The sequence below is a fragment of the Mus caroli genome, unplaced genomic scaffold, assembly GCF_978045245.1.
Source record: "Mus caroli unplaced genomic scaffold, Mus_caroli_1 scaffold_15, whole genome shotgun sequence".
Taxonomy (NCBI): Eukaryota; Metazoa; Chordata; class Mammalia; order Rodentia; family Muridae; genus Mus; species Mus caroli.
This window is the reverse complement of record NW_028227270.1, coordinates 8020805-8164983: the sequence shown is the minus strand read 5'-3', so window position 1 is coordinate 8164983 and position 144179 is coordinate 8020805. Positions and strand designations below refer to the sequence as shown.

Genomic DNA, 144179 nt, shown 5'->3' with positions numbered 1-144179 from the left:
AGATTTATCTTAAATTCAACCAAAAGATAAAACCAAAATAAAACAAATCCACGCTTGATCTTTAACTTACAGATGTTATATGATTTGTGTGCCTTCTGATTTCAGAGCGTGACGCAGCATCCGGAGATGGCAACGCTGTGAGAGAAGAGATTGGAGAAGGGAACGCTGCTCGGCCCTCGGTGATGAAATGGTTAAATCCACGCTGATCCTGGCTGAGATTTGCCAAGAGAAGGCTCCATTTTAGTGACCAACATTCAGCCAACAGTTTAAGAACGGTCTAGAACATAGACTGTGGACATGTAATTTATGGAGATCAAGTGTGATTCAGGAAAAGAATGTAGGCTATATACAACCCATAAGACACATATGACTGAACCCTTTTAGGTATTTGCTAAATATTTAAATTCATATAGATCTGTTAAGTGTGTGTGTGTGTGTGTGTGTGTGGTATCACCAAGGAACTTGAGATGGTCTTGCTGTCAGTGAGTACTCCAATCAAAGCTGAAGGACCGGTGGTTTCATTGACCTGGGTGCACATTCTTATTGTGATACAGGTTGAAGAAGAGTTGAGAGCAGGAGACAGTGGGATGGTTGTGAAAGTAGGGGTTATAATATTTGTGTCCTCCTTGTAGTAGTTTAAATTTTTTTATTTTGTTTTACTTGGAGGCAATAAAACAAGACCAGAAAAGCCTTGAAGGAAGTGAGATATTGAAAGCTTATGGGAATCTGAGCAACTGCTTTGAATGGAAATGCTTTTATTACAGCTACTTGTATCTGATGAGAATAGGGGCGGGCAGAGGAGGTGGACAGAGGAATGAATATATATTATATTCCCATCACTTCTCATCTCTGGTTTAAACACTGTGGGCCTTGAGACAGATGTAAAAAGTCGTTTGCCCTCCTAAGGGACAGAACAGGGTGAAGGTGAATATTTATGTATTTTTATAAACAAATCTTGTAGTTTAAATATTTCTCCAGCACCCACATGTCTCCCCATCTTAGAAAAATTACCCTAATGTTGCTTGTTTAAAATGGGTTCTCAAACACTCATATATGGAAAATGTGTTATTAACAATTGTACTAATAGTAATAAAAATGTAGTTACTCCAGATGTATAAAATTTTGAAAAAAATTTTTAAAATGCTATATCTCGAGTGAATTTTAAATTTAAATCAGAAAATAACTTTTTAGACAGTTTGAGAAAGGAAAGTTAATTTTCATTAGGAAATGTGTCAGCTTAAAGGTATCGTTTATTTTCACTTTTTTTATTCTTTCTAAATTGATTGATGAGTGGATCTGAGCTTTTACCCGGAGGACCTTAGCACAAGAAGAACTGTTGTCCTGCCAATGCGGGGAGATATTTGCAGAGTATTTTATTTGGAGTGAAGAACTTATTTAAGAAGTATTTCCTTATTTCCTTATATTTTATTCTCAAACCTTGCCAACAGAGTTGTGAATGTATTCGTGGGAAGATCCGGGAATGTAAGCGCAACCGCCTGTTAGGTTTGCCTTAAAAGAACGGTGTATTATTGTTCAATAAAAATAGCACAGCTGTTCCATGTTGACTGGTTTTCTTCTAAATTTTACTCAATCAATAAGAGAGCTATTTCACATTAGAGAACAAGTCCTTTAATTGAATTTTATGCCGCAGATGTACTTCTGCACCAACACGAGAGAGAAGATTTCTGTCTTTGGTCAATTCAGACTGTGACCCTCCTGAAAAGTGAGTCCCTATATATGCTGACAATTTTACAGTTCTGTTCACTCTGGGCTTTTTTTTTCTTTTAAACTTATGTTTCTATCTCTATCTCTGTCTTTCTGTCTCTCTTTTAATTCAAGATCAACAAAATCCACATTTTGGTATGTTAAGTTCGCTATATAGTATGTAGTATATGCAGTATATGCTATATAGTATGTAGTATATGCAGTATATTAGCTATGTAGTATATGCAGTACATAGCTATACCAGTATTATCAAGGTTACTGAGTGATGATCCTGTTACTGTGATTCAGATACTGAACTCAGCAAAAAGCCTTGCTTTATTTTTTTGTTCCTCCTTGGAAGGCAGAAAAATTTCCATGAAATAGCCACTACACTTGATTCCAGGCTCATTGAGAAAATGGGAAATAATCATCCCGTATGTCTGTTAACTGAAAGAAGGCCACAGATCTTTGAGTGTCCACTTCACTCCGTTCATATGTCTGCTGGTTACTTATAATTAACATTAGCATTTTATTTTCATTTACTTCCCAATGTTTTTCAAAGTAGTTGTGCCTTTTAAAATGAGGACAAAGGCAGATCTTTCAGTACCCCTGGAAGAAGGGAGAACCCCTCCCCCCACTGAAGGTCATGAGGATCCCACCTGAGAATGGCACGCAGACTCAGCGTTGGTGACCAGTTACAGAAGCCTTTGGAGTGTGCTGACCCAATAGGAGGGAAATATCTGTCTATGTTAAAGATCCAGCTTCTCTGAGTTTTTCTAAATAGAGGAAATTAGATGTGAGTTAGAAATAGTTAACATTTTAAAAAGATATTTATATTCTTCCTAAATTTAAAAAGTGAAAATCTACACGAGCTCCTCCCCTGTCCACAAAGTTTCACGATATTCCCTTAGGGAGTGACGTGGCTCAGGTGACTTTCGCTTGAAATCTAAACCCAGAGTTCAGTATCTTCAGTGCGACCATAGCTCATAAAATCAAGTAAGAATGGACTTGTCGCCTCTAACTCCAGCCGTGCTCTCTAAGGGCCCAGGTCATGACTTTTACCCCGCATTCTAGAATTCATATATCCTAAGTTGTTCTGTAGCCTTTTGACTAATTCTGATGGGAGGGTCTCGGAAATCTTTGGATTCATGGGAAGACACAGAGAACCTCAGCAGTGCAAGCAATAATGTTAGGACAGCGCTGATATCAGCCTGGCTAGACTGTCGTTTCTTATAAGAGGCAGTTTGGCAGGGCTTCTTGTGTCTACTCTGTTTTATTCTTCCTTTTACATGGCCATTTAGATGAAGGTGGTGGGGGACCCACAAATCTAATCCAACAGCACACAGTTATCTCCTTTTAAGTTGCCCTAATCATTTACCTAATATCCCACTTAAAAAGGGTGTGTTACATAGAGAACCATTCCTCCTCATAAGGTATACCCGATTTTGAACTCTGCAGAGCTTCTTTTTGTTTTGTTGGTTTACTATTTTTAAAAAGAGAGTGAAAACTGTCCAAGTAACATTGAGCACAGACTTATGACTCTCAAAAGCGAGCGTCTCTGGAACCTTCTGGAGCCTTCAGTAGACCACATGTTGCAGATTCAGTAGGATTTGAGGTGGGGCCCATTTCAATCACTCCTAGGTAATTCGAGATTCTAGAAACTATGGTTTGAGAATGGCTGATACAGGAATATTTAGATGCTTAGAAATGAAATAAGCTATAACGCAAACCAATCACGAATTGGTTGCTCTATTTTCTAAGCAGTCAGTATACCTAATGGTTGTTGTGTTTTGTTTTCGAAGCAGGGTCTCACTATGTAGCACTCACTGTCCTGGGACTCTCTGTGTTGACAAGGCTGGCCTTGAACCCACAGAGATCCTCCTGCCTCTGTCCCCCAAGTGCTGGGACTAACAGCATGCATGAACCACCCCTCATGGCAAGGGATACCCAATTTTAAAACCTATGGAGTGTTTTGTTTGTATGTTTGTTTACTACTTTTTAAAAGTGGATGAAAATGTCCAAGTAATTTTAAACTCTAGGGGTTTAAAGAGGGCAAGGCAGAAGCATCTCAAATTTGAGCAATGTCTCAGAAGTAAACCAGCAGATGAAAACAAAGATGTTTGGGGGACTTTAAGGACAGATAGGAGATCATCAAAGAGGATGGGGTGGAAGATGAAGACTCAGGAAGCTATCAGATGATGTGTTCTTATAGAAGAAAGACATGGAAGAAGAATGGCCAGGCGTGTCATGTTCCCCACCCCCTCTAGAAACAGCTGAACTGAAATGGCCTCAGGGGATTGGAGGGGAGGAGAAGCCTGTCTGAATGGTGCGAATGCATGACAGAGGAACGCTTTTCCCAGAAGGCTGTCTAGGAAGGTTGAAAGGTCTTCTACAACAGAATGGCAACTTTACTTAGTAGCAGTTTGTTTCTTTCTGTCCCACCCATTCCGTAACTGAGAGCTGGCGTTCAATGTGCAGGATTATCTGTGAGAAATGATGGTAAAGATAGATGGTGATTTCAGTGAGATAATTCAGTGGAGTCAGCTGAAGGGTACCACCAATGAACTGCGTGGCAGGGCACAACTGTAATCACCGCCCTTGGCGGGCTAAGTCAGGGGGATGGTCAGAAGTTTGAGGTTGGTGAAGGCTACAGAGTAACACTCTATCAAAAGCATGGAAGCAAGCAAGCAAACAAATAAAGAGAAGCCAAAAGAATATCATATATTTGTTGATAAAGCTCATATTGTCATGCCATATAGTAACCCTAAATTTTGTGCAAAAATATGTGTATGGACCAGTCAAGAGACCAGTGATGTTTGTTTTATTCTTTATATCTTTATGTATTTTCTAAAAAAAAATTATAGAGGTAGTTTTTTTTTTTTTGGTTTTTCGAGACAGGGTTTCTCTGTGTAGACCTGGCTGTCCTGGCACTCACTTTGTAGACCAGGCTGGCCTCGAACTCAGAAATCCGCCTGCCTCTGCCTCCCGAGTGCTGGGATTAAAGGTGTGCGCCACCACGCCCGGCGAGGTAGTTTTTTTTTTTTTAAATGGGAAAAAGAATAAGATTATCTCTAGTTTTCATTATTAAGATTTGATCCTTCAAGGGTTTTTTAGATGTATTTAATCACCTGGGCACTGGATTGTGAAAACAATAACTTCAATCCAAATGAATGAAGGTGTTCACATAAAGACATCTGCATACCCTATAGCTCTCTGTGAAGCAGATATTTTCTTAACAGAAACAAGCCTGAAGACCCTCAGAAAGCACAAATAAAGGTCTTTGGACCAAAGTGCACTTTTAAAAGGACAGTCCACCTTCTGTACCTATGCTATCTGCTTCAAGCAGGTGGCTCAGGCCACCAGGGTTTTAAAAGTATTTCCTGACACCTGTGGAGTTGGTAAATATTTCCTGTTTTTGTTGTGTCTAGAGAAAACAGGAATTAACAAGTTGGAAGAGCTCATCAAACACCCATTGTGGGTGACCTCTACGCGGGCAGTTTTCAGTGAGAGGTGACACTCCATTTCTTAAGATCTATCCTAATGATTTCTCTTAAGAGAAAAGCCATTGTTAGAATAATCCATTGAACTAAACTGCAGAAGAGAGGCTTTATCTACAGGGGGTGGCACCTATCGATGCATGGCATCTACCTAGAAGGCGAACTATAACTGAGACCAATGGAGCCAGCAAGCAATGAGCATCCTGCCTGTAGCTCTGAGCTAACTACACAGTTAGCACATTTTTAAAAAGATAATTCACATCTCAAAGTTCTTCAGGAGGGCAAGAGGGCTGGAAGTTTTGCCTCAGAGTCAGCCAGGTCTACAATCCACTGAGTTACTTGGTGACCTCAGGCGAGTTGTTCAGCCTTCATTCCCTCCATGTCCTCTTTTCAAGGTGTGGACAACGCCTGACGTCAGTGTTGCAATAATCTCTACACACACTCTGTACAATCCAGTGACTCCCACCATCGTGCCTCCCCTGTAGCGAACCTGTGTTACTATGGAAGCCAATCTCATTATTTCCTTTAAGTTCAATGTATTCACGGCTGCAAGACTGAAACATTTAAAGTGTCCCACACATTCCATTTACAATCAATAGAAAACTGACTTCAGAGCAAAAATTAAAGCTATCCATTAAAGGTTAATAGCCCCAAGTCAAAATTCAGTTAACATCGGTAGAAACACTCACAGTTCTACAAAGGGGTGACTATTTTTAAAAACAAATAATAGTGTTTTATTTAGTTCTCCAAACAATTATTAGCATAGACCTCTGAAAACAGAACCAAAAAAAAAAAAAAAAAAAAAAATACAATGCTTAGGGGAATGTGAGGGAGCCCTGCAGATGTGGCCCAGGCCCCTGCGCGTTATTTTTAGTTTTTCTATTCCTGCCTTTTATTTCGGGACTTTGCTTGCTTCCTCTGTGGCTTCCCCTTAGCTTATTCAGAGGATTCTTCCTAATATAATGCATTCTAAGCTCCGTTTAGAAAAGTCCCAGCGCTTGAAGGAAACCGAGGAATGCTGGCCTGCTCAGGAACTCCTGCCTCTCTTGGCAAAGGTGAAGGTTTTTTTTTTTTTTTTTTTTTTTTTGGTTTGAAAATAACCCAGGAATTCTCTCACCTTGGTTTACTTTCTACTTATTTTATGCACCGGAGCTACCTCGAGGATTCGAGATTCAAGAGATAAGTAGATACCCGAAGCCTTTCTCCTGGCTATCAGGAGGGGTTTGAAAAGGAACCCAGTCGGTTTCTATCAAAACAGCCCGCGGCTTTAAACATAAGGAGAGCGGCCAGGGAGTCTGAAGCTATTTAATCCTTTAGTAGTGAGGCAGGTGACCTCGTTAGCGGAGCATCCACTGTGCACAACACAACAGTTGGAGAGTTGGAGGTTGGTCCCTGACCCTACAGAGATACTGAGAAGGCGGGACAAACCGGAAACACTAGAGAATGCAATAGCACGCCGAGTCGGTTTTTATGGTTCTTTGGTGGCAAGTAAAATGAATCAACAAAGGGAAAATACTGACTTCCACTCACTTCTACAAAAACAAAAACAAACACAAAAACAAAAATGTAATTTATTTGTAGGGTGTGGGCTCACAACATGGAAAAAACGGCCTGTTGAAGAGGCTGGCTTGGGAAATTAGGGTTGAAGGGAGGTGAGGGGCAGATGGCTCCCACACTCACTGGGTGCTGACCGCTTGGTAAACACTGCTCTGTGCTCCAGCCTTTCTGATGCTATCCCCTGGGAAGGTAGCCCATTTTAGTGATCAGCTTAACTGAGACGAATACTCTTCCTTGTAGGTAAATTACAGTTTGGGATGTGTCCAAAGCCACTGAGAGTTGAGTTGTGTCTGCCAATTAAAGAGAGAGAGAGAGAGAGAGAGAGAGAGAGAGAGAGAGAGAGAGAGAGAGAGAGAGAGAGAGAGAGAAGAGGAGGGGAGAGAAGAAGAATGAATTAGGAAGGACTGGCTAAGTTAATGCCTTCTCTAAGGAGAGCTATCCTGAGCACAGGGGTTCCAGGGTGTGCCCCTCAGTAGCTGTAACTCTGAAATTCAAAATACAGGACAAGTGTGAATTTTTTTTTGCTTGCCTTCAAGACACAACAGGTGAGAAAAGTGGGGTTAGAAATTTCCCTCAATTCCTCTGTGTGTGTGTGTGTGTGTGTGTGTGTGTGTGTGTGTGTGTTCTTTTCCTTGGGTACAGAATCAGCTGCCTCCCTTGGTGCTCTGTGTGTTTTTAAGTGAGGAGAGAAAAACGTGCAGGCAGGACTCCATTTCCTGGGGAAGAACCTGGGTCAGGGCACCCGGCAAATCTTCCCAGACCATGTTGTTTACTGGCCAAGGCTCCGGAATGCTAAAGCGTTGAGAATCTCTTCTTAGGGAAGGTTTTCTTTGTGGCTTTTGGAATGACACACCTTCAGTGTGATGAAGGGGACTCCGCTCATTATGCTGTGGGAAAAAACTTTTCCCTTGATGACTCGAAAACATTGGGCTTGTTATTCTGAAAAAGCCAAGCACATCCTCATTCCACACAAACAATGTGACACAGACCTGGAGGGAGGCCAAGGTTTTCTATGAATAGAACACACCAGAGAGCCTCTCTTCCCATTTGCAAGGCAATCCTGGAAACCCAGGAGAGAGAATGGATTACCTGCTGTTAGGAGGTAGAGGTGGAGAGGATCCCCACTATCCTCCCACACACGACTGGACCAGAATCCTTGCTTAACATAGATAGCAAGGGAGCTGTGTGTCAGGGATGATGCTGGCACCTGTCAGCAGAGATGGATGCATCTGTCTTTGACTTGCTCTTGCACAAGATGGATGTCTAAGGAAGAAAAGTAGGGTACTGTCCCCCTTCTTTACAAGAGAGGCATTCTGTGACCCTAAAGGAGTCCTGATACCAGGGATACTATCAGCTCCTACATATGTTAATTATATATATATATATATATATATATATATAATTATATATATATTTATATATGTGTGTGTGTGATTTATAAATTAGGTATAATAGGAAAGCAAAGACAATGAATTTAATAAAATAGAATGATTGTAACAGTATAATGCAACAAAGAACAAAATATCACTCCTGCACTTTGGAGCCATTACTAAATACAATAAGGGGTGTTTAAATATAAAGCGTGGTGACACTACAGCTCAGCTCATCAAGTCAGCTACTGAGTGATTAGTGGGCAGGTAGCATGCAGCATGGCCGAGCTAGAGCAAGGGGTGATTTGTATCCTGATGCCCAGGATGGGCTGGGACTGGGTGAAGTTTGGTCCTAGGGCTTAGAACCACATACACTTTAAAACCTATGAACCGTTTATTTCTGAGATTTTCCGTTTAATATTTCCAGGTTATGGATGTCTGTAAGCTATTGAAAGAATGGACAACAACAACAAAACTGTAGAAAAGGAAAGACGGAGCTCACACAGAATCAAGATGGCCTCCTGGTTTGAGCGGCAGGCATTGTGGTTTTGGGGTGTGATGCTTTTGTTTGAATTTATTGGTTGCAAAGAACAGAAACCCACCTAAAAACACATAAAAACAGAGGTTACAGTAAGATGGATAGGGGCCTTTATAAAGATACAGAACGGAAGGCATGCATTGCCCTATGGGAGCTAAGGTGACTGCTTCTCTCTCCCTCTCTGTGGCCCTTCTGTTATCTTCTCCTTTTCTGTCACCTTCTTTAGATTCACTGTCCCCTTCTGCCTATCAAGTGAGTTCTGCTTAAAAATAACAGTAATCATCATAATAATAGGACTTGAAATATTGCTCGGTGGTGGACTGTCTGCCTAGATTACACAAAGCTTTAGATTCAATCCCCAGCACCACAAAAATGAAAATCGTAGTAATAAATGATCAATACTACTCACAATAGTTGCTAATGATTACTGTGTACTTGATCTGCACATGCTCTGAGTGCTTTGCATGTATTCCTCTGTTAATTCTCTTGACATCATGAGGCTGTCTATATGCCCATTTTTTTCAGATGGGTATACTGATGCCTGTGGGTAGAATAGCTTGCCTAACGACTGCAGTGTGTAGCCAGCCCCATGATCACAGTGAGAACTGGCTGAGGCTTCCTGATGTCGCCTGTGTTGCTAGGTGACAATGATGTACTGTGTTGCTAGGCGACAGTGTTTGGCAAGTAAGATACACTGAATTTACTCTCAGCTTAATGATGTTCTCAAGCTACCATGGATTTACCTGAGATGCGATGCCAGTCAAAGAAGAGAAGCGTCTTGATTGGCTCACATAGCACAGGCGGGTCCAGCTGGCCACAAGCTTGGCTGCACCCAGACGCTACAATACATTATCAGCATCTCTTTCATTCCCTAGGTCTCAGGACTAGGTGAAATCAGGGATGACATCCAATCTAATAACCGCAGAACTTCTCTGATCGCTGCACAAGAAATGTTCTAGAACATGGTGTGATTGGGCAGACTCAGTGCCTGCCTGGGGTGAAGAGAGGGGTTGAACTCCCAACAGAAAGAAGGATGCCCCCAAACAACTGGAGATTGCAGAGCTGTAGGGACTGAGAATCCTGATCCTGTTGCCCCAAGCTTGTCTAGATCTGCCAGTCTCTGGCAGAAGGAGAGCAGGCACCACTGATGAATTTCTGATTTATTTTTGTTGGAGCTGCTACCATGTGGGGGCTCAGTTTAACATTCTTGTGCTCCAAACTCATCAAATGAGCAGAACCCTCTCTGTCCATCCAAATACTCTAGTTACGGGGTTCTCTGATGCCTACTTAGTCTTTATTACTAACTTGATTGGATTTGGAATCACACCCTTGGCAACGCCTCTGGGAGAGTCTGGCACCTTACGTTAATGAAATGGGAGACCTTCCCCAAAGGTGGGCAGCACTGTCTCACGGCTGGGGTCCCAGAGTCAGTAAAAAGAAGAGAGAAAGCCAAGTACCACTGTTTGTCACACCCTCTTGTTTCCTGACTGAAGAAAAGATGTGACCAGTGCTTTGCAGCTCCCGAGGCCATGATTTCCTTCATGTTGAACTGCCAGCTGAAACACATTCTTCTCTCTTCAAGTTACTTTGTTACTTATTTTATCACAAAAATAAGAAAAGTATCCACCACAAGGTCTCTCTACTTTCTGACCAGAAAATTGAGAAATCCTGTCTCCCCTAGACTCTTTCCTGCCCATCTTGGGATTTGTTTGACTCTCGTTTCTCTTTGGTTTCCAAGACTTACAATATGCTTTGTTTATTTTGAGTTTGCAAGTCAAGTTCCTTCACACTCACTTGTGGTTTCTCTGAGTGTTGCCTCCGTGTGGGTCGCGGTATTTGGTCAACATTGAGCAAGTTTGCGCCCGAAGTTGTTCTGTGCTTGGCAGGGTGTTGACACATCTCAGCCACAGTCATGGGAGGTGAGGAGCTTGTGGCTGTGGGAAACATTGACAGGGTATGCTGGAGGGCCATCAGAAGATGAAAAGAATGGATATAGTGTCACAGTGCTGGCCTGAAAGGCCCAACCTTCTATGAAGCCCATTTGCTGTATGGACTGCCAGCTGACAGGTACCCTCCGCTGTGCCTGCTGGGATGTCTCCTGAAAACAATCTTTGTGTGTGGCTGCATGCATGCAAATGTCTTTAGACCCAGCTCCCTTGTCCTGGTTTGGAAAGCTCTGGACGGTTCTCCTGGCTTTAGGACTCCCAGCAGGTTCCTCTGAGGCACTGTGGAGAGAGTCATGAACCGGCTTCTCCTTTATCCTTCTCCTTCCATTCCGAATGTGGTACAATGAGAGGACCGCCCAGTAAATCACCTGCTTGTCAAATTTCAAATTAGAGTATGTTGGGCAACCTTTCCAATACTGAGATACTTAACTCAAAGAGAGGAAAGAGTGATATTTTTGTTTGGTGTGTGTGTGTGTGTGTGTGTGTGTGTGTGTGTGTGCGCGTGCGTGCGCACACACTCTCGTTTGTTTTCTGAATGGTTTGACTCCAGAGTCTCTTGACCCTCTTGTTTTAGGTCTTTGATAGTCTTGAAGATCATGTCAGGAGAACGTAATGGAGGAGGCCTGTGTTTCTCAAGAGCAAGGTGGCTGAGGTCTTGGTATGCACTTCAAGGGCACGACCTGACTTCCTTCTGAGGCCCACCTCTTAAAGATTTCACAACAACTTGGGAACCAAATCTTTATTTGGGACCAAAACAAAGATGAGCTTTTGTGGATTATTCCAAACTACAATATTTTACATATCAGGGAATGTAAGTCGAGACCATCCTGGAGGGCTAATGAGGGTGCAGACCTCTTTGCAGAGAACATACAGGGCTGCAAATACTGCCATTCTGTGCTCCTTTGCCTAGAATATTTTTTGCACCTTGCCCTTCTGGCTACAGGGGGTGCCTTTGTGCTATTCATCAGCTGAGAGAAACCACCTTGATAATTTATTTGTGTAGTGGTTGAGTTGCTCTTTTGCAACAACCATTAAGCCTCCAGAAAGTGTCTTTTGTCAACCCAAACTCCAGATCTCCAGGGAGCAGACCTCTTACTTAACTTTGGATTAACTATAAAAGAGATAAAAATTTGTCGGGGGAGAGGGGGGCAAGACCAAAGTGAAATATAGTGTCTTGAGTTTAAGGGAAAAATAAACTAGAGTGGTTGTACCAGCTTGCAATCTCACCAACAATGGAGGAGTGTTCCTCTTTCTCCACATCCTTGCCAGCATCTGCTGTCACCTGAGTTTTTGATCTTAGCCATTCTGACTGGTGTGGGCCGATTGGACTGAGCACACGGTCCCCAGTGAAGGAGCTGAAGAAAGGACCCAAGGAGCTGAAGGGGTTTCCAGCCCTATAGGAGGAACAACAATATGAACTAACCAGTACCCCCAGAGCTCTCTGGGACTAAACCACCAAAGAAAACACATGGTGGGACTCATGGCTCCAGCTGCGTATGTAGCAGAGGATGGCCTAGTCAGACATCAATGGGAAGAGAGACCTTTTGTCCTATGAAGGCTCTTTGCTCCAGTGTGGGGAAATGCCAGGGCCAGGAAGCAGGGAGTGTGTGGGTTGGTGAGCAGGGGGAGGGGGGAAGGGATAGGTGGAGGGTGTTTTTTGGAGGTGAAACCAGGAAAGGGGATAACATTTGAAATGTAAATAAAGAAAATAGCCAATTAAAAAAAAAAGAAAAAGAAAAAGAAAAAGAAACTAAAAGGAAATTCCATAGGTGTGACCAGAGCTCAAGCCCTTCCTAGTTCTTGTTTGTTTTTTTATTGTTGTTGTTTTTCATTCAATCTGAAGAGAGAAGGGGGTGAAATGGAAATAACCTTTGATATTTAAAGGTATTGCCTAAGATGGTGGGAAGATGGCCAAGAAATCCACTGCTGTTTGCAACTTAGGCACAGAGAACGTACATTTCTCAGGGGTGTACACCTGACTGTTGCTATAGCTCGCCACGGCACACATGGGCTTTTGGTGAAAGATAGACAGTGACCAGAGAAAAGGTACCACAACTCCGTCAAAACCTAAAGAGACCCTGCATGGAATATCCAAAACATCGAAGTGGGGGGGAAAAAAAGGAAACGGAAACATTCTCTGTAAAGAGGACTTTAAGATAGTGAACTGGTTTCAGAATTACCTCGAATTGTTGTTTCTATGTTCCCAGACTAAACAGAACTTAAGCTTAAAGACAGGGAGGTCATTGTACGTCCCCTTGAAGAATTTGGCCTGTGTTTCACACATGTTGGAAGACACATACTTGTGTAGTTATGAATGAATCAATTAATTAATGACTCATGTCTCTACTGATCTACCCAGCTTTGTTTCACAAGCTGTCTGCCAACTGATTGAGTGACCCACTATATTTACCAGCACCTTTTGTGAACCAGACAAAGATGGCAGAGAGAGAGACAGAGAGAGAGAGAGAGAGACAGAGAGAGAGAGAGAGAGTCAGAGAGAGAGAGAGAGAGAGAGTCAGAGAGAGAGAGAGAGAGAGGCAATGATGCAGAGAGGAAGAGTAGGAAGAGTCTGAACGGTGGTGGGTACACGTCTACCAGGGACTCAGACTCACAGAAGAGTCAGGAAAGTTGACCCGAGATTTTGGAGGAGTCTGGTTAGGAGGAATGTCTACCAGGGAGGAGGCAATGAGACAAGAACAAAAGCATAGGAACTTGTGAGGTCAGTGCACATGGGGGCATTTTGAGATATTTTACATGACTAATGAATCCAGGAGGGAGAGAAATGTAATATGAAACTGTAGAGGAAGGCTCAATAGGAACTGCAGAGAGTCGTTGGTGCTGTTCCGAGATGGGCGATGACTTTCTTCTGTAGCACACAGGAGCTAAGGATGCCATGCTGGTAATGATGAGCTACATAACGGATGAAGAATAGAAAGAAACAGGATGAGTAGTTCTGAACGCTGTTGTTGGGACTTTAGTGTGATAAAAACATATTTTTAAATTTTTTATTGGATATTTTATTTATTTACATTTCAAATGTCATCCCCTCTCCTGATTCTCCCCACCCCCACCCCAGAAACTTCCTATCCCATTTCCCCCCTCCTCCTGCTTCTATGAGGGTGCTCCCCTACTCACCCACCCACCCACTCCCACCTCCCCACCCTTGCATTCCCCTACACTGGGGCATCAAGCTTTTACAGGACCAAGGGCCTCTCCTCCCATTGATGCTGGACAAGGCCATTCTATGCTATATGTGGCTGGAGCCAGAGACTGACATATACAAAGGCGGATGCTCACAGCCAACCATTGAACTGATCACTGGGTCCCCAATGGAGGAGTTAGAAAAAGGCCTGGAGGAGCTGAAGGGGTTTGCAACCCCATAGGAAGAGCAACAATATCTACCAACCAGAGCTCCCAAGCAGAGATCCCAGGGTCTAAACCATCAACCAAGGAGTACACATGGAGGGACCCATAGGTCCAGCTGCATATGTAGCAGAGGATAAAAACATATTTTAAAGGTGCTTATGTGACACAACCAACAAGAATTTAGTGACCAGTTGTATACGGGGCAAAAGAAGGGTAAAAATCTGAGGATGGATTTGAGCTTTAAAGTTGAATGCTAGGAAGGTATTTGGGAACTGAAGATTAAATAATATACTTCCTGTCTGAGACACAAGGAAGTGTGCATGGGCCATGGAGCTGGAGATATTTAGAAGTATGGCTTTGTCACTTGGGCACAATATAAACCTGAACTGGAGAACGGGCTAGAAAAGTTGTTGCCTGATGTTAATTTTACTTTCCCCCACTTTAATGGATGAAAGCATTGGCAGTCTAATAGAGAAAATATTTCTCCCCTTATCATTTGCTAGTGTGTTCGAGCTTTGCTTAAATACAGATGCCCAGGGAAGATGGCAGTAACTGTGGTCATGATGAATGATGCGCCTGTGCCACCCATGATCACTCAGTTCTGTTGGCCTAAGTTGATCTGAGAAGGACAAATCACACAAGTCTACCAAATTAATCGCAAGGATTTTTTACTAGAAGTTTGGTTGCAAATAACCATGTGAAGGGCTAGAAAGACATCCATATGGATGGATGTCTGGGAGGCAGAGAAGACATCTTATGCCAGCCCCCGGAAAAAGACAAACCAAAGAGAGCAGGAAGCAGAGCCCCAGCCAATTGCAAAGGCTTGAAAGTAAAGGGAAGGAGGCAAGGCTGGCCAACCCTCACAGAGATTCCACCTGCCTCTGCCTGAGGAGCAGGCATTAGAAATGTGTTCCCTTAACACTTCTGGCTTAGAATGTGTTGTTGTTGTTGTTTTAACTCTGCAGAAATGTGAAATAAGCAAAATTGAAGAAAGATTTTTTTCAGACATGTTTGACATCAACTATTAAGATAAAAATAAAACTTGCTTTTGAGAACTGCTCATTTTCACCTGATGGAGTGTCTGGAAAAGAATGATAGTATTGGAAGAAGTTTGATCAAATGTTCCACAGACAGACATATTCTAAATTTCCTCTTCCTATCCTACTGTGTAAGTGGAAGATCTTTGGCATATATTTTTTTTTGTGGGCCTCTAAACCTGTCATTAACTTTATACTTAAAATATTCAGCCTGGTATTTACTTCATAAACAGTGGATTGCCAGGCCAGTACTTTCTTTTGTGTTTAATTTAAAAACAGAAAATATTTATAACACAATACTCAAGAACCAAAATTACTATTGTCAAACCACATTGTCACCAACATTTTTAAGAGTCTCCAGAGATAACAAAAATTTATTAGAAAAAAACTCAAAAAAATTTAATACAAAGTTATTCACTATAAATTAAAATGAGTTCCTATTTCATGGCTATGATAGTCATAAGACTTAAAGTGGGGTTGTTTTTGTTTTGTTTTGTTTTGGTTAGTTGGCTGGTTTGGTTTGTATTTTAGGAAAAATTGCAAGCATGCTTGTTGTTGAAATCATAACAGACTTCTGCCAAACAGCTCAATATGACAGCTCTTAAGTGATTGCTTTTGTTGCAAACACATATCTTGGCAAAATTTAGGAAGTGTCAGATTAAAAACGACAAAATAAATATCCTTGTGAGCAGTCTTCACGAAATGGAAGACAGGTAATTGTGCTGTGCAAGGCTGTTAGAGCTAAGGTTTGGTTCTGTAAGGGAATCAGAAGCAAGGAATCTGTGCCCCACAGAGAACAAGAATCAAAGGACGGGGCAGGCTTAGGACAGGGCAAGCCTCTGCATGTCTGAAAGGATGCTGAGATCTCTCTCAGGGGCTATGGTTCAGGAGAGCTTTGGGATTAGGGGGAACCTACCAACATTGTCCAGTGAACTAAGCTGGCCTTTGGCTGGATCTCTAGTCTCTGGGGAAAAGAAAAAAAAAAAAAAAAAAACAACTCCTGTGCAAGATTCCTGTCCTACGCTAGGAGCTATGCAGAGCAGGTGGCACCTAATGGAGAAAATTGAAAAACCATTAATTGAGAATGTTATGCCGAGAGGGAAGACAATGCAAAATACACCCCACACACACACACACACCAACTTTCACTCGACAATATGACTGAACATCAGCATCCTAAAGCATATGTTAAAAAATAAAATAAAATAAATGTATACTTGTAGTGTAATTCTACTAAAAATTCTAGAGATTTTTTTTTGGTAGAAACTGAGGAACTTGCATAAACTTAAATCTTTAAACAGAAATAATACATGTGTGCGAACAGAAAGACGGGTATTCAGAGCAAAGAATTGGGACAATGAGCTAGCTAAAAATTCCAAAAATGTAAATTATGATTTTGAAATATAATATCCAGGAGTGGAAATAACCCTAGGCTGGATTCAGATGTAGAATTATGGATTCATAGACGGTTCTTGAAGAGTCAGCGGAGACAAAGTCTCAAAGAGAAGAAAGAGTATGTTGAAAATTGTCTTTCCATGATTGGTGTTGAAGATTGGAAAGGAACAGTGAAGAGCCAAAAGCTAAAGCAAAAAGATGTTATGTCTCAGGTTGAAAACACTTTAAGGTGTGAAAACCAATCTACATTTAGATACATTATGGTTAGATGGCAAAATACTGCAGACAGAGAAGAAAATGTTTTCAAAGTAAAAGATGTTATCAATGGAAATGTTACTGATCTACACTACTTACTGTTCTGGTTGTAAATTCCTTGCTGAAAACAGAATATGGCACTAGAAACAAACAAACAAACAGTGCAAAAGAAAAACATCAATCTATAAGACTTGTGTTGTTTTTGTTTGAGACAGGCTCTTTCTATGCAGCCCTGCCTCTCCTACAAATCTCTGTGTATGTAGATCAGGCTGGTCTTGAACTTAGAGCTCTTCCTGCCTCTGTCTTGACTATTATACTACAAATATTCTCTGTTTTGAAATTAAACACAAAAGAAAGCACTGGCCTGGCAATATGCTGTTTATGAACTAAATATTAGGCTGAATTAACACTGGGATTAAAAGTGTGAGCCAATATACCTAGCTCAATAAGCCTTTTTATACCCAGATCAACTATCAATGGGGGGGGGATTTACCATTTCAGTCATACAAGACTGAAGGAGTTTACCTCTCATAGATCCTCAGCAAATGAACTGCCATGCATCTGCCCCAACAAAAGGAAAAGGAAATATATGGAAATAAAGACAAAACCAATCATACAAAATCAGGTTTTTAAAAAGTTGAGAAATTATTAAAATTTGTATGAAAATGGTTGTTAATTGAATGTACATACATATTTTAAAGTAAAACTAAATTTTTAATTAATTAACTTTGTATTTGTTGGTGGGGGGGGTGGCAGTTGGGGGGAATAACAGTTGCCAGGAACTGCATGTAGAGATCAGAGGACAATTTGCAGGGGACAGTTCTCTCTTTCCATCTGGGGATCAGATTCAGGTTATCATGTATGTACACACACACACACAAACATATAATAAAAAGTGAGAAAAAATAAATTTAAATTTCTTGGTAATTATAGTAAATGTAAAAGAACTATCCATTTTTCAGTTAAAAGGTACTTACATAGTTGACAAAAAGACAAATCTAGTTGCCTTCTATATAAAAGAATGAAATTTAAAAATGGGAATACTATATTTAAGACAAAGTTGGAGAGTAATATTTGGGTATTCATAGTTTTAAAGATCTTATTTTTCACAGGCATGTACTTGTATTTACAGAATGAAATATTATAAACTGACAGATACAGCTAACCTATACTAATCAAACCAGAATAATTAGATGGTCTCTCTCTTTAACCACTTATTCGAGCTTTTGGCCTATGAACTCTCATCTTCTGAATCATTATGAAATATATAAGTTGCTGTAAACTACAATCTTCCCTTAGAACTATAGACCAATGGAATTTATTTTTCCTCTCTAGCTGAATTTCATGTGCTTTATATTCTTTAAAATTTAACATAATTGTGAAGGCCTTTCTGCATTCTCACTCACAGTAACAGTTCTTTCCATTAAAATAATATGGTTTTGGGTTTACAATACAGAAAAATAAACTGCTTGCTTATAGAGGAATGCAGACACACTTTGTCAAAATGGTCTTTGAGTGATTTAGTTTTTAACAAAATTTGCTTGTTTAAACAAATTTAGTTTTAAACAAAAATGGCTATAATTAGGAAGACTAAGTCAGAAGCTGTACTGGTCAGAGTCCTACTGGCACACCATTGTTCACTGAGAAGAGTGTCTTATACTGGAAATCTGGATATTAGGGGAAGCACAGTTCTTATCCTAAAACAAATAAGTATCTGGCATGGTGGTTAAAATTGCAATCTGTGTTCCCCTGATGCAGATCCCAAGAGAGAGTCTTAATGTAAGTATGTACTAGAGGAGAGACTGGGGAAGGGGGAAGAAAGAAATAGGGTCAGGAAAAGGCACTGTTAGAATGTGTAATCAGACTGGGCATAGCTTGGGACATCTGGCTCTACCCAGATGTTGGAAACGTTATGAAGTATATTGTCATGAAAGTATTCCTGGAGAGGAACAGAGCAAAGCATTTACCTCCAGGAACAGACCATAAAATCCATAACAAGATAATAAATCCCCCACCCAAAGAACAGCCTGAGGATAACCACAAGAATGGGAAAGTATCTTATTCCAGTGAGAGTCATCTGTGGCGGGCAGTCCTATCTTATCCTGTAGTTAAATGTTCATGACATAGGAATGCAGACCACTGACCACCTGGTACAAGCCAATCAGAAGCTGACCCCTGTAATCTTCCCAGCACCCACCAACAAAATTTTAGATTACCTAACCACTCTCTAAATATATAAGAACTAACATAGTAGCCAATCAAAGTTATACTGATGTCGCTGCTTTGGCCACGACATCACGTTAGAGATTACCTAATCCTTCTAGAGTGTTCCTCTGGTTCCCTATAAGAAGGCCTGCATGCCTTGGTCTGGGGTGGCCATTTTGGAGAATGGCTGTTTCTGCAGAATAAACACTCTGTCTTTGCATGCTATCTGAGTCTGGGGGTCTTCCTTCAGTAATTTTCAGACCCTTATGGGAGAAAGAGAATGTTGCTTGACCTCACTCACTTATCTCATCCTGCTTCTTCAGTTCTGGGCCCTCTGTTTATTCTCATCTTTACAAAATGCATAATAAACTATATTATTTCCACTGCCAGTAAAAATCTCCAATGACTCACTGAGACTAACAGACGGCTTCCCTTCCTTTCTAGATTGTTTCGCTCCATGTAGCCTGGCTTGCCTCAAACTCATGATGATATTCCTGCTTCAATACCCCCAACTCTAGAAAGTGCTAGGATGACAGGCATGAGCTGCCATAACTAAAACTGAGTATCGTTTTATTTGGTGGTGCTGTGGCGTGAACCCAGGACCTTTCCTATCCTAGGCTAACATTCTACCACTGACAATGTCCCTGGTCCTTTCATACTATTTTGTTAAAAATGAAGACTCTTTTTTCTTTTCATTCATTTCTTCTCCTCCTCTTCCTCCTCCTCCTCCTCCTCCTCCTCCTCCTCCTCCTCCTCCTCCTCCTCCTCCACCACCACCACCACCACCACCACCACCACTGCTACTGCCTCTTTCTCTTCCTTCCTTCCTTCTCCTCCTTCTCTCTCTCTTTCTTTGTTAGATTGTTTATTTTGGCAAGACAGGGCTTCTCTGTGTAGTTCTGGCTGTCCCAGAACAAACTCTGTAGCCTAGGCTAGCCTTGAATTCAGAGACCCACCTGCCTCTGCTTTGGGAGTGCTGGGATCAAAGGCCTGTGCCACCATTGCCTTGCAAAGGTTCTTTTCTTATATTTTTGTCTGTTATCATCTTAGTAAATCTTCAAATACATAGTAGTATATAAACATATGTGTTTATGAGTATATTGAGATGTGCAGTGTATAAATGTAAGTATATATATATATATATATATATAATTAGCCCTTCCTTCAGATTTCTACTGTATAAATATCTCACCATGAATGATTTCAAATTTAAAGTCCAATCTTGCTGATCTTGGATTTAAGGAGAGTCATGTCTTTGGCTCTCATGAGCTGAGGGGAGCTGTCTCTACCTCACTCTCTCATGTATGTTCTTATACATGTATATACACATGTGTGCGTGTCTTGTGTATTTATCAAGCATGTCTAATATTTCTGTTGGAAGAATTTGGTAATGCACACTTAATTCTTTCCCCAATATTTGAAGCGCATTAGAAAAAAAAAAACTTTGATCTCTCAGCTAAAACAATCAAAGACAGCATTGATCAAGAAAGACTCTGTCACCCTGTCTTGAAAAACCAAAAAAAAAAAAAGAAAAGAAAAAGAAAGAAAGAAATAAAAGAAAAGAAAGACTGTCCTCTCTTACTTCCAACCCTCAAAATATGAAAGAGAGCTTTTTATGTAATTTCTATGTTATAATATATTAGTTTTAGTTTTTTTTTTTTTCTAGACAGGGTTTCTCTGTGTAGCCCTGGCTGTCCTGGAACTCACTCTGTAGACCAGGCTGGCCTCGAACTCAGAAATCCGCCTGCCTCCCCAGTGCTGGGATTAAAGGTGTGTGCCACCACGGCCCGGCTAATATATTAGTTTTAAGTGTCTTAATTTTTATCATTAGGAATCATTTTATTTATTTTTTAAAATAAAGTTTTGGATCAGTCATGTTTGGTTTTACCCAGGTTAAGTGTAGTAAAAGAGTTATATATTCTAGATAGTCCTTATAAAAGACATAATAACCTGGTATTTTATTTATAAGCTATAAGCCTAGATTGGACAGATGCCATGTTATTCTCACCTATATTCAAACCATATGTGCCTTGTTACTTGCTGTTTGAGTCTTGCCTGGGTTGTTCCTGCTCCATCATCCTTCCTCAGGGTGTATTTCTTCTGGCCACAGGCTCATGATCCATCCAGCCTCATGACAACCGTCTTCTCTTTTCATCTTCTCTCTCCTTTCCTCCCACGGTCTCTCCCCAGACCCCTCACTCTATTCTCAGGTCCCTCCTTTATCTCTCTACTGCCAAGTCACAGGCTATAGCCCTTTACTAACCAATAGCTTTAAATTGGGGAGTAAGGTTTACAGAATAAAGGCTGGTGTATATGAGAACTCACTTGTCTGGGTACAACCAGATCTTAGGGTTCAGAATTTATCTTTTGTATACATAACAGCACCAGACCAACCCCCAACTAAGTACCTTCTTGAAATATGACACGTAGAGAAAAACAAGACCTGAAGGCTATTGAAATGGCTCAGAGGTTAAGAGCAAGTATTCTCTCACTGAGGACCCAAGTTTGATCTGTAGCACCTATGTCAGGTGGCTCACAAATGCTATAAGTCTGGCTCCAGGGGCTCCAACACCTCTGAGGGCACTCAAACACATGTGGGTATAACACGCTCACACAGACATACATACACATATATACAGAAAAGCAAACCAAAACTAAACTAAACTAAGCAAACAAAAAACCCCAAATATTTGTAATGAAATAAATAAAACATAACTTTCTGCTTCGATTTTGGGTCCAAGTTCAGTTTTTTCTTATTCATTAGATTTATGTTGGTGGTATGGGCCTTCCTGTGAGTAGCAATTAATATGACAGAAAGACAGGGTGAAGTGGACACTGGAGAGGTCGCCCAGTGGTTAGAGCACTCGTTGTTGTACAGGACCTGAGTTTGGTTCCCAAGATCCAGTTCATTCCAGTATATAAGGCTCACTCACGACTGTCTGTAACTTCAACTCCAGGGGATCTTACACCTTCTTCTGACATCCAAAGATACCTACATTCCCATGCATATCCTCACCCACAGATACTGGGTACTGACATACAATTCATACCAGGAAATTGGATATAGATAAATGGTTCTTCTTAATAACCATTCTGTTATTAAGGCAGGCATGCTTATTCAAACAATTATCTTTGTAAACAGAAGACTAAATCAAAGTCTAATACTTAGGAACACACACACTAAATCTTTGAGAGAGAGAGAGAGAGAGATGATTGACTCTTGATAGAAAGACTTCTGGCAGCCTTGCTGGGCCCAACACTTTCTAACATGGTTGGATAAGCATACCACATACCTTGGTGGTCTACTCCAGGCTGGGCAAAAGCTTTCATAGTTTCCAGTGTTGTATACACATTTAAAGTTTTGCTAAGAGTCAGGAAAATTGAAAGCACAGGTAATAGTCAGGGACTGAAACTTAAGCAAAGGATTGCAGTTCAGACAAACGACTGGTGCATTTCCTTTTGTGACTTTCTTGTTCTGGAGAAGAGATAATTTGCTTGTCCATTCGGGCATGGACATGCTTTGATTTCAAGAGTGTCACCATTCCTACCAGGAAACTGGATATAAGTAAATTGTACTTCTATGTATTCAAATATACTTACTCAAACACCCTTACTCAAACAATTAGTTTTGTAAATAGAAAACTGAGCCAAAGCCCAGTATATATCTTTGCCCCAGAGCCTTCTAACACTCTCTGGACATCAGCAGACGTGTACTTATGGTTTGGACTGTTGACAAGAGACTAGGAAGTCCTGGTGCTAACAGCCTGTTCTCAAAGCCTCTCCTGTCCCCATTGCTTAGAGCAGGGATCCCACCCTTACCCCAAATGTTGTGGCGCCATGTTTATCACAGCAATTACAGGTATGTGGAGATGGTGATCCCATGAACTCTTTTATTTTTTTTAAAGATTTATTTATCTTATTTATATGGGTACACTGTAACTATCTTCAGACACACAAGAAGAGGGCACTGGGCCGGGCAGTGGTGGCGCACGCCTTTAATCCCAGCACTTGGGAGGCAGAGGCAGGTGGATCTCTGAGTTTGAGGCCAGCCTGGTCTACAGAGTGAGTTCCAGGACAGCCAGAGCTACACAGAGAAACCTTGTCTTGAGAAAAAAAAGGTGGGGGGGGGGCACAGGATCCCATTACAGATCGTTGTGAACCATTATACAGTTGCTGGGAATTGAACTCAGGACCTCTCGAAGAGCAGTCAGTGCTCTTAACCACTGAGCCATCACTCCAGCCCTCCCTTGAGCTTCTTGGCAGTTCTCTCTGCAGCTTCTGTCAAAGGCAGCCTCATCCATCTCCACACTGTGCTGTATAAACATTTATTCTCTGTATGTGCCACAGCAGGGGAAAAAGAGACCATTAACAAGGTCATGAGGTTTAATTAAATTCCAGGTGTATCCCCTGTTTGACAGTGAGACATCATATTGGTGTTGTGATGTACAAAGTCCACACTTAAGAATCAAACAATTACAGCCCCATGCACGGTGGTGCAAGCCTATAGTCCCAGCACTTGGGAAATAGAGGCAGGCAGATCTCTGTAAGTTTGAGACCACCCTGGTCTACTAAGTAAGTCCAGGACACTCAGGGCTTGTTATACAGAGAAACTTTGTCTTGAAAAACAAACAAACAAACAACAACAAAACAACAAAACAATTTAGTCAAACCCCAAAACTGCTCTTTCCAGATCTCCTAATGTTATAAGTATGTTTATGGTTTGTGTTGGGCAGCGTTCCTAGCCCTGAGTTCTGTGGAGCCTGTGGCCCATAGGCTGCACATGTCTGCCTGCACTGGCCTTTGAAGTTTTTGTCAGTTTGCTCATGCCCTCTGCTTCCAGACTGACCTCTTAGTGCTCTACAATCTCAGGGCTACACTATGCGGGGAATCAATCTCTCTCTCTCTCTCTCTCCTCTCTCCTCTCTCTCTCTCTCTCTCTCTCTCTCTCTCTCTCTCTCTCTCTCTCTCTCTCTTCTCCTTTCCTTTTCCCTCCTTCTCTTTCTCTCCCTTCCTCCTTCTCTTGCTCACATGGTGCTCTATCTCCCTCCCTCCCTCTGTCTCTGTCTCTGTCTCTGTCTCTGTCTCTGTCTCTGTCTCTGTCTCTGTCTCTCTGTACGACCTACACATACACTCTTTGGATCAGTCCAGTGACTGCCTTGGCCTCCTTTGCATTCCCAGCATCTTGTGACTCTCTGCAACACAAAAGCTTCCACTTCTGCTTCCTCCTTGAAACTGCCTGCCTCTGAAGCACTCTCCTTCCTGTGCACTTACAAGACATTTGCCACGTTTGCTTGTTACCTCCCCAGCCATTTGCCACGTTCCGCCTCTGATGTTAGTTATTAGTGAGCGGTGGCCGTTTGGTTTATCTGTTTCCCTGCTCATTGGATGCAAATACAAAGGGGATAAAATTAGCACTCTTAATATTATACATCTACCATGTGCCAGGGCTTTGGGGTGGGGGTGGGGGGCTCTGTAAGTCTGACAGTGTGCACAGTCTTCACAGTGTCCTCTGCGTGAGAGAAGCATGCTGTAGATAGAGAAGCTGAGGAACAACTAGGCTGGCTGCCTCCAGGAGAGGGAGTTTAATAAAGGAAGAGAAAAACTGCAGAGCAAAGTCCTGCTGGGTGGCTCTGCTGCTGGGCCTAGTGCTCACCCCATGCCCAGATCTAAGCCTGGAAGGGAGTGGGTGGAGCTTGGTGGAAGCCTGGTTTGTGATTTTGCTTCATGCACTGCTTCAGGTGGTGGTAAAACCTTGGCAAGAGATCTGATCCACAGACATGAAAATCCTTCTCAGCGGAGAGAGCCTCTCCCTAGAATCAAACCTAAGGTGTCCCAGGAACAAAATGGGTAGATGGAAGCTATCTTTTCTTTGCTTGAAAAAGAATCTTCAGTTTAATACCAGGACCACATGCACATGCATAAATTAAAAAGATACTCTTTGGCTAAGTACATCCCCTCTGCTCTTCCTACTCAGGCACTGTTTATCTTGTAATGTTGACATTCTGTTACTATGCCTTGAGCAAAGATTTGAAAACAGTACTTAGATTAAATCAATTCAGTCATTAGGTTTCATTTTTTAATATAAAACATATATGCACATTATGTACAGTGGCTCTAAGTGGCCAAGAATTATGATGTCTGAGGCAACTTTTTTAGCTACCATGCTTTAGGTGAAGGAGTTGGTGGGGGTAGGGGGCAGTAACAAAATATTTAAGGCTATATAAGCAAAAAGTGATGTCAAAATCATTTGAACATAAACAGAATTTTCAAGTTATTAAAAATGATTGTATCTAATATCTGTGCCTGCGTGTTTGTGTTTGTGTGTGTGCATGAGTGTGCCAAAGGATATATGTGGAGGTCAGAGGACATCTTCCAAGAGTCAGTTCTCCCTGTCACCCATGGCTCTGGTGTTCCAACTCAGGGTTATCAGACATGTGAACCAAGTGCTTTTAACCTGCCTAGCCCATTTCCTGGTCCAGTCGATAGAATCTTTGCATAACTGACTCTCTTATACTTATATATATATATGGTGTCTAACTCAACTTGCAACTAACTGCTTGACATTTTAAAGGAGAAGGAGAAAGAGAAGGAACGAAACACTGTTAACCTGTCTAAGTCGGCACTGTCCCTGAGGGATGTGCTAACATATCATCAAACTGGTTTATACTCTTTATTCAGAATGAAACTTGAGGGGGAGAGATGAAAAGAGGAGCGATCAGGTCCAAGAGAGTTCCTAGCACTGTAGCAAACAGAAACCGAGAGGCTTGCAAATGTCAACCTTTAGCTGCAACGTTCACTAACAATCACCTGGAAGGTTCAGCAGCAGGAGAAGCTGCATCCCAGAAGCTGCATCACGCCCAGAGGAGCTCTGTGAAAGTATGGGATGGGGCTGTTAATATTTAGAACTGTTCATGACGGGAGCTCTGGCTTTGTGTGTCTGCTGACAATTCAAAGTGGGCAGTTGAAAGAAAGAAAGAAAGAAAGAAAGAAAGAAAGAAAGAAAGAAAGAAAGAAAGACAAGGAAGACAAGGAAGACAAGGAAGAAAGAAAGAAAGACAAGGAAGGGAGAAAGGAAGAAAGAAAGAGAGTGAGGGAGAGAGAGAGAGAGAGAGAGAGAGAGAGAGAGAGAGAGAAAGAAAGAAAGAAAGAAAGAAAGAAAGAAAGAAAGAAAGAAAGAAAGAAAGAAAGAAAGAAAGGAAGGAAGGAAGGAAGGAAGGAAGGAAGGAAAGAAGGAAGGAGAGATGGGAGGAAAAGGTGAGGTAGAAGGGAGAGAAGGAAAAAGAAACTTTACTATCATTTACTTTTAATAAATCTAAATTTAAATAGCCATAGTTAGCTGAGACCTTGGACAGCAGAATTCTGGACTGCCACATGAACTAGCATACTGATAGACAGAGGGGCTTATAAAAAGCTGTGGTGATTTCCTGAATGCTTTTGAGGATAAGGAGTCTCACTGCTTGGTTAAAAGCGGCCTTGAGAAGACCATGGTAGATGCACATCAGACTAATGAATGGTACAGAAAGACTAAATAACTTGGGCCCATTTCCTGTGTGCCTGAGGTTTGGAAACTCAGTCTTCTACTTCAGCCAAGGAGAACCCATAGGCCCATGAGCGACCTAATAGATGATTTGGCAGGTGAAAATGTAAACTTTGGGTACCGGTGTTTCAGAGTTCTTAATAATCAATTGTATCTCATCAATAAGTCTCCTGTTTTTATCCAGTTTTTACCTCAAGACAAGCCTCTTCCAGGACTGTGGGATTTCTTTGACAGAGCCTGTTCACTGAGATAGCAATCTGAGGCGCGTGGGAAAGCTAAGGGAACAAATGAATGATAAGCAATTGTCTGTCTACACAATCCCACAGTGCCTGGCCTTGTCAGAGGGTTCAGCCCTTCACAAACACACATCTGCAAGGTCCCCAGAAGAGATCCCATGACTGTGATCATTGTGGAGTGCCTGTTTGTTTTTTCCCTTGAGAAACTGAATGAGTGAAAAAAAAAAAAAAAAAGATCACAAGCAAACAAAAGCATCAATAACAGGAAGCCGTTGGTGAGAAATACCCTGATGTTCCTGTAAATTCACGTCACTAGATTCCCCAGGGACAAAGGTGCATGAACTGCAGCGGGTAAATAATTATGATTTAATACAGAGACCGTGCAGTGTTGTTTATGGTAAGACAACAAAAACGAATTGTTTCTCGGGGCGCAAATAAGCAAATAATAGAAACATATATCAATATGATCAGGAAGTGGTGATGTTATGTCTAGGTCAGCTGCTGAGAACAATCTGTAATCTATCAAAGTATCTCCTCTGTGATCAAAGCTCGCACGGTGCGACCTTAGGGGGAGACACTGTTGTCTACTAGTGCTTTGAAAGCTCAGAGAGGCAGCTCGCTAGTCCTGGAGATCGGGTGGGAAAGACACTGAGACACTGGTCTGCAGGCTTTAGGCACATGGAGGAGAGAGGGGCAATAAAAAATTTCCCCGTTTTTTGTTTTTTTGTTTTTTAACAAGGATTTTGATTGGAGGGCAAGGTCATGCCCGTGGGTATCTGTAAATCCCAGCAAAGCAAGGACTGTGCTTCACCATGGTCTTCTCTCTTCATTATAACTGATGTTTTATGTGTTGCAACTGAGAAAACCCTCAGCTTACTGCCCTCTTCCATCCTTCTTACTGCCAAAAGCCTTCAAGTCCTGGTTGGGCAGCTTACAGGGAAACCAAATGACCGTGGAGGCTTAGGAGGGGTGCAGTGCGCACAGACAGCCAACCTGAACGTCTCACCTGTGACCTGTGCTCTCCTAGGACAACATCCTCTAAACTCATTCTCTGTGTCTTTAGAAAGTTGTATGTCATTTTGTTTTTCCTTTGTTTTAATTTACCTATTTATGCAGCTGAAGCTGCTGTCACCTGGATCACCCCCTCCCCCACCCCCACGTCCCATCTCCCACCCCCAGTCTTTCTTCCACGTATTCACCGATCCATGGTGAGCAGAGTGTTGCACCCTTCCCTGACTGCCCTCATCCCGATTTTCAGAACCTGTGACTATGTTACCCCTTTGTACATGTGATTAAATTAAGGACCTAGAGCTTTGTAAATTATGAAGGATTTCTGGGTGAGTTCAGAGTAATTTCAAAGATCCTTTTGTGAACCTCAGTAGTGGGACAGTAGAAATAAAAGCAGGGAGATCTAAAGATGCCATGCAACTGGCTTTGAAGACAGGGACCATGAGTCATGGAATTCAGGTGGCCTCCCGAAGCTGGTAAACTTTCTTCCCTAGAGCCTCCACATGGCTTTGATTTTGGCCTCAAAATTTTGGCTTGGATTCTGACACATATAGAACTAAAAATGAAACAATAAGAAACTTGTATTGTTTTTGACATTGTGTTTATGATAATTTGTTGCAGCGATAAGAAACTGATAAAAATTTTAAAAAAATCTATTAACCAAATGTACTGGACCTGTGAAAACTGTCCCTTGTTTTGAGTCTCAATTTGAGAAGAGTAGGGTGCCTATAAGAGTGACTTTAGGGCGCTTGACAAACAGCAAGGTCAAGGTCCCATCCTCAATAGCTTAAACTCAGAGAGTCCGGGATGGAGGCAGAGGGCTGGGATCTCATACGCCTGCCAAGTGGTTCTACTCACCTGCAAAGAATGGGGATGTCTTGGAAGAAAGTCACAGAGGAACAGCTCCTCTGCCAATCCTCTTGACGTCTGAGCTCAGGGAACACGCTTTTGATGAACAAATGATTTCACTGTTAGCAAGGCAGTAAAAAAGCCTAGCCTAATATTTAGGTCTTAAACATTGCTTTAGATTTCTGTGTCTAGCTGTGCATGGCAGATCTCCTGGGTATATGGATCCAGGTCTCACTGTACACTAGACATACCTGAGAATGGTTACTCTCTTGAAACAATTCTGAGACTTGGACAAATCTATCTCAGCAAACACAGCTCCTACCCTGTCACTGTAGGTACCAGGCTATTTTACACAGGGGTATTAATCAATTAAAAAAAAACACAAACACACAAAAAATAGGGGAGAGGTTCCATTATTGCTGATTTTACGCTAATACATTTTAACCTTTGTACATGCAAAAAATGGAAGTCTATGGAGTTTAGGAAACTCTGAGTTGCACAGTTAGGAAGTGAAGAAGTCAAAGTTTGAGGCTAACTCTGTCTAATCCAAAGGGCATCTCCATAGAACACTAGATGATGTAGGTGTGGTGTTGGTGTGATCCTGGACAACTCCAATTTTGGCAATGTGAAAGGCTTATGAGATAATCATCGATGTCCTAGGTCCTCCACAAATGGGCTTCTAGAAGTATGTGGGTCCTTTGCTTTAGCACTTCCCCCATGGTATTCTTCTCCAGAAACTCTCTGAGGAACACAGACAACCTTCCTGGCCCAAAACAGTATCACTGTGTGTTCACGCATCCATCCTGAGAGAGGCTCCTTTCTGCAAACCGTCAGTGGAGGTTGAGTTAGGAAGCCTGGAAAGTGCACCACAGCCCGGGACAACAAAGCTAGGATGTTAGTTTGCACACATGCCATTCAGCCAGAGACGAAGCACCCTGGTGCACTGCAATCTCATGAGGATGCTGGGATGCAATTGGAAGAACTTTAGCAGCTCCCAGAGACACTTGGGATTTTTTTTTCTTTTCAGAATTGCCAAGCACAACAATACACAGTAGAGGTTTTACATTTGGTTTGTTTTCAGCCGTTGGATTGGATACAGACTGGATAAAGAAACTACTCATTGTACCCAAGAATACAATGTTTCCATTAGGTGTTAAAAAGCTATCATAGTATAATTAAGCAAAGTCTAGCTCAAGTCTTTTGAAAACTCCCAACTCCCATCAGCAGGAAGTTGTTAGCAATTCACAAGATCTACTCCCTAAAGATTTTGTTCTGAAATGACGTGAGATTACTTCCAACAATTTACACCAATCAATAATTGAGGATTCTTGGTGTTTGCTGTTTTGCAATACTTGTTTAATGTAGATAAAATGGCTATGTTCCTCTTGGGAGACAATTAAACAACAGGTATTCCCAAGTAGATCCCCATAGCCAACCCGCCATTGTGAATATCATGCCCCTTTCTCACCGACTCCATCCCCATTCCCTGTCTCTACCAGATGTGCCTGTAACAGTTCTGATCAATGAAATGTCACTGAACTGACAAATGTTACTTTGGGTCAGGCCCACAAGCCTGCTCCCTACAGGTCCTCATTTTCTTTTCCATGTCTTTCCTGATGGACATGTCTCTGAGACCCTTGAACGCTAAACCACAAGACTGAAAACACCTGAATCTTTGGAGGACACCCCTGAAGGCCACCTGTTGACCACGACCTTCTCCCATGCCAAGCCTCAGGCACTTGGGCTTGTTTGGTACCACAGGGACCATTCCTTGCCCCACACAGTACCACCCTGCACAAATGAGGTGCCTTCTTGGAGTAAAGATTGATTTGGAAATGATGCACTAAAAGACAACACTGGGACAATCTGCACGTTTTCTGGCAATGGCTGAGGACAGTATCGATTCCTTCCCTGGACAGGGAAAATCAAGGCAGCAAAACCTTCAGGGAAAGGAGTATGTGACGATCAGCTACACAAAGGATGCTTTCTTAGTGCTTATGCACTAGGACTCCAGCCTGCTCCTTCCGGTTCGGCACTCTTGTCGGCCCCTTGTGTGGCATCTGCAGGTGGAAGATATGGTACAATGTGGTCCATTATTCTGATAGAAATTGCTTACCCATGTCTGACACTGTACACATCACTATCTAGCCTGCGCTGACCATCCTTGGAGAGAAGACCATGTGGGTTCCCCAGCTTAGTCCGGCAAAATCCATCAATATGTCCTGGCTGCAGCTTGAGCATCATGGATGGGGAGACATGAGTCCCAACTTGGGCAGGGTCAAGCCTTTGTCCTGGAAGCAACTAGGCATCCAGAAAGCTTGGGAAGAGAGCAGAGGGTTGGGTGGGGGTTGGTTTTGACTTCACAAAAATATCAGCTCTGGGACTGACTTGGAACAGTGCACCTGACAAGATGCTCCTAGACTCTGAGTTTGACTGTTTGGGCAGTCATCCTTTGCCTCTGACCATAAGCCACCTAATATTTCAAGAAGACGGATGTAATCCCATCTCTTAAGTCTCTAAGCCAATCCCTGTTGGGACCTAAATTATGAATCTCCTAAAATTAAATTAAAGCTCTAATAGTAACTCAGAATGTGGGGTTTTTTTTTGTTTTTGTTTTTTGTTTTTTTTGTTTTTTTTGTTTTTTTTTTTTTTTGCTTTCTTGTTTGGTAGACTTTAAAGAGATGATTAAATTAAACTAAATCTTTGGGGTAGACCCTAATCTGTTCTCTCTGGGATCTTCATAAAAAGGGAAGTTTGGGATCATAACAAGACATTAAGCACACAGAGGAAAGACACTGTGAGGACCCAGTGAAAAGGCGGCCATCTGAATAGCGAGGAGAATTGTTCTCGGTAGCCCCTGAACCTGCCTGCACCTTGATCTTGAGCTTCCAACATCCAGAGCTATGAGAGGGCAACGACTGTGGTTTAAGCCATGCTATTCGTGGCCCTTTCTCACAGCAGCGCTAACACCAGGATGCAGGCCTTCTGCATTGCTCTAGCTTCTTGGGGCAGAGGATATAATAGAGACAACAAGGACTAAGCTTCCCAGAGCAGATGAAGTGTCCTTGCTTACTTGCAAGCCAGAGAGCCTCTGGTCTAGGAAATTAAAAAAAAAAAAATCTCTTGAGCCCATTGTTACCAAACGTTCTTCAAGTAGGTTGTAATTCAGTTTGTCAGGTTGACTTTTAAAAAGAGAGACATCTCCCAAATGTAACCTGGAGCCGGAGTGTCACAACCACTCTAGAAGGACAGCAGACCACACAGAAAAGGCCTGGGCATTGTTCAGTCATTCAAAACACATCTGTGTGAAGGCTCTGGCCATGAAGAACACAGCAGACCAATAAAAGTGGCAAGTGCTGTCTCCTCGTCTAACATCTGACCCCTTAGGCACAGCCTTGATTCCGTTTAACAGACGAACCAAGGCGCTGGTTGGTTGAGCGTTCACTTCCTGAGAACATTGTTTGCAATTTCATGGCTCTCTGTCTTCTCCCATGAAAGCAACTCAGGCAGGTTTTTAGTTATCTCTATATTTAGAAATCACTTGATGTTAAAATATGATCATTTATTTCCCTACTCGATTTCTAAGACCTTGCAGTGACAGATGGAATTGACTTAGTTACTGGTAGTTTGGAAATGTTTAATTTCCTTTCTTCCTGCTGTCTGCCTGTTGGTGGCATTACATGCATCTTACAGGTAAGGAAAATGAAAAAAAAAGTTAATAAATTGAGGTTAGTATTTATTTATACTTAATAGTTTCTAAGTGGCCACCTCAGACTGCCAGTGGTAACCTTTGACCCCTGAATTTTTTTTCATAATATTTACTTTAAAAATGGCTATTAAAAACTCCAAATATTTACTGTAGGGAGAAAAGCCACAAAACCATATTTGTTTTATATTCGAGGGAAACTCAGGCAGAGAGAAGACAGAGTTGCTCAAATCACCCCACACTCCTGTGACACAGAAGGACTTGGATGGCACGTGCCTTCCCCGGTACCCCTTGGCCATCCTCAGCTGGGCAGGAGGGCCACTAGTATTTTCCTCCAGGACATATTCATTATCCTCAGCTGGGTTTCCTTAGTCCTTGAAGAGTTTAGGATTTTTCAGGGTAGTGTGAGGTTTTCAGTATTCAAAACCCAAACTCAAACCCATGTTAAATAAGTGACGTAGGCTTCCAGAACACCACACTTCCATGATTTCTTTCTATCTTAATTCTTGGTCCTTTTCATGTTTCTCTGCTGAGTTTCCTCTTAATGTTGGCGTGTCCATAGCTCAGTTTCTGATGTAATCATCTCTTCCAGTCCTGTCTGTTTAAATGTCACATCTGTACAATTCAATCTCCTTGGACTTCTTTCCTAAGAGGTCAAACTCACCTCCTCCAGACTCATGTATCTAATTGCTTATATGACGCCCACTCTTGGATTTCTAGTAGACCTCTCAAAATTGAAAGCTATGCTTCAAACTGAATTTCTGATTACCCCCTACCTAACCAGGTTTAGATAAGAAAACAAAAAGAACACTATAATTTGCAATATGAGAAGTGTCACGGGCACTGGAAGGAATAAGGATGCAAAGAAGAAATGCAGTGTCCAGATAGAAGTGATCAGGGAAGAAGAGGTGCTTGCTGCCCGGCCGTCAAGAGCCATGCATGTTTTCACAATGAAACTCATAAGCGTACACTGTGGGTGGGGCCATGCTGTGGGTCTGAAGCTGCTGGATTCGTGTCAAAATGACCAGGAGTGGGGCGCCCTTGCCAAGACCTCAGAGTGAGGAAAAAGAAAAAGAGGAGAGGAGAGAGGGGAACATAAGGTGGGAGGAAAAGTTAACTCTTGAGGATGTGTGTAAGGAATCTTGCCTATGGTTTCTTACTCCTGTAACCAATTTCTCTGGTCTCCTAGCCTCAAATGTGTTGGACTGTTAACTTCATCTGGATGGTTCAAATCTACACATAGCAGAAAGGACTGAGCTCCAGGGCTTCCATATGTGTGTGTGTGTGTGTGTGTGTGTGTGTGTGTGTAGCATACATATATATAGTACATATATATATAGTGCATGTATATAATAGATATATTTCATATATTATGTATATTGCATATATATCATAGATAGATATTTCATATATATATAATAGATAGAAGCCACAGTAACGTTAAGAAGTACAGGAAAAAGCATTTGCAACAGTAGGGTTTTATGTTCTGCTATTCCCTGAGTTCTGTAGTAGCTACTACCTAACTCCAGTTTCTGTGTGGTCTTAAAGGTGTTTATCTGTATGCCTCATCTACCTAGGAGGAAGGAACCAAAGTGGTTAGCCTATGGCTCTTGTTCTCTCTCTCTCTCTCTCTCTCTCTCTCTCTCTCTCTCTCTCTCTCTCTCTCTCTCTCTCTCTCTCTCCCAATAGGATGCTAACAAGGGAAAGAAGAGACGACAGTTGACTTGATTGAATGTCATTATCGGTACAATAACTGGATCTCTAGGAAATAAGTGATGACATTCTCCAGGCAGAGGGCCTTTTGTACGTTGCTCTCAATGGGGGGTCCTTAGTTTGCTTTGGAGACAGCAGACCTGTGGCTTTTGGAAATATGGTTTGTTAGAGAATGTTTGGTGAGATACATCATCCTTTTGGATGTAAACCAGTAACATAACACAACTTCTACACTACATGATATATTGATTGCCTTTGATTTTTCTAGGAGAGTTCATCCATGCTGAGACAGAGCACATGCCGAGTATCAGAGAAAGACCAAGAGCCTAAAAATGTCTCAGACCTCCCCTCCCTTTGCCTGTACTTCCTGAATGCTTGTGTTCCTGAATTATTAATAAAACTCCAAGTTGAGACGATTTGATTTGATAGTACAATCCTTCTTATTAGCCCACTCTCCTGTTAGATTATAAGCTCCCAGAACTTTATACAGGTCAGCTCTCTGTGTTCCCAAGGTCTGGCATTTTATCGTCTACACAGGGCAGATGCTTAAGATGCAAAGAAATATAACAGGGTAGATTGATAAATTATTTTTTAAAAAAATTCAGAAGACAAAAAAACTGATGGAAAAATACAGGAGAAGAAATACATGCAGAGAGAAACAATGTGCATTTTAATACTTTGACTTTCAGAGCCGTTCCTTCTACCCTGAATATAATGCACATTGAGTATGAATGTGGCTTATCTGAATATTAAATTCAACAGTTCTTTATACAGAAACAGCAAACCCCCCTAAGATGATCTGTTTTTTTTTTAATAAAGCTTTTTCCATTTAAATTCAATTATAAAGTTCATGAACACAGCCTGAATAATTAGTAACTATTTTGGTTTGTGGTAGGCCATCAATCAATCAAAGGCTGTACCTAGTCCAGCCAATCTTGGCTCTTCTCAGCCTTTGTCACATTCGTGATCTGTAGCTCAGATTGAGTCCCACTAAGGAAAAGGGTAGTCCATATTTCCCCCTAATAGATAAAGAAACCTGTTTAGACATGGAACCTTAATTGAAATTGTGGTGAGAAATGTAAGTCTGGCAGAACATATTCTCATTTTTATAAAATGCAAAACCTGTGGGCACAGATGCAAGTGGTGCGTTTTAGGGTTACCTATAGGCGACACATATCTCAACACATCTCCTTTTTCGATTTATCATTATGTTTCAGATCACCATTGGCTCTTGTACTCTTTACTATCAAAAGATAGCCCAACATAAGCACTAGGGCATCTGTCAATATTCGAGGGTAATCTAAAACCTATGAGCACAGTTACCCATTGGTAGATGAACCTATGAGCACAGTTACCCATTGGTAGATGAAATGGCCAAAATCTTCTTGAGCCACTCAAAACCATCCGTAGAAAAATGCTCAGAGGTAGGAATTTTATTTGGAATAGAGTGATTTCTAGAAGCAGAGAGGAAGGAGAAGTCAGCCCATGTCATAAAAAGGTAGGAATTCTTGCTCTTGGCCCTGGGGCTGACCTCCTGCTGAAGATGAAAGACCTAAGGTCCAAGATCCACCAAATGTTGTGGGGTATTCACCAGAGAAGACTGCTTGGACACGGGTTTAAGCCAATAGGAAGTCTTTATTAGCTAGCTGGCAACTGCATTGGTGTTCGGGACCTCAGTGTAGTCCCAAGACCTTCTCAGGGTGAGCTTTTAAGCACAAAAGCCATGTTCTGGGTTAACATACTTCAATTCACAGGAACAGCTGGAAGCAGGACTACAGAGGCCATAAAGCAAGGCTAGTCCATTTAAAGGCTTCCCCAGAACTGTGGACTTGGATGGATTGGGCTTTTGTTTTGGTGTTGGCAGGTGATGTTGTCTCTGTGCTGTTTTACAGCCTGGATGGTCCTTCCATCACCGAGTCAGTTGTGCTAAGGTCTTGGGGACCTTCTAAGTCTAGGACCTTATTATACAAGGAATGGTGAGGCATGCATGCCAGAATCATTTCTTTGAAGCTGGATACTTGTTCCCTGGCAGACATTCCTCATTAAATGGTTAAGGGTTTCTCCTACGGGGCATTTAATCTGTATATCCCAAAGAATACACAGAGTTCTCGTGTCATGGGAGAAGGCCCCAGGCAGAGGACAAGAGAATGAGACAAATGATGGAGTCATAATGAAGGACGGTTCCCTGCAGTCCAGGTGAACGTGAAGTGCAGAGAAAATGAAGGGGCAGAGCATCAGCAGCGTCTTCATCCAGTGGCACATCCCACGACCTAGAGCCAGAATGTCCAAGAACAAGAACGAGATCCGGCACAAGTTGATTTAGGAAGAGGATGAAGAACAGGACACGAACAAAGGTTGGGATGATGCTCTGTGGATGCAGAGCTCTGAGGTGAGACTCAGTGCTGGAAGCTGTGGATTTGAGGACTTGGGAGACCGAAGGTCATGGTTCAAGGAGGGAATCTCCATCCTCCCCTGGCCTGTTTGACCTTTCTGAATTTTAAGAATTCAATTAAGATACTGGAAAAAAAATGGGACTGTGCATAATCTAAGACGAGGTTTCCCGAGTCATCTCATTGTGACAAAGTTGTTTCTTTTATCAGCTCTGTGATTCATCAGTCCTTATTAGCTTGATTGGTGCCTTGCTATTTTGTGCATCTGTGTGGGCAGAGCGCAGGTTTTCCACATAAGGGTTAGGCCCAGGCACAGCAGCAAAGTTGGGCTGTGCTCCATGTCATACTTAGTTTTTCCTTGCCCAGTTTTTCTTTTAAACTTTCAGGATGACCTGGGCCCTTTGAATGTTTGTTTGTTTGTTTGTTTTGTTTTGTTTCTATCTAGAGTGTTTCTTGCTGCTGTTTTGTTTTGTCAATACAACTGTATGCCACTTACTGCCTGTTTTAAAATTCTATCCTAGGGACTCCAGAGATGACCCAGTGGTTAGAGCACTGACAGCTCTTTCAGAGGCCCCAGGTTCTAGTCTTAGTGTCCACACGGTGACTCATGTCTGCACCTCCAGTCCCAGGAGATCTGACGCCCTCTTCTGAACTCAGTGGGCATTGCATGCATGCGGTGCACCAATAAAGATACGGAGGAAACACTCAAAAGTTAAGTTACACCCTAATCCTACTCAGGCCTTCTTTATCTCACATATAAAAGATCGCTGTAGGCTCCTAAGTTGCCCTGGATCTCCATTCGTTACCACAGCCCCTTTCTACCCATCCTTCACTCTGCCAGGCTAGCTCTTCCTCGGGAGTAGATATCACTGCATTCTCTAACTCAAAAGGATTCGTTCATCTTCTACTGAAAAACAAGTACAGCACAAATGTGCAAGCCTGGAAATGGAGGGGTTTTACGCTTCCACACCCCTATTTCAACCGTATAAAATGCCTCCCACGCTGTCCGACTTTCTATCACCCACGGCCTATGTAGGTCCAGCCTGCAGATTTTGCTCAGGTTCTTTTTCTCAGGTTCATGTTGAAACCTTGAAGAATTTTATGCGGGGGATTCACATTTCCACCTCCTTCTGAACCACTGCGAGTCTGAGCAACACTGGATCAAATATCCTCACAATCAGGTTGACATGAGCGGCAGCTGCCACTTTCGCACCGTCCTGAGAACCTCAGGGTATCGGTGGGGGCTGATATGGCTATTCAGATACGAGATGGTATCTATCTGAATAGACGACATCCAAAATATCCCATCATTTGCTGATCATAAAAATAATTAGAGTAGAGACTTCAGTGACAAAGAACATGGATTAAATAGAACCGTCCCAGGCGAGTCACTGTATAAACAGAGATAGCAAGAATCCCCGAGGAGCTAAGAATCTGATTCCTAAGCATCCATCCCCATAGCATGCTGTTCAAAACGCCCAAATGCCAACCAAAAGCAGCCTATCGAAGTTGTCCCAAGAAGCCTAGACTTGAGCTTTATATTGCGAAGACTTTAAGTAAGTTGTTATTAATAGTTCCAAAGAACTAAAGGGAATAAGGTCTAACCGACTGTAAGTGTGTTAAAAGAATCTCTCACTAGGGGCTGTTACAGTGGTTAAGAGCACTGACTGCTCTTCCAGAGATCCTGAGTTCAATTCCCAGTAACCACATGGTGGCTCACAACCATCTGTTATGGGATCTGATGCCCTCTTCTGGTGTGTCTGAACACAGCTACAGTGTATATATAATAAAAATAAATAAATAGATAGATCTTTTTTTAAAAAAATCTCTCACCAAATAGCGAATAACAATAATGAAACAGAAATTGTGCAAGACTTAAATGTAAACTCTCAAAGTCCAGAAACACAACGACAAACCTGAGAGGCCCGAGAAGGGCTCGGCAGATCTGTGGAACAGCACCAGCTAGCTGGAAGAGAAGCTCCTGTAGATGTGTTGAAGGACTATAAAATTAAAGGGAAGCCCAAAAGCGATGTCACCAGTTTATACGGGAGTAGAGCAGTTGGTTCTGAGACAGAGAGAAAATTCTGCGCTCTGTAGGCATTTATGGTCATCTGAACACCATCCCATCTGTCAGGAAGGGACAGGGGATGGTTTCCACTCTGGACCTAAGTGGCTCTCAGAAGGAGAATTGTCATCATCGTATGAACTGGAGCAGATAGCTACAACTCCTACATTCTTTAACTTCCACAATTTTCATTCTCTATTTCCATTTTCATTGCTTTAATAGCTCCAATGTCCATAAAAATGAAAATATTTATCAGAGTCCCACAGCCTGACTAACTTTTAGTGGAGTTCTGACCGTGCCAGATGACAGGCTGCCTCAGAATGTACAAATAATTGGACAGACTTGAACCTTGCTTTGCCCAGGCAGATCCCAGTTTACATCTGGTACAACTCAACTAGGTCTTATTATTCGTAGTATTTCCTTTCCTTCTCAAAAGTATCTCATGGAGATGCTTGGTCATGCCATCGCCCAACACAATGCTTTAATGGCTCCTGTTGGCAGTGTCTAAGGCCAAAGGAATGAAGAAAGGAAGACACCGGAGCCTGGTTCATGAGTGCATGACTTGTCAGAGTGAGTCATATTTTCATAGAGCCTGAAGAGCCATTTGCAAATCGATATTTCAAGAATTATGAGAGCTGTGGTATTTTGTATCTAAGTCCCCTGGTAGAGAAAACCTAAACCCCAGGAAATTATAGGAGGAGATAGATAAGCTTCAGACAATGAGAATAAATAGTGAGGAAAATAGTACAGAATAGCAAAGAAATGAATCAGCACTGAATCACAGGCAAAATAGTAATAATAATATTGCCATTGCCCATTTCAAGGATATGAACCAACGGGGAAGAATGAGAGACATGGCCCCTGAAGTGTTTGGCAGTTGGGAAGCCCAAAGGAAAGGACTTGTATTTTTCCCCAGGAAATGCTTGGATATGTGCGGTGCTGTCAGATTCTTTGTCCTGTGTGAGCTCATCTCTGCCGCTTAGATTAGAAGCAGGGACAGAACTTTGGGTGCTCAGTGTGGGATGCTGAGACACAGAACAGTCCAGAGGTGCTCTTACCCATGGACTGCCTTCCAGAACCCAGGGAAGGCTTCTGGTAGGGACCCCATCTCTGAGAGGCTTTGATTAACTTCAGTTGACTCTTAGTATCTTAGTAGTTAATATAGGTTTATACGCTGTGTTCATAAAATTTAGGTGTTTATGTATATAATGTCAAAGTCATCTTTTTTTCCCAATATTTTTAGAACTTGTTATATAGTCGGGGCTTGCCTTGCATTTCTGATTCTCTTATCTTGTTTTCTCAAGTGTTGGGGTTGCAGGCATGGTCCAGCATAGTGTTTGAAAGTGTAGAAACTGACTCTTACACTTTTAAAAAATGGAATTAATATAATAAAATCAATTTGTGCATTGTTTCTAAAGAATCGGGTTTATGTATCCAGGGTTTTTATTTAATACCTATCCTGCCATTTGTCAGAAAACTAAGGCATGATGTCCTGAATTGGGGGCAGGAAGAACATCAGAGACAGTTCAGAAAGAAATTAAAACATGATGTACCATCCACCTGTCTCCCTCATTCTTGGTGGGAGACCCAACTCATTTAGATAGCCATTTGGGGGGAAAAAGATATTAGAGAACTCTGAACCTCCAATTTGTAATGATCTACCTGTAACTCTTTTGTATTTTATTAAGCAATGGATTGATTGATTGATGTTCTGTCTTCATGTACATGTGCATGCCAGAAGAGGGCATCAGATCACATGACAGATGGTTGTGAGCCACCATGTGGTTGCTGGGAATTGAAATCAGGACCTCTGGGAGAACAGCCACTCCTCTTTTTTTTTAAATTGGGTATTTATTTCATTTACATTTACAGTGCTATCTCAAAAGTCCCCCACATGCTCCCCCACCCACTTCCCCACCCACCCACTCCCACTTCTTGGCCCTGTCGTTCCCCTGTACTGAGGCATATAAAGTTTGCACAACTAATGGGCCTCTCTTTCCACTGATGGCCGACTAGGCCATTTTCTGATTCATATGCAGCTAGAGACACGAGCTCCAGGGGGGTACTGGTTAGTTCATATTGTTGTTCCACCTATAGGGTTGCAGATCCCTTTAGCTCCTTGGGTACTTTCTCTAGCTCCTCCATTGGGGCCCTGTGATCCATCCAATAGCTGACTGTGAGCATCCACTTCTGTGTTTGCTAGGCCCTGGCATAGTCTCACAAGAGACAGCTCTATCTGGGTCCTTTCAGCAAAATCTTGCTAGTGTATGCAATGTTGTCAGCGTTTCAGCCACTCCTCTTAACCACTGAGCCATTTCTTCAGTGCCCCTTCCCTAGCTCCCCACCCTCCCAACACCCCACCCCAGCAAACCATGAATCTTAAAGAACTCTAAAGATGCCAGGTGACACACCACAGCAGAAAGCTATCCAACCTCTTCTCTGTTGACGGAAAACACAGGTCATAGAGTTACTTGGAAGTAAGCGGCTCACAGTGGGGACCATCGTGCTAGAGATGAGAAAGAGCAGCCTTCTCTAAGGACATGTCCCTAATGATTTATCCCGGAAGAGTGCACCACTTCCTAATGATGTCATTGTTTAGGGATGAATCTTTTATCTGTGAGTCTTAGTCGGGAATATATATAAGATCCAAACTATAGCAAGAAATTGTTAAAGAAAATAGAAAAACAAAGTTTGAGGTCTTGTCTGTTGACTTAAAGGTGTAGGAAGGGGCATGGGGACTTGCCGATGATGCCTTAGGCACTCTCAACCTGAGAGCTGAGATCCCTTTTGCAGGGGGTCAAAGGACCCTTTCACAGGGGTCACATATCACCTATCCTGCATATCAGATATTCTCATTGTAGTTTGTAACAGTAGCAAAATTACAGTTATGAAGCAGCAATAAAAATAATTTTAAGGTTGGAGGTCACACAACATGAGGAACTGTATTAAAGGGTCACAGCATTAGAAGGGCTGAGAACTACTGTTTTAGGCCACATGACAATGTAGACTATGGTGTGTTCACATAGTTCGGGATGTAATGGAATTTCCAAATATGGCCGAAATCACTTCCTTCTCTCCCTGGGTGCACATGATATTCCATCCATCAAGAGAGGTGGGGGTCTCCTTTCTTCCCTCCACGAACTCGGGATGCCACTGTTAAATGATTTGCAACACAGAATCAGGAAAAACGATACTTCGCCAATTCTAGGTCTAGCCCTAAGGAGGTTAGACAGCTTGATTTTTCCTTCTTTCTTTTTTCAGTCAGACTTCATGCTGTAAAGGTGCATAGGCTAGACCACTATGAGAAGAATGAGTGTGAGAAGAGAGAGTACGCAGGGAGGGATATGACTGAAGCTAGCTCCGATCTTCTAGCCCAGGCTATCCTCTAGGTGAAGGGAGCTGAGTCGGTCACCCCAGTCGATGCTTTGAGAACTTCAGTCAAGTCTTTTTTTTTTTTTTTTTTTTTTGAGACAGGGTTTCTCTGAGTAGCCCTGGCTGTTCTGGAACTCACTCTGTAGACCAGGCTGGGCTCGAACTCAGAAATCCACCTCCCTCTTCTTCCCAAGTGCTGGGATTAAAAGCGTGTGCCACCACCGCCCGGCAAGTCTTAATTCAATGTCCCATCCATTGACCTGTGAGAAAGAAAGCATCAGTACCATTTTATCCACGGAGCTTTGATGAAGTACTCTGTAGAGCAACAACTCCTTTTGCAATGTGAGGTATCCCATAGCAGCCTCTGAAGGGAAGCCACTCTGGCTTCTCTTGACATGAAGCCCCCGAATGACGGCAAAAGTAACCAAAGCCTACAGACCGTTTCCCTCTGCTTCTGAAATAGCATCTTCTAGCGATGGCATTCATTTAGCCCATCTGAGGAAACTACCAAATGCGTATCTCATCCAGTTTTTAAAGTACCTATTACTCTGTCTTTGTTTCCGGACCTCTCCTAAGAGCTCAAGGTATAGGAGGGGCCGTGTGCTGATGGAGTTTTGACCTTAATGGCAAAGGCAGAGAAGAAATTATAAATACAGTTAGTGTTGTAAAGAGAGATGTACACGGAGAAGGAACTGGGCAAGTTTAGGTTGAGACAAAAGGATGAACAGAAAAGGAAGGAAGGGTGTGGGGACAGACGGGGGTGGTGGTGGTGTTGTTGCGGGGGGTTGCAGGGTTCGGGGGTGGTGGTGGGGAGCCAGGCAGGGGCATCATGAAGAACTACAGGAATCTTCACTGGGAAAAAGGTCCTGCACTCCAGAGGTACTGTGCTGTCTGTCAGTCTTCCGCCGCACCTCGGCCCTGTACAAACATTCCATATCTCTACTCTCCTTCCAGAATCAATGCCTATTTGGAAAATTGAAATGGCTGCATGCCTGTTTCCTTTCTATCCATTCTCATTTCCTTTCTAGGCTCAGGTTTTTATCTCTTTCGACTTTCTCCCATCAGGCCTTTGCCAGAGAGTGCTGCTGAGAGCTTAAGCTTAGCCGTTCGTCTCCCATGATGCCTTTTGGAGTCTTCTGCGTAGACACACTGGTGAATGGTTTCCCACTGCTGAGTTTCTAACTTACTGCCTGACTGCAGATCCCGCTCGGCAGCTATATGCACTGGAATCTCGCCACTGCTTGGCTGAACCTGGAGTCTGACAGCTGCGTTTGGAGTGCCACGCTCAGAACACGTCTCTCTTTCAATGAATAAGCCTTCCAGGCGCTCAATGGTGGGCTGATGTGTTGCGAAATAATCTTGTGGTTTTGGACAGAGGACAAAGGACTACATTTTATGACTCCAGACACATGGCCACCTTGACTGTACAGTCAAATTTCCAGGCAGATAACCAGACCATCTTCAGGGAAAGCTAGGTGTAACAGGATAGTCACTACATCATTACACTGTGATAGCTTGTGGCTGGCTATCCAGCTGAGAAAGTATTAGAAGTATATTGAGCTTTTGATGCTGCCAGTGTGTGTAGTGTAGTAAGTTATTAAGATGTTCCAATGAATAAAGTAATGCCCTGGTTACAGTTCATGTTTGAAGATTAGAGTGACTCCGGACTTTTTTTTTTTTAACGACGCTGTCTGCGGGGGAGCGATACTAGTACCAAACTGATTATACGAGGATAGTGTCGACAGCAGTTCCAACAAATGAAGCCCAGAGACAGATGATCACCAGCACCCATTACAAGACTGAAAGATAATTCAGTAATTAGTTTAAAGCCACCTAGGATCTAATTGTGTCTCCCCACCACACACACACTAATTAATGTAGATTTCTTCTTCTACCTCACTGGGGCTCACCATAAAATGGATGGGTGGCTATCAGATGAACTTGCTGTCTCCTTAGCCCCGTGGCTCTGGGTTAGGTATTTACTCTGACTGCCTGTGCTCAACATTGTTTCATGGCTCAGGCTTCCTTCTCCTTCCTAGCTGGTTGTTACTGCTGCTACCGTTGTTGTTGCTGCTATTGTTGCTGTAGCTATTGCTATTGTTGCTACTGTTGTTACTGTTGTTGTTATTGTTGCTACTAGTGTTGCTGTTGTTGTTGCTATTGTTACTGTTGTTGTTGTGTGACTTTGTTGTTTTGCATTCTTGCCTTTGGGCAGTTGTACAATGGATTACTTAGGCTATACCATCTCAATGATTTAACATGTTTGGCTGACTATATGCTACATGCTATGCACTGTTAATACTTGTACACATGCATGTACTCTCACACACACACACACACACACACACAGCAGGGGCTTTAGGAGCTTCTAGAGGCAGAAGGGAGTTTATATTTATATACCTCTTTAAAGGAGATATACAGAACTTCCCACATTGATAGAAGGTGAAGAGAAAAACCAGGCATGGACAGATGGGTTAGTGAGGAATGAGGTTAGTGTCCCTTTAAAGGGAGGGGTTGGAGAATGCCCTAAGCTATGCTGAGCAAAGCCCTTAAGAGAAGAGAGTGAATTATGAGGATGAGGACAGAGCAGAAGACCCTGATGGCCAGGGTCACGGGGATGGTAAACTGGGTAGGTTTGCAGAGCCCAGAGGTGGATGTTGCTGAAGCAGGGATGAGTGCAGTGGATAATGAGTCTTTAAATTGAAAGCAGAGTCAGAGATGCAATTGGTACCCACTGGAATGACAGTGAGAAGAACAGGGCTTTGCAGGTCTTTGTGAGGACTTTGGTGGCCAAAATCATTAAGGGGGAAACCACTAGACTCAGTGGTCCTCAACCTGTGGGGTTACGACCCCTTTGGGGTCCTGTATCAGATATCCCACATATCAGATATTTATGTTACAATTCATAGCAGTAGCAAAATTATAAATTAGCAACAAAATAATTTTATGTTTGGGGGTCACCACAACATGAGGAACTGAATTGCAGGGTGGCAGCGTTAGGAAGGTGGGGAACCACTATGCTAGTGGCTCAGGCCTGGTGTAGCAGTGCCTGTGAGTGCAATGTAGTGAGACTCAGGTCCAGGCAGAAGGATGAGGAGAGCCTCTTCCCAAGCTCCACCCCCGTGGCTCTCCCAGAAGCCCCTGTCCCTAGTAATTATTGCTTCCAGTCAACCGTACTGGGATGCCTTCATAACGCTCCAAATTTCAGAACATATTCCCTGGCTTATTCCACTCCAACAACCGCTGTTGTTGTTGTTGTTGTTGTCAAACACCTTAGAATGTAGTGAAGATTTCCCCTACTTTTGATGCAATCCAGGTGAGCGCTATTACATTCCCATGGCTAACTGAATCCACACTTCCTTTCAGCCTCACTCCTGTGTAGTCTCCCCTTCTCTCTTCTGAACAATTCCACAAATATTAGCACTTTTGATGGTTAAGGAACTGACAGACACCCAAGGAGGGGGTCAGATGCAACACCAGCCAGAAAGCAGTTAGCTGATTGTAAGAGGAGGCTCGAGGGAGAGAGGCAAACCCTAAGCTGTTGGCAGGTTAGGCTCTCAGTGCCCTGATCATTCCTGGGAAGGGAGGGGCGGGTGCTCTTGCCACTGTCAAACGCTGAGCTACTGAGGGGAGGGTAATGGATATGGCTGACTGTACCCCCCATCTCTTCCTGAGCTTCTTGGCCAGCAGCATAAGACACCCATTGCCATCATCCCAGGGATGCCAGATCAGAGGGGCCATCCTCTGGGTTTGATGGCCTCAGAGTTTGACTCTCAGCTGTCACTTCTTCCTACCAGGCCTTCAAGGGGGTGCTTAATTCTTTCCCAGCAAGTTCCCTGGAATGTCAGGATGGCAAAGTTAAAGTGGTTTGCGCAGAGTCAGCATCTGATGTAAGTCACTAATTCTCAGTGTCATGTTCTCCCTCTAAGGATATTCCTCAATTACATGACTTGATACAGATGCACTGTGATCGCACACACACACACACACACACACACACACACACACACACACACACATACACAGTCTCCTCCTTAAGTCTTTAACACTACTTAAGTTTCTTGACCAGTAGAAATCATTTTCTTTTAAAAACAAGAACATGAGCCAGCCCCAGTGGTACATACCTGTAATCTTGCTCTTAGGAAGTTGAGGCAGGAAGATGGTGAATTAGGCTACACAGTAAGGCCTTCAGTGAACAAAAAAAAAACCCCAAAAAATAGAAGGGATTTTCCCCCTTTCTTCTCTCGGTTCTTTTTAGATAAGTCTGTAAATTTGAAAGCATTCATGTTTTGATAATTTCCTGGGCTGGTTAAAAAACAAACAAAAAAACCGAAGATAGAACATTTGCTGTTTGTAGGGGCCTTAAAATTGAATGGAAGATGCTGAATTAAATAGAGCAATACACCATGAAAAAAAAGGTTATGGAGTGATCTTTGACGGGGGGGGGGGGGGGAGGGGGGCAGAGGGATTGTAGTCAAGGGAACCACAGAGCTCCTATGAATATCGAAGCCCAGGTAGACTGAGGTAGGTTGAAGCCATCGAAGCCCAGGTAGACTGAGGTAGGTTGAAGCCATTGAAGCCCAGTAGACTGAGGTAGGTTGAAGCCATTGAAGCCCAGGTAGACTGAGGTAGGTTGAAGCCATTGAAGCCCAGTAGACTGAGGTAGGTTGAAGCCAAGGGAAGGAAATTCCACTTGGGCCACCGATGCTCTCTTCTGTTTTCCCTAGCTCTCGGGTATACTCTCCATTGACAGTTTCACTTGAAGCTCACCAGTCATAAAGTTTTAACTCCGTCAAATACTCTAGCAAATTAAAAGAGCCCTGTCTGAGCATCCCTCCACAGAGCCCTCAAAAATATTTGGGGATTTCAAGTCTCCCTAGCCTCTTCGGCTATTTCTGGCCAGATGTTGAAACTTTGTTGGACAAACAATGCTTGTTCAAGAGGCTAAGGTCACACATCAGGTTGTTTTGTTTTGTTTTGTTTTGTTTTTAGAAGAGCTTAAACAGCCAAATAAAGCAGAAGGCTTCCCCCTACAGAACCCAGAGGGCTTAGGTTTCAGCTGTCAGTGAGAAGATACCTGTTATGCAATTTGTTCTTGTTGTCTCTTCTGTCAAAATATACAGAGCCTCTTTTGTAACACAACAGCCTTCTATTTCATTTGACTGGATAAAGCCAGCTTTGTACAAGGACATTGAGAGCTTGTCAACTGAATTTTGCCTAACCCCACTAGAACACAGACTAAACCACCATTTCTGTTTCTTTTCTTAGAAGTGAGCTCTAAATTCGGTTTTATTTCATAGCACGTACTGGGCATGGGACTCTGTCAAAGATGACACTTTAAGGTACCAGATTTTCATCAAACAAAGGGCGCCCCCAAGTGGCATAGCTTGTTTCAAGATCCAGCCCCGCAAGGCGGTTCCTTGGGAAACCAGTCTTTCCTTTTTAGAAGGATTGTTTTTGATTGTGTGTACATGGATGTGTTTGTGAATGGGTGCCAGCCTGGAGCCAGAGGCATCGGATGCCCCTTGACATGGATGTTGGGAACTCGGCTCAGCAACCCCGCTGAGCCCTACTTCCAGCCTTTAAAGTCCGGTTTCTTAGAAACTGGAGAAACTATTTTGAAACAATCAGACTAACAGTTAAGTCTCTCACTACCACCACCTCCACCGCCACCCCCACCGCCACCACCACCACTGCCGCCATCATTACCTGCATTTTGTTTGCTGGCTAAGCATCCTCCCTATTATCAAGCTACATCTCCAGCCCCTATGGTATATTATTCTTTAAGATGGCTCTGTGAATTCTTCAACTTTAGCTTTTAGTTTCTGGAGACCTTGAGATGTTTCTGGCTCCTCGCTGCCATGAGAAAGTAGCTTAGATTCAAGCGCTGATGTTAGTAGAGGCATCTAAACTTTTGATATGGTATCATCTACAGATGTGTTGGGACATATTCACAGCTATTGCGGATGCAGGCAGCCCAAAGGCTGAAGCATGGACAAACCTGAATAAAAGCATGCTGATTGGATGGTTTCTCGTGTGAAGGGGTAGGCTAATCTAGAATAAATGTTCCCAGCTGAATTAACACGTAGGCAAAGAGAGGACGCTAGAGAAAAATGGGCAATAATTTGAACTAGAATCAGCATGCGCAGGCCTTGGTCTTTCTGCAACACATGTGGTCTTAGGAAGGAACAATGGCTTTTGCGTATGTGGGTGGTAAATGGTGCTGAATGCCTTGATTTAGACAGCAGTGTCAATGATGGAGTTACTGGTGGAATGAAGAGGCACGTGAGCTGTTCTTTCTCAAGGCTGACTTTGAACATAAACTCTCTGAGGCAGTGCAAGTTGGTGGAAAATCATGCACCAGACCTCCGTTCTCCAGTGGAGCAGCTACTGGGTGTGGCTACTCTCGTTGCTATTCTAAGGAGAACAAGGAAGTTGCCGCTGTGCTGGCTAGACCTGTACAGGTAGGCATGCTGATATAGCAGACAGCATGGAAGGCCTATGCTTCATGCTTTAGTAAATGTCTAAATGTGTGTTTGAGGGGTGGGGGTGGGGAGAGAAGGACAGCACCCGGAAAGGGTAAGACATACTTAATAACTCTTGCAAAGAACATGAGCCAATATTCAGCTGCACTGTTCACATTGCCCACTAGAGGGCGGGCCTGCTCAGTATTCCCCATCTGGAATCCCAGCTGTAGCTAGAGTTCACTGTCCATATAGAGTATCAGGGTTCCTGCAGTATCTCAGACCAGATATCGTTCTTGTGACATGAAATCTCTATCTTGCACATTGCAGGGTATTTATCAATATTTTTGACCACGAAAAGCCAGCAGTCATGACAGTAAATAATCTCCAATTGCTAATTATATTCCGGGGAGGAGAAATTACCCTTAATTGGCAATCATTTGTGTATTGTATTTCAGACTTGTGTATTAGTTATTCGTTGTTATAAAGCTCAAACATCTCTTTTCTCAAGATTCTTGTTTAGCCAAGAGCCAATGGGCAAAGCTGTAAAAAGACACAAGTCTCTACAATTTCCCAGATACAGGGGGGTCTGGTTAGGGCTGTCATATATAATATGGGGTTACATCCTGTTGGCACTCACTATCTGCTCTCTGTGTCTTTCAGAGTCTTCCTCCAAGAGTTCAGACCACAGGAAGCAGGGTGTTTTGTAAATTGACTTTACGCTAGGGGTTGTGGTCATTTGGACTTTGACATCGACCAATGTGTTGATGGATGTGTGCATTTAAAATGAGGAACTGGCCTGGAAGAGAATATTGTGTAAGAAAGTGAGTCTGTAGTGTAAGAACCGCAGGGCCCATAGAATCTGAAAACAGAGCTACTAATAGTATTTATCCCAGAGAGCCACTAAGTGAATTAAACACATGTCTAGAGAAACGTGCATACCTTTGAAAGCCCCCCCAACACACACACACACACACACACACACACACACACACACACACACTGTTTCTCAGTGTAGCTCTGGTTGTCCTGGAGCTTATTCTGTGGAGCCAGGCTCTCCTGGAACGCAGAGATCCACCGATGGCAGCTGGGATTAGAGGCGTGTGCCACCAGGGTCTGGCCCAGCATTGAAATGTCTTTTTTATTTTATTTTATTTTATTTTTTTGTGAGGGAGTTTGGCAGTTTGGAGACAAGGTTGCAAGGTCGACTTCCAATTAGTCTCCATTGAAAGGAAGATGTGTGCTAACCATGAATGAACAATATCACGGTTTGTTTCTATTTTAGCAACAGTCAGTGCCATGTTGTCTGTGTGGCAAATTGATTAACGATGTTTATATAACAGAGATTATGGTAGTATGCGTTACCACAGAAACAGAAGGAAAAAGTGAAAGCAGCTAGGTGTGTACTTAGAGTGCCTTCACAGTGGATCAAGATAAGCTCAACAAAAGCATCAGCTCACGGACCTTAAATACACACCATAAAATATACCCACACCACAACCCGTAGAAACTTTATGATTACCATGTATAACATTATTTCAGTATTCATTCTAGTAGTGATGTATAACTCAATCCATGGACATATAACTGACTACATTGGATCCTTAATGGCAATCTAAATCTCCATGGATAATTCCTTGTCTCTAATCTTTAATCATTATTAACAACACTTCAATCTATTCAAAGCAATCCAGTTTTAAAAAAACGTAGGTTACAGCAGTCAGAAAAAAAAAATAAAAAACCACCCAGAAACAGTCAGAAACCCATGATCAGCGCTGCCTGTCCTTATGTTTAACACTGTGCTGGCTTTATTCAAAGCACAGTTGCACAAAAGTATCAGCTTCAGAGTCTTTAAGGACTTCACACACTGTATACACACATAGTACGGAGAGCGGTTAAACAGGACCTGGAACTTCTACAGAATAGAAAACCCACTCTTGCTTATTGGCATAAAATGCCGCCCACAAAGTTAAATATGTCTTAGTGGCTATCTGGAGGCCTTATAGTAAAATCCTCACTCGTGTAAATCCTGCATCAGACACAGAGACAAGATAGAGGATTGACCCAGGGCAGGATTTTTTTAAATTTAGTTTTAAAAATTGTATTAATGGGCGGGGGTGTACGCCACAGCATGCACGGGATGGTGGAGACAACGTGTGGGGTCAGCACTCTCCTCCCACAGTGTGGGCCCTGCAGATCACGTCTGGATCATCGGGCTTTGCAAAAAGTGCTTTTAACCACCAGGTAGTCTCACTATCCCAGAGGTGAGATGTTTGTTTGTTTGTTTTTAGAGCAGACAAAGCAAGTCGCAATCTCCCAGGCCAGTGTTCTGCCTCGTACACTTGGCAGGCCTCTGTGCTTCTCATATCATAGAGAAAGCAGAGGCTTCTGAGCTCCGGGCCCTGTACCTGGAGTAATGAACAGACTCTGCTTCAGTGCACCTCTGCTTTTCTCTTAGCAAATCCCGTTCTGCATTTGGATGTTGTCCAACTCTCTCCTTCTCCCTCTTCCTTTCCCTCTCTCTCCCCCTCTCTCTTCCTCCCTCATTTTTTTCTCAGACAAGTCCTAATTCTAGAACTCCCTTCCCTAATCTTAAGATCGTTTTACCCTACAAGAGATGCTTGTCAAATCCCAACTCTTTGACACGGTCCTTATACCTGGTCTTTCTTCCTCTTAGCAGTTTGTCCATTCTGGGCATGACAATGACATTTTAGTCTCTGGACGAGGTAAGGATGCCTTTCTCATTTTGGGTGGTTCTATCCTTCAAATGGCATCAGCAGCCTTCCTCTATCTCTTGTTCCACCGTTCACGAAACCTTTCAGCATCACTGAGCACTCATAATAGACTTCTTCATGTAACTGTATCCAACACATCTAGTTCTCTCTCCATCAGGACTATCTCGGGGTTAGGAACGCAGCTGCGCTCTACTTCCTGCAGGTGGCACCAGAGATATGTGGATCACAAGCAGGCGGGAGAAGAGTTGTGGAAAAGCCAGCAGGCCTCAGAAATGTCTGAGGGAGCACAAATTCTGGTAGCAGGGGCTGGGGCTGGGGCTGGGGCTGGGGCTGGGGCTGGGGCTGGGGCTGGGGCTGGGGCTGGGGCTGGAGTTGGGCAGGGCATGGCTGAGGGGTGTTCTCCCTGGAACTCTCCTCTCACCCAATTGCAAGGAGAAAGTAGGACTTAGTCATATGTGTGGGTTGAAGAAGGGGAAAGCAAAACAGGGATAAATGGGTCTTTGGAAAGCTCAGCTCAACAATTTCCTCTCTTCTCTGCATTTCTGAGAGATCCCCAAATGTCTCGTGTGGCTTCTTACGTTTCTTTATCCAGAAGGCATCTTTGTGTTAGTACATTCAGCAGAAATGCTGCTTGCCCTAACGAGGCCTGGTGCCGGTTGGTATTGTGTCTGAACCCCGGGCTCTTCAGCAGGGGAGGGTGTTGGAGACAATGTCTAGTTGTCCTATCACTGAGAAGTTCATGTGTTGAATGCCATAAGCTACCCAGGAGTGTTGTGACTCAGCGCTGGGCTTCTGTGTGGGACCTCCCTGCAAATCTCACGAGTGGTTCTGTAGGAAACAGCCCACCATTCAGACCAGCTATGTGGATTTTCACCACATATGGTATACGGGTCCACATTCCAGCCAGTGGCCTGGAAGATACTCAATTCCGAGACAATATAGACGGAAGATAGGGTGTATGACCCTGAGAATTTACCAAAATGGAACGATTAGGAGAATCCCTGTCTTGGCTATGAAGACAGTCATCTTTGTGTGCTCTGGGCTACTGCAAGGGCTCTGTAAAAGTTTAGATACAATGAATGGGCCAGTGATTCAAGTCATTGTGGAATGTCAGAACTAGGAGGGACTCTGGGGACCACTTCATTTTATGGACTAAGGCCTTGGGAATGCCAGAGGTGGTTTGACCTCTATAATGCCATAAAGCCATATGATAGCAACATTTTCTGCATTCCTTCAGTGGGGAGCTATTTCCTGGTGGCGGCACGAGAAGAAGCGATAATCAGGTGAGATATGAAGGCTTCTGCAGCCAAATTCCTCAAGTGTATAACATACCATGAGCTTTCAGTGTTCTGTCTCTCTGTCTCTGTGTCCCTCTGTCTCTGTCTCTCTCTCTCTCCATATGATTTCTGACCTCCTTCTCCTCCTTTGTCCCTACATGCTGCTTTTCTGAGGAAACTTAAAGCCCATGACCGTGTCCCCTGGGTAAGTTGAAACCGAAACTGAAGTTCACAGGGCTGGTAAATGACACATCACCGATATGAACTCTGGATTCTAAAAGTGGTGAGGAAAGAGACTAGTGATTCTTAACGAAAGGACTGTCAGTAGGAGGTGAAACACAGTGATGGACGGACACTTGCTGCCCTTGCAGAAGACCCGAGCTTGGTTCTCAACACCCATGTTGGATGGATCATAACTACCTGTAGCTCCAGGAGATCTGATAGCCTCATCTGACCTTTGTGGCTACGTGCACACACACACACACACACACACACACACACAAATAAATCTTAAAACAAATCAAAACAAAAAGACTGTCCTATAGCCAAAAGTGGCTGAAATAATAATTTGATGTATTTTCATTTTCACTTCACGAGCAGCCAACCAAGTGGGTAGTCGTCTCTGCATCTGTGAATCTCTCTCCTGATCGAGGTTTACACCTTTTAGTATATAAAAGCTGCGGGGGTTCTGTCTATGTTCTTCCTCCTTGAATCCCTTGGAGAGCCAAGGAACAAAGCCAGAGCAGAAGCAGATGGACCAAAACAGATTTCTCTTCAAATCAAAAGAGATTGCCATGAAGTAGGGATAATGTCTAAGAAGGACAGGACAGAAAACATCATGACCGTTACCACCACCACCACCACCATCATCACCATCATCATCATCATCATAAAAGGTGTCGTGAAACATAATAAAAGCTGACCCTGAGGAAGGTGACAGGGACCTTACTGCTAGACTAAAATGGGCCTAGCCAAGGGTGAAAGACCCGCCTATGGGCTGAGCTCAGCTCCACAAATGCTTCAGTCTCGATCAGAGAGAATCCACTCCTGTCTGTGTGGTGGGGTAATATTTTTAAATATGTAAATTTCTAGATGTTTCCACACTTGGGTACTCCATTCTCCTCTTGGTAGTTTTAATGTCTTTGAAAAGTATAACTTTTTACTTTTTAATATATGTGTGTTCATGTGCTTCTGTGTGTATGTCTGTGTGTGTGTGTGTGTGTTTGTGTTTGTGTGTGCTCATGTATACGCGTATGGGGAAGTGCGAGCACACACGTGAAAATGTACATGGAGGCCAAGGGGCAACCCTGAGTGTCACCTTTATAAATGACATCCACTATCAGATTTAGGATTGGTAAAAATCCTTTCCCAATCTGTTGGTGGCCTTTTTGTCTTATTGACAGTGTCTTTTGCCTTACAAAAGCTTTGCAATTTCATGAGGTCCCATTTGTCAAATCTTACAGCACAAGCCATTGCTGCTCTGTTTAGGAATTTTTCCCCAGTGCCCATATCTTCAAGGCTTTTCCCCACTTTCTCCTCTATAAATTTCAGTGTCTCTGATTTTATGTGGAGTTCTTTGATCCACTTAGACTTGAGCTTTGTACAAGGAGATAAAAATGGATCAATTCACATTCTTCTACATGACAACTGCCAGTTGTGCCAGCACCATTTGTTGAAAATGCTATCATTTTTCCACTGGGTGTGAGGCTATGCCAGTGCCTGGCAAATACAGAAGTGGATGCTCAGAGTCATCTATAGGATGGGACACAGGGCCCTCAATGGAGGAGCTAGAGAAAATACCCAAGGAGCTGAAGGGGTCTGCAACCCTATAGGTGGAACAACAATATGAATTAACCAGAGCTCGTGTCTCTAGTTGCATATGTAGCAGAAGATAGCCTAGTCGGCCATCATTGGGAAGAGAGGCCCCTTGGTCTTGCAAACTTTATATGCCCCAGTACAGGGGAATGCCAGGGCCAAGAAGTGGGAGTGGGTGGGTAGGGGCGCAGGGCAGGGGGAGGGTATAGGGAACTTTCAGGATAGCATTTGAAATGTAAAGAAAGAAAATATCTAATTAAGAAGAAGGCAAAAAAAAAAAAAAATGACATCCACCTCTTTGAGTCGGGGTCTTTCACTGGCCTGGAGTTTATAATTAGGTCAAACTGGCTGACCAGCAAGGAATCCTCCTGTCTCTGCTTCTTTGTGGCTGGGGTTACAATCACATGCCACCATGCCGAATGATTTTACATGAATTCCGAGGATTAAGCTCGGGTTCTCCCTAATGTTTATGAGGCGATTACTTCATGACAGTCCTGGTTAGCTTTAAATATCAATCTGACACAGTGTATTGACTAGTCTGGAGTCAGCTAAGAGGAAAGTCTTCATTGAAGAATTGCCTAGCTCAGATTGGTCCGTGGCAGGTCTCCAAGGCGATTGTCTTGTTAACTCCAGCTTACTGCTGGTGGCGCCGTTCTCTGGGCTGACGGTCCTGTGCTGTGTATGATGGCTGGCTGAGCGTGAGTCTGAGCATGTGTCCGCAAGCATCACTCATCCACGTGTCTGTGGGACATCCCTGGTTGTGAGTGACAGGATGTTTCATGGCAGAGCAAGCAGGCCTGCCTGCCTTCAGGCTCCTGCTTTGAGTTCCTGCCCGGACTTCTTCCATGATGTATTGTAACCTGTAAGATGACACAAACCCTTTCCTGCCTTCAGTTGCTTTGTTTAGTGTGTGTTTTGGTCACATTTTTATGATGGCAACAGAAAGGAAGCTATAGAACACTAACAGAGCTTTTTCTCCAAGCGTCTGAATGGTATTATTTACACAAGAGATATCTTGCTTTGCTTAAAGAGACCAGGAATGATTAACTGTCAAAATGCTGCTTGTGACCGGCTATCTCTATGTCAATTTGACACAAGCTAGAGTCATCTGAGGCCAGGGAGCCTCAACTGAGAAAAATGCACCCCTAAGATTCATCTGTAATGCGTTTTCTTGTGATGGAGGAGGGCGTAGTCCATGTGGGCGGGGCCACCCCTGGCCTGGTGGTCCTGGCTTCTATAAGAAAGCAGGCTGAGCAAGCCACGAGGAGCAACGCCCCTCTGTGGCCTCTGCATCAGCTCTTGCCTCCAGGTTCTGCCTTTCCTGAGTTCCCTGCCCTCACTGCTCATTGCTCTTGGACTGTTCTAGGAAAATGTGAGCAAGATAAACCTTTTCCTCACCTGCTTGCTTAGGTCGTGGTGTTTCATCACAGCACTAGTGTCCTCACTAAGATACCGTGTGTCAAGCATAGCGTTTGGATGACCTCATTGAACCTTACGGCATCGCCTGTATCAGAAGGCAAAACTGATTCTTGAAGGTTAAGCAACTTGCTTTGATGAATTGTGCTGCTTGGGTTTAAATCTCTCATCACCCGTATAATCAGAGTTTGGAGTGCACAGTGAAAAACCAACCAACCAACCAACCAAAAAACCCCAAAAAACAATTAAAAAAAAAAAAACCACCACCACCATCAACACCACCAACAAAACCAAAAACCCACTTCCCTAAATAATGAGAGGATTGCCTTGTTCTGTAGCTGCTTCCTCCAGGGATATGTATTTGAGGAGGGGACACCTCAAGAGACTCACAAGCCTCATAATGCCAAGGTCATATAAACATTAAGCAACCACTGTGTTGGGGTGTGGTCCTTTGCTAGCTATTGTAATGCTAAGTGTGGCCCCCAAGACCTGGAGTTTGCATGTAGCCATGTGACCCTGCCCCCAAGTTATTTCTGATCGGTAAATAAAGATGCCAACAGCCAATAGCTGGGCAGAAGAGACATAGATGGGGGTTAGGTTTCCCCGGGCTTGGGGTTGGAGAGGAACCATGAGGAGAGAGAAGAAAGGGCAGGAAAAAGAGGAGGAAGCTGACATGGGTTAGGAATAAAGAAAATGTGCCCCTGTGGGTTGGCCAGTTGGAGTTCAGAGCAGCCCGGATGAAACATAGTAAGTAATAATTTGGGGTTATCAATAGGAAAGTGGATTCTAATAGCAGAGAGGGTAGGCGGCTGCCCCCAGCTCTTGTGTTATTTAAGACTTTTTGGAAATATAAAAGGATATGTGTCTTTCATTTGGGAACTTAAATGGTAAGGCAGGGTAGAAACCCCGGGTCAGGATTAAATATTTATCACAACCCACTGTGAGAGGGGAAGCCTTCAGCAGGGATCCAGTGAGGTAGCTCTCATGAGTCACCATCCTTCTGGGCGAAGGCTTTCTTTTGTTGGTGCCATGGCTGGGGCATTCCTTCTTAAGGAGCCGGTGAGCTGCTCACTGGCTCAGTAAACTGGGCTGGGTGGAATTCTTTCTTTAATTTCTCCTTGGTTACTCTATCCGGGGTGAATTAAAATCGGCTCCTTAGGATCACAGCCCTGCCAGGGAGCTGTCTCAGGGCGTTGTTATTCCTTCTGGCTGCCATCTTTTGAAGAGCTCCCAAGAGCCTTTGGGCTGAGGGGAGAAGGGAGTTGCATGAACTTAAGTCTCCTGTGTAAGAGAATGGCCTCTGCTTTTCCAAGGTCCCTCCTCTACCTTAGATAGCCCTCAGCTTCCAGATATCAGCTGTAGTTATCTGTAAGGATGGTCTGGTCTGTAAAGGGTTTTTCTTTCCACAGGTAAGGGAGAGCAGAAAACATTGATATCTTCCGACTTGGGAAATATTTCTTCTTTCTGCTTTCTTCTTTCTTCTTTCAGCTGTCTTGAAATGTTCTCTGTAGAGCTGGTAGGAGCTCATTCCAGCCTGAAACAGTCGCCAGTTGGAACTACTACATTTGAACAATCTTGATGTCGGTTGATTTCTTGAGTAGACGCTAACTTAAAGTCATCATAAACAATGGTCTCTCATTAAAAAAAAAGAAAAAAAGAAAAAACCCTGAACATTTTAAATTTCTCCTTATTTTAGAGACATCTAAATTGGCTAGAGGCTGCATTCCCTCTGAGAAGGATACAAACAATGAATTAGACGTCATTTTAAAACAGAGGAACAAGGGGCATTCTACAGGGAGCTAATCCTCTCTTCTCTCTTTGACACTTTAACCATTTTCTCTAAATTAAAAGCTCCAAGTTTATTAGCCATCACTTCCTTGGCTCATGTAAGGAGATTCAAGCATTTCATGTTTCCCTATGTCCTAATTAAAAGGGCTTTATTAAATGGTGCAGCAGCCCCGATACCAGTGATAACTAATTAGAATCATAAAATGTTGAGCCTGGAGGGGATTTGTTTAATCAATGCCTTTCATCTTTTAGGATGAGGGAACAAGCTGGTGTGGTATGTGATTTGCCACACATCTGCTACCGGAGCTGTAGCTCCCACACCCCACTTAGTTCAAGAAATCAGCAATACTGTAGGTGGTCAGAGGATGCGACAGTCTACTAACAACACAACAGGATGAGACTTCAGTTGTTTGTACGCTAAGCATAGAGAAGGAAAATAAGATAGCCCTCTATTCTAAAGATAAGACGGAGGATGTTGGAGGCTGGCAGAGGAGCCCTATGGCCCTGCTTGGGCTCCCAGGTACAGTGGTACCTGGTGAAATCTTACCACGAACCACACACAATGCTCAATATGTAATCGTGAGTCTACAAGGCTATCGTATTGAAGAAGTATTAAAAAAGTATAGCAAAGTAAAAACAAAATTTGAGGCTTTTGGGCCCAGGCTTGGGAGTGTAGCCTTTGTGGCTTAGTGCTCCAGGTACTGGTCATAAAACAGATAGCGACATTCCTCCACCTACCCGCTTCCTGGGTTCAATTCAAAGAATGGCACCCTGACCATTACTGGAACCTGCAATGCAAATGTGCTATCTTTAGGGGCTCTTAGATTGTTAGGGGCTCTTAGAAACTGTCTTGAGAGATAACCTGACACTTGTGACTTTATACTTCCTTGTGACTCTTAACTGGTATTTTTGGTATTTTCCAACAACGCCCTCCCCACCTCCATGAATTGTGGTTTCTTCCTTTAAATACCCCCTTACTCAGCTACTCAGCGCGCCATGGTCCTCTACCCCTGCGTGGTGTATGACCATGGGCCCGAGAACGCTCTCGAATAAAAATCCTCTTGCAGTTGCAGCAAGATCGTTTCTTGTGGGTGATTTTGGGGTGTCGCCTCTCCTGAGTCAGAACGTGAGGGAGTCCTCACGTTGTGGGTCTTTCAGTATCATAAGCCTTATAGGATCTTCAATCTAGACAAGGAGACCCATAGGCCTCGTAAGATTAGTACCCCAGCTTACGTTTGTAAGAGGTCTTTCCAGATACCAAACCATGTTCTTAGAGATGACAATTGCATAGAACCCCTTCTGGAAGACATTGATAAGGCCTCTTTGGGAGGCTGTTTGTGCTTTTGGACTGACTCAGATTCTATATACCCACAGAGCCTGAGCTGAACTAACCCTCTCAGCTATGTTAGACCTGATCACAAATTGTACCCTCAAGTGCTTTGGTAGGACAGAATCAGCCCGGGCTAACATCGATTTACATTCTGAATGCAACACTTAGAAAGTATCTTGGTTAGGGTTCTATTGCTGCGAAGAGACACTGTGACCACCACAGCAACTCTTACAAAAGAAAATGTTTTGGGGGTGGGGTGGGGGAGGGGTTTACAGCCATTATTGTCATGGCAGGAAGCATAGCTGGTGCAGGCAGCCATGGTGCTAGAGAGGGGCTGGGAGTTCTACATGCAGATCCTCAGGCAGCAAGAAGAAAGAGTGGGCCACTGGGCCTAGGATGAAGGTCTGAAACCTCAAAGCCTACCCTAGGTGACCCACTTCCTCTAACAAGACCACACCCACTTCAACAAGGCCACACCTTCTAATAGTGCCACTCCCCATGAGCCCAAGGGTGCCCATTTTCGTTCAAACCACCACAGAAAGCTAAAGCCTGGGGCTCCAGATATTTGGTGTGATCTTCAGAAGGAAGAAACAAAGGTCTGGGCTGTCCTTTGTTTACACTCGGCTGTAAACGGTGGGAAAACAAAGTAGTAAAAACAAAGTAGTAACAGTAGCAGGTTTTCTCTAGAAATTGTAATTCTTTTCGGCTTAGCCCCATTTGGCTGCTTATTCTGTGGATTGCCATTTCTTGCTCGATCGAAGTACATGCACATTTTGGAGGTGAGAAGACACAAGAGAACTGGATGTGGATGAGTGTAGAGAGGCTAGGGGTAGAATTCTACCTGCAGGGGAAGGCCAATTAGAAGTCTGTTGCTTGTCTCCGGGCTTGCAAATATGTCTTGCTGACAAGGTTTGGATACAAAGTATTTCCCACTACACCCCACTCCAGCCCACAAAAGACCCATGTGCTCTCAGCTGGTTGCACTCTTGGCATTGAATCGTAAGAGGTTAATCCATTGATCATTTTACAGCAATGGGCTCGTAGAATGTGGGGTCCCAAGGGAAGGAACTAGGTCAGCGGGAGTGACTAGGTCAGTGGGAGGGTCTTTGAAGGTATGTATATTTTATCTTCGGACTCTCTGCTGTGCTCTCTGCTCCCTGGTCGCCATGAGGGAAACAGCTCTCTCTAACCTTGCCTCTCCGCCATCATTTTCTGCTACACTTGAGGCCTAAAATGAGGAGAAGCAGCTCCTGGGACTGAAATCGCCGAAGCCGTGAGCCAAATCGGCCAACTCTCCTATAAGTTGTTTTTGTTAGATGACTTGTCACTGTGACAGGCCACCAAATAGCAAGGCCACCAATATACACACCAGCACATTACCGTGCTTGGGCTCACACTGACAGGTTGCTTTGGGTTGTAAGTATGGAACTTAATTCCGGGGAAACGTCCGTGAAAAGATTAAGGTACAGTTGGTTTCAGGGCTGGCTCATGGAGGTAGTAGACCCCAGGTGGAGCTACAACCTTTTTCTAGGTCCCGTCTTCTTTTTGTGCGCTAGCTTATTAGAGAAGTCAGAGCCATTTATAGTTTCTCTGCCTCCCACTCCGGAGAGTTGCAGACCTTCTTCCTTAGATGCATTCAGTGGAAATCTTCAGATTGGAAACTGCCTGGCCCTGCTCCAGTCACGAGTACCCACCCCAGCCCATCACGTGACAGAGGTGGGGGGGGTGTTTCTTAGAAGTGGATGCCAACTCCTCATTCCCACACATGGTGAGGCAGGCAGAGAGTACAGTTTCTCTAAAGGAGGGCGAGGTTCCCAGGATCATGGAAGGCTGCTGGGTGGACGGAACGTATTCCTTTTAGAAGTGGAACAGTGGCCTCACAGATTTTCGGCTGCAGAAAAGGTCAAAATGTGATTCTTTGCTTTAAAAAGCACTTTATTAAAGAACTAAGAATGGAACGGGTGGGAAATGAAGTCATCCTTGATTTTGCTAAGAACAAAGCAGGACTAACATTGACTATCCTGGTAGCTGGAGAGCTGCCATTTTGACCAATCCTAGTGTCGCAAAATGTAGCCCAGGGAAGCTGGTTTTAGAGAGCCTCTGGTCCAACCATCTCCTTGGACTCTACTTGTGTGGGGGTGTCTCCTCTCTGTGACTTGTAATCATGGCTCCCAAGGTAAGACGTGATATGGACACATAAATTCTTAGACCTTATTCTGACAGGTAGTTGCTCCAGAAATTCCAAGGTTTAACTCAGACTGAGCTTTAAAAAAAATCTAAAAGTAAGGCTCACATTTGCAAAGAAATGACAGGCTACCTTCTTTCCTACCGTGTTCTGCTCATCCAACACACATTCACAAACATTACACAGAAGGCCCGCTTTAGGATAAGGCTGAGAAAAACCCACTGTCCCCCTGGGATGTGCTGTGGTCAGAGGGACAGGTTGTTTCAAGGCCAGCCTAGGTCCTGCCCTTCTATCCCCTCAGCCTGCTGCCCGGAGCTCCCCGCTCCACCCAGGGACACTAAACTTCAAATCTGCAAGCAGGGGAGGGGGGCACCGACTCGCGGTCCTGTTTGTCGCCTGCACTGCCTTGGAGCCCTCGATCTAAAGGGCTCTGATCCCGCGCAACAGCTGCAGGTCGCAGAAGCGCCCCGCCCCGTCGTGTCGCGCGGGGCGCCGCCTCTCTCCAGGCTCTGGGGCGCGCAGGCGGGTCGCGGGCCGCGCAGGTAGAGCTCGGCGCGGGCCCCGGAGACGGCGCGGCGGGATGGGGCGGCCCGGGGCCTGCGGCCTCCTGTTGCTCGCCGCCTTTCTGGGGCTCTGCGGGCCGCGCGGGGGGCTCGGAGGTACGCGCCCCAACTTCCCTTCCCCGCCCGGGGCGGGCCGAGCCAAGCGGCGCTGCGCCGAGAGGGTGGGCGGGCGGCCGGTGGAAGTTGGGTCGGGTCGGGTCGGAGGCTGGGCGAGCAGGGCGCGCGGCCCTCGGTCCCTCAGGCCCCCCGGCGCGATCAGGCCCCTTGTCCCCAAGCTGGGCAGAGGGGAGGATGCGACGCGGCCCTGCTCACAGGCTTGCTGGCGGCCGACCCCTTCCAACTCCAGCCCCAGCCTCAGCCTGTGCCCCACTCCTCCCGGTGTACTGAGTTTTAAGGTCGGCCACCCGACCAGCAGAATGGCCGACTCCTGCGGGCAGCATGGCTACGTCTTTTTAGTTTGGGTCTGAAGCTCTTTGGTCTCACGTGACTTGCAGTGAGTTGGGGGACCTTCTGTTCACCTGGGCTAGTCTTTGATCCCTGGTTTCTTGTGCCTGCACCGTAGGGGACCTTAACTTTTCTGAGCTCAAATACTTAGTGTTTTATTCCCCCCCCCCCCTTGGCTTTTTGCCTCCTTCCATATTACTAAACACGTGGTTCTTTGGACTTTTATGAGCTCCACTTCCCAGGCCTTCCCAACATCAACTCAAAAATGACTTCCAGGTGACTTTGTTTGTTTTTAAACCGGAAAAGAAATTCTAAATCATACCTGTTGCATGTGCATAGTATTGAAATGAAATTCTCAGGATTTAAATTCATTTTCAGAGTGGCCGAACAGCATCGCTGCTTGCATGGTCATTGCGTGATGACGTCATTTGGCCACTTTGGAGTAATGGTCCAAGGGCCTTCTAGGTTCTTGAAGGCGCCTCACCCTTCCACTTCTTCAGGTGCTGAGCAGGCTGCTTGGAAAAGCTCTACTTCTTCCTCATCCTCCTTCATATTTCCTAGGTCCTCATCTGCAGGCTGCCTTGCCCCTTCATGACTGATTCCAAGGGTGGGTGTGGCAAAGGGTCAGAGGAGGCTTGTTGGCTGCTGTGACTGACTGAAGGAACAGGTGTTGAGTCTAAGAGGAGAGAGACTCCAAAGAGCAGTGAATGGACTTTGGAAGAAAAACCGACATGGCTTCAGACAGGGGGCCAGTAATAGTATGGGGGCAAAGAGAAGTTTACGGGTTAAGAGTCAGCGAGCTAGTCAAGGGAGAACTTCAAACCCAAGGATTATATTCTGTTCTCAGTTACTACTCTGGGCCTCTGTAAATTTACCACGATAATAACATCTTCCATGAGGCTTAACTAAAACAACTGCTGAAACAGCCAAAGAATGGTCAATAAATACCCATTTCCTGCCTTTCCTATTCATTATTCCCTGCTCCTCTTCTTGTCCCCAGTTAGTGGGGTAGGAGACAGTAGGGCACAATATTCCCTAAGGTTAGGAGTGCGGCTTCTTTGTTGAATAAAGAATCCCGCAGCACGCGCTGTAACATGTATGTTCTTCAGGCTGTCAGGACAGCAGGACAAATATTGTAAGCCCAAATCTTGCGAAATCTACTTTGTGATGCCTGGGAGAATAGTTTAATTGTTATTCTTTGATTTTATGTGTATGGGCTATAGGGAGAAGAGGAAGCCCTGGGCTTCCCCATGTCAAAGATCCCAGAGCCTCAGATCCATGCAGGAATGGCAAAGCCTTCCCCTATCCCTGTGGCGAGGCTAAGAGGGAAAGGGCAAAGCCTTCCTCTGGTCCATGTGTGGATGTTGATGGTAAGAGAGACCATGTCAACCACAACCCACCCCACCCAGTTTTGGCCCGAAGACTGCACCCCTATACATTCTGTTAACTACACCTGTCTTCTTGATCCAGCTGGACACCACAAACCCCGCCTCCTTGTTTATCTATATGTGATAACTCTGGCTTCTTGCTCAGCTGTAAGCAATAACGGTGTCTCTCCGTTCTTTTTTATATAACAAATGTGCTGAGCCCCTGTGAGCGATGGTTTCTGCAGAAGAGAGCTCCAGCAATCTGACCTCAGCTTGCTTTCTTTGTGTCAGTCTGTCTGTCTGTCTTTACTTCACCCCCTCCCCACCCCAGTCGGGCTCACCTCTCTACAGGTCATCTACAGTAATGCACAGATGTGGCTGTGCGTGTTTTGCCTGCATGTATGTCTTTTTTTTTTTACCACATGTGTGCCTGATGGTGGAAGAGACCAGAAGAGGGCATTAGACCCCCTACAACTGGAGTTACAGATAAGTTGGAAGCCACCATGTGGATGCTGGGAATTGAGCCCAGGTCTTCTGGAAGGTCAGTTCGTGCTTGTAACTGCTGAGCTGTCCCTCCAGCCCTGAGAATATTTTCCTCAGTTACTGCATGTGTAATGTGAGTTTAGTTCCCCTCCCCCTTGTTGCCTTGTATAATTCAGGGTGTGTTCTTAAACAATTGAATCGTCCAAGGTGAGCACTGATCTTAGTCTTTGAGAAGCCACCACAGCAGAAGCCACCTTTGTCTGGCAATAGATACTGTCTAGTAAAGGTCCTTTTAGTGAACAGGGCTCAGCTGTTTCTATGTGTAAGCCATACTGTTATTCTTGGCTGGTTTCTAAAGGTAACAGGCTATACGTTGCACGGGAGCAATATTACCACCACCAGTGGTTTATTTTTGTTTTGTTTTCAGTATTTCCAATTTTGACTATCTTCTTGTCAACTATTGCTTTTGCATTCTAACAAGGCTGACTGGGCGCTTGTCCAAGAAGTGTGTGTGTGCACACGCGTGTGCTTGGCCTTGTAGCTCCTTACAATGTTTTTAAATGTGTCTTCACAAACCTTGAGTTGTTTGGAAGAATTTTTCAAACATCTTGTATTAATTAGTCAGCTGGAAGAAAACACCCAAGACTGAATTTGCTTTAGAGAAAAGAGGTTTATTTAGCTCAGGACTTTAAGGCTGGTTCTGGTGAAGAAAGTCATGGCAGTTGGCATCATGCCAGGGCGAAGGGAGCCAGAGAGTGTCCAGGATGGGGCTAGTCTTACATTTCATAGCTCCTTTCTCCAGAGAGCTAACAAGGGTTCCCGGAGAACTCCTGTAACCTCTTCTGAGAGTAAAGCCTTAGGTAACCAGATAGCCTCCCACTCGTCACGCTACCCTTTAAAGCTACTGGCATCTCTCCTTGGCACAGCAGAGAGCAGGCTTCCAGGGCACGAACCACTGGGTACAGACTACATCCAAACCAAGGCCCCCTTGATTTCTTTTCTTTTTAAGGATGCGTTTACTTACAAGGAGATAATGCAATTGATGCAGTGAGTTAGCCAGGCAAGCCTGCCTGTGGCGTGAGTGTGTGCCAAAAGAGGAGAAGGGTCCCACAGTCCGCTTTGCACATTGTGGGGTTCCCTCTTGGCTTGTGCTTGGAGAGGTGAACAGCCACTTTACATTCTGATTGGAGACAGACTTTCAGGCAGTTTTAAATGGACAAACTGAATTTTTTTGTTGTTTCCTTTTTAGATGACGACTCCCTCAGAACTCCTCATATACTCCTTTGGCTCTGCAGTAAATATCCTGACATTCCATGGGAGTTGGTGCACAGATTCAGATTTTATTTTATTTTATTTATTTATATTTAGCAGCTGGTGGTTCTGAGTGCTGGCTCCTCATAGTTGAAACACTTAAAGCCCCACCAGGGGTTCAGCAAAAGATAGAGAAGGGTCATAGAGTTCTGGGCGTTAGGAGTCAGGTGCCATTGAAGAGGAGGGAGAGCTGTCAACTTCAGATCTTGGGCACTGACACTCTAGGGAGGAAGCCTGGCTCCAGATGGACAGACATGTCTAAGGAGGAAGCTTCAAAGACTGTCTGGGTAGCAGATACCAATGCAGAGCATGAATAACTGAGCCTAGGTTCTGGGGCACAGCAGAGGGAGCTGGTGGCTCAACCAGGGAAGGCTGAGACTTGGAGGCTCTTTGCATTGGAGACTTGGACTAATCCATTCACTTACCTTCTTTGCATTGGAGACTCTTTGCTTTGGAGACCTCAGGACTAGCTGCCTCCCCAACCCTGCCGTCCCCCCGCCTCCAGTAATGCCAGACACAGAAATCCTCACTGAGAGAGGGTGAGACTGGAGCTGGTTTTGCCTGGGTAACCTGAAGACCCAGTACAGAGCAATTGCACAGAGGCAGATATTTGGGTGAAATGGAGAGTTGTGAGCCTAGAGGGTTGCAGTCTGCAAAGAGCTGAAGGGTGTTAGATTGTTTGACCTAGATCAACCCAGATGTGTATCTGAACTTGCGGTCCTCTGCTCTTGTCTTCCTCTGACAGCATCAGCGACACATTTATCACAGGGGCTTTGTGCCATTGTTGCCCTTCACAGTTCACTGAGCCATCTGGTCAACCTCTCATCCTATAGCCATAGAGCAAATGTTGGTCCATTGATTTTCTACTGTGACATTTGTAAGGGAGCAGGATTTTGTGTTTTATCTGCTGGGAGGCTGCATGGGGTGTTTAAGATGTTTGTGCTAAGTTATTTCTTATTTGTAATTTTATTTTCTTCTGAGGAGCTGGTTAAACTTAGCTGTCTCTTGAATAAACAGTCCACTTGAACTTGATGTGCACACAGCATCCACACAATTTTAAAACAGTAGAAATTGTTAAGAAGGATCTGCAGGGCAAAATCTGCCTTTCCAACTGGATTAGTGAGCTTAAATCAAATCACATAGAGTGAGTAAGAGGTGTTTTCCAGTATAGGACTCTTCTAATTTGAATGATACCAGAGAACTTTTGTTTTGTTTTCTGATTTGTTTTAAAGACAAATTTTGACAGCCATAATGCCCCTGGAGTGCGTTTCAAAGAACAATCGTATGTTAAGAGATAGAATGTAACATTGCCCGAGTACTAAAACTATAGAAATGTAATTCTGATTTTCAATGCCAGCAAATAGGTCCGAAATATTTTTCTTTTTATTTTCTTCTTCTTTATTTATTTTTTATTTTTTATTTTTTGGTTCTTCAGGACAGGGTTTCTTTGTGTAGCCCTGGCTGTCCTGGAACTCACTCTGTAGACCAGGGTGGCCTCGAACTTAGAAATCCACCTGCCGCTGCCTCCCAAGTGCTGGGATTAAAGGTGTGCGCCATGTTTCTCTAAATACATCTTTAATTAATTTATATCCTACTTCACAGAGCCACCAGACTCGTTTCTCTAAAATACAGAACCCATCTGTATCTGTACAACTGAAAGCTATTTAATGCATTGTTTACAGCATAGGGTTCAGCCTTCTTCACAGGCTCGCCAGTGTTGAACCTTCTGCTTGGAAGGTTCCTTGGAAGGAACCTAGCTAGCAAGTCAGTCATTTGCTCCCAAATGTGTATGTGTGTCAACAACTCAAAGCACAAAATCTTCTCATCCCAGGTTTCATCTCAGTAAGTTTCAACCAAACACAAAATCTAAACGTTCATAAGGATTGTCTTCCGGCGTCTCCTGGACCATACTTTATAGCTATCTCCTGAGCACACTCACGTCTCTGTTTCTTGGCCTCCCTTCAAGCTTATGTTTCAGTACTGTCGCCTTCTGAGTTACAGTCTGACGGTGTCATTTCCCTAACAGATTCCTTTCTAAGCCCCTTTTGATAGGGTCCTGATTCCCGAGGCGGTCATTTATTAAGTAGTCTAACATGTGCTGGCCATTGTTCTGTGCCTTGAGAACTAGGCGATGTTCTGACTTACAAAGATTTTGATCTCCAAATTTTATAGTTCATTCTGGGTAGCAGGTTACTGGGGCCAGATAACAATCAGTAATACAGATTTTTAACAAGTAGAGATTTATAAAGGCCGTTTAAGGAACAGCCAGTCACTCATGTTGTAAAGGTCCTTTAAATGCCTAGAGACAGAGAAGGTGCCCCTTCCCCTCTGTTGGTCAACTCCCCCTTCAGGTTGCTGCAGCCTTGACTATATCCATTCCCTTCATCCTGCACTTAGCCAGACACAACCTTCAGTTCCTTGAGCTATTGCATCTCTCCTTCATTTTCCTCTGCCTTTCCTACTGCATCATCCTCTAGGTCTTGCTGGAAACCTCCCATGGCATGTCCTTCAACCAGGCTAAGTGATTCAGCTGTGGTCTAATTGCTAGCCATCGAGATTGCCTGGTTAGTAGTTGTGTTTGGATGTGAAATGCCCCACGACCTCCCCAGTAAGCCTACTGAGTTCCCACACTTGGTTCCCAGATGGAGGTGCTGTTTGGGAAACTTTAGGAGGTGGGGCCTCCCTGGAGGAGTGGGTTGCCTGCAGCGGGCCTTGGTGCTTACTAGCCTGGTCTAACTTCCTTTTCCCTCTGCATTCTGAGTATGGATGCAGTGTGACCAGCTCTCTTCCTATCCTGCCACCACAGTGTCTGCCCCTGCTTGTTACCATGTTTTCTTTGTCTGGATGGAATGTATCTATCTGGAACTGTAAGAAAAAATAAATAAACCCTTTCTTCCTTAAGTTGGTTGGTTCCTTGGGGTCTTTTTATCTTTGCAACAGAAAAGTAAGACTACACTCTTTTGTGTTTATCTTTGAATCTTCATACCAAAGAAAACCCTTCTCTCATTCCCTGGCTCACCCAAAGCAGCTCCCTTCCTATTAACTCCACCACTAAGGGCAGTCTTTTTTCCTGGGCACATTTTTTAATTCTGATAAGCAGTGAGCTGTTAAATTAAGTCTTCACCTTCTGCTCCTGACAATACTTGGCACATGCTAAGAGCACTCAGTAAATAGTAAGCCAAACCCAAATCCAAAACAAAACAAACACAAAACACAAATCAAACAGAAAGCTAGAAAGAGTTTGGAAGACAGACTTGTAGTCAATTCTAAGGTAAATATGGTGACTGAAAATTGTCTCATAAGAGAAATCACAGGCCACCATAAGTATTTGCTGTCTAGGAGTGCTGTGTTTTAGCTACCGCATTACCAAACACCAGTTAGAGTAAGCATTTTAGCCCTTACGTCACACAGAGGACTAGGACAGCACCTTCAGTTTCCGTTCAATTTGATTAGATCCTGAAGTCACACCCTTGCCTTCACCAGAGCCCTCTCCTTTCACTTCCGGGAACTGATTTCATTTGCTTTCCTGTTTGTTCTTATTGTTATTCCGAGGCGTGTATTGGGGGCTGGAAAGATGGGGTAATTGAGGACATCAAGTGGCCTCTGACTGTCAAACCAGAAGTGGTACATTCAACGTCCTTGTTTTTCTCTGGAGGCGATGGAATTTTCTGACCACTAGCTGGGACTGGAATTGATCAGTACCAGAGAGGTGAAACATGGGAACATATAAGGATATTGTTTATGAATGTCACGTAGTCATCTCAAAAGTTGATCTTACGATTTAGAAAACATTTCCTGCCTTTGAACACTGAACAATTCCACCTCCAAGCCTGTCAGGGTGGGGGTGTGGTGGGGGAGGGCATTCAGCAGAATGAACTCAGCTGGCTGGGAGGTTTATGATTGCTTGCTTCCTTTGAATGATATTAACTCTATAGTCTAGCATTGAGTTTACTTATTAATGATTGAGTTTTTGAGTATATTTTTGTTCAGTACTTATTAGCTGTGCGTGTTCTAAGTACAAGCAATGTGTCCGGATCACTTTCAGCCTCCCTTTTCTCCCCTTCCTCCCTCCCAGCTTCTAGCCCCTCTTTCCTACAGTACGAGTGACTAAATAAACAAACAATAACAACAACAAACACCTTCCACACACGAGAGAGAACATTTCTGCTAATTTCACTAATATGATGTTCCCTGGCTCCACCCACTTTTGCTGTAATTAATTTTATGGCTGGATTGTAATGAATAGTAGTGCGTTGTATATCTATTATCTCCGTCAATCATCTGTAGTTGATAGAAATAATTGATATCTAACAGTTGTCCACTATCTGATTTCACTTATCCATTTGTCTGCTGCTGATTTTATCTTAAACTACTGTAAATAGTTCTATAGAAAACATGGGCATGTATGTAACTCATCCCTTGCTTTCCTCCCGTTCCTGTGGATATTTGCTCAGAAATGGGAAGGCTGGGTCTTCTGGTAGACCAGTTTTACTGTTTCAAGTGTCCTAATTTACATTTCTGATAACAGTGTACAAAAGTTCCTTTACTTCTGCATATACTTAGCAGCACTTGTTATTGTTTTTATATTAGTCATTCTAACTGGGGTGAGATGATATCTTAGTTTTGAGTTGGTATTTCCCAAGTTGCTAATGACATCAAACATTTCCGTGCATCTATTGACCATTTATCTTCCTTTTGAGAAGTGTCTGTTCAGACTATTAATAATAGGAATTTGTATCTTTCGATGTTGTGTCCCTTGTGTATTTGAATACCAAGTCCTTGTCAGATGAGTAGCATGCAAATATCTTCTCTCATCTTTTAAGTTATCCCGCCTTTGTTGATTGTTTCCTTTGTTGCTTTTGTATGCTTTTGGAGTCCCTGCTATATCAATGAGATATTCTTTTCTTCTAGTAGTTTGCGATATTTTAGATCTTGCATTTGGGACTTTGATGATTCTGAATTGATTTTTGTACAAGGGTGAGAGATAGAGGTCAGATTCTAACATCAGGCTTCCCCTTCTCTCTCTCCAGTGTATGCTTTTGATACCTTTATTGAGAATCAGTTCATTTCTGGAGTGCTTGCTATGTTCCATTGGTCATTGTATGTTTGTATGCCAGTGCTGTGACATGATGTTTGGTAACCGTGGCACTATAGAGTGCTTTGAAATCAGGTGTTGTGATATCTTTGGTGTTTAATATAAAATTTAAGATTTTTTTCTATTTTGAAGGATATCTGCATTTTGATAAAGATTGCCTTGAATCTGAAAAATCACTTAAGATCATATAGACAATTTAGTAATATGAATTATTCCAATTCATGAATATAGAATGCCTTTCTTCTTTGTATCTTTTTTTCTATTTCTTTCATTGATGTCTTCTAATTTTTCTTTTACTTCCTTGGTTAAATTTATTTCTAAGCACTTTATTTTATTGTCTTTTAAAAACTCCTTTGCTTCATTGATCTTACTTCAGTTTTTAGTCTCTATATTATTTCTTCTTTGATCTTAGTTATTTCTTTCCTCCGACTAATTTGGTTTACTCTGACCTCTCTGGGCCCTTGAAACGTGTCATTAGGCTGCTTGTTTTAGATCTTTCATTTATTTTGAAACATACTTTGTCTGCTTTTGTTGTATCCAAGAAATTTTGATAGATTGTTTCTATTCACACTTCTTTCAAGAAAGTTTTGAATTTCTCTTTGATTTCCTTAATGACTCCTGGTGTGCTCAGTAGCATCTTGTTGAGTCTCTGAATTTACAAAGCTTCTGAAGGTTGTTGTTGTTAATTTCTAGTTGTGTTTCCCTGGTGATGTGAAAAGATACTGCTATGATTTTGGATTGGGTTTGTTGAGATTTATTTTGAACCTAGTATATGATCTATTAAGGAAGTTCTAGCTACTGAAGGGAAAACAGGTATATTCTATAGTTGTGGGTAAAATGTTCTGAAAATGCCTGCCTGTGGTTGGTTTGAACACTTTAATAATGAGCTCAAAGTCACCAATTATGTGTCAGAGACACATTTAGGAAAGAAATCAGAACACTTTCTCTTGGTATCATTTAACCAAGAGTGAGCCCAGATTTGAACTCTCTCCTTTAGTCTCCCTGTGTCTTTCTTCCTCCTTTCTGTCTACTGCATGAGTCTGAACCATGTCTTCCTGAAAACTGTCTGGTAAATTTGTCCCCGTGTCTCTTCCCTCCCCCTGTGTGTATGTCTTTCTGTCCCTGTATGCTTGTTCATGTCTATATGTCTGTCTGTCTCTCTCTATGCACGTGAGTGTCCCTATCAAAGGGCTTTGTTCTGTGTTTATTGACTAGCACAGAATACGTCACAGAGGGAAGGAATGAGGGATATGTCACAGAAATCTTCAACAGAGTTTTACAAGGAATTAAATCGTTGACCTCAGTTGACCTCACTTGGCCCAGATAACAAACATTATTGTTTATCAAACAATATCCATATGTTGCATTCAGCATTTATGGTGAATGTTCATTTTACAAAGCTGTTTTCAGCCTCTGTTTGCTCTTTCCAGCCAAAAATTATCATGACTCACCTGTATGACTCTGTTTCATGAGCATGGAAGAGTACAGGATTTAAGACTACAGCTGTGCGTTAGTTTTGTTTTTAAAAGCTGATTACATGGAAATACAAGGCAAGTGAGGTTGGTTATTTCATTGTCTCTTAAAGGCATGTCAAACCAACAAGTTGGTTACAGTCTTAAGCTGCCACCTCTGGCTGTGAGATCTAACAAAAGTTCCAGTCTCTTAGAATGTAAGCAATCTTTTATCATAATCCTTTGTTGTACCTATTACTAAAGCCATTTGATCTAGAGTATGCTGTAATTATGTTTGTCACTTTTCTATCTGGATGATCTATTCATTTCAAGAGTGTGTTACTGCGGCCTCCTACTGATGTTGTATTAGATGCCATCTTTCTCTTTAGCTCTACTAAAGATTGTTTTATGGAAGTCTGTGCTTCTACACAGGTTCGTATGTACTTACAACTGTTTATAGTCTTTACATTTTAAAAAGATTGTGTGTGTGTGTGTGTGTGTGTGTGTGTGTGTATGAGAGAGTGGGGGTACCATGGTGTTCATGTGGAAGCCAAAGGACAACACTTGAAGTTGAGTCTCTTTTTCCACTGTGTGGGTCATAAGGTCAGTCTTAACTTGGGACACCTGACTTGCTGGCACATGCCGTTAACCTTCTGAGACTTTGGCTCTGTTACCTGTTTCTGTTTCATTGATTCTTTGGTCATTCTAACCTTCTTGATTTCTTTTTGCAGTTTTTCTCTTTAAATTTATTTTGTCTTATTGAAGAATAGCTGTCTCTGATTATTTTTGGCTTCTGTCTTTGTGGGATATGTTTTCGTTTCCAGTCTGCGTGTGCCTTACCAGTGAAGTCAGTTTCTCATAGGCACCATATCGTTGGGCTTTATTTTATTTCTTAATCTGTTCATCCAGGCTTTATCTTTTAATTTGGGGATTTATCTGCACTGAAGGTTTTTATATGTACATACGGCCTTACGCTTGATAAATGTGTTAATTTTCCTATTTGCTTTGAGTTCTATTTGCTCCATGATTCCTCTCATTCATTTTTATGGTTTGGTGCTTTTGCTCTGTTGACAAGGGCTGCTTCTGCTGTGTCTTCTGTTTGGCAACTAGACATGTTTGGTACATGCCTGCAATCTGAGCATTTAGTGGTTCGAGGCCGGGTCCAGAATTCAAGGCCAGCCTGGGACATGTAGGAAGACTCTGCTAAAAAAGAAATTATTTTTTGGTCTAATGAACTTTCCTTTAAATGTAACTTGGAAGCTTCTTGCTTTCAGGGTTTACAATTCTCTTTGTCTTGTGACTTTGACAATTTAACTATAATAAGTTGGCATGAGTATCTTTTTTGGACACATCTGTTTGGGTCATTTGTCTCTCCTGCATCTGGACATCCACATCTTTTCCATGGTGATGGATGCTTTTAACCATTATGTCATGTAACTGACATTGTATGCCTTCCATGTTTCTTTTCCTCTGGACTCTCCTGGGGTGCAGCCTTTGTACCGTTAATGATTGGAGTGCAGCCTTTGTACTGTTAATGAAACCCCAAAGTTCATCTTCACCCCCCATTGCCTTCTCTTTCAGTCTTCTTTCTTATCTGGGAGATATCTTTCAAAGAGACTTGTCTTCAAGTTCAGCTCTTCTTTCACTATTGATCCCGTTTGCTGTTGTGGCTTTTGACTATAATTTTTAAATGGCTTGTTGAGCTCTGCACTTCCAAGATTCCTGTTTGATTCCCTTTCAAGATCCCCGTTTCTTTACTGAATTTCTTTCTTGTTTTTTATGTTTTTGATATTTTTAAGTGTTTTTGTCTCTAGTATGTGCTCATTTTTACAAAATAGCAGGTTTCATTTGAAGTTGTCATACATGCGTTTTGTGTATTTTCCTATATCCTTTCCTCCTTGTGTTCCCCCTTTCTCATGTCACCCTCCCTCTCCCCACTTCCCCTTCCACTTTCATATGCCTATGTCTACATCCTAAACTTTGCACAAGAGCCAATATACAATATTAGTTTTTTTCTGAGTTTTGCTTATTTCACTTAACATAAAGATCTCTGTTCCATCCATTTTCATACAAATAACACAGTTTTGTTCTTTATTGCTGAATCAGACTTCATTGTGTGCATATATACCACACTTTCTTTTGCTCAATTTCATACTAACATGATGTATTATTTTTCTGGTCTTGCTTATTTATATGTATTTTCTTGAGTTTATTCAGCTTCCTTATCATTTTAAATAAGCCATTTATTGGAATTCTTAGTCAGCGTTTGTATTCCTGCACAAAACATCATGACCAAGAAGCAAGTTGGGGAGGAAAGGGTTTATTCAGCTTACACTTCCACATTGCTGTTCATCATCAAAGGAAGTCAGGACTGGAACTCAAGCAGGTCAGGAAGCAGGAGCTGATGCAGAGGCCATGGAGGGATGTTATTTACTGGAATGCTTCCCCTGGTTTGCTTAGCTTGCTTATAGAACCCAGGACTACCAGCCCAGGGATAGCAACACCCACAATGGTCCTCACCCATTGATCACTAATTGAGAAAATGCCTTATAGCTGGATCTCATGGAGGCATTTCCTCAAGAGAGGCTCCTTTCTCTGTGATAACTCCAGCCTGTGCCAAGTTAACACACAAAACCAGCCAGTACATTGGGAATTTCATGAGTGTTGTTTTCTTTAGAATCTAGTGTTAGAGAATTATATACTTTCTTGGAAGTATCATGTTGCCACATTCCTTTTCTTTCTAAACTTATTTCGTACATTGGTATATGGTATTGAATTTAGTCCTTGGGTGCTACAGTATATTCTCTACTGCTTCCCTGACTGTAATAAATGCTAAGGTGCAGCACATAGCATGGCAGAGTTAAAGGGACCCACTGTTGAGCCTGGCCTGATAGCATACACCTTTCTTTAGTCCCAGCCCTTGGAAGACTGAGGCAAGTGGATCTCTGGCCAGCCTGGTCTACAGAACTAGTTCCAGGACAGCCAGGGCTACACAGGGAAATCCTGGAGAGAGGGAGGAGTTGGGGGAAGCATCCAAGGTGATCATATAGACACCCTCTTCGTATGTGCCTTATCTATCTCATATCCAGCCAACCTGGGCAGGCTGGGTTGTAACTTTCCCCTTGCTTTTGGCCTAGTTGCTGGCAGGAACAATAGGGTCTGTCTTTAGAGGTCCCATGATATTTTGTGAAGAAAGGCTTCTGCAAACTCTGAGGTGCTGGCCTTAATAAGAGAATAACCTGTACCTGTGGGCTCAGAGGGCTCCAGGGGGTTCTAGGCGTCAAGCTGCTCCACTGCACCAATGCGGATTTCCAGTTTCACACAGAGGTGTTCTGATTTATCCGACCAGAGCCTTTGCTTCCTCAGAGTGAGCTCGTTTAGTTGGGACTTTTTGAGGTTGGCTATTCCAGTGGTTCTGATATGAACCTTAGCTTCCTCCGTCCTTCTGCTGTGAGCAATGAGAAGGACACCTGCCTCTCCCAGTGCATCTTTTTGTAAAACCTCAAGCTGGTCAGTATCCAGTCTCATTGTTCTCGTGGTTACACTGGCTCTCTGCTTTTTATAGCTTAGTGTTTCACAGCTGGATGAGTATGCACTCTGTTACTACTATGCCACCTCAGTTCATAACCAGTGGGGCTTTGGCATCTCTGCCAGGTTTCCTGGGCCCCACCTGTCGACAGCAACATTCATTCATTATCATCTCAGTTGATGGTGGTTCAGAGTCAACTCCCTCCCAGAGTCACTGTCTAAGGCCACTTTTACTACCAGTTAGGTTCCCTGGGAAGCGAAACCAGAGTTGAAACTTAACACGCAAAGGTTTATTAGAGGGAGCCCCGAATCAGCCCCCGCAGACAGCAAGGGGCCAGACTTGTGGGGATGAGGAATTTGAGCTGCTTCTGCACCAGTGAGGACCTTGGCAGCTCCTTTAGAGGGTTCTAATGAAGAAGAGACCTCTCAGAGCTGTCCTGAGAGGGTTAAGAGAAAGCTAAGGCTTTGTACGGCATGCTGGGTCTGTGGAGCACCCTAGGGAGCAGGAGTGGCCTTTGGGGAGGCAGCTTTCTTCAGCAGGGTCAGTCCATGAAGAGGAAGGAAATATAATGCGTAGTCATTGCGTAGTCCATGTCCTGACTGTGCTTTTCTTCCCCGTAGCATCTTTTTATGGGGAAAGCTACGTGGGGCTCAGCACCACCGAGGTTTCCCCTGAGCTGTCGCTTCAGTTAAGATTTCAAACCAGCAAGCCACAAGGCTTACTCTTCCTTGCAGCCGGGAAAACCGACCATTGCCTGATAGAACTTCTGTCAGGAATATTACAGGTATGCTTTTGGAAAAAAAAAAAACTTTAAAATATGTAAGCATTCAGTTCCTAGAGAACACCAAGCAACAGAAAGAGAGAACAAACTGGAATAATTTGTAAAATAAGATGACACGCTGCGTAGGGTGGGATTATCTCCGGTTATTCTAGCACGTCTTAAATATTACCTGCTTTCTAACAACCCCCTCTTATGTCCCAGTCCATTCTGTAAGAGAACCCACTCTCTGGAAGGACATTGCATTAACCCCTCTGAACAACCTAATGGCTTCTTTGGGGCCTCAGCACCTTTCGACACTGCTGGGTTGGGGATTTAAGCCTCAACTATGAGTTTTAGTAGGGGTCAGTCCATAGCAACCCATTCCCCAAGAGCACAGGGATGAACATCTTGATGGGCATCATTAATTATGGCTCTGGTCTCTTTCAGGTGAAAATAAACATGGGTACGGGGGAACAGCTCCTCCTTTCTGAGCAAAAACTTCGTGTGGACGATTTGGTTTGGCATTCGTTGGAGCTGCGCTATGGCAAGGATGCTGTTCTCTTGGTCATTGACAAGCACTACAAGACAACCGTCCAGCTGGCGGGTGGGATGCGTAACTTCACCTTTCACCATGGAATCTATATAGGAGGTCGTGGGGGGCTCAGTGTCCCTTACCTGGACAGGAAGACCCCCAACTTCCGGGGATGCATGGAGGATGTGGTGTTTAACCAGAGGGAGATCCTTACGTCCCTTAGGTCATACCCTGGCTTTAAGAAGGTTTCTGAGGTATCGCTGGGGTGTAGCGATGAGTTTTTTGCTGGGAAGGATGAAGCTATTAGCTTTTTCAGCTCTAGGTCCTATGTTACCTTTCCAGAATGGAAGGTACACGGGGAAGGGTTCCTGAGATTTGCTCTGCAAACTAGGACCCTGCAGGCTTTGCTTTTATTTCAGTCGGGCAGAGGAAGAGATTTTGTTGCCTTGGAAATCCATGAGGGTCTACTGAAGGCTCACATAGGAAGGGGTGGAACAAAAACTCAACTCTCTTCATTCAGCTTGGTTAGTGACAACAAGTGGCACATTGTTCAGCTTAGAGTCACAGGGAGGCACGTGAACATCATGGTGGATGAACACAGGGAAAGGGCGGGGCTGCCTCTGCAAAGCCAAGCATTTGTATCGGAAGGACCCCTGTTCGTGGGTGGCCTGGATGACCGGATGTGGGAAACTGTGCGCGGCTTAGAAGTTGTGTCTATGCCTGGGAAATCTGTTCGAGGCATGTCTCTGAAAGGATGCCTGCGAGCCTTAGAAGCCAATTTGGAAAAGAGAGCATTACGGGATGCTCTTGTCTCCAGAGACATTTCGGCTGGGTGCACAAGCGAGGGTCTCCGTGGTACAGATCCTTCTGTGGCAGGGGAAGACCTGTTTCCACCAGAGCCATCCCCTCCCATGACCATTCCCAGTTCTCCTCTGAAAAATCAAAGTGGCAGCTTTTTGGTTTTGAATAAGTTAGAAGTCCAAGAAGGTGGACGAGCCTTACTGGGACAAAGGCATATAGAAGTAGATGTGGACTTCATGGATCTGGGTATCAATTCTTCTCAGATACTGTTTAAGATACAGGAAATGCCAGGTCACGGGTTCCTTCAGATAGATGCTTGGCCTGCACAGGAAATGGAGAGGACTTTTACTCTGTCAGATTTGAGGGGTGGGAAAGTGTGGTATGTCCACGATGGTTCAGAAGAGCCCACAGATTCTTTTACGTTTTGGGCTTTTTCTAGTAGCAAGCAGGCACTGCCGTCCCAGCTGCAGGCTCCTGTTCCACATGTGTTTAACATTACTGTCCTTCCAGTGAATGACCCCCCATACCTTAAGCTCCCAGAAGGACACCTGCTTCTCTTTGAGAACACCAAGCAACGACTAACGCCCAGTGTGATACAGGTGTTAGATCCCGACACAGATTCTTGGCGTCTCAGGTTTTCGGTTCTTAACAACTTCAATTCAGAGGCTGGGTTTTTAGAAAATGCCAGGGAGCCCGGGAGAGCCATCACTGGTTTTACAGACACGGATTTACAAGATGGCAACATTTTCTATGTGCACAGGGGTCCTCGAAACTCTCGGGTTGTTCTAAGGGCAACTGATGGTGAGCTGGTTAGCAATACTGTGGTGTTGCGGGTCATGGCTGTCCCTTGGGACTTTGAAGTGGCTGACAGGACTGGCGTGGTGGTACCACAAGGTGGTACCATTCTTATCACTCAGAGCAACTTGTCCGTGAAGGTGAATGGCGGACAACATGAGCTGGACACTCTCTATGACATCACACATCCACCTCGGTTTGGCCAAATTCAGCACCGGGGATTCAACGGAGAGTGGAAACCAGTTAGGACCTTTTCTCAACGTTCCGTTGACCAGGGTCAGATCCGATACTATAGTTCATTCAAGGGATTGCATCAAGAAAATGTGACGGATCACTTTAAGTTTAAAGTTAACATCGAGGGAAGAGTAGGCAGAGAGCTCCTGTTCCCTGTGACTGTGCAGTGGCTGAAGTTGACACTTCTGAAAAATATCCCTCTAGAGATTAGCAACGCAAACAAGAAAGTATTGGATTCTGGTCATCTGCAGGCTGCAGCAGGGAGTGTGGCAGTACCTGAGAGGGAACTCTATTTCAAGCTACTGATTCCGCCTAAGAAAGGAAAACTGCTACTTGGCAATAAAGTTCTTAAATCCGGTTCAATGTTCAGTCAAAAAAACATTACAGACTCTAAGGTAAGCTATGAACCTCAGGGGATGCCCGGGCAAGACTCACAGGATTCTTTTAGTTTCTCAATTGTTGTAAAACACGTAGAATCTAAAGATCATACCTTTAGGATAGACCTTAAAGCAGATAAGACACACATCACTATAACAAACACTGGACTGTATGTTAAAGAGGGAGAAAGGACAATAATTACAAAATCAGAATTATTTGCTCAAACACTGGACCATCATGTCTTCCAATATAAACTCACCAAGAGTCCTCAGCATGGGGAACTGAAACTGGTCAGCTCGTCTGCTTCTCTGGGAAGTGACAATGGGGCCACTGAATTCACAGATGAAGACATAGTGAGTGGGAGGCTGGTCTATGTTCATGATGACTCTGAGACCCGGGAGGATGGACTCATCCTTCTGGCCTCTGCCACAGGTCTGGGCCAACAGGGAGGGGTCAGAAGTCTTGACTCTGAGCACACGTCTACAGAGATCAAAGTCAGCGTTTCTGTTGAGTTGAAGAATGACGAGAAGCCAGTGCGTGTGGTAGATAAGATCTTTCACGTTGTGCGGGACAGCCAGCGCTTACTGACGCTAGCAGATCTCTGTTACCATGACCCCGACATAGATTTTGATGATGGCCAGTTGCTCTACACTCGGCATGGCATACCCAATGGAGATTTGGTGAAAGCTGCTGACCCAGTTCGGAAGCTCTACCAGTTCAGACAAGAGGGCCTACGGGAAGGGCGTGTGCTCTTCAGGCACCATGGTCCAGACTCCGCTCGGTTCCTGATTTTTGTGACAGATGGTGTCCATTACACGTCATCCCTTTTCGAGGTCAGTGTGTCAGAGGCCTATGTCCGCATAGTCAACAACACGGGGCTGCTTGTGCACAGAGGGAGGGACAGCTTTCTAACAACAGCCAACCTGAGCGTCACCACAAACCAAGATGTCAGAACAGACCATGAGTTTGAATTCCACATCGTGCAACCCCCAAAACATGGCAGACTCCTGGTCAACAATTCTACCTTTCACTCATTTTCCCAGCACGACCTAAAGCAGGGATGTGTGATTTATAGGTATGAGGGGGATGGCAACCTCGATATCTTTAACCTGACAGTGAAAGTTAAAGATGCCTACCTAGATGTGAGCATCAGGGTCCAAGTGTCCTTGGAAGGTCGCCAACATTCCACTCCAATTCTGCACAGTAGGAGCCTTATAGTTGAAGAAGGAAAACCAGTAAAACTGAGCAGAGGAAAGCTCCAGGTAAGTGATAGCCAAAGCCTTGAGCATTCTTACTGGCTTAGACCAGTAGGGGCTTATAATCCATTTGTTTGCTTCTGAGAGCACCCCCTCTGTCTCTGTCTCTGTCTGTCTCTCTGTCTCTCTCACTGTCTCTCTGTCTCTCTCACTGTGTTTCATGGTACTGGGTGTACTTTGAATGTATGTGCATGTGCACACACTTATGTGCATATTTATGTGCCACTGAGATGAAAGGTTGGGAGGCTTTCAGTCTGATTCTACCAGTTTTCTGACAGTTGGAAATAAAACCTGTACAATGTTCAGCCTTATTTTAAAGCCGTGTTTACATACACAGTCATGTGTGTGCCTGTGTGTAGTGGAGTATGAACCAGGACTTAGGGAGGGACGTTTATATTATGATAAATTAAGAGCTCTTTATTTTGATTTGCTAACAGTAGCACCAGCAACATTTCATTTGACACGGATTAGTCTATGATGGGAAAAAGTAGTAGCAGACGTAAAAAGGATTCCCCAAACATCGGAGGACAGCATTGTGTGGTCTCTTTCTTGACGTCTGGATGTGGCCTTGGATAGGATGGATAAAACCGATCTTGACCAGTAGAGTAATGCCAGGGTGAGAGCAGAGCCACACATTTTCCTCCAGCTGCTTCTACCTTGGAACATAGTCCTGTGGATCCGTGTGACCAGGCTCAGTTTTTGGGGAATTTCCTACAGGGTACAGGATGTGCAAGCTGTACTTTTTGACGGCTGCCCACCCATGCAGGCTGTTCTGCCTTTGCCTTAGGGACTTGAGGCAGGCTTCCAAGTGCAACCGGTCATATCAGAGCCGAGTTTGAGCTAGAGTCAGTTTGGTGAATAGTGAGTCTTCCCTAAGGGAATAGAAGGCACCAGAGTTTCACAATTCTTTTCTAAGCTTACAGAATTAGTGCATTTCACCACAAGGTGGCGGGTTCAGCCTGGTGATGAAATGAGTTGCAAATAGGGTTCGGGGATGGTCTTTGCTGAATCAATACAATGAAAACTCATAGGAAGTGCTGAGCTAGTGAGGGTAGAACTAAAAAAGGAAAGAGCCCTTTCCTCTACAGTTGTGAGATGTTGCTGAGTCAGCTGTTCTTTCTTCCACCACCTTTGATTCTTTATAATCTTTCCACCATGGTGCTAAGGATCAAATTCATGGCCCTGCAAACACTAGATGCAAGGCAAACCTCCAGCCCTCTCCTTATTTAATTTTTTTCCATCTAAATTTTTAGACTAATCAGGACTTTTAGTGCTGCGTGCAGGTACTTCATAACTGTCGACTATTAATTTTTTAATATTTATTTATTTTTGTGACCAGAGCTGATATTCCAAATATTGGCATGGATCAGACCTGACTTTGAACTGTGTGACAACCCTGCTTGTAACTTAAGCCACTTGTCGATGTTAAGTGAAGTCTTATGGTTTGTCAATGGCTTTGATTGCCTCTTACAGTTCTTCATATGCTTTTTTTCCTTGTGTCTCTGTGTGTTGTGTTGGGGAACACAAGGCTGGGAATGAAGAAGATATTCCTTCAGAGGCAGTGTTCACAGTCAGAACTCCACCCGTATACGGATACCTCCAAATATCCACAGCAGAAGACGGCATTGCGGGTGCAGATGTGACGCCCACTCTGAGCTTCACCCAGCAGGATGTTGATGAAGGCCATGTCCTCTATGTCCAGACAGCCCCTGGCCAGCAAAAGGACCAGTTCACCCTCGATGTGACAAAGGACTCCCGGGTTGTAAGGAGAGTGGAGGTGCTCTTGGAGCTCATCCCCAAGTGGATCCCTCTCAAGGTGCAGAATCTCACAGTTCAAGAAGGGGGCTCCAAGGTACTTCTGCAGGATCAGCTCCAAATTGCAAGCAAGTATTTGGAGAGTCTTGACTGTGAATTTGTTCTCCTCGAACCGCCAAAGCACGGTTATGTTGAAAGCTCCAAGTTTCCAAGAGTGAAGCTAATGAAATTTTCCAGGAGAGAGGTAATACATCTCAGCTGATATGTTTGAGCTGTGCCGGGGGGGGGGGGCGGGGGGCTGGCTAGAACTGACTCTGTGTCATTTAGACTCACAGGCTCTGTCAGTGATGCGATTTTAGAGTCCAACTTCCCACAAGATGCTAAGTATCGCCTGCGTCCCTGTAGAAACCGTGTTAACATTGTTTAAAATTTTTCAGTGATGGAATATTCATGACTTCTTGAGAGGACCCTTTGTAGTTAAAAGCACTTTAACATTTCTTTTCACTGACCTGGATTTAGAAATTTCTATTAGCTCCTGCCTCTCTTGAGAATGTAGTGTGAGGGATTATCCCTGAAGCAAACCATCCCTCGCCTCATAGACCCTTTAATAGTTCAAAGAGGAGTTGTCAGATTCCCCTGAACTTTGTCTTTTTTGTTACCTTCTCCTAGTCTTCTGACTTGCCTGTACACCCTGAATTGATTTGCATCCTGACTGTCCACCTCTACATGAGCGCCTGGTCCCTCTCATTGATCCCAGGAACACTCGTCTTTTAGCGAACATTTTTCATTCATGTCTCTGGAGAGTCATCCAATCACCACGTGTTTGTACTATATTCTAAACATGGACCACGGGTGTCCAGAGTGGCTCAGTCCCGGTAATCCCAAACTGGATACAACTGGTCCTCTGGCATCCAGATGAGAGCGGATGAAAATAAGCAAAGTCATCTCACGGTTGCTACCTGGCTCTTTCCTTGGTCGTATTACTAAGACTTTGCTTTCTTATCATGAGCCAATGAATGATTTCCCATTTGTTTTTTAACTTTGAAAATTGACCTACAGATTTCCTTGGCAATATAGACTCTCTGGGTTGGAAACCACAAACAACCTCCCACCATCTTTGCCTGCCTTTGCCTCTCCTTCTAAAAACACATGTATGTGGCTTCATTTTGTCTTTAAGAATTCCAGGTTAGGGACTGAAGAGTTGGCTCAGCAGTTAAGTGCACCGATTACTCTTCGAGGGGACCCAGGTTCAATTCCCAACATCCACATGGTGACTCACAGACATCTGCCAGTCTAGTTAAAGGATCTGACATGGCCATCAGGCATGCAAGTGGTACCCAGACGTATGTACAGGCAAAACGCCCAAATGTAAAATTAAATACAAATCTGAAAATCCAAGTCATGGGGTTCTTAATGGATTCAAATCCAGTTTCTAAAGGCTTGTTCCATTTGAGTTACTGTGTGTTACCATGGTAACTGAAACATTTCTTTGCCTCAGGAAATGCCATGGAGGAGCCAGACATTTCATCTTTAATGAGGATGCTCTCTTCTTGCCTCTCATGTTGTATTTCACGGTGGTGTTGTAGGAGAGCAGAACTGACAAATCCAATTCTAATTGGAGAGCAAGGAGAAGACATAAGTGACTCTTTGCAAAGGGACAATGTTTAATGTAGACTTTGATGAGTTAGATAAAGAGTGCAGAAGAAACAGATTAGGAACCAGAAAAAGGCAGTGCAAGTTAAAGGAGCAGCCTAGCCAAGAATGTGGAGGCCTGAGAGATGGGGGCCACGTGGGTAGCTGAGGAGTACTCCACAGGCTGAGGAGGGCAAAGGTTGTTGAAGCTACAGTTGGAAGGTTCCTACCTCTGTCTACATCAACTGTGAGGGAGGCTAAACAGGTGTCATCAGGAAGCCATGGAGGACGCCGCAGAGGGGAAGAAAGCAGCAAGCAGCTCCTCCCCGTGTCCCAGAGAGGATGACTGTTTGCCCACATTATGAATGGTTCTTTGCTTTGGCTCTATGCTTTGGTCAGCCATGGCTTCTCTCTCAAAGGCTAGAAAGCCCAGCGTTGGCAGCCTTCTTCTGCTTCGGTGTAAGTTCAATCAAATGCCCTTTATACCATGTACTGAGTCCTGCCTCAGTCAAGTCAGTGACTGACTGGGTTCATAAGAATATTGTTGGTCGAACTCTGTGTGTGGATACATACGTTCCTTGGGGCATCTGGAGTCCATATATATATTGCCTGTAGTCTCCAGGTTTTGAGATGTTGTCGTTTTTACTTAAAGTGACACAAATCCCATGTGTCTATAGCCTTCAGTGTCTTAGAGGAAAGTCCCTGGGTTCATTTGTTAAATAAGAAGTTTGGGAGTATCTTGTGTCAGAGCTTCTAGACCCAGGTGATGGAGAGAAAGTGGTGAGCTAAATCAGATCCTTCCCCCATCTGGGTGGAGTTTTCTCCCCAGGTTTGAGAAAGAGGGAGGCAGAGAGACAAGAAACATGTGAAATTCATAACATGTTGAGTGAAGATTAGTACTATAGAAAAAATAAATACACAAGAAAAGCAGATATTTTACTGACTTTTGAAAGGTAGGAATACACACACCCTTTCTCAGCTTTCAGTCATTATCATGAACTGGTATGTGATTTTTGGAACAAACTCCTCATTAAAGGGTATGTGATTTGGCAGAAGGGATGCATTTCTCCAGGAAAGGTGTCCTAGAAGTGAGTGTTGTCCACATCCCTACAGTGCTCTCCCTTTTGAGGTCTCTCATCTGTGGCCAGTCCCTCTCCTTGTGTGTTCACAAGTAGCTTAACACAGCATATTTCAGGAATGTGAGGTTAGGCCTGTTATCTGGAATCTTCTACCCATGGAACTCCAAAGAAACTCTCATGGCACCTGTGTATGAGTGGCTGTGATTTTCCCTTGAGACCCTGTCTAAACTTTTCAACCCTTGTCAGAAATACCCCTGTAAGATCAAAAGACTTTGCTTAAAGGAAGTGCACCACAGGAATGGGAAAAAGCTGAACTGCTAAAATTTTTGGCTAAATTTTGTCAAAACAAACACAGCCCCAGAGACTTGTTCTGAATTCCAGCAACTCCTTTGGGGTATTGGGAGTTCTCACCATTGTGTTTGGGTCACAGACTCATTGAAGCTAAATTCCCATTCGGCTTGAGTGTTCTATGGTCTGATCCCTGCTCACCAGTGTTTCCAGTACAGTCAAGAAGAAAGGAATTTGATCAGAATTTTGGTTACTACGAATCAAAGAGACATAACTAAATCATCCAGTGGCTATTTCAGAATTGAAATTAAATAGATGGAATCTAACCGGGATAAAACTGAAATTTGCATTTGCTTTATTACCATGAAACAGTTCTTCCATGGTGGAATAATTTGATTGTAATGCATTCTGTCCACAGGAGATGTATATTAGCGTTAAAGACACACGACTTATTATGAAGGCGAGGGAATGAGATTCGGAGGTAGCAGGCTAGCCTAGTTACATTTCTGTTGCTATGATAAAATACCCTGACAAAAAGTGATTGGCAGAGAAAGGGGTTTGTTTCAATATCCAATTCCAAGTTAGAGTCCATCATCGCAGGAGAGCCACAGTGGCAGGGAGTTATATCGCATACATAATCAAGAGCAGAAAGAAATAAATACATGCATGTTGCTAGCTTACTTGCCTGTGCTTAGCTTTGCTTCTCAACTCTTAAATAGTCCAGGACCCTGTGCATAGGGAATGGTGCTACCCACAGTGGGTTGGGTCTTCCTACATCAGTAAACTTAATTGAGACCACCTCAGAGACATGCCCAAAGGCCAACCCAATGGAGACAATCCATCACTGAGACTCCCTTTCAGGGTAAATCCAGGCTGTGTCAAGTTAATTAAACCTCACAATCACACATAACCTCCGACACAGAGAACAATTAAGGAATCGGTGCCGCCTTAGTTCAAAACACTATGCTCAGGTGAGCTTAGTTACCCTGACCTGTATATGTTTCCAAGGAAGAGAAATGAAACCTCAGAGGAGCCTAAATCTAACCGCTTAAATTGTCAAATAAAACCATCAAAACCTTCATAACTTAGTCACTTTTAGTAGAACTTGACACTTTATTGTGCTGCCCCATTAGTAGGAAGGCTGGGTTATGCATGCTCAGTACACATTACTGTTAGAGGTAGGATTTAAACTCACAAAAGGACCCAGATATAGCTGTCTCTTGTGAGACTAGGCCGGGGCCTAGCAAACACAGAAGTGGATGCTCACTGTCAGCTATTGGATGGATCACAGGGCTCCCAATGGAGGAGCTAGAGAAAGTACCCAAGGAGCTAAAGGGATCTGCAACCCTATAGGTGGAACAACAATATGAACTAACCAGTACCCCAGAGCTCTTGACTCTAGCTGCATATGTATCAAAAGATGGCCTAGTCGGCCATCACTGGAAAGAGAGGCCCATTGGACACACAAACTTTATCTGCCCCAGTACAGGGGAACGCCAGGGCCAAAAAAATGGGAATGGGTGGGTAGGGAAGTGGGGGGGAGGGTATGGGGGACTTTTGGGATAGCATTGGAAATGTAATTGAGGAAAATACGTAATAAAAATATTAAAAATTAAAAAAAATAAAATAAACTCACGAATTCTGCTACCAACCCGGCATTCTCGTTACTACACCACATTGCTTTTTTTTTTTTTTTCTTAAACCTATTCCTAGGGTGAAGTAGTGTTTCACTGATTTCTAGGGTGAAGTGTGATGCTATCCATCACAGCTCCTCTCTGATGCTCACTCAGGCTTCGTGGGATGAAGACATGCTTCTGTGCTTTAGGGATTCTTACGCTGGTTTTTTTTTTTATTTTTATTTTTATTTATTTATATTTATTTGCAGTTCCGTCACGGTTTGGGCTTGAGTTTCAGCTGCCTGGTGCTTTTGTTGGTTTTGGTTTCAGGTGGAGCAGGAGTTGATTTACTACGTTCACGATGGCAGTGAGGAGTTTCTCGACAGCCTCACCATCTTGGCGAACAGCTCTGAGCTCGGGAAGCAGAGTCTGCCTCAGACTCTGTTTGTAACTGTTGAGTCTGTGAACGATGAGGCTCCAGTAGTAACAGCCAATAACATCCTCCAGGTGAGTGCCACGTGGTTTTGATTTGATATAAGAACTTCAGGGCAAATAAATGGGTTCTTATTTCTATCATTGCTATTGTAAAACAGCACGGCATATGTATGGCCATGTACATATGGTAGTATGTCTCCACTATGGCAAAGAATTATTGGCTATACTTGCCAATATCCTCTTGGATACTGTTGGGAGGCAATACTTTCTGTATTTCCTTTTACTTTTTTTTTTTTTAACACTTATTCATTTGACTGTGTGTGTGTGTGGTGTTTACATATATACACACAGTATGGTGCATTTGTGGAGGTTAGAGAACAACTTGTGGGAGCTACTTTTCTCCTTTTACCAGGTAGGTTTCAGGAATCTAGCTCAAGTCATCGAGTCATCAGGCTTGGTGGCAAGTGCCTGCTGAGCCATCTTACTGGCCTGGTTTTCTGAATTTCTTGAGCTGGTGCCACTCACAGTGTTCTTGCTGAGACATGGTCTTCTTGTGGTAGGTTAGGGAGGTGTCTGCACACGGCCAGGTCTCCCTAGGCTGGTAACACAGTGGTTAAGAGAGTAAGGTTTGCAGGAGCTATCTATGATAAGAGTCCTGACTGCACTGTTGGATGTGTGACCCTGTGTCGTGGTTGTGTGAACTGCTATGAACAGACACCATGGCAGCTCTTATAAAAAGAAAATTTTAATTTGGGCTGGCTTATAATTTAGAGATTTAGTCCCTTAGTGTCATGGCAGGAAGCATGGTGGCATACAGGCAGACATGGTACTGGAGATGGAACTGGGAGTTTTACATCTTTATCTGAAGCAGGAAGTGACTGTGATCCATTAGACCTGGCTTGAGGCTCTGAGATCTCAAAGTTCTCCCCTAGTAATGCAGTTCCTCCAACAAAGCCACACCCACTCCACCAAAGAACCTTTGGGGTGCCTTTTTATTCAAACTACCATATGCTACTCCCTGGCTCCCATAGACTTGTAGCCATATCATAATACAAAATGCATTTTATCCAGCTTCTAAAAGTCCTCATAGTCTATAACAGTATCAAACTTGTGTAAAGATTCAAAGTCTCTTCTGAGACGCATGTAATCTCTTAACTGTAATTCTCTATAAAATCAAAATGGAAAAAAAGCAGATTACATGCTTCCAATATCACAGGATATTAAATTACCATTCCAAAACAGATGAAAGAGAGCATAGTGAGAAAACACTGAACCACAACAAAACCAAAACCCAGCTGGGCAAACCCCAAACTCTGCATCTCCACGGCTGCGGTCAAAATGTTCTTCATATCTTCAACTCCAGCTTTGCTAACAGCAACACACTTCTTTCTCTTGGGCTGGTTCCACTTTCTGTTATTAGCTTTCCTTGGCAGCCATCACACAGCTCTGGTATCTCCAACATCTTAGAGTCTCCAAGGCAATCCAGGCTTCACCTTTACAGCTTCACACAGTGGCCTCTCTAGGCCTCCATGCAAAGACACCCCTGACACATACCTTGCCTCAGTTGCTTTCCTTAATCTTGGAGAAAGATTCCATAACTTCGTTCAGTAACCAGACTTTTGGCTACTTTGTGGGCTCCTGATGCTGTAAATTGTTAGCCCACTCCTCCCAGAGGGTGTGTGTTCCTACTCTCCACCTGCCCAAATGTTTTAGATTCATGAATGAAAGACACACACACACACACACACACACACACACACCCTATCATGGCTAACCCACTCCTCTCTGATATTTCTGAGTTACTAAATCTGTATTTTATCTTTGCTGTCCTGGACCCTGCTGGGCAGCCTCCTGGGGCTGCTTTCCTCTTGCACCTACATTTCAGCCATCTTACCCGTCTGCACTTTCCTGGCATGGTCCATCTCCCCTTGTTATGGCAGAATCCCCTATGCCTCTCCTTGGTTTCTTGCCAGGGAATCCTAAAAGTCCTGCCTTCCTCTCCCTGCCCAGCCATTGGCAGCTGGCAACTTTATTTCCCAATCAAAGGCAACTGGTGACAAGGACCCTCAGCGTAAATGTGTGGGTTCCTGTGTGATATTGGGAACCAAATTAACACAAATAGCATTAGAGCCAATCCCTAACAGGTTTCTTTTCCTTCTACCCTTCTCCATCCCTCCTCTTAATCCCTTTCAACGTCCTAACACTGGGTAGGATAGAAAAAAGGATAGAAGGAAAAGAGGGCAAAGATATAAGTAGACTACTTCCTGCTCATTTGGGGTGTCAAGTTCCTTGGGGCAAATTTGATCTTCCCATTAGCATATCTAATTTCTTCCTTGCTTTGCACACAATTGTGTGATAAACTGCGATCAACAGCACCCCATTACCAACCAGCCCCTTGCATTGGGGCTCTAGCATTTATATATCCTCTGAAAAGCTCCCCAGAATTCCAAATGTCACACACTTGCAGAATCTATCTGCAGCTGGAGGAGCTATCCCCCTATTAAAGCATGGGGCAAATCACAGTCACCTGCTGTGAAGCAGCCCCATATCCCCATACCAGGGATTAAAACAAAAACATATTCCCATAATATTTCTGTGCTTTAGTTTTCAAAGAAATCAGAATTCTCACTATTCCTTTCTTTTACCCTTGACTCTAAAGCCAGAACCGTGTGGCCAAAGCTTCCAAGTTCTGCTACGTGCTCGTTCTGGAACTCAATTACATGCTCACCATCTTTCTGTTTTTTGTTAGTATCCTAAACTTGACTGTCCTGGAACTCACTCTGTAGACCAGACTCATCTCAAAATCCACCCGCCTCTGCCTCCCCAGTGCTGGGATTAAGGGTGTATGTCAGCATACCAGACCTGAAGCCATTCTCTAATTCCTTTTCACAAGTTGGAAGCTTAACTGGGCCTTGCCCTGGGTCGCTCCCTTTATTCCATTTAACATCAGTGTTTTCTATATTCTGTTTATCTCCTTGAACACAGGATTTAGGTTCATTCTACTTCCTGGTGCCCCCTTTTTCCTTGAACTGCACCCTGTATTTTCCCTAGCTTAGCTTGCTCCTTTTCAGTATTTTCTTTATTAGACTGAACACCAGTAACCACACAACAAAGTCAATACGAGGCTGTCTTGAAATTTCCCCTGCCAACACTAATAATCTAATACTCTTCAAATTAGCTTTAAGCAGACTTTTCAGACAAGGGTAAAAAGCATTTTTTTTTCAAACTATCACCACAATAGTCTCTAGGCTACATTCTCTTCCTCAGAAACCTCTTAAGCCAGACCCATAGTTCAAATCACCCGTTGCCTTCCATGGTTTTACTTAGGATGGCCCCATTAATCCCACTTAAAGCATCCAACTGATTTTCTAATCCAAAGTCCCAAGGTTCACATTCCTCCAAACAAAAGCATAGTTGGATTTATCACAGCAATACCAAAGTCTCTGGTACCAACTTCTGCCTTTTTTTTTTTTTTTTTTTTTTTTTTTTTTTTTTGGTTTTTCGAGACAGGGTTTTTCTGTATAGCTCTGGCTGTCCTGGAACTCACTCTGTAGACCAGGCTGGCCTCGAACTCAGAAATCCACCTGCCTCTGCCTTCCAAGTGCTGGGATTAAAGGTGTGTGCCACCACCGCCTGGCCCAACTTCTGTCTTAATGAGGGTTTTATTGTTGTAAAGAGACACCATGACCACAACAACTCTTATAAAGGAAAACACTTCACTGAGGATTGCTTACAGTTTCAGAGGTTTAGTCTATTATCATCATGACAGGAAACACGATGCTATGCAGGTACACATGGTGCTAGAGAAAGAGCTGAGTTCTACTTCAACAATCAAGATGAGTTCTACATCTTGATATGGAAGGCAGCAATAAAAGAGAATAAACCACTGGGCCTGCCTGAGCTTCTGAAACCCTACAGCCTGCCCCCAATGACACACTTCCTCCAACAGAGCCACCCCTACTCCAACAAGGCCACACTTCCTAATAGTGCCACTCCCTATGAACCTATCATTTTCATTCAAAACACAATATACCATTCTCTCATGACTAAGAGATTCTTCCAGATTTGATTTTCCAGATATGACAGGATAGATGCACATATGACCTCAGCAATTGTGGCAGCTTGCACAAGGCTTTTGAAAGCTCCAGCCAGACAAAATCCCAATTACATAGGGAAGGCAGACTTGTAATCCTGTGATTAACAGAAGAACTATCAACGTTTAATAGCTATTGGGAGAAGGAGAGATAGTTTTCTTTAATGATTGCAGTTTCTCATTTTAAAAAGTAGCCTCCATGTCTTGGTTAGGAAATGAATACGTGGGAAAAAATGAGAATCCTGGTTAGGGATTTGCTGTGAGTTCTGTTGACTTCTGCTGCAAGAATCTTCACACTCTCTTTACTGTGTGCTTTTTTGGGGGAGAAATTTTAGACATCTACTATTTTTAATTTAAAGGATGTTGTTCTTTGGTGTCTAAATGGTGTCGGAGTTCTCAGGGCCTTGCTCATGCTAGCCAAGTACTTCAGCTTATTTTTTAAGCAGTAAGTTTCTAGCCCAAAATGCCATGAAATGCTATAGCATATCAGCATTTATGAACAACCATTGAAGCAAACAGGAAAGGCCCTTTGTTGACAGTGGTGGCCAGATAAGTGACAGAGAAGAACAGGGAGAAAGGAGTAACCATAGAATAGGAAGCAGTAAACCGTGCCCTCCATTTATGAAGCATTCCAGGATCAGTTAGTCCACTGTGCAGGCAGCCCGGGGGCCCACCGTGGGCTGGGCTAGGTAGCCAGGCTTGCATTGCTGCTAACAGGAGGCAGTGGGACCAGGGAATAGGCTTTTTAGAGCTTTGCTTATTTTACAGCTTGGTGAGTTATTCATCTCTGCATTTCATGAGGAAAGTGCTTCTGCCTTTGGAACTTGTGAGTCTGAGCTTTCTTTGTAGGCTTTACCCGGCTCTCCTGGAACATCGTGCACTGGGTGGCTGTACTGGCTAGTTTTGTGTCAACTTGACACAGCTGGAGTTATCACAGAGAAAGGAGTTTCAGTTGAGGAAATGCCTCCATGAGATCCAGCTGTAAGGCATTTTCTCAATTAGTGATCAAGGGGGAAAGGCCACTTGTGGGTGGGACCATCTCTGGGCTGGTAGTCTTGGTTCTATAAGAGAGCAGGCTGAGCAAGCCAGGGGAAGCAAGCCAGTGAAGAACATCCCTCCATGGCCTCTGCATCAGCTCCTGCTTTCTGACCTGCCTGAGTTCCAGTCCTGACTTCCTTGGTGATGAACAGCAGTATGGAAGTGTAAGCTGAATAAACCCTTTCCTTTCCTCCCCAACTTGCTTCTTGGTCATGATGTTTGTGCAGGAATAGAGACCCTGACTAAGACAGTGGCCAAGCCTCTAGACACCCTGTGGTCAGTTACAATTCTCCCCTTCTCCCATGTGGGCTCTTCTCTAGCAGTCCCCACAGAGGTTGCTTTGCAGAGTCATCTGAGAAAGAAGTTGTGGCTATCAATGGTGGTTAAACACTGCTATCAAAGTTTGCCTGTATTGTATGTTCCCTGTGTCCTAGTCCCTTTTGTAAATGTTATTGTCTTCATGGCCCGCTGAAGGAGCAGAAGAGTGACCTTGAAGCCGAGTCTCTCTCCACCATTCCGGATGGCTCTGGTCAGAGGGTGAGGACATTGCAGAAAGGGAAGCTCTCTCCAAGGGCAGGACTTTTTCGTGGAGGCATGTGTGTTAGAGGAACCAAGGCCTCTCCTAGGTGGCATTGGCATACCTTGGCTAAGATTTCTTTGAGGGGAAACAAACAATACAGAGTCAGCAAAGGGAGGCAGCACTTGGGTGGAGCCCAGTGGGAACTGGGTCAGCTCTCGAGTGCTTTCCCAGTGAAGTCAAGAGTCAGTTGGCCCAGTGAGTAACAACATGTGACAACATGAGACAACACATGCAAAGCAGCTTCTATCACGAAGCTCATTAGTTGCTGAGCGGTCAAGATATCTTCAGGGACAGGTCAGGTAGGCAAGCACTCTCTGCCTGGTAAGAATCCAAATCCCAGACTCCCAGAAAAGCAGGAGTCCATCACAGACCACGTGGCACTAACAGTTTAGACATGGTGAGCCCCAGTTATCATTTGGGGAGGATTTTGAGCCAGGGTAGCAAACTGGTTAATCGGCTGTTCATTCCTGTGAACTCTTACGAGCAAAGATAGGGCTTGTGTACTTGGATGACCCATCTGCATGCATATGAGGGGGAAGAGTCTTCCGGGCCAAGGAATATTCCAGAACAAATACAATCAATGTGAAGTAAGCCTGGCATGAAAACCCCAGAGCGGTGGGTGGGAGGAGAAGAATGATAAATATCAGCTCCGTGTTGAGAGTTGATTTCTGATCCCTCAGCATGACGCAGGTTTGTTCTTTGGGTTTCCAGAGATACTAGTGGGTGGCAGCCAGCATTTCCGAGCCACGCCCCTCCATCCCTCACGAGTCAGGCACAGCTATAAATGTACCACTTAACTGATGAAATGATTCCTCATTTAATCCTTTCCATGGTTCTTGTAATCAAAGGAGGGTTGCAATAAATATTTGAGGCAAGGAAAATTTAAGGCACTTGACAAATGACAAAGTTAGCAAAAGTAGGATTTGAGCCTGGGTGGTCTGAGTTCAGAGTCCGCACCTGCTACGCATAGTGGGAATGATCAGGAGGTTATAGGTCCTATGGTATCAAAACAATATTTTAAAATCATGTTGAGTGAAATAGAATGTGTAATACCAAATTATCTTGTGTCTAACACACACACATACACACCCCACATGGACAGTATGTAAAATGTATTAATTACTTTGGCTAATTGAAAGGCACTGCAAGCCATGAAACTAACAAAGCTAGATTTTTTTTTTTATATATATGGAAAAATGCCCCCTCCATTACTCTTACTGTTTCTGGAAATGTGTGGTGTGTCTGTCTGTCTGTAATATGTACATGTGCATTTGTGAGGGTGTACACTTGTATATAGTATTCTGTATATAGGTCAGCATTGGGCACTCTTCATCCACATCTCCTCCACCTCTTCTTCTTTTTTTTTTTTTTTTGACAGTTTTTCACTGGCCTGAAGCTCACACTTGGTCTAGCCTGTCTCCCTGGCCAGGCTAGGGAGCCTCTAAGCACTAGAATTCCTTTGTCTTTCCCCCTCCGATGTTGGGGTTACAGGCACATGCCAGACAAACTTGGCTCTGTATGTGGGTGTTGGAGATTGAAGTCCTCAAGCTTGTGTGGCATGGGCATGCCCTTCACTGACCAAGCCATTGTCTCTGCCGGAAACATGACCTTTTATGAGTTGAGTCAAGTTCTAGGAGTTTCATCTGTTGAAAGTGCTAAATCCTGAACTCCCAGAAACTGATACCATAGGGTGATAATGAAGCCACTAGGTACCTCCTATAATAACTGTACCCTCCGCACCTAATACTGCCAGAGTTCTTTACTACATCAAGAGTCGTCTTGCTTCCAGGCAGGGAAGTCTGCTTGTTGTCCTCATCTTTGAAGTCTCCTAATGACTGCTCAATGTCCTAGCTCTGCCAGACTAATTAACCCTGCCTGCTCACTGCCCGTTCACACAGGCTTGCCCTTCCCAGCTAGAAAGTAGGCTGGGATGGGGAACAGTACGTATCTGCTTTCAAACCTGGCCATCTCACTTTATGGACTGTGGTGGCCATCCAAAGTCATGGTCATGAGGGAGGAAAAATAACAAATGACAAGGATTTAAACATTGGAAGTAAAGGGGGTAAAGTTGAGGGGACATACACACACACACATACACACACATACACACATACGCACATACACAAACATACACACACATACACATACACACACATACACAAACATACACACATACACACACATACACACACATACACATACACACATACACACATACACACACATACACACACATACACACATACACACACATGCACACACACATACACACACATACACACAAATACACACACACATACATACACACACATATACACACACATACACACACACATACACATACACACACATACACACATACACACACATACACACACATACACATACACACATACATACACATACACACATACACATACATACACATACACACATACACACACACACATACACACACATACACACACATACATACACATACACACATACATACACATACACACACATACACACAATACATACACAACATACACACACATACACATACACATACACACACATACACACAATACATACACAACATACACACACATACACACACACATATACACAGACACACACACACACACACAGAGAGAGAGAGAGAGAGAGAGAGAGAGAGAGATTGCCTAAAGGTCTTCGAACAATGTTGTCTTTTGCATTGAAATTTTGAAGCGCAATGATAATATCTATTATCAATCTCAACTTAATTTCAAGTAGAAAAAGAGCCAAGCATCAGGCAGGAATTAGCCTTGGTCTCTTAGAAAGTCTGCTCTAGGCAGTTCACAGGATCCAAGATATGCTATTAGTTTCTGCCCCCAGTTATCTTTGTTTTCAAGCTATTTCTCCCTTTCCCACCAGAGTGGCTGGCAATGATGGCAAATTAGCATGGAACAGCTAAGCACATTGACCACACTGCAGGGAGTGTCATGAATCAAACTCCCAATAATATTAAAGGATTATCAGGTCTGTCCATTTTTCTGGGTGTGAATGTGGACAGCATATGCACTTAGTTAAAGCCACGGCTAACTGAGCACACTGTCTAGTAGCAGATGTGTGGGCAGTTCCTCTCCAATGTAGGGATCGTTTCTGACAGCGGCATTTCTTCTCTTTATTTCAGAGCACTTGGTTGATGAAGATAATGACCACTTTCTGGTCACACGGTAGCTAATACTGCTGAAATGTTTATTCTGTGCCTGGTATTGGGCTCAGCCTGTGACACAAGCCTTCAACAACTCTGAAGGCTATCGTTTTTATTTGAAAAAAGGGGAATCTATAGCACAGGAGACTCTTGGCTAAGATTGCAAGAGAGACAGACTGACTGACAGACAGACAGAGCCTCAGGGATATAGCAGAGTTAAGGTATGAGCTGGCGATCACAATGGCGAAGCACTACTGCTTTCTCCTGCACAGTTACAGTTTAGGAACCCAAGGACCTGGAGGAAGTATGAGCTTGCCACAGAGTTAAGGGTAGGGGTGAAGTAAAGGGCTGGGGTGTGGCTTGGAGGTAAGCTACTCTATAATGTGCATGGCCTGGGGTGGAGAGACTAGTGGTGGAATGTGGGTTATGGGCAGTAGATATGACTAGCCCAAATAACAACATTAAGCAGAGAGAAAATCTGGGACAGAGGCAAAATGTGACTTCCACAAGGCCTTCAGATTTATGGGTTTTTAAAATCACATTGATTTATTTGGGATATACGGTAAAGGGACCAATCACACACACATACATACACATACACTCACACACACATACACACACATACACACACACACACACACACAGACACACACATACACTCACACACACATACACACACACACACACACACACGCATGTACACATGCACACACATACACACACACACACACGCACGCACACATGCACACACATACACATACACACATACACACACACGCATACACGCACACACGAACACACGCACACATGCACCAAACACAAGTATTGATGTCAGAAGACAACTTGCAAAGAGTTGGTTTCCCCTCCGACTATGCAGGTCCCAGGGGCACACTCAGATCCTCAGGCTTGGTAGCAGGAACCTTTTCCTGACCCAGATTTCATGTTCTCTCCAATCTGCATTTTATTACAACTTTCAGGTGACCTCATATGGCTTTCTTCCTCCCAGTCTTGCCAGGGCCTGTAGATAGCAGGGGTGTCCACCCCAGTCTGCTTTGGAGAAGAGCGTGGGAGAGGTGGGAATTGATCCTGATGGCATGGTGGACTCTGGATGGGGATTCAGAGCAGAGTCTGAGCATTGCCTTCTCTGGCGTAGGGTTTCACGTGATGCCTTTCTCCTGCAGGAGCAAGACAAATCCTTAAACCGCAGGGCTGGCGGGCCCATCTCTAAGGGAATTGGGGGCCGGGAATGGGGTCATTTATTTGAGTTCTGACAAACCAGCTCAGTGTTATGCCATCCCCTAGTGACTCCTTTGTATTCTGCTCTGAAATCCAGCCTTCTTTTTTTTTTGTTGTTCGATTTAAAAAAATTTTTATTAGATATTTTCTTCACTTACATTTCAAATCCATTCTTAAGAGTGCTTTTGAGTTTAAGTGGTTTTTTTTACACAGGCCACATAAAATTCTGGCCACGAGGGGGCTTCATTTTCCCATTTTCCAAAACAGACCTGTAATATAATACTATAATGCTTTGCCTTGGTTTTACTTTAAAGATAGGCTTGGCTTGGCCTTGTATGGTGCTGGGGATTGAACCCAGGACCCATTGTGTATAAGTCAAGAACTGTCCCTTGGAGATATACCCCCCCACACTTATTTGGTTTTGGCAATTATTTAGAATCACTAGAAGGAGCTTTGCAAACCAGGTGCAGTGGAAGCGTGGAGGCTGCGAAAGTCAGTGCTCCTCTGAAACCTGATCCAAAGGCCAGAGTCTTTCAATGTTGATAGCACAACTTGGATGACATTGGGTAGAGACAGTTGGTAACTCAGGAGGTCAGCCTCTCTTCCTCTAACAAGAAGAGGTGAATTTTGATGTACTACCCCCAGGGGCAAGTGTGGCTTGTCCTCAGGGCAAGTGTGCTTGTCCTCGGGGCAAGTGTGGCTTGTCCTCAGACAATTGCTTATGAAACCTTATATAACTTTCAAATCTGGCTTCAAGGTTGAGCTCATTGCTGTCCCTCTCTCCACATATCTGAAGTTACTGTGACCCAATGCTGGGCTCTAAACTAAGCTTCCCTTGAAGCAATGGGACTGCTAATTGAGCTAGTGACAGGTTCCCCATTTGTTTTAGAAGGTGGTATATTCCAGAGGTGACAGGGGAAAGCAGTGTTTGGCCTTAGAGGAGCTACAGTGGGAAATAACTCTTCTAAGCTCCTGATTGGGAAAAAATAATCAGGGTCTACAAGTTCCAGGAAGGGAAATGACGGCACATACTCAAGTTAATTTTCATTCCTGAAGAAATAAAAATAAGCTACAGGGAATGATTTAAAAATGTAAAACCTGAAACTGGAAGTCATGGTACTGTTAAACAGGCCCACGTATATATTTTATAGAAACCGTGGCTTTTCCACAAGTTAAATTAAGCCTACGTCCTTGTAATCCATAGACACTGAAAAGCTATTGTCCTTAGACTGAGAGAGAAACAGTCAGAAATTAAGTTGTTAACAGGCAAATGCCCCATCCCATGATGGGTAATGTGAAGTTAAGCAACATATGTGGTGTGTGATTGGAAATCGCCTTCATGATGTTAACGGAACTGGGCTGGCTTTAGTATAGTGTTAAAGTAGAGTAGTGTTAGAGAACAGCACACTCAGTGGCTTGAGAAGATGGCCTACTGGTTAGAACACTTTTGGCTCTTGCAGGCTGCAGTTTGCCTTCCAGCATCCACATTGCAGAGTTTAAGACTACCTATAACTCTAGCTTCAGGGGATCAGACTCCCTCTGCTGGCTCCCCAGGGCACCTGCACACATCTGTGCATGCATAGACACGCATACATAAAAATAAAGTAAATCTAATATTTGTGAAAGTCACACTTGGGCTGAGTGTATATCTTTGGTGATACACTCATAGAAGACCCTAGCTTGCCACATAGTACCATAACACAACAGCCAAATATGGCCTTATCCTCAGAGCCAAATCTTGTGAAGAAAATGGGCTACCCAAAGCTAGTATTTACTAAAGACTTGCTGTATGTCAGGTGAGGTTGTGCTAAGTACAACATAGATAATATCCCCATTATTCCTTTTTACTGATGAAGAAATCAGAACCCAGAGAGATTAAGAGATGTGGACAAGGTTATATTGCTAGGAAATATGAACACAGTGACTTGAACCCTGGTTGTCATTGGACAAAACCAAAATCCAATGTTTTTGCACAAAAATAATTTGAACACAAGAATTTGAATGTTTAGCAGTGCTGTTTTTATTGGCATGAGTTACTCTTCAAGATAGTGAATTGCCTTAGTTGAATTCCTATTGCTGTGAAGAGACACCATGGCCAAGGAAACTAACAAAAGAAAATGCTTAACTGCACATTTTTGAGTCCAAGGCTCCACCTCCTAATCCTTCTCAAATAGTTTCACCAACTGGGGATCAAGCATTCAAGCATATGAGTCTATGGGGCTAATTTTATTCAAACCACCACAGTAGCCTTATAGAGTTGAACACAGACTTGTATGTATAAGTTCTGGTGTGTGTGTGTGTATTTATGCATGTGTATATAAATTTTATGTATAATTTATGATCATAGCTGTCAGCATTCACAAAGTTAGAGGATTATTCACAAAAGAGGTTTTTTCTTGCTATCTGTGTGGCACTTTGGATGTGATTGGAATGACTTTTATTGTCCGGATATCAGGTTTGGTATGAAAACTTAAAAAGCCCTACATACCTTCTGGACTCCCATTCAAACTCTATTTCAGTGGCATGGGATGTGAACTGTCACTGCAAAAGCGCCTCCTTTTCTGTGGAAAATTGTTCCTTTTGAGCATTGCAACATAACAATTTAGTGGTTTAGGAGAGAAGCTTTAGATTCTCTGCTAGAAAGCATAGAAGCAGATACAGTGTTAGTCTGCCAGTAAAGATGGCACATATACTCAAGAGTGTGCACATGATGTCTCTGTGTTCTGTAAGAAACCACCATAGGTAAAGGTGTGAAAATTGAGTTAATGATAAAGCCTCTTGTTTTGGTGCTGGTGAAATGTCATCTGTCTTAGTCACTGTGAAGAGACACCATGACCAAGGCCTCTCTTACAAAACCAAAGCATTAATCTGGAGGCTTGCTTATAGTTTCATTAATATCATGGGAGGGAGCGTGTCAGCGGGCATGGTGCTGGAGAAGTAGTCGAGAGCTACATTCTGATCTCAGGGAGGAAGAGAGAGAGAGAGACAGAGAGACAGAGAGACAGAGAGACAGAGAGAGAGACATACAGAGAGAGAGAGACACAGAGAGACAGACAGACAGAGACAGAGACACAGAGAGAGATAGAGACTGGGCTGAACATGGCTTTTGAAACCTTTAGGTCACCCCTAGTGACATACTTCATTCGACAAGGCCACACCTCCTAACCCTCCTATTCTATCAAAGAGTTCTACTCCCTGCTGATTAAACATTCAAATATGGGGGGGGGGCATTTCCCACATCATGTGACTCCCTGATTTTAGAACTTCCGATACCTGATTCCATCCGGTGAGACTCACTTTCGAAGCAACAGTGAGCTCCTGCTCTCTGCTGTCTACTCCCCATGAGGCTGTCTCCCTTTTCAATGGTGGGCAGCGTTTCCTTCTCACCGGGAAAGCTCCAAGTGTGTTGTCAGTCCCCTGCCTTTCCTTCCTCTGTAACTCTCATGTCTAAGCCCTCACCACCTTTAGCAGACACCCAGATCCAGACCACTTCCCATCCTGCTGTGGCTTCCCCACTGTCATTCTTTGTAGATTTCTCATAGTCAGTCAACCACTGACTGGTCTCCTGCTTCTACAGACCATCATGACATAAAGGCCAGGCGGGTTGGATATTCTGTACACAAGTCAAGACTGTACTTGGATTTTCCCCCTGGCCTCCAGGACAAGGTGGCATTCAGACAGTGCAGACTTGACCATCTCTTGTGTTTTGAGACATCTTCTTTCTTCTTTATCTTGCTTATTTTCTTTCTGCCATAATGACCTCTTCACCCCTCCTCCAACCCTGTCTACCCCCAGTGTCCCATGTTCTTTTTCTGTTCCTGGATATGCAGATATGTGCATGGCTTCTTTTTTGCCCCATGTGGCCTTCCTCTAACAAGCCTCCTGCTTTAAAAATAGTCTACATCCCAGAACCCCCTGCTGTGGTTCATTGTTTTTGTGGTATAGGGATTTTATAATTCACTACATTGTTCATTCCTATTAGACCTGTTCCCTCCTCTCTTGTGTTCTTTTGTGCCCTCTGCCCACAAAGGCATGACTCCTTTTGTTTCATTCACTGCTACAGTGCAAGCATCCAAAACATTTGCTGGCACATGGTGGATGAGCAATATTTTTGGTTAAGTGTTGAGTACAGTTGGTAAAGTCCCCAGCATCCACATAAAACCATCAGCCAGCCACAGTGATGCATTTGTAATCCCAGTTCTTCAGAGGTGAAGATGGGCAGATCCCTGGAGCTCTCTGGACAGTTAGCCCAGCCTAGTTCATGTCTCTCTGAGAGACTTTGTCTAAAAAAATAAACAAAATGCATCACCCTGAAGAAAGACACCTTAGGTTTTCCTCTGGCCTACACAGGCATGTGCACACATGTGCATACCTGCATACCCATGAACATGCAAACATATCTGCACACATACATATCTGAACACACATGGAGTGCGGAAGAGATGGGGGTAAGCGAGAGAGTGAGTGAGCACAGGAGACACACAGAGAAATGTTCAGGCAGTGTAAATAGATTTTTAACAGGAAAAGGAGAAAGCAGCTGTGTTTCTTAGCCATGGTTACAGATGTGAACCATCAGTACAGCAAACAGCACAAGAACAAAGAAAGTGGGCCCTCGTTTTCCTGTAAGACAGGAAGAATAGAGGGAACGGCAAATGTGCAATGTGCATTCTTCTTCAACTGTTTAAAAGCTGGTGACACCATTAGCTACTGATAGCGGTGTGTAGAGATCCTCAGGCCAACCAGAGAAAGTAGCCGCTGCATTGTCTGGCATTCCATGTGGTGTATTTAGCATATGGACAGCACGTAAGATGCTTTGTAGCCAGTGGCTATATAGCTAGATATTAACATCAGTGCCTATACACTATCGAGTAGTTAATTTTGAGTAAACAATTAGCTAAAGCTTTTAATCTAAATCACGGACACCGGCATGTACATGGTGCATAGACATACGTGCAGGCAAAACATGTATATGCGTAAAAAGTAACTCCATTCTTTAAAAACTCAGGTGAGTCAGTTTAGTTTTTCCGTCTTCTCACGTGGGGTCCACGGTCCTGATGATGCGGGTGGACTGGAATTGGTTCTCTTCTCTTTAAGGTGTGGGTGAATTCTGTCACTGAGGTGACCAGAGGGGACCTGTGTGCAGAAGATGGGGACTCTTCCCCACAGGACTTGGTCTACTGGGTCACTCCTCCCAGCAACGGGCATCTGGCTCTCAAGTCCACTCCTGGCAGAAGGATCCAGAACTTCACTCAGGCTCAGATTGATGAGGGTCAGCTGGTGTTTGTGCACTCTGGTAAGTCACAGAGCAAAGCAGTGTCGATCGAGTACATGTGTTCTGAGTAGCGAGTGAGGTGGCTGTCAGACCTAAGAGTTGCTGACTGAAAATCACAGATCATAGAAACTTCCCAAAGTCTGTGTTTTTTTTTCTTAAAGCAACATGTTTAGGAGAGCCAATGAAAGCATTAGAGCCTGCCCGAGCCTCCCTGAGGCTTACTCAGCAGGGCATGTAAGGTCAGGCCTTCCATGAGAGCCCACTCCTCCCTCTCTCTGTGGTTCTCCACCCTTGCTTTGGCTGTGAGAAGACTTGGGCCTATTTGTTTGCTCCCTTCCCCATGACAGCACAAGCCTTCTAAGGAAGGGCACAGTCTCTGGTATCCTCAGCCCTTCAAACAGTGACTAGAACATAGTAGATACTTAACAAATAAAACGTTTTTGAACAAATGAAGTTTTTTGTTTTTGTTTTTTTTTTAACTACAAAACACCAACTATGTTCCAGGTAGTAACATTGCAGACACTGAGGATATAAAGCAGTTTTTGTGCAAGGATTGTATTCATGAATGAATGAATGTAACTACAATCATGAGAGATCCTAATGTTGTTTGGAAGGCTCTTTCTGCTTCCTGCTAGTCTTCAGTGAATCAATACTGACAACGTTTGCTAGAAATCTGCTGAAATGGTAGCCCAGGAACTCAGCCAGGGTGGCCTGGCTTTGTTGGGAGACTGGCCTCGTCAGTGGACCAGGGTGGGCAGCTGCCGGAAGGAGGCATGAGGAAGGCGTATGACCCAGGAATGCATGACCTAACAGCTCAAATCTTATCTTTCCCCCCCGTTGGTTTGAACTATATTACTTGAGACTATAATAAAGAAAAGAAAGGACACCTTTTAAACTCAGAGACAATGATACCTTGATTATCTATAATATACTTAGCACCCAGGTTTCCCAAAGAATCTGAAAACAAATTTGCATATGGATGCTCTCATTTGGTGGCCACAGATGGGAGCCCAGGGCCCAGGGCTTAGATTTCTTTTGGCACTCTCCTAAATCACTTCCATTCCTCAGGAGGTGCAGCACACAGAATATGTCGTTTCACAAGTACTCCGCAGGCCTCTGAGCCATACACAGTCATGACCCCATTTTTGAGATGAGAAAACTTAAGACACAGAAAGATGCAACCTGGCCTGACCCTTAAGGGCATGGCAGGTGGGAGGAGCCGGATTCCTATTAGCAGCACAGGATGGAAACAACAGCTCGCTCTCGGGGTTAACTGACTTGTCGGCTACCAGGTCAGTATCTGCCTTTAGCTGACAGAGGAAATAACGTCTACGCAAGAAGGCAAGAAAGGTGGAGACCAGGATACCATGAGGACTAATCCATTATAGCTCCTAAGTGGACACTGAGGCCAGCTGGGAACTCTCAGAGCAACTGAGGCCCAGCTGCAGGTGGCTTGCTGAAACCAGCTGCCCATCTGCCTATCACCAGCCCCAAACAAAGGTGAAGTTTAACTAATCTCATTTAGCGTCTTACATCTGCAAAGTGCTCTGCTGTAATCTAATTCGCCAGACCATACAACAGCCTAGGGAGCTGGATTCAGCCAAGACGTGGGCAGCCAAGGCCTTTTTCACTTGCCCTCCTGGTGGTGCCCTAGGGAAAATCAGAGCTCTGCTATAGAAAATCCGCAGGTCACCCTGTATGTCTGCTTTCTTCCTTGTCTTCCTGTGGTCCTACTGAGTTAGATCTCACTATGTGTAACACTCTTTATTTGTTCTGATATAATCTCTTATGAACATCACTGAAATGGAGATAGATGGACCAGCATCGACCCAACTCCCCGGGGTGTTTTAACAGTCTGACTCACAAGGCAGGGGCAAGATCAGGATTCAGGAGGTACTCCCAGGATTCCTAGGGGTAAAGGCATTCCCTCTTTAATTTTGCGTTTCGGGGAAAATTTAAACAATAAGACAACTTTGAAAATCTATTTCTAGGAAAGCAAGTAGAAGCAGAACATTAGGTTGCAGGCCCTGTGAGGAGTTAGGCACACTCTCTCTAGTTCCTTAATGGTGACCTATGAATATGTTGGTTAAAAAAAATATACTCACCCCCTGTAAACGTTCTTCTGAGGAATCGGAGCTCCCTAATGAGGAATCTAAGCCTTGCTTATCTAAGGCTTAGACGATGCCAAACATGACCCTGCCTGCTGTGCTGTCAGTCAGTCTGTCTGTGTCAGTAAAGGGGTACTGCACGTACTTGCAGTCTGACCACACAGCCTTGGCTCCTTGCCTTATTTCCCCAACAGCAACAAAGATACAATTTTTACCTAGCACATTCTGTGAGGGCCTGTGGGCTTTTAATTTACTCACATTTTCAGAGAGTGACAGGGATGTGGCCACCAGTCTCCCTGCATAGAGGTCTTGCCCCTGCCTTGTGAGTCAGACTGTTAAAACACCCTGGGGAGTTGGGTCGATGCTGGTCCATCTCCATTTCTGTGATGTCCATAAGTTAATTTTCCACTTTACCGGTATCCTTAGTCTCTGACAGAGGGTGGGGGTGGGATCTGCTTGCCGATCCTTAATGAAGAGCAGGTCATGTCTTCCCCTTCCTTACTCTCCCACGTTTGCACTATGGTTAGCTTGAGATAGATTTTGCTTGTTTATTTCTTTTATTTTGTTACAATTATAATTATATAATTTCTCCCTAGCCTTTCCTCCTCCCCAAAACTCCCATATACTCCTTCCCAACTCTTTCAAGTTCAGGGCCTCTTTTTTTTCTATTGTTACATGCATATGGGAATGTATATATGTATATGTGTTTTCAGGGTTGACTATTCAGTATTGGATAGCCAATTAGTGTGCTCTTTCCTGGGAAAGGCTATTTCTCAAGCTCTCAGGATTCCTTAATTGCCTATGTTCTTTGTGCAGGACAGAGCTGCAATCTTCCCACCCTCTCTTTTGCATATTTTGTTAAAAGTATAACTGTTTGTAACTAGTTGCAGGATAAATATTCCCTTCCCTTAAGTTCCAATTTTCAGTATTAAGCTTTATCAAATTCTTAAAAATTATTTGTGTGGTTATAGGCACCCATTAAACATTATTGATATAATTTATTGATAGCATAATAAAATACAGGTCATGTATACTTTTTAAAATTTCAAAAATTTCTCAGTGGTAACATCGGTGCTTTGTTTTAATACGTCAGAGCTCGAGGGAACCTGCATGGGAACCTTTATTGATGTGTCTCAATTTTGTTTCTTATCAATAATACAATCAAGCATCACTTAAAGTCAGGGAGTTTGCAACCCAATAGGAAGAACAACAATATCAACCAACCAGAACCCCCCAAAGCTCCCAGGGACTAAGCCACCAACAACGGAGTACACAATGGCTCCTGCTGCATATGTAGCAGAGGATGGTCTTGTCAGGCATCAATGGGAGGAAGGGCCCTTGGTCCTATGAAGGCTCAATAGAAGGTCCTATGAAGAATCGAAGGCAGGGAGGTGGGAGTGGGGGTGGGTGGGTGGAGGAACACCCTCATAGAAGCAGGGAGAGGGAGGATGGGATAGGGGGTTTCTGGGAGGGGAGAATCAGAAAAAGGGGATGACATTTGAAATGTAAATAGAGAAAATATCTAATTAAAAAAAGAAAGAAAGTCAGAGACACAGTCTGAGTAATTATTTCATCAGTGTGCAAATATCATGAAACTTCCTTACAAAACTAAGCAGGCTATGACATCTCTGGGTGATACAGTATGTGGGACCACAGTCTTACAGGCTGTCTGTTATGGATCCAAACATTATTCTGCAGCTGCATTTAATTCAGCAAGCTCAGTGGGTAATTAACACATTATGGAATTGTTCTGGCTTATTTTTCAGGGGACCGTGGAAGGAGATAGAATGGAGGTAGGTGACTTTTTTCAGGATAATCACATTGACCAGAGCGTATTTTCTTCTTTTGAAGGAGCAATGTCAGGTGGCTTTAATTTCCAGGTGACTGACGGTCTGAATTTTGCGCCTCGGCAAATCTTTAGCATCACTGCCCGAGCTCTGATCATTAGCTTAGAAGTCAACAGAGGATTGAGCATCTTCCCAGGTAAGAGGCTTGGCAGGTGCTGGGGGGTGGGGGAGGGGTAAGTGTTTTCCTAATCAATTAGAGAATCCACTTGTATGGCATAAAGAGGTGTCTCTTACTGTAGAATGACTCTCGAAACATCTATTAAGCCAGCCCCTGGCCCGCACAGAATTCTCAGCAGAAATTTGACCCCTGCAAAGCTGGCACTCGGCAGCCTTTCTGTCCCTTCCTTGCCTTTTCCCCAGAAAAGGAAGGCTACAGAGCAGAGGCAGGAATCGTGAAAGGAAGTGTCCTTCCTGTTAGTGTGCATCGCTCTTCTCTCCTAAGTCTTTACAAACCCCAGGTTTCTGTTTAGTCGTGTATTTATGTCTGTTATGTATATATTTAGATATATATCTCTCCTGTAGCTCAGGCTGGCCTTGAACCCACTGTCCGAAGATGACCTTGAATTTCTAACCTTCCTGCCTTGGCTTCTCCAGTGCTGGCATTACACGCTTGTACCACTCTGCCCCGTTTACTTGGTGCCGAGAACTGAACTCAGGGCCTTGTGTATGCTAGGTAAGCACTGTGCCATCTGAGCCACATCCCTGTCTGTGTTTACGTTCTCAAGCTGCTCGTGTTTCGAATAGAAAAATTCCCTGCAGCACCCAGGGCTTGCCAGTGTTTTCTGTTAGTACTGGCTCTGAGTGGCTGTTTGCCAATAATCTAAACCAGACTGATGGAGTAGGAGCCGTGAGACCTTCTGGCTAACAACCTTAGGAAAGGGGAAAATGTGTCCAATGGCAAGGGCAATTAAAATAAAAAAAAATGGAGAAAAAAAAAGCTGGAACTTATTTCCCAAAAGGCATTGAGATGCAGACATAAGGAAGCAAGAACATCTCAACATGGCCTGGATGTTGGGGAAGTGCCAGAGCAACCCTGCACCTGATAACCTACTTAAAAGGACAGACATGAGCCATCAAACATAGAAGGGAAAAGATGCTGGGAAAAGATCTTATTTAAAATGGTCCAACTAGCCCCGGATCCTAAAATTAACAGTGCCTGCCTCTCAGAAGTTGAATGGGAATCTCTGAAATGGGCTTAGCTCATTAAACTATCTTTTTAGATTTATTTATTACATTCTATGTGTGTAAGTGTTTTGTCTGCTTGTACGTCTGAGCACCATGTGTATGGCTATGCCTTCAGAGGTCAGAGAGCATCAGATCCCCTGGAACTGGGGTCACAGATGGTCGTGGGACATCACGTGGTTCTGAGAATTACTGAGCCATCTTGTCCAATTTTTTTTTAAACATTTGTTGGCCTTTAAGGGGAACTAGTTTTGGATCCGTCGGATTAGACGGATTCCTGTGCTTGTGAGCTAGGTAATAAGTTCTCGGGAAGTTGGTGGGCTCTGTGAGGTAAAGTGGAAACACAAACCCAGCAGCCAGGGGCGGAGAGAGCCTCCTGGTTCCAAAACGGACTTCAGGACTTCAAGGAAGAGGACGCTTTGTTCGCAGTTGTTACACAGTAACTGCTGGGATGCTTTTGCTAGTTTTTATTGTGATGCTGGTAGAAAGCAAGGCAGCCCTCTACCCCGGAGCAGTTTCCTCAGCCTTTAAGTTTGAAGTTCTCCTCAGCTTTTGAGTTTGGTGGGGGGAGCCTCTCAAGATGCAGCTAGGGCTGCGTACCCTAGGATTCTTCTGATGTAAGACTTTATGTTGCCCTTGCTCTGTCCATTTCCCCTCCGAATGAGTGAGAAGCTTCCACCATTTCCCCCTCAAGGCAATTAGGAAGCCATTTAGTGCTTTACAAAAAAATAATCAGCTACATGGCAGTAATCAGAAAAACCTGGCAATCTATTTTTAAAATTCCAAAACTAGAGTAATTCTGATGCTGCGAAAGATTTGGTTCCTTTCATCTGGTGCGGCCGAGTCTGGCTTAACAACTGATGACGGCCGTATTCAAGGAAAGGCAGGAACCCTGGAACTTAGACACTTTCGAGTTTATGGTGGATATTTTACCTAATCAATGAGGCCGGAAAAGGATCCATGAAAGTGGTCAGACTCCTTTACTTTCAGAAGACTGTGTCAGACTTACAGCTCTGTGTGTGTTGTTGGCCACTGTCACACTAATGCGAGTGTTTCTTTCCCTAGCAAACCTTACATCTACTGCAACCCAGCCCCTGTGTTGCAGCCTCCAGAGCTCACTCCTGGAACTCGCGTCACTAACCCTTCCTGGCCGGTTAGCTCAGTTGAACTTCTTAGTCACCTCTATCTCCACCCTGCCTTGTGTCCTATTCCAGCTCTTGGCCAGGAGGAAGGAAGGTGGATCTTCATGTTCATGTCTCTCGAGTGGCACTGATATTCACAGAAATCTTACAACTGTGGATTCAGAAGTCCTAGAGTGCAGGTGGACCTTAGTGGCCACCTGGTCCCATTCTTCTTACTGTTTTCCTGTCTTAGTTTTCCCAAGTAGCAGGGGCCACCGTCATTCCTGTAGCTCTTGTCATATTGTGCCCTTTCAGGGACCCACCTGAGCCTTGCTCAGCATGGCTTCTTCAGTAGTCACCCGTGGGCTCTTTGTCCTAACTGCTGTGTGTGAGGCTGGAATGTGGCAATAGATGCCGCATTCTGTATCTTCCTTCAGAGCCCCCATCTTTGTCCTGCTATGTGATGTCCCATGAAGGGTGAGGAGGCACTCTGCATCCTACCTCAGGGTGTGATGTAAGGTGTGTGTTCAGTGTCAGCTATTGCAGACTCATGTGTTCAGAACTTCTATATGTTAAAGTACCAGGGAAAAGTCCATTGTTTTTGTGAAAGCATAATTTGTTCTAGCACTGTTGCGGGAGTAGAAAATCTATTCCTAATACAGGCTGGGCATTCAGATACTTATTCTTTATATTTATATATTTATAGCATTTTATATTTTTAATTACCATGTTGTGTTTTTAAAAGTTTAAAGGAAGTAGTGTATGAATACACTTTTGTTTAGGCAGTGTTGCTGTTTAACTTTAATCCCAGCACTTGGGAGACAGAGGCAGGTGGGTTACTGAGTTTGAGGCTAGCCTGGTCTACACAGTGAGTTCTAGGACAGCCAAGGCTACACAAAGAGACCCTGTCTCAACTCCCTCCCCCCCACACACCCATAATACCCCACAACTTTTGAATATCCTGATTGACAGGTAAAAGATATGGAGGCATGGGGCTCTCAGTGTCTCATGTCTAATAGACATTGCCTTCAGGCAATGTGGCAATTCTGATCTCAAATCTAGAACTTGTATCAGGCAGTCCCTCTCCTTTAGGTGTAGACCAGCATCCCAGGGTGTCTTTATTATAGTATGCCTCTTCTCTGAGACAGGAACAAGAGGGTAGCTGTTTATTTTTTTATTTTGTCTCCTAGGCATTACACACACACACACACACACACACACACACACACACACATACACACACACACACCACAGCAAGTTAATAGGCTAATAGCCACACCAATTATGTAGTAATGTTACTGTTACATGTTTTAATCTCTTTAGTTGGGGGAAGTATTGCAGACAGGCATAAGTTAGCAGCAACCAAGGGAACTCAAACCTTTAAGAACTTAATGCACATTTCGTCCACTTGAACTTCCTCTGTGGTTCATCAGACTTTGGAAGTGCCTGCGTTGGCACCTTTGTACACTCAGCCCTGGCTTGAGGCTTAGAAAATCTGCATGGCAAGCCAAGTAATTATTAGAATACACAGTGTGTGAATGTTTAAGACTTTATAGCATCCATATTTTGCCAAATTTGAGTATTAGTGTTTAACATGGCTACTTTAAGGACTGTACTTCTAAATGAAATTTTGTGTGTGAACTAAGTAATGGATTTAAAGTATATTTTTATTGTATTTTTCAATTTTTCATTTTGTCTTATTGTAAATATGTACGTATAGCATGAGTGTGTGCATGTATATACACATATGTATATATAGTAGGTAGTTATATAATTTAATCAACATGTGTTCTCTTTTCTTCTCTGTCATTCTCCAAGAAAAAGTTTTGTAAGAGGTTTTACATTGCTCTTGCTTTCTTGCTTGGTCCTCTTGCCTCTTCCCCCTCTCTCCTATTCCCCTCCCCCTCTCTTTCCATATGCTCATGGCGGGCTTCTGCTTCTCTCTCTCTCTCTCTCTCTCTCTCTCTCTCTCTCTCTCCATCCTCTCAACTTCCCTCACCATGCCCTGAATAAACTTTATTCTATGGTTTAAAAAAAAAGAGGTTTTACATTGCAATCTAGCATAGATTTTGTTTGTTTAGCTTTAGTGATGGCATATGAGACTATACTGTGGCCTTAGGCTGTAGGGTTTTTGCTTACTCAATTGTACTTGGCTCTTTTTCAAGGAATGTTGGTCTTGACTCTTGGAGGGAATTTCCCGGAAAGTTTGGCTGTAATGCTATAGAAGCAACTCTGTAGGTCCGTAGAGGAGCAGCTCATCAACAAAGACTCCTTGTCCTGAGTCCCGAGAGGATGGCATCGAGAGCCCACCTGTCCCTCATCGCAGGAACTGAAAGAAATGAGCAGGGTTCGCAGGATTCAGATCCCATGAGCTAGAGGATGATCTTTCAACCCCAACCCCTGGCGTTCGCATGACCTGCGATACAGGCCTGGGAGGCTCCCTGAGTTTGTTTAGGAGCCAGCACCGCCCTCATAAGAACCACAATTTCTTGTTTTCCCTGCACCACACAATTGGATTTTTCTTTACATACCCAGGGTTGAGCCACAGAGGCCTTATTTGGCACGAACGCTTTTCTCTGGGGGAACTAAACAGAAGTGAGGGCATAGCTGGAGGAGAAGCACTCATTTCTGCTGTGGCTCAGGAGCAAATCATGCCCATGAGAAAATAGCCAGGCATTGCTAGCCTCCCACTGCCCATAGCTCCCCATTCATATCCATGAACTCTCCAGGCAGTTTTCAGAAGTCTAGAAAGACCGAGGAGCCGACCCGCTTTGTGCAGGTTGTAGTTATATTCATATTTCAATTTTAGGTTCCACAAAGCCACTTTCATCTCATGACCTGAGAGCCGTGACCAATGATGACAAGGCAGGAAACAGAACTGTAACATTTACAGTTGTCAGGTCCCCTAGGCTCGGGAGACTGCTGAAGATGAACCCGGATAACCGCACAGAGGACGTTTCCATTTTTACCCAATGTCTGGTGAGTCCTCACGTCCATTTTGTGCCACTGAGTGGGACTGCGAGTCTGAGCAGAGAGGACCTCTCATTTGTCTTCAGCCTGCTAAACCAATTAGACATGGGCCATGGCCCAGGCCACTTCTACGTCATTTAAAACGGGGTTCATTTTAGTGAGCAGAACATGAGATAGATGTCAGAAAACACCATGCAGATTCTGAAAGTATCAAATTAAAAAATGTACTCAGAGCTGGAGAGATGCGTCAGTGGTTGAGAGCACTGACTGCTCTTGCAGAAGACCCAGGTTCAAGTCCCACCATGCTGGGGAGCTCTCAACACTCTGTAACTCCATCCCCAAGAGCGCCCTAACTTCTCTTTTGGATTCTGCATGCACACACACTCACATGCACTACATGTGCTCTGCACACACAGGCACGTGCACACACACACACACACACACACACACACTTAAAAGTAAGGAAATATTTTTAAGGGGGTCCTTTAAAAGGAAATCCAAAGCGTATATATATTTACATCTAACATGACATGTACTAATTATGTAGTATATTATAATTGTGTGTATATGTAGTTTATATCCAGGGACTTTGTAACTTTGCTGGTTTAAATATCTTCTTATTGAAATGAATAAGCACTCAAAACATTTTTTGCCTTCTGGCCAGGAATTGAGTGAACCAAAACATGATTGTTTATGTGTTATTTCATCTTCTAAAGGTGATGTTCTCCAAATGTAATTCTTTAATTTAAGCATTCCTTTGGTTGGTAATCTGTCATCCTCTTTCTGTCCTAGAATACCGGTCTGAAAATTTATTTGGCTATAGCTTTGAGTAACTGAAGAATTTTCTGAATCTCAAGTCAAGTTTCGAGGAAATAGAGTTCTTTACCTTTGAACTCGTTCTGTATGGTGTGAGGAGAGTGGACATGGCTTTTGCTTTTCAGTTGTCTGTGTGCGTTTGAGGGAGTGGATTGTGAGGCAAGCTTCATAAGCCTCCAGTGTAACACTGAAAAGAAGAAGTATAATGTCTGCAGTTTGCAGTTTTTTCCAAGACACAGAACAAAAGCTTGGAATGAAAACTCCATTGTGTAGGGAATTAAGATGTGCCCAGAAGCATCAACACATGCCCGGGGTCAGTTGGCCTTTGGAATACTAATAAGAATGATGTTATTTCTCGAAGAGTACGTTGGCTCTAGCCCCAGTTCTTTTAAAGGACAAAACAAGACAAAACATTTTGACTATTATTTCCAAGAGCTTTTAATTTCAAATATGTGGCATTTTTAGATTAAGATTGATATATCCAAAATAAGTGTTAGTGAATATAGAAGCTAGAACTAAGTAGCTTTTGCTACAATAACAAAAAAACCCCAAGTCCCAGTGTCTTGTGATAACCAGCCTGCCCTTCTCACTTGCACTCTCTGACAACCGTGGGTTGGCTGTGGTCTGTTGTTCATGACTTCGTTCTTTCAGAATCTAGCTACTGGAACAGCCTCGCTCTAGTCATGCATGGAAGGCAGTAAAGGGCAGTGTGATGGTGGACCATGGGAACCTGTGCAGCTTGTATTCTAGAACATCCTTTGTATTCACATACCACAGGAGGTAGCTTGTGACCAGTGTGGTGGATAAACTGAATATTTGGAGCTGTGTTCTAACTGCTATGGTGCACTGACATGCAAACAGAAAACTGTGTATAATACTGGAAGCCAGGTACGTTTTCCTAAGAAAACAAACCACCTTTAGCGTAGAACACATTTGTGAATAGGAAATTCACACACCAAGCCAACTAGAAGGTCCCAGGCAAGCAAGGTCTTGATTAAATAAAATCCAGTTACTTCCAGATTTGAATGGCTTGCTGCCCCTTCTGATTATTCTGCCTTTGTAACACATAGCAGGTATCCGACAAACTTGTCAGCGATGGCAGATACGGGCCAGAGCAGGAGAGGTGTTCTATGGGAGCTCAGTGCTGCACAAGGAAACGGGGGCAGGCTCCAGTCAGGAAACAACCAGTCCCAGGCCACAGATCAGGGGACACAGTGTCTGGCTCGTCCCATCCCATGGCCCTTTCTTCTGATGAACATGCACCTGCCATTCCAGAGGTGTGGTTGAAAACTTAGAATCAAAGGACAAAGAAGAAATTATTTTATCATTTGAAAGGTTGTATACAAAGACTGTGTATCTGGCTTTGTACACAAGGCACGCCCCTGATATAATAATTTCTTTCTCCCTAAAACCTCGTCTCAGATATAGTTGTAGTTCGTAGAATTTCCACACGACAGCCATCTGGTGCCTTTGTTGTGTGGTATGTGGAGAGATTTTATAGTTTAGGTATCTGAGACCTACTGGTAACTTCTGGGATTGTGCAGAGGTTTCTTGGCACAATACCAGGAGATCTAGGCTCCCTCTGTGACTCAGCAAATCACATAGGTGTTAAACCTGTTTTGTTATCTTGAAAACGGGAGGAGTCATAGCAGTGATTGTTGAAACCATGTTCATGTATGCAGACTCAGACCTAAAGCATGCATGTTCACATGGTTACACAGCCTATTGATAGCAGAGCCAAGAGCGGAGCCCAGGGCTCTGGATTCTAGGTCATGCTCTGGTCAAATTAACCAGGGCTTTCCCCTAAGTGGTTAAATGTGGCTAAGACAGTAATAGATGTAAAGTGTGTAGCATGTTTCCCACACTTAATTGACGGTTGTGGAGATGGAAAGTATCCTTCTAATGATCAGGAGAGACACAAGCTAGAAATACTATATGATTTGTACATCATATGGGCACCTGGTACACCCAAAGGCAATGTGCATACAAAGTCAGGAAGCACACAGAGAGAGACACACTCAAAGACCAAGCTTCTGTTGGATCCAGAGTGTTGTCCAAGCCGCTTTTCCAAGGGGGCATTTGAGTGGGTAAGATGAAATCAGACAGGTACTTGTTCCAGGAGGCTACATGGTAACTTAGACCACATATGACCTGCCCTCAGGTGGGTCTGAGCTTCAAGGGGTCAGTCATATAGGCTACATTAGCTGTCCCCTAGGGGGGTGGACATCACAGAGCAGTTGCTTAAGGTGACTACCTGTGTGGGCCATGCTAAAGACTTTCACTGAGGAGACTGGCATCACGATGACTGAGAAAGTCCATCTGGTATTCAAGATGGGTGGTGAGGTGACCGGACATCCTAAGGATTATAAACACTAATTAGATGGGGTTTGAGGCTGATGCCTAGCTTTTTGTTCTTGGAAATGTGAAAAGTCCCTTTCTATTTCTCATATTTAAAAGGAGTTTCCCAGGGGAAGGCAATTTTCTGCTACACTGGAACTGGCTGGTGTTTGCCCTAATGTGCAGCAGTCATTTAATGAATGGAAATGAGGTCATCAGAGGAGAATGACATTTGCTCCACCTATGACCCACTTATTGTTTCCTTTAGAGAGTTCCTAGTGTTCTCAAATACATTTCCCTAGGGGATGATGAGAGAGGAGAGCTAAGGAAATATAAGAGGTCTCATGCAGGGACCAAGTGTTCCATCCCTGGCCAGAGCCCAGGCTGGAGGAACAAAGAGGCCTGAGGATGGACGTCTCCAAGGACTTGTTCTGACAGGGCAAGAGGGATGTGGTGGGAGGAGGGGAGCCGCTGGGAGCTGCTGCTGACAAGTCTCAGGGTTTTCCAACATCTATGTTTGTCACTTTTGAATACTTGTCTCTCTTTACGCCTCAAGCATCATAAAGAAAGTCAATGATGTGAGGAAGACTACAGAGAAATCCAGGGAAAGCTCTGGTCCTTTCAGGCTCATAGATAGCTTTGGTGTGATAGTGGGTATTATACACACACACACACACACACACACACACACACGACATTCAAGGGCTTTCTGATGCTGTAACAGAGTATCTGAGAGGAATCCATGTGGAGGAGAACAGGTTTATTTTGGCTCGGCTGCTGAAGCTTCAGCCCTTTGTCAGCTGTCACTTGCTTTAAGGCTGGCGAGGCAGAACATCCCAGCGAGGCACACAGGTAGAGAAATGCTTACTTCCTGAAGGCTGGGAAGCACAAAGAGAGAAGACAGGATATGGAGGCAAAGGTTGCAATGTCCCCTCAGGGGCTCATCCCCAGTCACCTAACTCACCCTCAGTGGTTTCTCCACCTCTTCAAGGTCCCACCCCCGCCCCAATAACTCCAAAGCCAGGGAACCCCAATAATTCAAAATCCAGAGAACAAACACATGGGGTTCTGGGGGACATTTCAGATCCAAACTACAATGCATACTTTATAAAAGCAAGGGCAGAAAACAATAAAATGTTAAATTTATATCAAGACAGAGCAGAATACCACCAATTAATATAGTAAACGTGCATTGATCTGAATGTATTCCAGGGATAAGGACATGGCTCTAGGGCTAAGAGCATCTGCTGTGCAAGCATGAAGGCCTGAGTTCACATTCCCAGCAGACACATAAAAGGACTGCTCTGACCTCTGCATGTGTAAGCATGGGTTAAAGCATATACACACTTATGTGTGTGCATTATGTGTGTGCGTGCACACACACACACACACACACTACACCACGTACACACATTAAACAACACTGAAAGCATTCCAATCCTGGTTAGCATATATGTTTAGAAATGGGCATTTTTCTGTATGGTTTGAGAGCAGAAAGAAATTAGCCTTTCTTCTTGCCCCTCCCACACACTGCCTCCTTTTCCACATGCAGATGGCGAAGGGGCTTTGGCACTGCCTGAAGTTGTGGGGAGCGGGTGTGGTGGCAGTCCCAAAGGCGCCAGGGACTGCAGCTAAGTCGTATGACTTGCACCTGACTTCCTCATATAAGCCACAAACATCGTGAGAGCTGCGCAGGTGTACCAGGTTACTGGCGAAGCCATTTTGGTGGAGATATGCCCCTGCTGCCCTGATTAGCTGAAGCTGCATACTTGGTGAGGTGATGTGGCCTGCTGTGAGTGGATGGGAACTGATAGTATATAAGAGTGAGAGGCCCAAGGCTCGGGGCCTACACAGTCAATGCGCAGCCCAATAAACGTGTGCAGAAGGATCCTATTGTGGTGTCTTTCTTGCTGGTGAGACGGGCGCTCACATGAAGTTGATAACTTCTATCAAGTGGTACCCAGGTCAGTTCCCAGTCATCGTATGACAGCTCAGATTTACCATCAGTCAGCTTTAGAACATTTGGGAAGTCAAAGAACGGTGGAGAGGACAGGGGGCCTTTCTCTTGGACTGGTGTTTGCTCAGTCGTGCAGCAGTCCTGCCTGAGGCTGTATGCTCAACAGAGTGCGGGAAGCCTTCCTCTGAAATCCTCCATGAAGATCCTGATTAGCACGTATGTGCTTTTATCTGGCCTCTTCAATGTGATGGGGAGAGAAAAAAAAGAGATAACACTCAGGAAGTAATTTCAACTATGTAAAGAGTTCAGAGCTATTTAGCCCTGTGTAACTTAATAATGGCTAATTACCAGTAGACTTTCTAGACCAGCTTTTCTTCTTCAGAGTCAGTTCTAGCCAAGTGACCTGCTAAGCATTCAATAGGGACATTGTAGGCAGTTGATGGCTGAGTGCTCTTTCACCCTTTAACGGAAGGAATTAATTTGCCCTTGGCTCTCTACCTGCAGGGTACTGGGGACTAGGGATGGAGGTTGAAAGTACTGCACCATTTGCATATAAAACATACACTTTTCTTGCTTGTGAAGAAATGACCATTTAAAATTAGTACTTACGAAAGAAAATAGCTCATGAGAAACCGAGACTGCATTGTGCTTTATATACTTCAGCAAAATAACTCTTAAGAAAGTACTTTTGATGTCATTGCCCAATGTTAGTTTCTTAGCCCAGAATAAGTTCACTATGTTTTCTGTGTTGTGTCAGCTTACCAAGATAAGCAAGGGGCCGCTTTGTTTTTCAGTGTCAAATCCTAAGGGGGTTAAGCTAACCCACAGGAAGCAAGCATAGGATGTATCCACAGAGAAGACAACCATCAGACTCCCAGTGCACGAAAGTGCTCTTACACACTGGAGAAGGTTCTGTTCACTTCCAAGAACTCATGAACAAAGCAAGCTGCAGAGGCCACAGAACACACTGATGGCTTCCAGGTGAAGCTCACAGCTAATTGAGTGATCTTCATTCCGGTGCTTGTAGAGATAATTTAGAGTCATTAAAACAGCCAAGTGTTCTAGCTTTGAGGTTTATGACAGCCGGCCTCTTTTCTTTTCCACAAAGCCGGTAATTGCATCTCAGCTATTGTACTTTTGTGGGCCCGATGCCATCCGTCGTGGTCTCCTCTGCTTCTGCAGCACAGATAATGGTTTCCCAGGAACACATTTAGAAAATCACAGAGCCATGCTGGGCTGTTAATTTTTGTCCAATTACTCCTCCCCAAATCTGGACTTACTGCTTTCATAACATATACATGTTTTAGAGAATTACAGACACATTTCTCAAAGGCTGGAAATTAACTTGTTATAATTTAATAGGGAGTAAAATCAGCTTAATGTCTCATTAGGCTTTTGTCTTTGAATCTGCAGAGTTGGGAGGGGCCAGCCTTCCTGTCATTCATGGTGGTACCCACCCATCATGTGCCTCTTTGGGCTCACTGGTTCAGTCGCAATCAGGCCTACTTGTCTTTGTGGACATTCTCCACTGATATTTTTCTTACAGCAGTTTTTTTTTGCATCACACTTCTCTGAGTTATGTGGAGAGTATCGTTCCACATGTTGGAGATTATTGTATTGTCATGTAGTCATCGATCCATTACTTGAATTTAAACGTGGCTGGTAACTCTTGGCCCTGTGGCTTTGAATAGTCAAAATGTTCTGTTCTGTTAGAATGGTTGGCTCTTTCTATGAAAAGGCAGACAGCACTCATTCCCATTTAATGAGAGTGGCTTATTTCTTCTCCTTCTATTCAGTTTCCATAGACACTGTAATACAGTACTGTAAGCAGGATGGTGTTTCTGGTTAGTTTTTGTCAATTTGACACAAACTAAAAACTAAAACCTAAGAAGAGGGGAACTCATTTGAGAAACTGCCTCCCTAACGTTGGGCTATAGGCATGTCTGTAAGGCATTTTCTTGATTTATGGCTGATGTGGGATAGATGACCCAGCCCACTGTCGCTGATGTCACCCCTGGACAGGTGGTCTAGGATCATATGCAAGTTGAGCAAACCTTGAGAAGCAAACCAGTGAGTCCCTGAACTCCTACTCTGGCTTCCATGGTCTTAGACTGTGATATGGAAGTGTAAGCTAGATCATCTCTGTGCTACATGGAAGTTAAACCAAATAAACTCTTTGTTCCCCATGTCATTTTGGGTCAGTGTTACTTCACAAAAACAAAAACCAAACTTGAACAGTGACTAAGTCTTCTTTCATAGCTATGCTGTCCAGAGTCTGAACTCCATCCTTCTCGACCTAAATCCTAAATCCTCTTGGAGTGTGTTACCTTTCCACCGGAAGGGCCACCATTATGGCTCTAGAGCACAATTGGGTGCAAGCACAGCAAGATTTCTATAGCTGAGGTACAGGGTGTCATGGCTACAGAATTCCCGGGGGACAGGCTGTATAAAGTGAGGCTGATTCTCCCTTAGTAAGGATGAAGCAGAAAAGATAATCTTAGATGATAACACTTAGAAATATCTAGCTAGAGATTGGCAACTGAATATCACACCCAAATAATTATCAGTGATTCATGCCTCTGAATGACTCTATTGGTCTCGGCAGCAACTTACTAGAAAGAAAATCTCTGCAAGGGCTCCAGAAATATATCTGTAAGTATTACTTTCTCTCCAGAGAGGATTAAATCTTCATTTATATAGAAGAGTCTCTAGGGACTCATGTTACTCTTAAGTATGTAGCTCTTTAACACATTAACCAAATGAGACCACACAAAGTGTTATAATTTGGAAAGAGCAAAAGGTAGGATTGGACATCTTGATTTAGTTTCATACAAGTACAGGAACTTCTGAAAATAGTGGGTCCTGGCCTCTGGAACTTGTGAATGAATGACCCCTTTCTCGGCAGACTTTGAAGATGCAGTTAACAGTCATAGGCTTGGAAGAGTGGCCTGGATGACCTAGATGGCCCTAAGTGCCATCATCTGTGCCTTTTCAAGAGGGAGGCAGGAGGAGATTTACATAGGCAGATGAGGAAAGCCAGCTGACCACAGAGGAAGTTAAATATTGCAGCCACAGGTCAAGGAATGCTTGTAGCCAGGCAAGCTGAAGAAGACAAGGAAGCCATGCATCTTCGGAGAGTTGGGGGGACGGATGCAGTAGTTGACTCCACCAAGCCTGGCACATTCAAGAGCCTTCTTCACTCTTTTCCAGTGGGTGACTCTTTGATCCATAAGCACGAATGACCGTTAGCTCTCTGGCTCTACATTTATGAAGCAGCTGTCAGCTGGTCTCCTTGGGGCCTCCAATCAGAAATTGATCGAAAGGGAAAAAACAAAAAGACTCCCTTTTTGACCTATCCAACCCTCTACCTCCTAGTGTCTTATAAGTTTCTCTGTGATTAAAAAAACAAAAAACAAAAACATCGTCAGTGTAGATCTGGTATACTGCCTCTCTGTTGTTGTGTGCGGTATATGAATATGTGTACATGTGTTGATGGTATATGCCCATGCACACACATGGAGGCCAGAGGTGGGTGTCGGTTGTCCACCTCTACTGTCCACCATTGCATCCTTTGAGACAGGAGTTCTCACTGACCCTGGGCTCACCGATTGGCTAGCCTAACTGGACAGTGTCTGGGATCTGCGTGCCTCTGCCCCTACAACACTGGGGTTACCAGTGCAGGTCACCATTCCCAGCTTTTCGTGTGGATGCTGAGGGTGGGCTTTGGCACTTCTTACCCACGGAGCCATCTCCCCAGCCCCAATACTGCTTCTCTTTAAATCATCAGTCACGATGAACGCAGGCTGTTGGAAGAGATATTCCACAGAACCACTGCAGATCAATACAAGTTCTGGTTAATAACTGATGGCCTTGGCCAGACCACGCAATGAAGTGGCGTTTGTTCACTCTGGTCACACTTTGTAGCTGGCTCTCCCCATTCCTGAGCTCCCTGGAGCTGCAGCACATATCCTATGAATTCTTTGTAGCCTATAATCTCAGTGTTCCACAGTGCCACAGTGTGGATGCAGCCCTTAGATTGTGGAAATAGCTTGAACTCGGGAGTTTCATAGAACTAGGTATGAAACTAAGCCACTAAAATAAAGTGCCTTGTGGAGTGCCTGCTATCTGTAGAATTCTAATAAAGGCTAGGTATTTTCTCTGTTGTTGTTAAATACATACAAATATAAGAAATACCCTGGGTTGCCTTCCTTCTGTCTATATAAGGTTATAAGCATATAAACTTGACAATGAAATGTTGTAAAACAGTTTCAATGTAGATTATTTGTTCATTAAACACATGTTTATTTAAACGCTTATTCTAGATGCTAAAAAAAAAAAAGTATAAAGCAACAGGAAATGAGCTTTCCAAACATGTTCTAGAAAATATTCACCTTGTGAAGCCTGGGCTATAACTCTCTGGGCATTTAATATTATGCTGCAATTCAGTGTAAGAACTGTGTATGGCCTTTTGCCCAACTCAGAACCCAGTGAGAAATCCATGAGTGAGAACTAGAATGCTCTGGAAAGACCTAGAAATGCCCAGGGTCTGGCATTTTGATCACTGAAATGGTAACACACTAGGAAGGGGAAATACAGATCCACAAGAAGATATTATTTTGCATTTCAGTATACAGATAGGGCATAGAGAGAAGCTAGCTGATTTGCACAAACAGAGCTGAATACTATATACATTTGAATTTTGGTCTGGCCAATCCAGGTTTCAAAATACACTGCATCTTTTTTTTTTTTTCTTTTTTGGTTTTTCGAGGTAGGGTTTCTCTATATAGCCCTGGCTGTCCTGGAACTCACTTTGTAGACCAGGCTGGCCTCGAACTCAGAAATCTGCCTGCCTCTGCCTCTGCCTCCCGAGGGCATCTTGATACATCCATTTTTATATTAATATCTATTCTCTTCCATGGCAGAAGAAGAGCAGAAATCCAGGCGGTTGGGAACAAAGCAACCTCCGAAAAGGACTGAGGACAAAGCTCCTAGATGAACCAGGCAATCTTGGCTGTTCCCAGCTCTGCAGTCAACTAACCCGGTGTAGTCACTATTGTATTGTTATTGCTATCACAAAGTACCTGACAAAAAAACAAGCTAAGAAGCGTTTATTTGGACTTACAGTTCGTGGGGAAAAGTCCATCGTGACAAGGAAGTCATGGGGTATAGAGCCAGGAAGCAGAAAAAAGTACACACCGGTGTCCAGACCACTGCTTCTTTTTTTTCCCAAACCTCAGCCATAGGAATGGTGCTGCTGACATCAGGGTGATATCAGGGTAGCTTTAACACCTCAATTAACCTAATGTAGAAAGTCCCTCTTAGAATAATCAAACGGATTTATCTCCATGGTGATTCTAAGACCCATCAAACTGTAATGGAGATTAATCGTCACACCCTAAGTTGGAGGAAGGGCGGAGTTCTCCAGATGTTCACCTTCCCAGCTGCCTCTCAGTTGTAAACTGTAGCCCATTGCAGAGAGCCCAGTAGGGCCTCTGGCCTTCTGAGAGCCAAATATTTCTCCTTAGCGTTTAACTATTATTTGAGGTCATATAGAAATCAAGGACATGAGATAGAAATTTGATCACAGAAACCCAAAGAATGCTTTATCTTCCCTTCAAACAAAAGCTACTTGTGAAGAGTTTTAAAATTTGGAACCAACGCTGGAGGAAGGAGTAGTGTAGCCACTGGTAACTTACCTATGCTTGCTCCCTTCCCCTCCCTCCCTCCCTCCCTCCCTCCCTCCCTCCCTCCCTCCCATCTCCCCCACCTCTAAGTAGGAGGGAAATTTGTTGGGAAGATCAACAAATTCACTGGGAGTGGAAAGGGATTGGAGATGATTACGGAGCTGGTTGCTCACAACTTTAATCCCAGCACTCAGGAGGCAGAGGAAGGCAGATCTGTGAGCTCAAGGCCAGCCTGGACAACTGAGTGAGACCCAGGACAGCCAGAGCTACACAGAGAATTACTGTTTTGAAAAACCAAGAGGGGGGGGAATAATGGGATGAAATATGATTGAATACATTATATACATGTGTGAAATTGTCACAGAATGAATAAAAACATTTTAAGCTTTGGAAGTATATAGACTTCTAATGTAATATTGGATTACAGCCTTGTTAAAAGTCCACAGAAGGACCAAGTTGGGGGGTCATAGGGATAGAGATGAAAACATGGAGGGTGGGGACAGACCAGTGTGACAGCACAGGAGGTGGCCTCTTGTCTTCAGTGTACAAGACTTTTGTAGGTGGGTTTCTTGCCCTCATTCTGTTTGTATTGGTCATCATAAAAGAGAATGCTAACTCCTTCCCAAAGCTCATTGAAAAAAATGAGAATTATTTACTGTATTTAATTTTGTATTTGAAATAAGTTATAAGGTAATTACTAAAAGTATGAGGAGTCCACTATTCCTCCATATTCCCAAAGTGCTAGTCTTCAACAAGACTTAGGCTATCGTTTCTTTACACAATTGTCTTTGCAGTGGCAATTTCTAAAATTAAGGCAATCTCATATAATCACAGTGTAATTTTCAAATTTATAATTTTAACATTGCTACAATGTCAATATGCAATTTATATATCATATTAAACTTTCCTAAATTGTTCCAACAAATGTCTTTAATAGGAAAGAGAAAATTATCCACCACATAGAACATAACATTTAGTTATCCAGTTTCTTTAGTTTCCTTCAATTTGGAACCATTCTTTACTTATCAATATAATGTCTTTTATGACCTTGTCAATAGAGTAATTTATGACATTTATTATGACACGATGTACATGTGGACGTCAGAGAACAACTTGTGAGAGTTAGTTCTCTCCTTCCACCTTGGGGATGGAACTTAGGTCATTGAGCTTGGTGGCCATTTTGCCAGCTGAACTTAAGAGTACAGGGCAGTTCTCTCCAGCCTTCCTCACTGTGCATTCTGTGTAGAGATTCAAGTTGTGAATTCTGGGCAAGGATTCAGGATATGCATCCTCTGCATAGATTCAACCTCTGCATTCTGAGCAGGAATACCACGGGGCTGCTGGGTTCTTCTCAGCTTCCTGCTGCTCAACCATGATGCTCACTTTGTCCTAGGGTTGTAGTTGGCTTTTATATTCACCATACCATTCATCACTCCCTGGGTTTACAGTTTCTCCACTTTCAAGGCATGATCCTCTCTTGTGATTTGTGCCCCCAGGTCCCATGAGGACATAATTGGTGACCGTTTCCAGCATGTCCTGTTTATCACTCCTCTTTAGCTCGTTCGAGTGGTGGTTTCTTTCACTGTCGCTTTCCTGCTTCGTTTATTAGTGGAGATGCCGTTGGCTTTCTGATGGTATTTTGATGACTTCTGCAAGAGGGAAAATAGCTGGACAAATCTAAATTGATAGGAGAGAAAACCCCATCATCTTCCCTTCTTCAGCCCCAGAGCCCAGGTACTCAGCTAACTCGGTTATCCGTATGCACTTCATGCAGTGGAAACAGACAGTTACCTGAAGTTGTTCCTGGGGCCATTTTGGTTTGGCTGACCAAATTCTTAACCGTCTGTAAGCTCTTTGCTCCCTCACAATTCATCTCACAGAATACTAGTTTCAGTCTCTCTGGGCCTTCTCTCAACACACACACACACACACACACACACACACATACACACACACACCACGTAAAAAGTAGGGACTTACAGATGAAAAGGCACCTATGAGAATGGATGGCCTTCTAAGGGTCTCAACTCAGACAAAAGCAGACCCTGTGTACGTATATGGATTTTGTTTGTTTCTTTTGTCTTTGTTTTTGCTTTATTTTTACCAGGTTGATAGAGAAATTTGGACACCGGCTGCATATTTGCTAATGTCAGTTAGTTATTTTTAATCTTGAGGTACAATGCTTTGGAAAGTCACATCACACAGGTACTTCCTGAAGGATGTATGGATAAGCTCATATAATGTCTAAGAGTTGATCACAAATAGCCAGCTGGACAGAAAGTAGACAGCACTATCTGAAAAACGAGACCTGTCATATGAGCTAATAATGGCTGACACTGTCTGTCAAGTAAGGAGGGTTTAGTATGCCCGTGGGACATTGGACTATACACAGACAGGCTGGTCTTCAGTCGAGCTGAGGTGAAACCCCCGGAGTGGTGATAATTCACTTACATGCTCCTGGAACTCTGGCTCCTGTCGAAATTACTGCCCCCTCAGCCCCCACAAGAGAAGCATGGTTAGTAGTCACATAGGCAATGTCCCAAGCTTCTGACCTTCAGGCTAGACTCCTCCCCAGTTACCTAGCAACAGAAAAGATAGCAGCATACCATAAGAGGGGCTGCTTGGCCCCTCCTCGATCTCTCACTCCTCTTGTACTCTTGCTCTTGCTCTTCTCACTCCTCTTACTCTCCTCTCCCTCTCTTCCTCTCTCTCCCTTTTACTCTCTAGCCTTTCTTCTCTCTCTCCCTTTCCCCTTTGTCTCCTCTTGGCCATGGCTGGTCTCTCTCTTTCTTTCCACCTTCTCTCCTTTCTCCCTGCTTTTCTATAGTAAAGCCTTAAAACCATAGACAGACTCTGTTCATCAAGGTCCTCTGTGCAGACTCTCACCTGTGTGGGAACCTCTCTCCTCTCAGCCCTCTCTCCCATAACGCTGAGGCTACAGGGTGTCACCCCAGGGCCCCTTGGTTTCAGGGGCTGCCCCTTGTCCACCCCTACCCCCCCCCAGTTGAATGGGGTCAGTGGTTTAGATGCCCACCTGGGGCCAAGTGGAAAGCGTCTGGCAGCCCTCCCGCGTCTGTCTGCCCAGAGCCTAGGAGGAACTCTGGCTGGACGTGGGCTATCCTCCCTCCCACCCTCCTTCCCCAGCCCCCTTTAAGTTCCCACATATACCCTTTCCATAAGAAAATCACTCCAGGGCAATGGCCATCTCAGAGTCAACGGGCTTCTCTCTGATGGCTAGATCAGGTTTGAAATACGATCTCCTTGCTGTGAAGAGGAGGTCACCACATTTTCATGTTTTTTTTTTCCTTTATACAAATACATGAAATAATTTAAGCATGAGTATAGTAAGCCCCACAAAGAGCATGCCTCCTCCATGTAGAATGTGTGTTGACCGTTGTATCATCTGGGAAGCTTGGCCCTAATTGTACTTCCTTCTGTCCAGGTGAGTGAAGGGCTGATACTCTACCAGCATGTGGATCTTGAGAGCACGGGGTGGGCCTCAGAAGACTCTTTCACATTCACAGCATCTTCCCCTCCAGTGGAGCTGGGCCCCGAGGCTTTTCAGATCACCATTTCATATGAAGTGAACGAGTCAGGTCGACAGAGCCGGCTGCGTGCAAATACAGGTACTGCCAACAAACCAAGGCTAGTGCTTTGTCTATAGAAGAGAGAAAAATGTGGAAATCCGTCTTTCCCTTTTAGACCATGCTACACATTCATCCTCTGCGATAAGACAGACACAGTTACAGCCAGTGGTGGTTACTCTGTCATGAGTCTCGTGGCAAGGATTGACAGTTGACTCTAAAGAGTCTCTTTGTGCCTCCACTGGGAGCTTTATCATGCACAGACTGAAAGTTGTTGATACAATGAAAATGATGAATAGAAAAGGATAACTAAGAGCTGGGCCTGTCTATAGCAGGAGAGCTTTAGCTATGGGGCAGTTAGGGAAGTAACATTACATACATGGACATGGATGTGCAGTTTTTAAAGATTCCTTGCCTGAAATACTGGCTTGCTGGCTTAATGGTTGCTTGCATTCACTTCCCAACCACTCTCCTCCCACTTCCTGTGTCCTTCCCTGCTCCAGCCCTGCTCCTTTCTTCCCTCAGTATAGTTCCCACCTCTGCCTTCCTGCCACATGGAAGTGTTATCACTTCCCATCCCTGTCAGGAGGCCACATTTTCTTTGCCATTCATCTATGCATGGACATCTAGCCTGATCTTATTTTCTGTCTACTGTGAATAGTGCAGCAGTAAATGTAGGTGTGCAGGTATCTCTGTGGACTGCTAAGAGTCCTTTGAGTACATACCCAACTGTGTATAGCTGACTTATATAGCAGTTCTGTTTTCACTTTGGTTTTTTTGTTTTGTTTTGCTTTCTGAGGGACCTCTGTATCGGCTTCTATAGGAATGTGTTTATGTTTAAATTTTATTTTTGTATGCTAATTTAGACACTTAGCAACCTACTGTTTGAATCATCCACTGAGAGGAATTCTTAGGAGAGACAGCTCCATGACTAAATGTCTCTTTGTTCTTTAACTGTTTCAATAGGAGCCTCTGTCAAGGAAGGAGATAAAGTTCTCATTGACCAATCAAAATTAGATGCCTCCAACCTCTTACTTCAGCTACCCCAACCTCAGCGTTCTTCCCATGAGATCTGGTTCCAGGTTACGGCTCTTCCTCACCATGGAACCATTATGGTTGGAGAGAGAAACATTACCACGGGAAGACCCTACTTCTCCCAGCACACAGTTAATGTATTTGGAGCCACGTATCTTCATGATGACTCTGAATCACTGGCTGATAATTTTACCTTTGCTGTTTGGCCAAACCCAAAGAACCAGTCCACCAGCAAGCCAGAGGCTGGCTTTCTGGAAGAGATGTTCAACATCACCATCACCCCTGTGAATGATCAGCCTCCAGAATTAAAGACCAAAGGGCTGCGGCTGACAGTTCTGCAGGGCGATAGGTTGGTTATGGGACCTGAAATCCTCAATGTAGAAGATATAGATAGTCCTCCAAGTGAAATCCAATATGAGATCATCCGTCATCCCAACAATGGCTTCTTAGCCATGGCTCACGATCCAGATGCCCCTGCTCACCATTTTACACAGGCGGACATCAATAACGCTCGGGTGTGGTTCATACAGGATAGAAGCCCATCCTCTGGAGTGTTTTATTTTAGTGTGACCGACGGCAAACACCGCCCTCTCTACAAGCTCTTCCACCTGGATGTCACCCCCATTTCCATCACTCTTGTGAACCTCACAGACCTGCTTCTCCCACAAGGCCAGAACACTGTCCCCATCACCAACACTCACCTTTCAGCAGTGACCAATGGTAGGAGCCTCCAGATCATCTACAGAGTGACACAGCCCCTCCAAAGCGGCCACTTGCTGATTGAAAACCAGGTGGTCAACAGCTTTGGGCAGGAGGATTTGGACTCTGGAAGACTCTCTTACCACATGACCAATCTCACAGCCTCCGGAGATCAGCTGAGGTTCTCACTGCTTACAACAGAGTGCAACTTGACGGAGCAGACCCTGAACATCAGGGTGCAGCCTTTGTTGTGGGTTATAGCAAACCTGAAAGTGACCAACAGAGTGGCTCACCAGCTTAGGACAGAGGATCTAGATGCAACCGAGCTTGCTAACAGGACTAATAGTGATCCCATGTTTGAAGTGATACAACCCCTAGTCCATGGACGACTTGTTCGAAGAGCAGTAGACAGCCCTGTGATGGAAGAGGTCACTCAGTTCACCCAGACAGACATCAACCAAGGGCAGCTGGTGCTTGAGCCACAGGCTAATCTAACAGGCACCCGCACACTGAATGACTCCTTCACCTTCTTGCTCAGCGCAGACCATGTGCAGCCAGCAACAGGTTATCTAGCCTTTACCATAGTGCCACCAGACCCCTTACCTTTACAGACATTTACACCAGATGTGCCTTTATTTGTCACCGGAGAGACCCTCGTGGCCTCTGTTTTCTCTCAGAAAAAACTTAGGGCTTCTATTAAAAAACAGACAGAAATTCCAGGGAATCTGACCCAGGGCAGATGGCAGGGGACAGATTCCTGGGGTCAACTCAGTAGCAAAGAGCCAAATATAGATGCCAAGGTCTCTCCCACCAGGGTCATTTGGCCATATGCTGCCACCAAAGTGGGGGAGTCTCTTTCTGGGGGAGCCATGCAGCCGGAAATGAGCCGTCACCCTCTGGTGGTCATCATACCTTTGGCTGCTGTGTTCCTCCTCCTGCTGGTGACTGTGGTGGTCCTGTGTGTTTGGCTACTGAGCCGAAAGGAGGACAAACCCAAATCACTTATCCAGCCAAAGACAAACCCGAAGTCCCCATCCACAGGCTCTAGAGCAGAGAGGAGTGGAGCCATTCCCACGGTCACGGTGACACCCCTTATTAGAAGCTCCAGCAGCCTGGCTCCCAGTCTGTTCCGGACCCAATCATATGATGGGCCAGCCCCTCTGGGGGCGGAGCCTATGGAGAAATGTGCTCCTTGGGACTCGTGGGTGAACTTGGATCCTGACATGGCCAAGCTCTGTCGACAAACCAACCCCGCACTGAAACGCAACCAGTACTGGGTATAAATGGGGAGCCCCCCTCCTACACCACCTCATACTCATTCTCTCTCCTTCGCTCCCCCCCCCACCTCTCTCTCCCCCTTCACCCCCCTTTCCACTTTCCCATCTCTCTCCTTTTCTGCTCTCCTCCCCTCCCCCATCTCTTGCTGTTACTGACCACTTACGGTGTATAGGTACGAAGATCAACTCTGGGTTATAACGGTGAAGGAATGCGCTTCGGATCAAGGAAGGCTGTCCATTAGGTGTAGTTACACACAGGGCCCACTCACAGTCCAGTGCTGTTGGTGAGTGCACTCCTGGGCCTTCCACAGTGGTCCCTTGCCAGGACCTGACACTCTGTTAAGAATTAAACTGCACTAAGGTACTGCTGAGCAGTGGGACCCCATTGGAAGCAGTGCCTTTAACTTGGGGCTCGGAGTTAAGGGAGGACGGTGTGGGTGCTTTTCATGGTCGATTCACCCTCACGGTGAGTCAGCAGGAGGTGCTGGGTCTCTCTCCACAGAAGAGGCCATTTATTACATCGGCGAGTTTGTTTATGGGATATTTATGTGTGTGGAGTCTCCTCAGGTTGGTTTCCTCGTGCAGGAAATGCCTTGTTCAGATCACAGGGCAAACAGACCTCTTTGAGGATAGTCCTTAAATCCGATGTATTTTTATCCAGAGGCATTGTTTACAGAGGGATCTGTAAAGTCAAGAAATACCTGAAGCTCTGAGGTGTAGAAAGGTGTGTTAAAAGCTTTTTATTTTTTTGATGCCTTAGTTTGGCATCCTTTTACAATAAATGGAAATAATGGCAAATTTGTATTTGAATTGTCTACTTGAACCGTTGTCCACCATTAATTTCTGTAAGTCTAAAATGAAGCTTTCAGTCCTTACACTAAGGCAGCCTTGGGCTGCAGAGTATAGCACACCCACAAATGTGAGACTGAGGCTTGCACAAATGATTCAGATTTTTCTGTGGAGAGTAATATAGTAAAGATTTTAGGTTTGTGGGCTACACGTGGTCTCTGTCATTTGTTTTTCTTGTGTTCATCTTTCCTAAAACAAAGTTTGTTTTAAGAGAATGCACAAAAAGAAATCCTTAGCTCTTGAGTTTGGCCCATATGTTATGAAGTCTTTGCCAGGCTTTGCTTTAGGCAGCTGAAGTGTGCTGAATTATGTCAACTAGTGAACTCAGTAGAGATGAGCATTCTGAAGGTGGCTCTGGGACTCATAATTATCAGGGGTGGTAGCTCTTTTGTCCCTTCTGCTCTGCCATCCTCAGGCTCTTTATGGTTATGAGATGGCTGCCCCAGCGCCCCAGCAGAGTGGACATATTCAAGGCAGAATCACACAGCACAGTGGCTTTTTGTTTGAGAGACTCATTTTATGTGTATTAGTTGTTTTCTAGTAAGGAGACTTCCTTCCCATTTCATTAGCTTTCGTACCTTATCATCTAAACCAAGCCACATGCTTTCTGCCCTTTTCACCCACCACCGGCAGAGCGAATAAGACCTCATGACTGACATCTCTCCCAGGGTCACCCTCATGACTGACGATCTCTCCCAAGGTCACCCGTCTTCTCGCTGTGGATATAGAGGAGGATGGAGGAGCAGGTAGACAGAAATGGGCCTATTAAAATACTCGTCATGTATTGTAATCCATGAGACACCACACTTCTGCTTTTCACATAGGTGTCCGCTGCTTTTTCATGTTGAATGGTGTTCTTAAAGCTGGAGCCCATGATTGAGGGTTAAGGGTACCAGTTTTAGGACAAAAGTCTCGGGTATGAGAGTCCCAACAAAGCTTAGTCACTTGTCCCAGTGCACCAACTGAAGATATAAACAGAGCTGGGTATGGTGGCCCATGTCTGCATTCCCAGCACTTGGAAGGCAGAGGCAGGAGGATCACTGCAGTTTTGAGGCCAGCCTAGGCTACATGGCAAATTTCAGGCCAGCCTGTGATATAGAACAACAACCACCAATCAAACAACAACAAAACAAAGACAGAAACAAAAACCAAACAGTAGACAGAGGAGACAGAGAAAGATTTAATCACAGCCACACTGGGAAGAACAGATAAGGGGATGGGTGTCGCCCATCCCCAAGTCTGTCTTCCTGGTTTCAACAGAGGAAGAATTAAGGCAGGGAACAAAAAGTCTGCATAGAGAAGCAGTCCTACTTGAAGTGGGGTCTGGTTGATCCTTATCTCAGTACTGGCTCTGCAAGCTGACTCCAAGACATTCTTATTGCTTGAAGTCTGATGTCAGGGAATGTTCTACCTGCAGAGGCCTGCCGTTCCTGGAGTGCAAGGGGAAGTGCAGGGCTAAGGCTTAGACTGGAGACTTCCAGGCATCTTCATGGGAGTCTGTAAAAAGTTGATGGTATGGTCCCCTCGGCTTTGATCTCTGTGAGTTCAAAGCCAGTCAGGACTATATACATACACACATACATGTATACTATATATATAAGTATATATGTGTGTGTGTGTGTGTGTGTGTGTGTGTCCTAGGCTCTCTTTATGTGCCTTCAGCCTTGAAGGGGAGTGAGAGGGAAAGCATCACTGGCATTTGGATACTGCTTGAGTGGTCAGCATGCCTCCATGCAGGATTAAGCAGGAATCTGAACCACCGTCTTAAACAAGAGGGCAGAAGCAAAATGAAGGAGGAGGAATGATGGTGTGCACCTACTCCACATTTTACTACCTAGGTCCTAGGGAGGGAGGGCTTAGCACTTCTTAGCAAAAGTGATTTTGAGTTCCCGTTACAGGATGGTGGGGCTGTGAATAGATCTTCGAGGGGAAAGATGCTTCCTGGGACATTTGAAAATGGTTGGAGAAACCAGTAAAAAGGACACATGCTCCACTATGTTCATAGCAGCCCTATTTATAATAGCCAGAAGCTGGAAAGAACCCAGATGCCCCTCAACAGAGGAATGGATACAGAAAATGTGGTACATTTATACAATGTAGTACTACTCAGCTATTAAAAAGAATGAATTTATGAAATTCCTAGGCAAATGGATGGACCTGGAGGGCATCATCCTGAGTGAGGTAACCCAATCACAAAAGAACTCAAATGATATGTACTCACTGATAAGTGGATATTAGCCCAGAAACCTAGAACACCCAAAATATAAGTTACAATTTGCAAAACACATGAAACTCAAGAAGGAAGACCCAAGTGTGGACACTTTGCCCCTTCTTAGAATTGGGAACAAAACACCCATGGAAGGAGTTACAGAGACAAAGTTTGGAGCTGTGACGAAAGGATGGACCATCTAGAGACTGCCATATCCAGGGTTCCATCCCATAATCAGCTTCCAAACGCTGACACCATTGCATATACTAGCAAGATTTTGCTGAAAGGACCCAGATATAGCTGTCTTTTGTGAGACTATGCTGGGGCCTAGCAAACACAGAAGTGGATGCTCACAGTCAGCTATTGGATGGATCACGGGGCCCCCAATGGAGGAGCTAGAGAAAGTACCCAAGGAGCTAAAGGGATCTGCAGCCCTATAGGTGGAACAACAATATGAACTAACCAGTACCCCCCGGAGTTCATGTCTCTAGCTGCATATGTATCAAAAGATGGCCTAGTCGGCCATCACTGGAAAGAGAGGCCCATGGACTTGCAAACTTTATATGCCCCAGTACAGGGGAACGCCAGGGCCAAGAAGTGGTAGTGGGTGGGTAGGGGAGTGGGGGGGAGGGTATGGGGGACTTTTGGGATAGCATTGGAAGTGTAAATGAGGAAAATACCTAATAAAAAGTATTAAAAAGAAAAAGAAAATGGTTGGAGAAAGTGTGCTTTTTTTTCGTTCTATCAGTGGAGGCCAAATAGACAACAAAGAGTCATCTGATCCTGTCCCAGACGTCAGTGTGGCTGGGACGGAAATAAGCAGGGGCGCCATAGTGAAGCAGCGTCTTGTATACCTGATGGAGGATTAATAGACTCATGACTAAGTCTAGGCAAAAGAGCATGTTCTAAAAACAGAATGGGGGGGGGTACCATGATATGTTTGAAACTCTGGCATGCGTGGACATTCTTACTTAAAGGATATATTAAAAATCAAACAAAACCTGACAGCCAAATGCTTTCTATTCATTCTTTGTTTAAGGGGAATATTACACCTTCTATTAAAAGGTAGAACAGGTAGGTTGGGGATCACAAGGTAGACGTGAGGCCAAGCATCAGACTGGTAAGTGTCAGTCAGGGCTCAGAGCTGGTTGCATCTGGTCTACTTTTTATGAAACATGCTTTTGGTCTCATCTCCCTCTGCGCCTTGAAGGGTCACCTCCCTCCCTCCCAGCTGCTCCTTCAGAAACAGCTTCACAGTCTTCAGACCACATGGCAACAGGGCTCACTTAGCCAAAAAGACAACTGCTATGTCTTATTTCGATTCTTGTCTCTTACTGCTGGTCATGGAAATTCACGTTACTGGAGCTGCTAGGGTCTGAGCCCAGGCCCTGGGAGTCCTAACAAGGGGGGCTGTGCCACCTACCCTCAGTAGGCTAATTAAAGACGCAAAATAATAGGGAAAAATAAAAAAAAATAGATGTATCTAGTGTGGCCACATTGGGAAAGGAAACAAGGATGTCCAACAACACCGCCCATCTCCTAGGTCCTGCCATGGAGCTGTGGGCTTAAACAGAAGCCAAGAGCTACTGCCCAGCATTGACACTGCCCTCATGGTGTATGGGACCTGTCTGCCCTGCAATTGGCCTGACAGATTGTCAGGACTACAGGGAATCTCTGAGAGGGATGTGCCCTCTGGCTGGCACCAGATTCAGCCTTTTCCTTTGCCCAGCGTGAGCTTCCTGGGTAAATGTCCAGTTACTGGGGGTGTGTAAAAGGAGGAACACGAATGTCTCCTCACAATATCTATTTCTTCCAGGGCTGTTACACTAATGCTAAAATCACTTCTCTGCTCTCCTTCTGAAAGTGCTTATCCCCCCATGGTTCCATGTCTCTCACTCATAAATTGCCCCGACCCAGCTTTTCTGTTTGAGGGAGGAGAGAGATTAGGAGTCTCAATCCAGGGTTGGCTTGATCTCAGTGTGACTCAGAATTGTTCTTAGCCCCGGTCTAACCCATGCAGCCTACAGAACAGTGACATCACATACACCACACATAAGGCAGAGACTGAGGAACATCTGCACCCATTAGGTGGGTTTCTCTCTTCCTTGACTGGTCAGTGCCTGCTCTTTGTGGACGAGCCAGATGTCCTTGGCTCACCGAGCCTATTGGCTGCTGCTTTGCTTCAGCCATAAGCTCTTTAGAGCTAGGATTGCCAGCCTGGCCAAACACAGGATCCACTCCTCAACCCGTTCTCCTGCTAATCTTGTGACTCCAAACACAGACAATTCCTGTCCATATTGGAAAGAGATGCAGAGGCACTTAAAGCAGTAACTCACGTTTTTGTACACAAGTGTGCCTGCTAGAGCCAGGATAGCGTGAGATCCAGATGTCAAAGTGCATTCATTAATCAAGTAATTCATACAAAGTTTGGAAAGTTTTTCCCCCCTTCCAGAGCCTCTGGAACAGTCTGGTTTGCAGATGGAGTCAATTAAGAGGAAACAATGTCTACCATTTGGTGCTGGCTCAAAGAAAGCATAAAATTAAAAAAAAAATTGGCAAAGTCTTGTTCAGCATTGAAAATTGAAGTTCTGGGAATGGAAAATGGGTTGAAATGGCTCCCCCCATAGGAGGTCTATAACTGAATAATTATAACTGTCGTGATGAGTCTAGTGCTTTTAAACAGGTGACTGGGAAAAGCGTAAGTATGCAGGGAGGGAGATAGCAGGAGAGTGGCTGGTTTCTGCCTAAGAACAGGATGTTCTGGGATGGGTAGGGAGTGAGAAATTTTCTTTTCTTTCTTTTCTTCCTTGCTTCTCCTCATCTATTCCACCCCCAGCCCAGCACAGCCTCCCACAAATGCCTTTTCCTAAGAAGATTCAGTGACAGGTTCTGCAGTTCTGGACCCCCTTTAGGGGTCCCTCTTCAAACACCCTGATGCATGCCTTCTTCACAGTATGGCATTAACTGGATGGGGGTGGAAGAAGCCCTTGCCCTCTGGTTCTACAAAGAGAGCATGCATCCACACAGAAATTATAGAAGAAAGATATCCACCATTCCAGAAGACCCATAGGAGCTCTTAGATAGCCTGAAGTATTTACAAAAGGAGATGACAGATTCTAAGCCCATGTCAGCAACACCAATCAGAAAGCAGCTTTCCTGTTTCCCAGCCTACCAATTCTACCTGCCAGCCGTGAAGGAGCTGAAGTTAGGGTGATCTGGGAAGGGGTGTGAGGAAGGAGAGCCTCTCCTATCTTCACTTTAGGCCTAAGCTGTATGGGAGTGGCATGCCAGGGATCCTTCAGCTTGAAAGAAAATTTGAAAGTTTGACTAGTATCCAAGCCTGGACATTTTAAGGCTAATTTCACATTGTTAATTAAGAAACCCTAAAAGTGTATTTCACACGGAATTGACTGACCCTGACAGAAACAGCTTGCAGAGCTGGGAAGGGCTATAGGAGACAAGAAGTAAGTCTTCTGTATACGTACCACAGCCTGCCTTTTCCCACAGAACGTTTACGTGGAACAATCATTTCTGTTGTCAAAGCCCTCCCTCTTCTACAGGAAGACCAGATACCGTTGCTATATTTTCAATTCTAATTCATTTTCACAAAACCAATCTATCTTCGATCTTTTCCTCTGAGATGTCCGCTGTGACTGTTCCAGTTAGATGCTGCTTCATTCACCACCCTCACCCTTGCTGACACAGTGCTGGAAGCCCCTTCCTGTGTTTGGCAAGCCTGTCCTTCCTAGGCACACTCAGGGATAAAAGCAAGTGCCAGGATCCAGCCTCCTTCCAGCCAATGTGCGAGTTGTTCCTGAACACCGAGGCCTGTGACAGGTAAAAGCAGGAGATATCTGCAGTCTGTTTTGGTGACCACGGAGCAGCAGTATCAGAGCAGCAGGGGCTCTATGGAGTTCTCAGAAGTGGGAATGGCATAGAGCGATGTGCCAGTGTGGAAAGCGAAGCCTGCAGCGACTGCGACCATCTTGGATGGGCCAGTTCTGTAGGGTGAATTGTGCCTCCATAGCTGCCAAGACTGGCTGGCTCTCTGATGCTTCTAGAGAGTCCTTAAAAATAATTCCAAACTTGCCATGGCTGCAAAGACACCCATATGGCTTATTCTAACATACCATGTTTGTAAGCATGATGCTGTTATTAAAAACAAAAGACCGATCCTATCCTTGATACATCATTACTATCTAACTGGGCCTGTTAGTTGGATTTCCCTACCAAGGCCCCTTTTATACTTTAAAACCCAACTCAAGATACCTGTTGCTTTCAGTTGCTATTTCTCCTTAGTCATCCTGTCTCTTTCTGTGTTTCAAATAGATGGTACTGGTCAGTTATTTTGTACAGTGTCCCTTGATCTAGACTTTCTCATCATTGGATTGGAGATAATGGATTTGAGGAGGAAATACCACACAGACCAAGTGCCTGGATTCTATGTCGGGTAAATGATACCCACATGACCTACGGAGTCACTGTTAACCTTAAGTAGCTGATTAAATGCTATTTCCCAGGCCCGACCATTTTGAAGTTATTATTCTTTTGGCCCCATCCCCACCGCCACCCTTGTTTCCCCTCTGAATGTTACAGGGTGTTGCTGAGTCCAGTCTGTTTGAGGGAGTGGAGTGAGTTTCTATCTCCTGGAAAGGGACATGCATGGTTTGCGAATTCTCCTGAAAAGAAGAACTCCCATCTCCTCTACTTATGCAGTCCTTAGTGTAGCACAAGAAAAGGACGTTTGTTGACCAAGGAAAAAGTCACAGCTGCTCTTAGAACATGACATAGTATGTAATAACCGTCATGGCCGGGCCTGAAGAGGTTTTAGAAACTAAGACAAGAGCCCACGTGTGAGACACATGAGTGGCTATGGTGGGCTGTCCTCCCTTTTGCCAGAGGGCTGGCTTCTGCCACAAGGGTCTTCATTTTGCTTTCCTCCTAGCCTGAAATGGCTGCTACCTCTGGTGGCATGGGTGTCTCCATCCTATGCTCCACGGTTCTGTATCACCCAGGGCATGCGCAGCATCATGCAGCCACGACTGAAGGTCACCCGGCCCAGATTCTCAAGAGACAGAAACTCCTTTTTTTCAGCCTGGACTTTTGCTTCATTCTTCTTGGACCAGTTGTCTCCTTGTGTCCACCTGTGTGGCCAGAAATAGGGTGGAAATACTTCCTCCTTATCAGGATCCTAGGGAGGAGTCATCTCTGAAAGGAGGGAGGACGGCAGGGTGGCGCTACAGAGTGCTCCTCTTGTGCCTTCTCCCTGAGATGAGTCTTGTTCCTAAAATAGCAGCAGAAACTGCATTTGTATCAAAGCTGGCACATGGATTCCTTGCTCCACAAGTTCTAGGCCCTTCTTCATTTTCTAGTGTCTTGACATGGCTTTCTCAAACTCGTAGAGCAGGCAGAGTTAGCCATGGGCTTGTGTCCTCCTTTCCTGTCCTACCTGTTGTCCCCAGAGGCTGTCAAGATCTTCCTCAGAATATGGCTTTAGGGAGGCAGACCCGGTATGTTTCCAAGTTGAAGTTTCTAAGTTAGCTTCCTCTTCAAGATTACATTGGGGGACTCTGAGAAGTTCAGATTCCCTGACCCAGACCTTCATGAGCGTGAACACGGCAGCAGGAAACAAGAAAAGTCCAAATTGGGTAGTTGAGGCACACTGAATAAGAGAGTTGGTAGAGATGGGAGCAGAACTAGGGAAAGTGAGAATGGCTTGGGGTCATGTGGGCTAGCCACAGCAGTGAGAACAAAGGAAGACCGGCTGTCCTGAGCGAAACTAGATGCTCACCTGCTGGGAGCTGTGACCTTCATAGCTAGAGGCAGCCAACCTTGGAGAGAAGGAGTGGGAGGGGTTGAGGGACTGGTGCCTTCATCTTGCCCTCCCTTCTGGTCCCCTCCAATCTCCCCTCCAAATACTTTCACTGACTGACTCAGTTCAGAAGTCAGGGGGTGGCTTGCTTCTGAGCCAGTCCATTGCAAGCAGCCGCCTGGGGAAGGAGCCAGATGGAGAGTGGGCGTTATGGCTCGAGGTGCGTTCAGCAGGTGTCTAGCACAAGTCAGACAGCAGTGTTGTAGCTGAAGGTCAGCCCTCCCTTCTAACTCCAACCACTGTCTTCTTTTTACTTCCTCACAGGGCAGCCTTCTCATACTGTCTTACCCCGAGCAGCTCCAAGACTCCTTGAGTGTCACAGACAGGAGGAACAGATGATGGTTATAGACACCATAAGGGGCCCATTTGGGCCTGCCTTTCACATTGTTTAGGAAAGAAAGACTTGACCCCTTTCTCCTGCCTTTCTTGGGTTTTCTCCCAGGTCTAGAAGCCCAGAGTCCATCTCATCCAATAACTTGTGGTCTTGCATTTCCATAGTGAGCTTTGGAGAACAGCTCCTGATGGGCACAGGAAGGTCCCCCACAGTTTTTGAGTCCATATGCAATGTGGACAAAACCAGTCTCACTTTGCTTTCTGAATGAGGCTCATTTTTCAGAAAAGTGACTTCTTTGAGGCTGCTGTTACCACGGTCAATTGAGAACGAGGAAGCTGTTCTCAGAAATCTCTTCTGAGCCTTGGAATAGAATTGGAAACCACAGTTCTCCTTCAACTAAAACATTCAGGGAGCTGGCAGAGCTAATCAGGAGGGGTGGGAGAGCAATGGTTTGGGTAAGGGGTGGCAAGTCAGGAGCTGGGCCGGGACAGCGGAACAACAAGGTTTAGAAGAAAGGGACTACTCTGAGGTTTCCATGGAAATAAAGTACATTTCCACCTGAGCTGCTCGGATGGTAAAATAAGCAGAGGGTTAGACAAGCTGGGAGACAAATGAGCACACAGTGTGGGGTCCAGGCAGTGATAGGTTAGCAAGGGCAGAGCAAGACTGGACTCTTCTGCCTAAGAGCAAGTCACTGGAAATAGCCATCACCATCTCTGCTTTAAGAAGAGGAGGTAGGAAGTCGCTCAGAGCTATGGGCAAGACTCTAGGCTTTCAGCCGGAGTATTCTATTAACCATTTAGTCACCAGTGCAGCTTCAGCTATGAGGATTAGAATATCCAGTCTCTCCCGGGGATGGAGAAATAGCTCATCTGGTAAAGTGCTTGCGGTGCAAGCTAAGTGTAATCCCCTGAACCCACGTAAAACAAAAGCTACCTACGGTGACTCACGTGTCAATTCCAGCAGTGTGGAGATAGATGGATTTCTGGGGCTTTCTGGCCAGTCAGCCTAGCTCGATTGCTGACTTCTAGGCCAGGGAGAGCGATTGTCTCAAAGACAATGGATAGCACCAAGGAACAGTGCCAAGGCTGGGCTCTGGCAGGTCAACATATGTATACAGCTCTGCCCCATACACACATGTGTACCAGAATACATGTAAACACACACACACACACACACACACACGATTCAAATCGATGTAACCTTTCCCTTGTTTCCTGTGAATCCCATCTTCTGTGCTCTAAGCTTGCTTCATGAACCCTAATTTTGTTCCTAGTGAACAGCCCTTCCCAAGTGCAGTGCCCAGTGCTCCTTGATCCCTGTCCTTCACTGAGCATCATGCCTCTGGTCCTGCAGGAGAAGATGCAGAGGATCATTCCCCAGAACCTTGGAGGACACAGAGAACTTGAGAGCAGATTTCAGAGGGCAAGGCATTTAAGTGCCATTCCTCACATGAGACAAAATATTTCCCCCACTATATCAGCGTGATATGATGACATTAGAACGGACATCTTGGACAAATGTGTAACAGAGAACACCTCACAGAGCCTGATACGGTTTACTATTTAAAAGAAATATGGGGTGATAGAGAGCCCTAGGGTAGACATTTTAGCTAGTCACAGAAAGCTACAACTTTGAGCAATGCCAGGCATTCAGTAGGCACTTAATAAACGTTTTACAGGTCGTTTTAAGTAATGTTCTCATCCTTATGGCAGGACACCCCACGGAAACAGCACACTGTAAGAAGGATTTCTTTGGTGTATGGTTTCTGGAGACACTGCCTGTCATGGCAGGAAGACACAGTGAAGCTGCATGGTCTAGAGTGGTAGACAGCTACTAAGAACATGGCTTATTCACGGTTTGCAGATCAGCAGAGACAGCCAGGGCTGGAACCAGAAATGGAGATTACCCATACAGACCCTCTTCCAGGGACCCATTTCTGGCTAAGGTTAGAGTCCCAGAGATTCCACAACCCCCCCCCAACAGTCCCACCATCTGAGAACCAAGTGTTCTTACTTGGGGCTGCGCCATATTTAACACAACGCGGGTGTTCCCTTACTGATCACAAACACTCCATAGAGAGCCCGCTATAAATACTCCTGTCCTCTGCTTTGTAAGGGTACGGAGGTTAGGTAACTTTTTAAGATCATGTAAATAGTAAGCTTAGAGAAATGTTTTCATAAGCGGCTCAGATTACCTTTCTAAACGTGAGACTACATGGCCCCAGACCCAGTGGGCATGACTAGAAGACAGACCACAAGTACAAGACTCATCTTGGTTGAAGAGGGCCATACTTATTTTACTTATTTCTCAGGACATCTTTCACCCACTCTAGCTTGGTTGTCTTCCCAGAGATGAGCAGGCCATGGCCACATGGCTCTCTCAGTCCCAGCACAGCTACATCCCCTCTCACAGTGCACTAGGAACTGAGAGGAGGAACTGATCCAAGGCCACTTCTCTATGAAACCTTTGCTCAAGACCCCACCTCATGTCCCCATCTGCAGTGAGCCTGTTAGGACCGGAAACCTTTGCTCAAGACCCCACCTCATGTCCCCATCTGCAGGGAGCCTGTTAGGACCGGGCTCTGAACTGACAGTCCACACCACTTGAGGCCCCCTGATGGGTACATCTGTGACTCCAGACAAGACACTGAAATTAAACAGAAGGAAGGCAGGGAACCTTCTGTGGAGTTTTGTGGGTATTCGGTGGTGGTGGTGGTGGGGAGCTATCACTGAGTGAATTTTGGCCCTGTAGCCCTGAAGTACTGTGTGGACTACTAACTCTAGGTTGAATCCTTACTAATGGGCTTTGATGTCATTGGACTTCCTGGCACTAGGCCTGGTGTACCCATAGCAATGCAGTCCACTGATAGAGGTTGGGTGACTGAGCCTTTCTCCTGCTGGTGGTGACTGATGTCAGACAGACTACATAGTGGACAGCCACGGACACACCCCAGTGTCACATGCATGCCTCACGGAGCTTCAGACAGGTTATTGGTTTAAGGTTGTCATTAGTGGTTTCATTGCATGTGGACTCTTCAGAAGGCAGGATGTGAGGCGGTTAGGCACTGGTTCTGTGGCTATTGATGATCTAGACAACATGAGATATTCCCATAAGTTAGTGACCTCTTCTGTTTTCACAAGCAGCTAGACAGTTGGCCCTGGGTTTCTGTCTATATCACAATGCATGGCAAGGTAAAGATTCATCATCCTACATACAAAGCAAAGGTGCTTTTCTGGCAAAGACGTTGTTTTCCTTATATTTCACTTTGAAAAGGTATATTTAGTTACTAAATTAAAGCAACAGAACAGGAAAGGTACAATTTTTAAATTTATAAATCTTTCTAACACATAACAGCTTGACATATAGCCTTTAATCCTTTAATTTTATTTCAAGGTATTAGAGTATTTTCTTTCTTTTGTAGCTATAGCCATAATTGTTCATTTTATTATTATTTTTCTGAGACAAGGGCTTACTCTGTAATTTTAGACATATATTAGGCTAACTTCAGACTTTCAGTGGTTTCCTGCTTCTGCTTTCTGAATGCTGGGTTAACAGCCATGTGTCACCAAACCCAGAATTGTTAGCAAAACATCTGTGTCAATAGTAACTACCTCGTCTTTTAAGATGTCTACACAGTACTCAGCTTTGAAGATGACTGATACTTTGAAGATCACCCAGGCCTTATATCTCAATTCTTCACTAACTCATTAGATGCCTCAATTAATGTTCTATTGCTGCAAAGAAACCTCATTGTAAGCCTAGATTTTTTTAAAAAAGAAAACCTACTTTAATAAGAGTTTTAAAGTGCTTTAACCTCCCTTCTAGCCCACCATCCACCAGAGGTAGTGGAAAGGAAAGGTTAATAGGATAAAGGTGGCTATGGACCTGTTTAGAAATCATTCTTTGGGGTGATTGCAATCTTCATTGTCAGGATATCAGCAGTTCAGTTCACACAAATCAGCAGCAGTAGCTTGATCCACTTGCAAACGCCATCCATGAATCAGCAACAGCAGTTCAATTCAGCAGAAACCTCAGAGCTCTCCCAATCAACCCGAGTCCGCAGAAGCTCCAAGAAACTGCTAGAATAGCATGAGAAGTTCTTTGGTGTGTTTCTCTCTACAAAATCATGACAAATGATGATCATCAAAAGAAGGCAAGGTGAACCAGTGCCTCGGTGTCATTAGCAAAGACCAGCATCAGCAAAGCTCAATGAAGACCAGTGAAGAATGGCAAGGCAAGCCAATGGCACAGCGACTTCCACTGTCTGTTGGGTTATCCTTATACTCTTTCCAAGCATCATGTGTCCTCTCAAGCATTCCCTCTAACAAAACATCACATGTCCTTTTCCCAGGCAGCTTTCAGAAAAACGCCATGTGTTGGTTCTCAGCAAAACACGTTCTCACATGTGTCTGCTTCAAAAAAAAAAATCCCCCCACATGTCTGCTTCAGCAAAACATCGTCTCATAAGACAGTTTCTAGAAAACTATTGCATGACACAACTGAGTCTCCATAAAAACCAGAAATGTCCACTTGATATCATGACCAGAGCAACTCTTATAAAATGTTGAGTTGGAGTTTGCTTGGTGAGAGCATGGAAGCACACAGGCAGACATGATGTGAGAGAAGTCGCCGAGAGTTCTACATCCAAAAAAAAGGCAGCAGGAAGACAGCAACACTGGGCTTGGTGTGAGCTTTTGAAGCCTGAAAGCCTACCTACAGTGACACACTTCCTTCTGCAAGGCCACGCTGATGCCTATAAGGCCACACCTATTCCAACATGGCCATACCTACTTCAACATGGCCACATCTCCTAATTTTTCTCAAGTAGTGCCATTCCCTGATGACTAAGCATTCAAATATAGGAGCCTGTAAGGGGTCAGTCTTACTCAGACCACCACATTAGGTTATTCACATTTATTCTTAATTATGATCAGTATATTAAGAATATCTTTATGCAGCACAATTTTGTTATACCACAATCCCTTTAGAATAAATAGACACAGTAGATCAAAACACACATGTGCTAAAATTTCCAAACTGTGAGTAGACTACCTCATGGAGAGAATGGAAGAATTTATATTTCTAGCATGAATGACTGCCTTGTCATCGTCTAACAGCACTACTCCTATCACTTTGACAGGCCACAATAAATCTTGCTTTTCCGAATTTGTATTGCTTTGTGTTTGGAATGACATTTCTTCACGTAGTAACAGCCATTTATTTGTAGTTTACTTACCAAGCAATTATTTGTCTCTCTTTCATTTTCTTTTTGTTTATGCTTTCCAACTGATAAGTACAGATATATACATATTCATGATTTTAAATCTATGCTATAAACTGACACTATTCATTAATGTTCTATAACACTGTTGGTCAGCCAGCTCATATTAGAAGACTTGGTTTTAGGTGTTCTGTGCTTATGCAGAGGCAAACATGCCAAGATGGGCTAGAAGCAGGCTTGCAAGCCTTCTCAATTGTATAACACTATTCTAGATGGTATAAAAATGAAAGCAATAAACCTAAGATTGTTTTGCATCTTTCATAAAAATAAGTTCCACCCAAGAGGATTGAAATGACTTTTTTTATAACTTAATAAATGAGTCAATGTTATACCCTGAAAAATTCAATATTGTTATATGTAGAAATATTCTAATATATTAATGTTTTGTCTTTGTTTTTATTAAAATATTTACATATATAGATATGTACATATGCATAAACATATGCATAGATATATGAATCCAGCTCCTATATTCTGCTTCATTAATGTCTTTTCCTATACTTATGTAAAATCTAAAGTGTTCTAATTATTGAGAAAGCAGGGTTCCATTCACTACTAATGGGTTTGTTTTGTATTTCTTAAGTCATAGATTTTGTTTTGAATTTTAAAATTTTTATTGAAAATAAAGTTTTCATGCAATGTATTCTGATCATAATTTTGCCTCCCTCATCTCCTTCTAGATTCTCCCTACCTCCCCACCCTTCCAACTCATCCTTCATTTTCTCTCTCTTAAGAAAACAAACAGGCAAATAAAAAAGACAAACAAACAAGGTTAAAACAAATCGAAGAAACTAATGAATCAAAAGGAAAGGAAAGGAAAGGAAAGGAAAGGAAAGGAAAGGAGAGGAGAGGAGAGGAGAGGAGAGGAGAGGAGAGGAGAGGAGAGAAGAGAAGAGAAGAGAAGAGAAGAGAAGAGAAGAGAAGAGAAGAGAAGAGAAGAGAAGAGAAGAGAAGAGAAGAGAAGAGAAGAGAAGAGAAGAGAAGAGAAAAGAAAAGAAAAGAAAAGAAAAGAAAAGAAAAGAAAAGAAAAGAAAAGAAAAGAAAAGAAAAGAAA

The 144179-nt window shown here is 44.0% G+C and overlaps 2 protein-coding genes across 2 annotated transcripts in view; both read left to right on the top strand.

The window, feature by feature from the left end:
* The window catches only part of Esm1 (endothelial cell specific molecule 1), an 8910-nt gene extending 7354 nt beyond the window's left edge, over positions 1-1556 (top strand). The window contains exon 3 of the mRNA XM_021180763.2: positions 106-1556. Coding sequence (XP_021036422.1) covers positions 106-206 — 101 coding nt within the window. The 3' untranslated portion in view covers positions 207-1556. The remainder of the gene's footprint in view (positions 1-105) is intronic.
* Positions 1557-61294: 59738 nt separating this feature from the next.
* Positions 61295-128674, top strand: LOC110307747 (chondroitin sulfate proteoglycan 4-like). The gene is made up of 10 exons (XM_029484999.2): positions 61295-61415; positions 75620-75783; positions 76207-79761; positions 81284-81754; positions 86456-86632; positions 101783-101981; positions 105920-106051; positions 111028-111197; positions 125425-125608; positions 126533-128674. The coding sequence occupies exons 1-10, from the start codon at positions 61337-61339 to the stop codon at positions 128581-128583; spliced, it is 7182 nt and encodes a 2393-aa protein (XP_029340859.2). The 5' UTR covers positions 61295-61336; the 3' UTR covers positions 128584-128674.
* Positions 128675-144179: the final 15505 nt, after the last annotated feature.

Excerpts from the sequence above, each read along its gene's own strand:
- LOC110307747 (XM_029484999.2), top strand. The coding sequence starts at position 61,337 with ATGGGGCGGCCCGGGGCCTGCGGCCTCCTGTTGCTCGCCGCCTTTCTG. Across the intron at positions 81,755-86,455 it reads TGAAATTTTCCAGGAGAGAG|GTGGAGCAGGAGTTGATTTA; the intron begins GTAATACATCTC and ends TTTTGGTTTCAG. Across the intron at positions 101,982-105,919 it reads GCTGGTGTTTGTGCACTCTG|GAGCAATGTCAGGTGGCTTT; the intron begins GTAAGTCACAGA and ends CTTCTTTTGAAG.